Consider the following 144179-nt stretch of genomic DNA (forward strand, 5'->3'; position numbering starts at 1 on the left):
CTCCCTTGATCCTTCAAACTTGAAAGAAGTCCTCCAAAGCAATCTTAGTTATTTTCAAAAATGAAAGATGACTACAAAAGAAAAATTTACTTGAGAGAAGAATTTCTTTATGGAATAACCAACTCCCATTTTTGAAAACTTGTATATCATTTATAAGAAAAATCCCTCTATTCGACTACCTAAATTTTTAATTAAAAAAAGAGATTCTTTCCCAATTTTGGACTTCATGTAAAATTGATTAGGCTTAGTGGGAGGAGTTACATGCAAGGTGGTGGAGAATCCTCTAGAAGCTTCTTATTCTTCCTACAACATGTTCCATAATTGGGTGAGGAAAATTAAATGAATAATTAAGAAAAATGTATATTTTCCATGTGTGTGTGTGAGTTTTATTATTTTATCCTTTTATGATATTCATTCAATCATTTAAATAGTTTATCCAAAAATATAATAGAGTTTGTATTTTAAATCCAAAAGTGATAAAGGAGGGTTGTGACATCCTCCCCTCCTTAATTTGTGCATTGTCCCGATGCACTTATTAAATGCATCCAAAAGAGTCTATAGTTTATGTTTAAAACAAAAAAGGAAACAACTGTTGCATCTCCTTAGTATCTTCCCACATGGCATTCTTTTCATCATATTGGTCCCATTGCACTTTGCACTGATCAAGCTCTCTGTTGTGCAACTGGCATTGGCGCCTCTCCAAGATTCTGAATGGCTCTATCATTATTCCTCCCATTTCCTGGACTTGTAAAGCATCCCAATTCAAAATGTGTTTCTCATCAGGTACATATTTTTTAAGAAGAGATACATGGAAGACATCATGGATTCGGCTCAATTGGGGAGGTAAGGCCAACCGGTATGCAACTGGATTAATCCTTCTCATTTCAAAGGGTCCAACATAACGAGGTGCAAGCTTAGTCTTCTTCCCAAATCTTATAGAACTCTTGTGTGGCCTAACCCTTAGGAAGACTTTCTCTCCTACCTCAAACTCCCTTGGTGTCTTGTTTTTGTCTACATAACTTTTCTGCCTATCTAAGGCTTCCTTCAATCTTTGCCTAATTTCCTTAGTTTTCCTTTCCATTTCTTTCAACATATCTGGCCCAATAATCACTCTATCTTCAAGACTATCCCAACTCAAAGGTGTTCGACATGGTCTACCATACAAAGCTTCAAAAGGTGTCATTCCCAAAGATGTTTGATATGTATTATTGTAAGCAAATTCTACTAGAGGCAGGTATTCTTCCCATTTCCTCTGTTGGTCCATACAATACATGCGAAGCAGGTCTTCCCTAATCTGATGTGTCCTTTCTATCTGACAGTCTGTTTCGGGATGGTATGCGGTGCTAAAATTTAGTTGAGTTCCTAGAGCTGATTGAAGAGTGGTCCAAAACCTGGAAGTGAATCTAGCATCTCTATTTGATATGATTTTCTCTGGTATTCCATGCAACCTAAATATTTCCTTAACAAAGCGTCTAGCCAAGGTAGGTGCATCATCTGTCAGATTCCCTGGTATAAAGTGTGCCACCTTAGTGAGTTTGTCAATTACTACCATTATTGCATCATGCCTAGAAGGTGACATGGGTAACCCTTGTACAAAATCCATGCTAATAACTTGCCACTTGTGTTGAGGTACATTGTGCAATTGTAACAATCCAGTTGGATGTCTATGTTCTACCTTTACTCTTTGACACTCCAAACATTTAGCCACATACTTGACAATGTCATTCTTCATCTCTTGCCAAAAGTATAACTTCTTTAGATCTGCATAAAGTTTGCTAACTCTTGGGTGCCCTGAATAAGGAGCATTGTGAGCCTCTAACAGGACTACTTCCCTTAAGTCTCTTGAATTTGGAATATAGATTCTATTATTGTATCTGAGAAACCCTTCTTCATCTAATGTATACCCTTCAACCTTAGGATAGGTTGGGTTGTGATCTAAAGTCAATTTGACTTGCTCATACCATGGGTCGTGACCCTGCTCATCCATTACTTGCCTTTTGAAAGAAGTTTTGAATGTTGCTATAGTCATTAAGTGTCTCCTCCTACTTAAGGCATCTGCCACCCTATTTTCCTTCCCTTTAATATATTCAATTTCAAAATCGTATTCACTTAGAAACTCTAACCACCTTCTTTGTTTGGCATTTAAGTGGGGTTGGGTAAAGATGTATTTTAGTCCTTGGTTATCTAACTTTAGCTCAAAGGGCTTCCCTAGTAAGAAGTGTCTCCATTTTTGTAGGGCATGCACAATTGCTGCCAACTCTAAGTCGTGGGGTGCATAATTGACTTCATGAGTCTTTAGCTTTCCGGATTCGTAGGCTACTACCCCTTCATCTTGGACAAGTACTCCTCCTAACCCTTCAATAGAAGCATCAGTTACAACTGTGAAGTGTCTATTCGGATCTGGTACCTTTAGAATGGGTGTTGAAGTTAGTTTTCCCTTCAAGATTTGGAATGCCTTATCACTTTGCTTGGTCCACACAAACCTTTTTCCCTTCCTTTGTAATGAGGTGATGGGGTTTACTATCTTAGAGAATCCTTCCATAAACCTCTTATAGTAACCTGCTAGCCCCATAAAGCTTCTTACCTCTGAAACATTCTTAGGGATTGGTCATTCTACTATTGCCTTTATTTTATCTGGATCAACTGTTATTCCTTCCTTTGATATTATATGCCCAAGGTAGTGGATCTTTTCCTCAAAGAAGGCACATTTGGACAATTTCCCATATAGCTTATGTTCTCTCAACCTCTGCAAAACAATTTGTAGGTGCACTAAATGTTCCTCTTCATTTCTAGAGTAAATCAATATGTCATCCAGAAATACCAAAACAAATTTATCCAAGTAGTCATGGAGTACACTATTCATTAGGTTCATAAATGCAGTTGGGGTGTTGCTTACACCAAAAGGAACTACTGTGAATTCATAATGCCCATATCTAGTCTTGAAAGCTATTTTCGGAATGTCTTCCTCCTTAATTTTGAGTTGATGGTACCCTGACTGGAGGTCTATCTTTGAGAAAACTGTCGCTCCTTTCATTTGGTCAAAAAGATCCTCTATGCGAGGCAAGGGATACCTATTATTTATTGTGACCTTGTTCAACATCCTATAGTCGATGCATAGCCTTAAGGTTCCATCCTTCTTCTTAACAAATAAGACTGGCGCTCCCCATGGTGATACACTTGGCCTTATTAATCCCTTAGCTAAGAGTTCCTCTAATTGCATTTTGAGCTCTTGTAATTCAGTTGTGTTCATACGGTAAGGTGCCCGTGATACTGGTTCAGCTCCTGGTAGTACTTCGACAGAAAAGTCAAACTTCCTCTTAGGGGGTAAACCGGGTAATTCTTCTGGAAAAACATCCTTAAATTCTTTTAAGAAAGGGGCATTTTCAAAGGTTGGTGTATTTTCCTCCTTTCCTTCATCAATTTCAACCATATAGATTTGGCCTCCTCTTCTCCTTTCCTTCTTTAAGTGCATTGCTGAGATGGTTTCTATATTAATGGGTTTAAACTTTCCTTGGATTTTGACCCTTTTCCCCCCATCATCCAAACATTCAACAACTTTGTTATAGCAATCTACATTAGCTTGATGGTCTGTTAACCAACTCATTCCAATAATTATATCATATAATCCTAAGGGTGCCACATAGAGATCTACCCTTGTTTCGAACTTAGGAAATTGTACCCTTGCCCTTGGCAAACACTTAGTTACTTCCCTAGTTGCCTTATCCCCATATTGAACCATCCATGATGACTCCATTTGATTAACTTTTAATGCATATTTGTTTACTAATTCAGGTGAGATGAAACATTCAGATGATCCAGTGTCAATTTGAATTGATATTGATTGTTCAAATAGTGTACCTGTAGTTTCCATGAGAACATTCTGGTATCTTCCTCTTCAGTTCCTAACCGCTGCATGAATCCTTTATTGGGGCCCTTGTTGGGGTTGATTGTCCCTAATCTGTCCTTGCATCCTAGGGCACTCTCTAGCAAAATGGTTTCCCCCACACATGAAGCATCCACCTGGAGGACCCCTCCTACCTTGATTTCTAAGGGGATCATTCCTTGTTTCATTGACCCTAGGTGGATAAGTTACCCTGTTCTTCTGGTCATTCCTGTTATAGTTGCCTCTATTATTATTGCCCCTATTATTATTATTATTTCCATTTCTCTAATATTGATTAGGAGGTGGCCTTCTTTCAGAAGAATTATTCCTTTGACCCTTGTTGAAATTAGTGTTTCCATTGAATTCTTGCTTCCTTTTGAATGAGTGGTTCCCATTATAGTAGATGCCTTACTAGTGTTTGAATCTTCCTCTCTTGCCTTAGGGACTTTTCAAGTACTTCATTTAGTTTCTAGGTCCATGCATGTCAACCTCTGCCCCTATGTTGGTATTTAGCCCTAAAATGAACTTCCTTGCTTGACCTTCTTCATCTTTCTGGTACATAGGTACATATTTAAGCAACTTGGCAAACTTATCCCAATATTGTTGAACGGATAGGGACCCTTGACGTAGATTATGGAATTTTGTCACCTTCTCATCGAAGAACAATTGAGGGAGCCACCTATCTTGGAATTGGTGAACAAATTGATCCCATGTGACCGTATCCTTGCTATACCCATTCTGTTCCTTGGTGTTGGTCCACCAACTGGCTGCCTCCCCTGTGAGTTGATAGGAACCCCATAAGGCCTTGGTTGTTTCGCTAAAATCTTTTAGCTCAAAATATTTTTCCATTTCATTTAGCCAATTCTCAACCCCTTCACCAATCTACCTCCCATCGAACTTAGGAGGGGTGATTTTCTTTAAGTCCTTGGAGAGTTCCAATATGTTATTTTCCTTTCTATTACCCACCATATTCCCTTGATTGCTACCAAGGTTTCCATGTTTGGTACCACTTCTATTTTCAAAGTCGTTCTGCTTTTCCCTAAGGTCCTGCATTGATTGCTCCAGAAAGTTGATTTTATCTCTTTGTTCGGTTAGAAGATCGATTATAGCTTGGACCCCATCTTTGTTATTTCTTGGATTGTGTCGATCCTCTTCATGGTCTTCCTCATGGTTTTCTTCATGGTTTTCCTCATGGTTTTCCTCACGATTTTCCTCATAGTTTTCTTCTCTTTGACTCCTAGTACGTCTTCCATTACCCCTTCCTCTTCCTCTTCCTCTTCCTCTTCCTCTTCCTCTTCTAGGGTTTTACCTAAAAGTTAAATTATGTAGTTAGTTCTTGGTTTAGGATTTTAAAATTGAATTCCTATCATTGCAAAACATTCCCTTAGTTGAATAAATTGAAGTGAGCACAAGGCCTAGATTTGAACCATTGCTCTAATACCACATGTAATAACCCACCATAATTGATTCACCAACATTGAGTATTCTTTTTTTTCTGTGTGTTTAATTTAATCATTATGTTTTATTCAATTGCATACTCTGGGCATCCATCCATTAGGATTAGGCATTCATCCATCCGAGATGAGCATCTAACCATACGGGTTAGGCAATTGTCCATACGGGACATAAGATTCCATCTATCCAATATGGGATAGGCATCTACCCATACGGGGTAGGCATCTATCCAAATGGGATAGGAGATGCTCTGGCCAGAGACTTAGACTCATCGAGACCATTCAGGTCTTGAGCCACTCACTAAGTACTACACTCTTCTAACAGAAGTGCACCAAGGTCGCCGTCCTTAGGAGTAATTAAATAATACAAGCTTGAATTCCACCTCAGAATTTGGCTTAAAGCCTCGAGAAGTCAAGAGAATCCATACGGGATTCCTTCCAAGTATGCATTGAATTTCTTTTTCCAATTTAATTATCTTATCTTTCAAATAGGATTCTTACTCAACCAAGCCTAGACCCCACCCATGAATGCCTGAGTACGAGGGACAACTTTGTCCCAAGACTGCCTACATACCCGCTTCGGCACGGGATCAAGGTGTAAAGTATGTAGTTCTATTTTCTATTCTATGGTTTGATGTAAACTGATTTGTGGGTACGCAACCCTTTCTAGGGTCAATGTCCCAGATAGTTTCTCTACGGTTGCTACCCACGATGGTAGCGCTTAAGCGAAGGCTCAAGATGGCCTATTGCTTGTGGCCTAAAATAACTAGATCCCAATTCTTATCATGAGCGTCACCCTTGACCAAATTGCAAATCACCAATATCTCTTCAAGATAAAAAAAAAAAGAAATCAATTTCATGAAAGCATTTAACTTGACCATCCCTAAAAGGGGTTTACTATGGTTTATCTCAATGGATGTGAAATCATTTAAAAGTTATCTTATTAGATTATCGATCCAAGGGGGATTACCCGCCCCTTGGATTTTAACTTCCAAGTGTCCCTTATTACTCCCTGACGATTTATAGGGACGATGCCATAGACGTCGTTGATGCAGCTTTATTAGGCATTAAGTGCAGTAGTCCAACACGACGGCATTACCCGTAAGCGTGACCCAAAGGCACCGTATATACTGAACGCTGCTAGTTTTAGTTTTCCAACTTCCTTTGTTTAGTTTGTAACTTATAATAACATCATGTTGAAAAATAATTATGAATTTAGACATTGCAAAACCAAATTAATTGAAATAACTATGGAATAAAAGAACCATAACTAGAATCATTTATTTAAAAACTTGAGTATAATTTGCGTAATAATGAAAGTTAGGTAACTTGTATACCAACAATTAAATGTATAATTTGCATGAAGATGGAAACACCAATATTTGATTCAACATAAAGATATATGCATGAGCGAAGATAAGATAAGTTGTATGCGAGAATGTCGCTTATAAAATCACTAGCCCCAACATAGAATTTAGCTTATGTCATTAATTGCTAAGTGGGTCTTAAGATGACTTAATATAAATTTATTAAAACTAGTTTATAAATTTTTAAAAAAAGATTTCTCAAGTTTAAAATTTTCATTAACTAAAATTTATTTACATATTAAAAAAAGAATTTTTAATTAAACTAAAATTTTAAATATATATAAAAAGGAATTTTCAAAAAAAAGAGTAATCAATGCCATCGAACTAAGTTCGAATGGCATGCATGCGGGTTAATGGGAGTGGGACCCCACGGTCCCCTCCACTAACCTGCGGCCACTGCCGCAGCAGTGACTGCAGGCTAGTGGAGGGTACCGTAACGGTACCACTCCCCTTGCGGAGTACTATCTCCATCCTCCACCTGCGAACCGGTATGCACAGGCCCGTTCTCGTGCAATGCAACATCAATCACTTCGCATTTATTAATATCAAAATGCATTAAGATTAAAATGCTAATACTATTAATATATATATATATATATATATTATATTTTTATGTCTAAAGTTCCCAGTTTAATTTTTATTTAAAACCAAAACAGTTTAATTTTATTTAAAACCAGAATATGAGAGGTAAAGTATTAATGTGAATAATAAGAATTTACTTACAGTAGCAAATACACATAGAGTAGTAATAAACCAGAATACAAAAATGAATACAATATGGATTTGAATATTGGAGCGATCAACACAGAGAGTAGAATTTAACCAGGACGCAATAAGGATTTACATATTGGAGCGATCAACACAGAGAGTAAAACTAAACCAGAATACAAAGATGAAGCAATATGGATTTGCATATTGGGATAATTAATACAGAGATTAAAACTAAACCAGAATACAAACAAAATGAAGCAATATGGATATGCATATTGGAATATAGAGAGTATTTCAGAGAGGGACTCATTTTCAACTGTTATTTTTCCAGAGAGGAGTAGATAACCAAACTAGAACAAATGAGAATATTGCAGAAAATTATTCACAGCGAATCCTATCCTTTCTTTCAACAATTTTTCGCAGAAAATATATAACCAGATAATGGAAAATATGTATAGAATCAAATGAGAAACATAGAGAAATATCCATAGCGAGATCTATGAGATTCAGATTTTTATTCGAAAACCAGGGAGATGAATTAGAGGGAGAAATAAAAATTGATCTAATCTAGTTCTCAACAAGAATTGAAACAATTTGATTTAGTCGAAACAAATTGAACTAATCTAATTTGCAGCAAGAATAAGATGCATGATAAAGTAAAACTAAATTGAAAGAACCTGGATGCTTGAAATTGATGTAGAATCCCCTATGAATCCTTCAATTAGTCTCCCTTGATCCTTCAAACTTGAAAGAAGTCCTCCAAAGCAATCTTAGTTATTTTCAAAAATGAAATATGACTACAAAAGAAAAATTTACTTGAGAGAAGAATTTCTTTATGGAATAACCAACTCCCATTTTTGAAAACTTGTATATCATTTATAAGAAAAATCCCTCTATTCCACTACCTAAATTTTTAATTAAAAAAAGAGATTCTTTCCCAATTTTGGACTTCATGTAAAATTGATTAGGCTTAGTGGGAGGAGTTACATGCAAGGTGGTGGAGAATCCTCTAGAAGCTTCTTATTCTTCCTACAACATGTACCATAATTGGGTGAGGAAAATTAAATGAATAATTAAGAAAAATGTATATTTTCCATGTGTGTGTGAGAGTTTTATTATTTTATCCTTTTATGATATTCATTCAATCATTTAAATAGTTTATCCAAAAATATAATAGAGTTTGTATTTTAAATCCAAAAGTGATAAAGGAGGGTTGTGACAACATGTCTCGATACTCAAGTTACTTTTCAAATTGAGCCTTTTTCTTTGTAATTTGGTATTTTTATTTTTCATGACTGATAGTAAGCAAACCTTACTAGGCTAGCAGTCATGATTCTCTCTTTTCTCTTTTTGATGTCCCTTTTATCTTGACATTGAAGGAGTAAGATCTTAAAGTCCCTTGGGGCCTTAGCATGTCTTGCCTATTTGATATCTTGATGAAACCTTTTCAATGCAAACCTTTGTACTTTACTAAGAGTATGCTTAGTCTCATACTCCCGCCAAAGTGGGGGCTAAATGTAGCATCCTAAATTGTACTCCCTTACAATTTTTCCCTCACTTGGGCCCTCACCTTGGCATTCATCCCCTAAGGCCTGATTGAAGCCTTGATTCTACTCACCCTATATATTTTTACTCAAATTTTCATGTTCTACACTTCATTGCCTAATATCATGAGCCTCTAATATCCAAGACCAGGGCACCAGTGCCCTATTCCTCTTCAAAAGGGTCCATTTTAGGGCCTCCTAATAGTAACATTAAATGGGCAGGAACTTAGATCTTGTGTTGGCTCATGTCGGAAAATTAATTTATTTTTTGACTAGCATGTATAAAAGGAGGTCTACCCCTCTCATTTTGAAATTTGTTAATGGCACATTTAATCAAGCATTCATAATTCAAGTTCAAATTCAAGTGAGCAAGAAACCACTCTTCTTTCAAGCATTGGATATGATATTCATGTTCTATGTTTTATGAAGACTATCTACATGAAATCCTAACTCCTTGTGAAGACAAGTAAAACTTCATAAAGAGGTATAACATTAGTGTTTCGGATATTTTCAGCATTTCCCTCAAAAGGAAATCATTTCCATTATAGTACTTTATTTACATTTCATGGTTAATTACAAAATTAGGGTTTGACCTAAGGCAAGCCCCTATTCCCAACTATTTTCCCTTCCATATTGTGTACAAGAATAGGTACAGAGCTACAATTTTTAGGATCGGCATTATTCACAGAGACGAACAGATTCCCTTTTAAATGACAAAAAGTTCAAAGGACCAAAGCAACAAGCATTTCAATCCCGAAAAATCAGGTCGAGCTTCTAGGAACAAATTTGAACACTCACATATTGCTCACATCCAGGTTTGTGGCTCCACGTGTTGATTGTAGCTCAATGTTTATGCATAATTGCTTCAATTTACATGCATTTACCCTAATTTTAGTATTATCAATAAAATAAATTCAATTAAAGGGAAAGAAGAGGCACATCTAAAACCCTTGGAATCTGATTAGAATCTTGGTCTTTTAGGCTTAGATCTATCAAAATCCATCTTCCCTAATGTAACGGTCCCTAAGCAAAAATTAATGGTTTTACTACATTAATGGTGGAAACCCTAATTTTTCCACTATTACATTTTGGTGAACGTGACATCTTACACCTTTAGTTTTTATTATGTTTTCAAATCTGATTGTTTAAGCATTTAAGAATTCAAATTACATTTACAAGTTTATTTTTCAATTGAATTACATAAATTTAGAGGTCAATTGTCCAAGACGTCTGGATAAAAATAGTCTCAAGATGTGTGTCATGGAAGATTGCTCAACTGTCCACATGTCTGGTAAAAATATGACAAATCAACTAAAGAAAATCCAAACAATTGTGAAGATAAATTATGAACAACCTTTGAAGGCATTGAAGATGGGATTATAGGAATTCTCAATCTGTCATCAAGGAGAAATGGAATAATGGAAGGTGAAGATCGGGAATAATAGAAGGTGATGAATATTGAAATGATAGGAATTCTCAATCTGTCATCAAAGATAAATGGAATAATAGAAGGTGATGATTAGGAATAATAGAAGGTGATGAATATTGAAATGATGTTTCAATATGAGGAGTGAGAACTGAGAGACAAAGCTTTGGTCCATCAAGACATGAAATACTTGTGATAAACTCAAGCATCTCACAAGTACCATGATCATAGGGTACATAATCTGCATGTGCAAGGGGAACAAGACGATCTACTGCAAGATCCTCTAGAAATGGAGAGATATGACTATAATTTGCATGTGCAAGGAGAATGAGACAGTCTACTACAAGATCCTCTAGAAATGGAGAGATATGAGGGTCTCCATAGATCTCCAAAAATAAAGTCCAAAGTGTGTGGGGACAATCAATGCCCAATAAAGCACACACAGTGCCATCAACAACACTAGAACCAATCACTCCTACAAAAAGGTCATTCATGATCCTCCAAGCATGTGTACCCCTCTCTAAGCCTAGTTGAGGGATAAGTCCCTATAGATAAGGCAAAAAATAAAACCACTTGAGATGTGTCAAGATGCCCTTTTGCCAAGACTCATAATTGCCCTTTGTCAAGCTAATAATAGAGGGATGAACAAAAAACCCCATGATACCTCCCAAAATAAAATAATCAAACCTCAAAAACCTCAACAAATATAAAGAAGATCAAATAAATCCCTCTCCCATAAACAAATCCATTCTAGGTGCCAAAACATCCAAGCAATAGATCAAATAGTGAAATCACAAAAATCTAAATAAAATGTACTTGGGGCAGAATCTAGAAAAATAACCTAAGATCTACATAAAGGACTACACTAGATTTCCAATGATATCTAATTTTTAAATAATAAAGTCTAGATGTGCAAGATATAGTCTCAGAAGCACAAAACTAAATATCTAAAATTGCAATCCTTGTATGGAAAAATGGAGCAAAATCTAACAAAACTACTAGCACTACTGAATTGGCGCTAGAATCATCTTTCTAATGATATCTCGTTTGCATGATTTTGAGCTCATATGACCAAGTTATGATTAAAAATCCAACTGCGTGTCAATTTGGGCTTGGAGAGATTGAAAGGGATCAAAGTTGACTGTACAATGCTAGCGTTGGTGAATATACCATGAATATTCCCTTCACCTAAAAAAACATATCGTCAAAAAAAAAAATTAATGACCAAAATATTCTTCAAATTAATAGGAATATTCTTTGTAGTTAGAATCTTAGTAGAATATTTTGTTGGGTTGTGCATGTATTGATGACATTAGTGAATGAAATCACGTGGGACTAGGAGTCGTGCAAGGTTGCAAGTTGCGGGTGGGTATAATATGGGTTGTACCAAAGAGGTGAATTGCCTCCTTTTAAAAAAATTGACTTTCAAAAATTAAAAACACTTAATAAATTCCTTGCCAAAATTTTATAGTTAGTAGGAAAAAGAACTTAGTAGATCTTGCTCTAATACCATGTAGTTGATGATACAACAACAAGAGCCAAGAATCACCTACAAGCAAAACACCTGTCACAAAAAAGAGATCAAGAGAGAACTATATGCTCAACAACTTGAGAATTATATATTAATTACATACAAGAACATGTTACAATGAATGATTGAATCCTTATAAAAGGATGAATGATTGAACCCTAATGAAAGATTAAATTAACTAGTGCCAAGTGTCACAATCATAATGAATTAGACAACTTAAGCTATCGTTAGCCTAATTAAATAAAAAGAAAAAGTATCTAAGTTTATCTTAAGTGAATAAATTAATTAATAGACCTAATTAATTAATAATTATATAAAGTGTCCTTATTACTCCATTAAATGATTCATTCATTCATTGTGACATATTTTTTTGTGCAATCAATACGGAAGAAGTTGTTGAGCATATTGTTCTCTCGTGATCTCTTTTGTGTGATATGTGTTTCACTTGCAAATGATTCTTGGCTCGTGTGGTTATATCATCAACTTCTAAAGATTTCATATATGGTAAGCTCACACCAAATGCAAAATATGCCTAAACTAGACATAGATTACTTGTTATCATTGAAAGTGCAACCAAATATTCCTACATCACCTAGTTTACAAGTAGTTACAATTTTGGGGGATATGCCAAAAAGATGGCAATTTGATATCACTTTGTTGAATTAGGTAGCTCCAACTTGGATGTTGCATTGTTAATCATTTGTGAACCCTCACAAAGCCTATACGAATTGGGTTCCCACTTGGAATTTAATGTCTAGTGTTATAAGGATGACTTATGTGGCTTTTACAAGTGTTGAATATGGTCATCAACTAATCTCACCTTAGTATTTTCTCAAATGGGAGAAATTATGGATGATGGTAGGTTCTTTGGTAATTGAAGGGATTGACCACGATCACTATTGGAAGGCCATCCTTTTGGCATATCCCCCAAAATTGTAACTACTTGTAAACTAGGTGATGTAGGAATCTTTGATTGCACTTCCAATGATGATAAGTAATCTACATCTAGTTAAGTCATATTCTATATTTTGTGTGAGCTTAGAATCTATGGAATCTTTATGAACAATCCTCTTATCCCAAATTTTATACCCTTTTACTGGAAACACATGAATAGATCCTAGAAATTTATCTCTATTGTTCCTAGAATAGTGAGCCATTAGACACCCAAAATAATTTTAAATCTAGCCATGGGTATGTCAAACATAGGATACTTTATCATGTAGTTTATCATGGTGAGCTTAATAGTATGAAAAATATTTAAACGAATAACTATACCACTACTTGCAATCATGGCCTAGAGAATGATGGTGTCTAGTATATCAAATAATTTAATTATTTTGTCAATTGTTAATGAAATTATGTGTACTTCCTAATCCAATCAATCTTGTTATCTTCTATTGTTTTAGGAAACCCCTTGAGTATTTTTTGGTTTCTACTAACTAATAATGCATGACAAGAGACTTTGTTGGACATTTTCTAAGTGTTCTACCACCACTACACACTCTTTATTTATTTCTTCCTCATAGGTACCCTTTTATGTTGAATAATTTCCTCTCACAAATTTATGTCCTTTATTCTATTTTCCATCATAATTGAAAGAAATCTTCTTTTCCCTTTTCTCCTCATTTTGTTGAGGTTTCAATCTCATAGGTTGAAGAAATGATGGTGTAGGAGCCCTCCAATCTATTTTGTTAGGGGATAGCTCTCATCTATTACCCAAAACTTTTTCTTATACCTACCTTTCCATAATCATTGCTTGAGACATAAAACTTGGAAATAATATGATTACCTCATATTTGATGTGGTATTTTAAACAACCTGTTTGCTTCAATTTGGTGAGTTGGCTAAATTAGCTTTCCATAAATTGACTTTGTAGAGTGTAGCAATTTACTCTAGGAATAAAACATGAAACCAAATGAATTGGTTTGTTTCAAGTATATTGATGTCCTTGTTACCTTTTTTTGATATGGAATATGAGAAAGATCAAAGAACTCCATTTAGTTGGATCCCTACCATCAAACTTTATCATACCCCTTTTGTTGTTTTCTCTGTAATCCGTCAAGACCATTAGACTTTCTCATATCCATTTTTTCCTTTTCTCTTCAATTTGTCAAGATGTCAATCTCATTGGTTGAGGAAATGATAATGTAGGGTCCCTCAATCTCACTTTCTAGGGAATTTCTCCCATCTATTAGCCAAAAAAAATTCTTCAACTTGTCTTGCCATATTGCTTGAAATATAGAACTTGGATAGAACATGCATACCTCATATTTAATGTGGTCCTCTAAACCCCCTATTTGCTTCAATTTGGTGAGTTGTTTGAAACTTTTATCCATAACTTTGTCTCCATAAAGTGTAGCAAGTCCCTCTTGAAAAACTAACCACACAACCCTTCTTTTTCATCTTCACATAACCAATGACACTAGTGAATTGGTTTGTGTCCAAATATAAGATGCCATTACCACTTATGTTGACCTGGAACATGATGAATATCAGAGAATATCTCCATTTAGCAAAGAAAATTGGTTCTCCTCAAGCATTTGATCAAATAATAGGGCAATGTAAAGTATGAATTCATTTCAAATAGATTGGATTTTATGCACACTATCTTGTGCAATAGTTATTTAAGTCTTCTTAGATAATTCTCCCCATAAATGATATACAATGTCACTTAGTGCCTATGTTGGAAACCACACAACTTTGCCCCTACCATGCATCTAATCTTTTTTCATAATAATTTCATGCATGTCTAGTTCTCATATTTATAATAAATCCAATTGCACACCGTCATTGAAATCAAACACACTATTTGAATACCATGATAGCCAAGAAGTAACTTCATAGACCTCCAAAGGCTATAGCTTCCACTTTGGTTCTATTGTGCTCTACTATCATCTACACGTTCTCCCCAACTCTTTGATAACCTTCTTAAGGTAATGTATGTATTCTCTTTATATTTCATACACTATGCAAATAGCTTCACGAAAGTTGGTAACAACAAATAATTACTCTCTAATAGTATGTTATATTTTAATTAGTCTTAGCTTCTCCCAACTTTTGAATTATTCTAAAATATTTCACTTCTAGTTTTAAATTTCAAAGATACGGTTCACACTCAACTATCATATCGATGGAAATTTATTAAAAAGGTACTCTTTCTCCAATAAAAAATTTAAACTATCCCTAAAAAATAATAAAGAACAATACTAAAATAGTAAAAAATATACATTTTTTTTCAAAATAACTTTTTTTTTATTGAATTAAAGCATAAAAGTTTTACAATATCTTCTTTTAACCACCCAAAACTCTCTTTTTCCGACACTCACTTCCTAACAAACACAATCTCTATTCTAAAATAGATGGTCTCAATTAATTACCTGTGGCAATTATATATACCATAAACAAGAAGCACAAAAAAAAATTTATTTTTGGGTTAAGGAAGAAGTAAAAAAAACAGGTATACATCAATTTTTTTCTATGAATAGGCATTTCCATTAAAGTATATAATAAAATTACACTATTCACAAAAAAAGGGGTAGGAGGAAAAAATTCACTCCCCAAAAGTCACTCAAGCCAAACCCAGAAGTATAAAAATAACTTAACAAAACACAGGCATAGCCCGAAGAACCAGAAGCATCAGGAAAAATGCCTAAGCGGATAGAGCAGTGGCAAAAGGAGGAGGTGGATCCATGTCATCCTTCTTACCCCATACATCAATGGAGTCGTGGGGGTCTGGAAGAGACCACACATCCTCAGCAGCTTCTTCATCTTCCTTATCCTTTTTTGTAGGAGAAATCGCTAGAGAAAGCTGGGGAAGCACTTACAGGTACTAGGACCCCTGGAATCCGGCCAACCAGAACCACCAGGAGGTGAAGAAACACTACATCATGTAGGTTATCCAAAGGTAGAGCCACCTCAAGGAGGAGAGGCCAAGTGGCGACGTTGAAAACCTATCCCTTCGTCAGAGTGGCAGTGGGGAGCCTGGGAACGCAGCGTACGGAAACCGTTGACAAAAGAACTGTGGCCACACTGACGACCACAGGCCGAAGAACGATCAAAAGAGGAAAGGGATCTGACGGAATCCTAGCAACCATACAAGGGGCATTACCCCAATGATCAAGAAGCACCTGCAAGTGGGCCAACTCAAGAGCCACTTTATTTGCTTGCACTTGAATCTACAGCATCACATTATTACATATGCAAGCTTTAGCATACAGAGAAACATGTACATCAACAGAGTTGTGATAAAACAATACAACATTTCTATCTTTCCACAAACTGAAAAGGATTTCCATCCTAAAAGCATGCCATATGTGCATAAATTTGAAAGGAACCCTTGGGGAGTCTCCCAGCAAAATCATATGCCAAGAGAAGGGTTCAGGTCGAAAAGACCAGAAGAAATCAGAATCCAAACCCACAACTGTTGAGCCCTTCTACAAAACCAGAAGAGATGTATGAAGGTCTCAGGTTGTCCACAAAAAGGACAATTAGGGTCTGGCACCCCTAGATGTCAAAGACGGGAACCCAAAGGCAAGCCCTGGAAAAGAATACACTAGGCAAAATGAGCCACTTTGGGTTTGGCAATGGGAGACCTGAGAGTGATAAATTTACAACACTGTGTGCTCTAAGAAGAATGCAAGTGCCACCAAAGATTCAAAGTGGGGACCATAGGCAAGTGAGGAACTAACCAACGGTAACCCAACCCGGGTTTGTAATTACAAAAGGAGGTGTTGGGGAACCATCGCCAATATTTCCACCAGGGCCTCACCGAGTGAATGTTGAGCTTGTGAAGCATATTCAGAGGCAGAGAGGAGACAAAAAGCTCAAACGTTTGTCGATCTAGTTGAGTGAGACGGAACTAGGTCTGCAGATCTTCCCAAGTGCAAAGACTCATAGTGGCACAAGAAAAGATATCTGTGTGTTTGTGAAAACGCAGAGCGTGAACTCCAGGAGCACAGGCCAGAGAAAGCCCCTAGACCTGAATGAGGGGATACTAGCAAATATTGTGTTGGTTGAAAGAGAGATCGTCCCTGAAACCCAAGTAATCCTAGCGAAGCCATGGCTTAATAGCCTCCCAAGCCTTCCAGATGCTTTTGGCAACAAAAGTGCCCTGGATCTACACAAAATCTTTCATATCCAAAAGGTTTTGAAATTCAATCCCCTTCCAAGCCTATCTATTGACTAGGTTCCCTGAAGAAATACAATGTCGAAGTAGAATCTTCCAAGCCTTGCTGCCAAAAATGGCTATGAGGATCCATTTGGCACACAACGGGATGACTTGCTTTTGGGTAGACAAGAGGCCAATCCCTCCAGATTCGCATGGGAGGCAACAAAACTCCCAGTTGGATCTTTGAAAACCATGATGTTCAGCTCCATTGGCCCATAAAAAATCTCATAAATGTTTCTCAAGCTTGCTTTAGGAGGCCTTGGAAGGGACTCAACAAGAAGAGTAATAAAAATTTGTAGCAGCAAGAACTTTGGAGCAAATCTGGAATTTACTGGCTAAAGAGAGAAGTGTTAGATATTGTTGTTGCTAGGATGAATTGTTGTCATTGATGTCAACATATTCTTGTGTTCCGGTGTTGCAAAGAGTTGATCTGGTTAGTTTATTTGTTTGATATGCAAAATCAACTAGAGATACTTCATTCAATGTTGGTTTCATGATGATATGCAATGATTTGATCGAGTTGTGGATTCTGGTATAAGATTTGGTTTTTCATTGTTTAGTGTTGTAGTGTTCTGGTGTTTGATTCATTGTGCTCCGGAATAATTATATCTTGAGGTGCAAATTTGGGATAATGTTTGGGATGTTTGTGTGTATCTTCAATTCAGATGGTTCATGATTTGGTGCTCCCAAGTTATCTTTCTTGTCTCAGTTGCTATTGTTGGAGTGTTCTTGAGTATCAGCATAAAGATTTGATTAAATGGTGTTGGTGCAGCTATTGCGGATGATTCTAACATGCTTGTTGGTGTTTCCTAATCGTGTCTTATTTGTTTTGGTGGTCCGCATTGATCATTGTACATGTTATTGAATATCTTATTGGTTCGGTGATATTCTCTGTGTTATACGACATTTTTGGTGGTGTAGCATGTTGTGGTTAATCTTGGTGAGATTTCTTGCGGTGTTGTGCGTTCGAGGAGTTGATTTGGATCCATGTTATGTTGTCATGACACTGTATTGGTCTGGTGGTCAATTTATGTATCGTGTGATATAATTTTGTAATTAGGTGTTAAGGGTTGAGTTGACCTTGTAGTCAAGATTGATGATTTGTATAAATAGGTGTTATATTCATGTAATTGGTGTATGGGTGTTGTGTATGCATTATCAAAGAGTGGTGTATGTGCGAACAAGTGAATTTATCTTTCAGTTTGAAGTGTAGAGCAGAGTGTGTTGCAGGGCAGACAATTATGCTTAACTAGAACTGTCATCAAGCATTTGGAGATGATATTCTTTCAGTTCATCTAAACCGTATTGTAGTCTAGATATTATTGTAAGGTAGTTAATATTCCCTGAGGGTTGTAGCCTTCTGAGTCATTATATTTTGAGCAGTGAGCTCTAGGCAATGTGCCTCAATGCATGTTCATTCCCCATTTTAATATTTACACATACTACTGCAATGTATCATCTAATTGTGGGTAGGCTCCCACCGTGGTTATTCCATTAACCAGGTTTTCCATGTCAAAAATCTTGGTGTTATTTGTGTTGTTGTTATTGTTCTTATCTTTGTTCTTGTTGCAGTTAATTAAAATTGAAGTTGTGCTTAAATTGTTTAATCCGGTGAAAACTAATTCACCCCCTCACCCCTCTCCGTTTTCCTTCATTGTTGTTGCCAACAATTGGTATCAGAGCATGCAGATATGAGTTTGATGATTAGGATATCATTTCAAAGCAAGTGCAGACTAAGAACCTGAAGTAGAATGCTTCAATAGAGACAGTTAATCTAGATATTGCTACTATCGATGACGAAGTTCAAGAACCTAAGAATCCAAACAATCAGAAGACTCTGAGGTATGTGAAATTAAATCATTCATAAAATCAAATTATTGGTGATATAAATAAAGGTGTGATGACTAGGAGAAGGATTATTGTTGTAGAGATATGCCTGGTTTCCAAGATTGAACCTAAAGATGTTGTTGAAGCTTGTAAGGATGAGAATTGGATTAAAGTTATGAAAAAAGAGTTGAATCAGATTGAGAAGAATTACACATGGGAGCTTGTTTCGAGACCTAAAGACAAGAATGTGATTGGTACAAAATGGGTGTTCTGAAATAAATTGAATGAAGTCGGTGAAGTTGTTAGAAACAAAGCAAGATTAGTATGTAAAGGATGCTTGCAGATGGAAGGAATTGATTATGAGGAGACTTTTGCTTCAGTAGCTAGAATTGAAGTTGTTAGATTACTTCTTGTATATGTTGTTTATAAGAATTTCAAGGTATATCAGATGGATGTGAAGTCAACCTTTTTGAATCGTGATTTGGAAGAGGAAGTCTACATTGAGCAACCGAATGGATTTTCATTATCAGATGAAGGAGACATGGTATGCAGATTGAAGAAAGCAATGTATGGACTTAAACAAGCCCCCAGAGCCTAGTATGCTAGATTGGACAAGTATTTGATGAAGTTGGGATTTTGTAAAGGTGCTGCTAACAGTAATTTATACTTTAAGTTTTATAATGATAACATTTTGATTGTTGAAGCCTTTGTTAATGACATTATTTTTTAAGGAGATACCAATTTGAGTATGAAGTTTGTTGATGATATGCAAAAAGAGTTTGAGATGTCTATGATAGGTGAGATGAAATTCTTCTTAGTATTGCAAATTACATAGACTAATAAAGGCATTTTCATTTCTCAATCTAAGTATGTGAAGGAACTCTTGAAGAAGTTTGGGTTAGATGACTCAATTTCTGTTGGAACCCCTATGGTGACTGGGTGCAAGTTGACTAAGCAAGATGAATCTCTGAAAGTTAATAAGACCTTGTATAGATCTATGGTTGGTGGATTGTTGTACTTGACTCAAACTATACCGGATATTATGCATGTTGTTTGTCTTTGTGCAAGATTTCAAGCAGATCCTAAAGAGAGTCATGTTATTGTTGTGAAGAGGATTTTTAGATATTTGAAGGGGACTGTTGATTATGGTTTGTGGTATCCAAAGAAAGATGATTTCATGTTATGTGCTTATGTTGATGTTGATTGGGCACGTGATGTTGATGACCGGAAGAGCACTACTGGTAGAGCTTTATTTTGGGGGAAGAAGTTGGTTTCATGGGCAAGTAAGAAACAAGATGTTATATCTCTATCTACTCCTAAAGTTGAATACATTGGTGTTGCTAGCAACTATACTCAAGTAGTTTGGATGAAGCATATGTTGAAGGATATTAGAGTTGTCTATGATGAACCTACTGTTATATATTATGACAATTCAAGTGCTATTAATATTTCCGAGAATCCGGTACTGCACTCTAAAACAAAGCATATATCAATTATCATTTCTTGAGGGAGAAATTCAGTGAGGAAGAAGTCAAATTGGAATATGTATCTACAAAGGATCAGATTGCAGATAGTTTTACTAAGCCTTTACCTGCAAATACATTTGTATATCTGAGAGACAAGTTAGGGGTCTCTACCCCTCCTGATGAGAACTAGATGCATTGAGATCTGGTGGACTTCACAGTCTTATCTTCTTACCCGGATTGATGAGTTAGTGTGGTTGCTCCACTAGAGTAGTTAGTGTGTGAGTTTATCCTAAGGGGGAGTAATTGTCCTTCTTAGAGGGAGAGATTAATAATTTTTGTCTTTGGCATTGTTGTCAAAGGGGGAGAGAAGCATGTGAAAAACGGCCTTATCTTGGAAGCTTTGTGTGCATGATCTTAGGGGGAGATTGTTGGTGTTGATTTATTCTTTTGCATTGATTGTTTTTTACATTTATATGTTGCCATCAATGCCAAAGGGGAAGATTGTTGGGTATTGTTGCTGCTAGGATATGTTGTTGTCATTGATGTCAACATATTCTTGTGTTCTAGTGTTGCAGAGAGTTGTTTTGGTGTTCCGGTGATTGCAGTGAGTTCATCTAGTTGGTTTATCTGTTTGATATGTTGAATCAACTAGAAATACTTCATTCAGTGTTGGTTTCATAATGATATGTGGTGATTTGATCGAGTTGTGGATCCCAGTATAAGATTTGGTTTTTTATTATTCAGTGTTGCAGTGTTCTGGTGTTTGATAAGTTGTGCTCCAAAATGATTATATATTGAGGTGTGGATTTGGGAGAATGTTTGGGATGTTCGTGTATATCTTCAGTTCAAATGATTCATGATTTGGTGCTCCGCAAGTTTTTATTGTCCCAGTTGTTGTTATTGAAGTGTTTTTTAGTATCAACGTAAAGATTTGATTAAATGGTGTTGGTGCAGCTATTGCGGATGATTCTAATGTGCTTGTTGGTGTTTCCTAATTGTGTCCTATTTGTTTTGGTGGTCCACATTGATCATTGTGTATGTTATTGAAGATCTTATTGGTCCAGTGATATTCTTGGTGTTATGCGACATTTTCAATGGTGTAGCGTGTTGCGGCTGATCTTGGCGAGATTTCTAGCAGTGTTGCACATTCAAGGAGTTGATTTGGATCCATGCTATGTTGTCATGACACTATATTGGTTCGGTGGTTGATTTATATATATCGTGTGATTTAATTTTGTAATTAGGTGTTAAGAGTTGAGACAACCTTGTAGTCAAGGTTGATGATTTGTATAAATAGGTGTTATATTCATGTAATTGGTGTATGGGTGTTGTGTTTGCATTATCAGAGAATGGTGTATGTGTGAACAAGCGAATTTATCTTTTGGTGTGAAGCGTAGAGTAGATTGTGTTGCAAGGCAGATAATTGTGCTTAACCAGAAATGTCATCAAGCATTTGGAGATGTTATTCTTTCAGTTCATCTAAACCGGACTGTAGTCTGAATATTATTGTAAGGTAGTAAACCTTCCCTGAGGGTTGTAGCATTCCAGATCATTATATTTTGAGCAATGAGCTCTATGAAATGTGTCTGAATGCATGTGCATTCACCATTGTAATATTTACACATACTACTACAGAGTATCATCTTATAGTGGGTAGGCTCCCACCATGGTTTTTCCCTTAACTGAGTTTTCCACATCAAAAATCTTGGTGTTATGTGTGTTGTTATTGTTCTTATCTTTGTTCTTGTTGCAGTTAATTAGAATTGAAGTTGTGCTTAAATTGTTTAATCCGGCAATAACTAATTCACCCCCTATTTTCCTTCATTGTTGTTGCCAACAAGAGGTTTGGTTATCCAGAAAGCCGGCTTCTTTTCAATTCTAGCTATCATATAATTCCAGAGGGAACAACAGACCTTTGAAAAGCAAAAGGAATGCCTAGGAACCAAAAGATCTCCCCATGCTGGATCCATTTCCAACCATACTAAAGAATCCAAGGCAGGGCAAGAAGAAAGGACTACCTATAACACTCGGTTTTGTGCCATTGAGTTGTCGACCCAGATGCCAAATAGAAGGTGTCCAGACAATAGAGAGCTTCTTTAACATTGTCTTCCTCTTCAATGAGGGTAAGAAATGAATCATCAACGAAGTGGCCATTGACAAGATGAGAAGGTGACTCAGGCAAGGAGATTCCCCTGATGTGCCTAGTCAAAATGGCAACAACAAGTAAATACCCAAACCCTTCAGCAGGAAACACATACAGCAAAGGGGCTAAAGGACATTCATGACGAATAGACCTAAAAAGGCCAAAAACTGAGATTGGCGCCCATTAATAGTGATGCAAGCAGAAGCATCCCCAAAGATAATTTGCACAAACTGAATGAAACAGGGTCCAAACCCTAAAGCCTTGAGCATCGCAAGAATAAATGGTCATTCAATGCAATCATAAGCTTTGGTAAAGTTGATTTTGATAAAAATGGCCTTCTACAAAGAGCATCCAGACCACTCCATTCCTTCCCAAACTGCAATGATATTGTCCAAGATAAACTTGTATTTGACAAAACCAATCTACTCTGGATGAACAATCTGCAGAAGGAGATGTCTGATTTTAAGAGCTAAAGATTTGGCGATAATCTTGTAGGAAACATTCAGCAAGGTTATGGGTCGCTAGTCACAAATATCCTCAGGGTCACCATCTTTGGGTATGAATTTAATCTTCCCTTTGTTAATAAGTTTCCCTACAGAATAGGAGTGAAAAGCCTCCAAGTAGACCTTGTGTAGGTCAAAGCCAACACAAGGCCAGAGAGCCTTGTAAAATTCACAAAGGAAGCCATCGCAGCCAAGGGCTTTGTCATCAACCATAGAAAAAACCTCTTTTAGATCTGCAATAGTGAGAAGTTGATTGCAAAAATTCCTTTGGGCATCAGAGAGTTGAGAAGGAACAACATTAAGGCACTCCTGCAAGGCTCGTTCACACTCAAGGGAATTTTCCTGCGTCATGAACACCTTCTCATAATGTCTAACAAAGGCCTCGAGAATATCTGGCAACTCTGAGAGTACTGATTGACCATCTTTAATCCTCTTGATCCCAAGGGATGAATGACGAGCTCTAAGAGATAAAAAGAACTCTTTAGAGGCACGGTCACCCACCTTGAGCCAATGAAGCCTGGCTTTAATTCGGGAACCTTGAGCAACATGGCTATTTGCTATTTGTTTTTGATGTCGAAGTTGGGCAACCCTAACCTGCAAATTGAGGCTGAAAGGGTTGGTCACCAAAGCTTTAGTGGCAGCACACAAATATGTGGTGGTGGCCTCATAGGACCACCTACGATACAAGGCCAATTGCCTGCCATAGATGCGGAGGAATCACGTTGTACATTGGATAGCATCATTCCACCATGTAATCTAACCAGTAGGTTGAGTAGTACGACTTTCAAGATTCCAGACCCATTGGATATGGGCCAAGGCGGGTGGATGATTCAACAAGGAAGTGTTGAGAAAAAAATGCATTTTGGAAGGATGCATATGTCTTGATTTCCATTCAGTGTTGAACTTGATCGGAAAATGATCTGACAAGGTGACCTCAGCAAGGGGTAAAATCGAAAGAGCCTAATTTTCCCCAAAAGCAAAAAAAGATTGAGTCGAGATTATGGCATGTTCAAGGCGCTTAAAAATCCTATCATAGTCAACTTTGTAATTACACCAAGTGTGTTAGATGCTATGGGAATGACGATGGTTGGTGTTCGGGTCGAAAAGACCCAATTTATTACGCATGTGAAACCAAGATTCTCTTTCACTAGTTGTCCATCGAAAAGGAAATTAGAGGCCACTTCAACTATATTAAAATCACCGCACATGACCCAAGTGGCAGGTGGCAATGAATCAGTTATCCATGACCATAAAGAAGATCGTTCCACAACATCATTGGGAGCATAAACATTAATGATCCCAAAAGAATGATTGTCAACTGACATGAGGACCCACACCACCCGCTGAGTGGGATTCGACCCATGATCCACTATCAAGGAGTGTCAGCATGGCGAGAGGAGAGTGACAACACCTCCTCGGCCAGCTTCGTGTTGAGGCAAAAACCAGGTCATCTAGCCAAATCACACGACACACAACAGATAACATAAAAGTTGCAATCTTAACTTATTGAAGGAAAAAAGCATCAATACCAAGATATTTTTCTCGAGTATCCCGCACAGAATACTTCCCAGTGAGGTTAGTAAGACCTCGGACATTCTAAGATATGAAATTCATCATTCAAACTCATGCATATTATCCTCATCCTAAAGAGAGGAAAAAATACATCAAGTTTTCAAAAATCATATCAAAAATCAAATCAAATCAATTTATCAAAAGGTATATATACATATAAAACAATTTCCTTTGTGATTTAAAACTGCAGGTTTTAGTAGGACACTTGATATAGTGACTCGGTCATGTTATAAGCATCTATTAGATACTAAGTTCAAATCTCTCAAAATTAAAATAATTGAGGTTTCATATTGAAGATTACTTATTAGCTCATAGGCTTTTATTAAGGACTTGCTAGTCCACATTTTAAGGTAAACCTGTCTCATGCTTGAAACTTCTTTCCACTCCTGAAATACAATGGTGTAAAGCATCTTCCTTCCTATTGTCGAGTAAACTTATCTCATGCCTAAAACTTCTTTACACTCCTAAAAAGCCTTGTTGTAAAACATCTTCCCGCTTCCAAAAAAATCTTTTCACATTGTCATTAAACAAAATAATATTGCAAAATATGGTTCTATATATGCAAAAATAAAATCATATTTTTGTACAAACAATCATTATTGATTTTGATTTTTGTATTTTCTACACTATATTTATGTTCGAGTAAGCAGAGAGCTTTCTTATATTATGCTAGAGTCATCAGATGATAAAACATGCAAAAGCGATGGAAACTTTGCAATACACTAATAAATCTAAACTATTTTATAGGCTTGGTTTACTCAAATTTATTTTTTCATTCCAGGGTGTATTTCAATTTATTTGTGGATAATGGAGTTGTATTTTTTTCTTTAAAAAATCTATTTTAATATATTTTTGTTTTTGGAAAAGAATTGTGTTTATTTTTTGGGCATTACTACAAGTGTACATTTTTCTTTTGTTCTCCTTGAATTAATATTAGTTTTATTTAACATTGCAAAACTTACGAAGTCAAATGTAATTATAATTGTAATCTAGTTTTTGTTTTCTTTAAAGTAAGGTTTTAGACTTTAAAAACTGATTATTGATCTTCTTTAATAAATATCTAAAATGCTCATAGAATTCAATGCTTCTTTGATTATTTTAATTTTTTTTAAATATATAATTAATACTTGTTTAGGTGTATTTGATTTGCCATAACTAATATTTTATGTTTTGTTTAAGAGATGTTGTAGTCATTTTTAGCTTTTAAGTTTAACAATGATATTGTTTTTCTCTCATCTTGTTTCTTGGAATTTTATTTTTAAAATAATAACATAAAAATATTAATAAAAAAATTAACATGAAAGTATAAAAATATTAATATAATAATAAATAATATTAATTATAATATAATAAAAATATTAAATTTAATAATACTATAATATAAGATGGTATTAAAATTAAATAATAATGTAATAAAAACAATAATAATAATCATATAAGAAGATATAATGATGTAATATTAATTAAAATATAATAGTATCATTAAGGATAGTATAATAATAATTTTAAACTATATTGTATAAGTCTTAAATGTGTATTATAATATTAATAAATTATTTTACATTAATTTGTTATTGTTATTATTTTTTATTAATAATAATATAAATCCTTTAATTTTTATGCATTTTACTTGATTTGTCTACTATTTATATTAATCTCTAAAACTATTACATATGCTAGTTTTTACTCTATGATATCTACATTGTTATTTTTAATTTTTATTATATTTATTTGTTTATAAATTTGTTCACCACTAAAATTTAAATATTAAGTTTGAAATAATAATGGTCCAACAGCTATAATATATTGCTATTATACTATCTAATTATTCTAAAAGGGTGTTGCACATGAAAAATGAATCTCCAACAATATGTCAAAACATATATAGATTTTAATTATAATATAACTAATTATGCAATGTTAAAACATTCTTCAATAATATGTTAAAACATATATGAATTTAATTATAATATAACTATTATGCAATGTTAAAATATATTTAAATTTTATCTATAATATCTTATAGATTATCCCTTGAACCTCTTATAAATACAAGTCCTAGTTTATATATTATTAAGAAAATATTGAAAACAGACATAAATTTTAATTATAATATAACTAATAATGCAATATTAAAACATTCTTCAATAATATGTCACAACATATATGAATTTTAATTATAATATAACTGTTATGTCATTTTAAAATATATTTAAGTTTTATCTTTAACATCCTATAGATTATCCCTTCAACCTCCTATAAATACACATGCTGGTTTATATATTATTAAGAAAATATTTAAAAAGAGACATAAATAATATAATATAATCGATAGACAATTATACATATCAAATCAAGGCCTGCAAAGTGAGGATATAAAACAAAGATTACGTAAATATCCAAGTCAACATACATAATCTATATTGCAACTGATTGCAGATGTAGACATACAAAGTGCTTTCAAACGCAAGTAATTCAATGTCAGCTAACAATTCAGTGCTGGTTTCAATTTGTTTTTATTAGCACTTCAAAGTTATCTGGTGGTCTAGATTATGGAGTGGTTTTTCTGGGCTATAGCTGTAGTTTCAACTGGTTTAGCAATTATTCTGCTGGAAGTTGCAAAGGTAATATGGTGGAAACCGCTGCACTTCAAAAAGCTCTTTGAAGCTCAAGGAATTCAAGGCCCTTCTTACAATTTTATCTATGGGAATGCTCCTGATATTGTTAGAATGGCCAGACAGGAGAGCTCTAACACAAAATCACTGTCAGGACACAACATAGTTCCTCGGGTTCTTCCAGCTTTTCATCAATGGAGGAAAACATATGGTACATGGTCATTCTCCCCATCTAAAAACTTCTAAATAATCTGAGCTCAAAATACTTAGTTAAGCAGTCTTTCTCAATGAAGTTTATATCTATGGATTTTGTCACTCGTCAAAACTCACCATAGACGGATGAAATCCTATAACATAAATATTGCACTGTTCTGAGTAGTAGTAAGAAAAGGATGATCTATGCGACCCAATTCATGAAGTACATATATTTATGTGTGATGCAGGGCAGAAGTATATTTATTGGTTTGGGAATAAACCAAGACTTTATGTTCCTGATCCTGAGCTTGTGAGGGAGATACTATCTAACAAGTTTGGGCACTACAAAAAACTTCAAGGTAATCCTACGCCAAAGGAACATCGGGGACTTGTAACGTTAGAGGGTGAAAAATGGGCGCAACATAGGAGAGTCATTAATCCTTCTTTTCATATGGAAGTCTTGAAGGTAAAATCTTGGAACTGTACAATTCTGTGAATTTAAATAAATATTTCATCATAAAGCTTGTGCACATTAGAGTTACTCCTCGCAGGAAATTTGGTGTTTATTTTCACTTATACCCAAGAATCTATGTGATAAGGTTTTCAATTATACCCTTCAAATGTCTGAGTTTTCCGCATTTATGCTCGTTTGACTCTTATAGAGATGAGGTAGTTATTGATTTACTAATGATTTGCTTCTGCTAAGAAATCAAGCCCATAATTTTTATATCTTCAATGTCAGGGCATGATTCCTGAAATTGCAGAGTGTGGGACCAATATGATTGAAGAATGGAAGACATTGGTATCTTCAGGTGCCAATGAAATAAACGTTTTGAAAGAGTTTTCTTGTCTTACATCAGATGTTATTTCGCGCACAGCATTTGGAAGCAGTTACGCAGAGGGAAAGCACCTGTTCCATTTACTGTCCGAGCTAATCCTGCTCAGATTTGAAAAATCTCGCAGAGTTTTTATCCCGGGTTCCAGGTTACTAATTTTAGCCTTATAAGTAATTTGTTGTCAAGACTTGCCTAAAAAATGTTTTATTGGGATGCTAGAACATGTGGACATTTTCCTTTGCATTTTTCCATCATAAATAATTCCTCAAAAATGTGTTTCACATTTGCTACCTTAAAGGTATGGCTCTTATGAGTGTTACTTTGTTCATAGAAAGGATTTCAAGTAGTTTCTACTTTTTAAGAATTCACTCTAATATTGCAAAAGCAGGGAACACAAAGAATTGATAACAAATGGATAGAAGAACCACATATGAGATGAAAGATATCTGGAACAAATTAATTTCTGTTCGTACAAGGAATACAAATAATAAAGTAATTTCTGACTCCATAAACCTCATTCTCATTTTCATTCATTTCAATACTTACCAATTTATACTGTCACAAGCTATCCAGCAGCTACAACGCACTTACAAACAATTAACTTTAGCCTCTCTAGGCTAAAATTTCAACTAAAGGCTTCCACATCAGATTCAGTAGCCTGATTCTACGACAATCCCCCTTAGATAAGAGCTCCAAGTAATCAACATCCAGTAGATACATTGTGCTTGATCAATGCTAATGACTCACTAACATGAAATTTTAGAGCACAATACCATGTGATTTTGTGGCTAACTGAAGAACAACTTGTAAATGCACCTCAACTGCAATTTTCACTAGCCTATCTCTTTGGCAGCCATAGGTTACATCTGTTAGATGACTTTTGACCAGGACTTCTGTGACTGCTGCATTTAGCCAACCTACAAAGACATCAGCAAGTTCTCACCCAATGCTTAAAATTTGATTTCCTTAAGTTGGACCATTCCCTTTATACAATAATTTCTGTAATCTGTGATCCACTCGCTGACTTGATTGCTCTGAGAAGTCCAACAATACCTGTGTCATAGACCTTCCATGCAATCTCCTTTTCCTTTTAATTGAAATATAGTGTCTGAATTGTTCTGAATCAACTATTGTAGGATGAAATTGAATTTTACCTGCTACAACTGTTTTCTTATGTTGACTTAATATTAAAGTCAACATCATTGTGGATTCTTGTTCCCTACTAAGTAAATATACTCCATCCCATTGAATCATCTTTTCACAGGTGTGAAACTAAAATGAAACTTTAAATATATTATCTATTTAAACAGTGACATTTATGAGAGGATATAATGTCACATTATTGCAACATCCTCCAACATGTTTTCCCTGTTATACATTGCATCTTGTGTAAGAGTAATTATTTTTGAAGATTCATTGGGAGCTAACTTATTTCTATATAATAATTATCTATTAAGAGTAATGTGATTTGATCATCTACATATCAGAATTAACAAGGTTCAAGAAAGTCATAACTGTAACTTTAGATTTGCAATGTTGTATTTTGATCAGTCCTGCACATCAAGTAATTTCAAAATGTTCGTTACCCAGGGAATGACATGCACATAAAAGTTCTCTAGTATTGAATTGCAACTTCTAAGGTGCCTGAAATTGCAAACTCAATAGTAGAAACAGATAAGTATTTTCATCAAATTCAAATGGACTTGCTCAGCTAGCCAAAGTGAATGTTTACTTGTAGTCAGAACAATTTAGAGTTTACAGATAAGTTTATTGAGAGACACAATATTTCCGCAGTCCATATTAGTGAAATCAGGAATGCTTCTAGCTGCAACTCTGATAATTTTTTAACATCAAGAAGCATTAACTGTACGGTCCATAATCAGATAAAACAAGACTTGTTCACAAGGAACAGTTAGCAGTTGCACTTTACTGTTTATGCTGAACTTTCTATTAAAACTTTTTGTTCCTAAGTGATCTTGAATAAACACTATTTCCTTAGACCTCTGTTACTGTTTTTCATTTTCTAGACCACTGTTATCATCATTAAAACACAATATTGCCAATTCAGGTGATGAATAGCAACACCAACAATCCCAACAGAATCTGTATCTTCATAAAAGCGCATTCTGAACTACAGGTAGGATCCGATGTGTTTGGTTACAAATAGAATTAAAAATTCACAAGTGCAATGATGTGGTTGTATCTACATAAGAAACCTACAAACAACTTACACTGTCCATTGTAAGTCATGAGAGTATTCGTACAATGTGTGCATGTGGTCCTGTTTTGTCAGCTTCCATTGATAGAATCAAACTGCAAATAGAAAGCATCTTCCATAAGGGTATGTTTGATTTGTGGTGCTCTTCACAAAAGAATGCAATTAATCCAAGTGGTACAAAAAATCTTTAATGTAACTTTACAATCAGTACGGTACCATCATCTAAACAAATCTCTATCTTCAAACTCTAGTTATCTCAATTTGTCCTGTAATTTTGAAACTTTAAATTCATGATATTTATTGATCACAAAGAAACTCTAAACAAGACATTACCTTTGACTTTGCTGAACACGGTTACAACAAATGACAAGTGTTTTGCATCATTTACAACATTAACATTGATCAGTACTCCACTGAAGAGGAAAATATCCCTCAAAAAGAATGAACCTTCTCAAAACCCATTCGTTGTCAATCTTCAATCCTAAAAATCCTATAGTCAACAAAGGAAAATTGAGTTGCACCTTAACAACATCCCAATTACTTAGTTACCAAATATAAAATGTTGTGTTAGACATCTTCTAAGCTGATGAACAATGTCAACCTTTGGAAGTATGTGCCATTTCATGGAACCACTTTGGAATCATGTGGTGAGGTGTCCTGTTGGTTAGCCCATTGTTTATGGAATACCATTTAGTGATTTTGCACAAACTTGACCTATCAAAGAAAGCATATTGGTAGTGATTGAGAGGGCAAGAACTGAGCATAGTGGTTGCACATGTGGTGACGAGATCCTAGGAAATACATGGAGTGAGATGTATAGTTCATGTATACTATTAGATTGATCACATGAGGAATGCAATTGGTTTGCTTATTGTTGAAGCTTTATGTGAAATAGCTTTGAGAGTATATCATAATCTTATTGTAAGATAGTACATCGAGTTGTGTGTGCTTTGGAGGCTGAGTTTTATTCGAAAGGCTTTTTCCAAAATACATTTGGTGTAATATTGTGTGTATGCTTTGTCCTATTTTTGCATTAAAAATTCTGCATATTAATTTATTATAGCTTTTTTCATAAAAATTAATTAGTCTATAAAATATTTTTTGAATTCCTAACATTAAGTATTAGAGCTCAATCCTTTTGTTGCACGGAAGCTATGCATAGATATTCCTTTGCAATGATAAATAAAAAATAATTACACATCTTGGAGCAAAGCTACAATTAGTGTGCGACTGATTAAGATCAAGCTTTTGCTTCTTTTCTAAAACGATAGAGAACTCGAAACAAAAACAAATTGGTCTCTGGTATATTTGTTTGATATTAATTACTAAGATCTGTTAGAGTGTAGGATTTACTTAACCACACCTAGTCTTAAGTCACACTTAGTGGCTAGGTCTAACTTAACCTTAACATTAAAGGTTAAGTTCACTTTATAGGCTAGACAGTTTTTTGTTTCACCCCATGTACACTCATGAGGTTAGTTACTTAGACATCTCGCCTCATTAGAGGTTGGAGATATTCTCTCCTCACCTTATGGGAGGTTAGAGACATTTGTCCATCACCCTCCACATGTGCACACATGTCATTCACATTTGAGGGTTAGTCATAGTGGGTTTGTACCATCTCACCCTCACACCCTTGCCTATATATCCAAGGCTATTTGTACATTTTCCTGATCTCTTGAATGTCATATTTTTGTCTTTTATATGCAATAGGCTTTTGTGGAAGTTTATTTTAGTTCTCGCTTGCTGATCTTGGCTGCTCCAACAAGATCCAGTAAGCTATTTTTTTGAATGTAGATAGTTCTATCAAATGAACGAAAGACTTATTTCCATGAAGAGACAAACCAGTAAGGAGAAAAGGAATCTTTGGTAATGGAAGAAAAGAAAAAGAGGAGGAAAGAGAAAAAGAAAAAATGAAATCTCCTTCCTCATAGTATTGTATGTTTCATAAATCACAGCAAGAGTAGTGTGATAAAGCATAAGAATCATCCTAGTGTGGGGAAGTCAAAAAGAGGAATTATCCCTCCTTTCTCTCATTTAGAAACGTGCACGAGACTTTCTTCTCACATGGCTCGTAAGTGATAAAAAAGATCAGCATAATCATTTGATTCTATGTTTTTTATTACCTTCCTTGTGAATGTATAAGATTTAATCTATTCAATTGATATAAAAATTAGCTAATCCTTGACTTTAAGAGGAATCCTTACTCAATGGTTGTTATGGTAAATCATTTTTTTTTTCTTATTTTTAACATCCAATTATGAAAGAGTTCAAAAGAAAAAATAAAACCATTTGATTTAAATTGTTGTGAAGAGTCGTGAGATGCTCATCTTAGGGTAATCTTTTTGTCAATGTTGATGCCTCATTTTTACACTCGCTTTTTAAGAATAAAAACTTATTGTGTAGCATCTATGTTAAGAATAAAAATATTGTACATGTCGTTAATCTGATCCATTCTAAAAACTACCTATAATAACTAACTTGTAAAAGTTATTTGTTTATTAAATAAAACAATTTAGTTTTTCTCTTACTTTGCTTTGCCTTAATTAATTAAATAAAGTTTTTGGTAAAAGTGATGTCTTACTCCAAGTGGGAATAATAGTCTTTTTTTACACATGCCTATAGAGTTTTTATAAATAGAAACATCTCTAAAAAGGAGATTTAGAAATGTAATAATTTGTACAATAAATCACACTCCATATACATTGGGGATCCATTGATGAAAAGGAACTAGAGAAAGCTTGAATGCAATTCCTACCATTACAGATAGAAATGCAATCTAAATTCCTAGAGAGTTGTTATACATTTGTGTATTTATAAGACCACTGGATATTTATTTAAGTTCAATCTCTCCTCTAGATAGACCATATAGCCAAGAAGACCATAAACAAGAATGGAAGAACTCGTTCCACCCATAAGTAAATATTTCATAATGGCCTCACTAGATTTTACATCTCCTTTGATGTATCCAGATAATAGATAAGAACATAGACTTAAAGATTCAAAAGATATGACGATTTTGTTAAATCATTAGCACCACATAAAAACATTCCTCCCAGGGTAGTTGTTATGATGAATAACAAAAACTCTATTACAGCCATTTGTGTACATTGAATGTATTCCACGGATAGAGGAATACATAAAGTGGAACATAATAAAATTAGAAACCAAAATATTTTATCAAAATTATTGGTTTGGAAATTACCAAAAAAATGATCATAGGTTCTTCTATCCTTTGAAATAACAAAAACGATGTTCTTAGCACTAAACTTGTTAAAGAGATGAACTAGAACCAACATGTCTTTTTTAAATCAAAAATGAAATCAATCATTAGAAGAAGAAATGGGCTGAAAATTAGGATACATTCTGGAAAAATGAACTTCTCTAGAAGAGAAACAAATGAAATTCTTTCATAAAAACGATTCCAAAAGGATAATGAAGAATACATCTTAGTTCGTGTTCTAAATGTATTCATGTGGTATCATTGCTAATTTCTCGTATGTCAAATTGGTATTCTTTTTATGCATATGTGATATGTATAATTGGTGTGATGATACACAAGCAACCTTTGGTATCTTACTTTGAATGTGTTAAAGTATCTTATATCTGCGTATGTTGAGATTTGTCATTCTTCTTTATTGCCATCTCATGGCTAAGCATATTATGTTATAAAGGTATTAATTGGAAATAAATTTCTAGATCATGATTTAGTAACTTCAATTAACCTTCGAGCAACATTTTATATGAACCTGATGAATAAGATTGAATATTCATTCATAATCTCCTTATTATCATTTATCTATGATTTATTTTTCATTTTTCTTTTCCTTTCATTTCGTTCCAATAAAAATTTTATATATTTTGATAAAGTAAGTTTTCTTTTATTTGTTAGAATGGAATAGATCTATGGATCTATTTACATAGTTAGTGGGTTAATGGTAATGTGCAAAAGATTTATTGGATTCTGTCATTTTATGAATGTCTTCCTTCTTGCATATAGCATTGCCTTTCTCTTTGGCAACATTCATTATTTTGTAACTCAATTTGAAATGCATATGTCAACTAGAATGCTTTTGGTATGACTTTTTAGGATCTTCTTCCAGTATGGGGAGTGAACAACACAGAATGGCAGCCCATTTGCATATATACATCTTGCTACATCTTGGTCGGCAATGTCCCGACTCTCATTTTGAAATGAAGTTTCCAAAGCTCCCTTTCTTTTGCTTGGAATGGGTGCTTGAGTTTCAGTGTCAGGTTCAGTTGCGGTAGTTAAAAAGGGGTGGTCTTCTATCACAATATTTGAAGATGGGGGCAGCATTCCCTTTGATTTTTTTTTAGAAGGCTTGTTTTGTCTACATGCTTCTCTCTTTTGTCTCTTCATGCTCCATGATATATTTTAAAACTATCTTATTTGGTATAGGAGCATTTTCTTTTCTGGGGACTCCTCTACCAAGTATTCCACACAAATGGCCTGCCACCCTAAAATATGAACTATTCCTTTCTTTATCACAACCCCGACATTTCCAACGGAATCTCCCACCTCTTGGAAGGGGTCTTATGATATCAACATACTTCCACAAAGGAGAATCATAATTTGGTTGTTCATTATTGGCATTGCCTATGGAGGAAGAGGTAGATGCCATTGTATTCCTATGGGAAGAAATTTTATACACATTCAATATAAAAACAAGAGAATGGAAAGAAAAATAGGTAGATCTTTTAGTTTTGGACAATTATGAATCAAAGAGAAATGAAAAAAATTAAGAAATTAAACCAAAACAAAATAAAATGAAAAAACATTTACCTCTTTCACCCAATAGAAGCTTGCAAAGGAGTAGGAATGAAGCACAAACACTTGATCAAGCTTCACAATCGATCTTCCAACTCCCTCTTGCTCAACCAAACTTTTGTTCAATGACCTATTTGCTCCAGCTCAAGAAAAAACAATCTATTTGCACACCAAATGAGACATAAAACCCAACATAAGTTATTATAAAAGCACTTTTTAGGGTTTTGGATGTCAAAAGATTGTTAAAATTGCAAAAAAAAGTACTTTTTGGCGGACTTTTCCGCTTGGTTTGCCCGTGGTCCGTCGGAATTCGGCTTGGTCCGCCTGGTTTCGAACCTGGTCCGACCAGTTCAAACCAAGCCTTGTGGAAGTCAAACCAGACCAACACCAAGGGCCTAGACCAGCGAACCAAACATTCCAATGAATAGCAAGAAGAATGACATAGGAGCACATGAAAAAGTCATTTTGTTGAATGTCATAAAGAATCAATGGCCTATGGGGAATTGTCATGTTGGTGCCACTTGCTATAGACAAATTCTTCCCCCATGGTTAGTTGAAATATTTCTGTGAGATTTTGCCAAGATCAAGGGCACAATGAAAAGCACATAAAAGAGAGACAATGGTATGACAAGAACAAACTGTATTCTCATCAATATACAAATGATCAACTGGATTAACCAATACAATGAATATAGGCCTACATATATAGGCAAGGCCAAATGGATATGTGAGCACACAATCATGACATGTGGCTCAATAAGAAACAAGGGTAGGTAAGAAAAAGTAGGGGTAGGTAGGAGAAATAATATAATATTCCACAAGAGGTGGATCACCCACCGAATGTGGAATGTAACAGCAAGATAAGACCACAAAAGGTGGAATTTCTCCTACAAGCATCATCCCTATGTGCACACTTCCCTAAGTGTCTCATATCCAAACTACGATGAGATGCATTATCCTAAGTCAACTTAAGTAAAGTGTAAGATGCATTATCCTAGGTCAACTTAAGTAAAGTGTAATTATATCCTATAAGAATAAATAATTACACCAACACCCCCCCTTAAGTGCAACTTAGGGGAATGAAGACTCAAGTCAACAATGCAAGATGGGTCTTGGCTACTAGGCCATGATAGATACCCATGTACAATATGCAAATGCAAGCAAACCTATGCAATGCAATCTCTCACAAACGGAGAAAGGGAGAAAACCTAGTGGGAAAAAACTCCCCCCCAAAAGAGAGATGAATGTACAAAAGACTCAAAGAAGAAGGACAAAACCTCAAAAAGGAAAAAGTCCCCCCATAAGAGGAAGGAGAAGTCAGCTGACCCCCCACCCTAATGAAACATCTTGCACCCCTAAGAGAGCTCGCAACTGTTGGAACTTACTCTCAATGAAGGGTTTGGTGAAGATGTCTGCAACCTGCTCCGTTGTAGGACAATACTACAAATCAACGACCTGCTCCTGAATCAGCTCTCGAATGTAGTGCATATGAATCTCGATGTGTTTGGTCCGCTGATGCTGAACCGAGTTCTTCGATATTGCAATAGCACTCTAATTGTCACAATGCAGAACTGTCGATCATGGAGTGGAGAACCCAAACTCTGTGAGAATATGTTGAAGCCAAATAGTCTTAGTCACTGCGTTAACAACCCCTCAATACTCAACCTCAGTCGAAGAGAGAGCAATAGCATGTTGCTTCTTTCTCTGCCAACAAATGGGGCCCGAACCAAGGTGGAAGCTGTAACCAGAAGTAGGCTCAGCCCAATCGGAGTCTGTGTAACCAACCAAGCGAAGTCCTGTGCTTGCTGCATAGTGAATCCCATAATGATGTGTGCCCTGGATGTAGTGTAGGATGCGTTTGGCGGCTTTCCAATGAAGCTTATGTGGTTCCTGCATGAAGCGGGAAACCATGCCAACCGCAAATAAAATGTCAGTGCGTGTGTGAGTCAAGTAGATGAGACTACCCACAAGCTAATGATACAATGTGGCATCAATTGGTGGAGAAGAACACTTAGCCTCAAGCTTGACTCTGGAAAGAAAGGGAGTCGATGCAGTCTTACAATCAGCCATATGAAAGCGTACAAGTAGATCAAGAGCATACTTGGGTTGCGAAAGTGTAATCCTAGAAGATAACTATGAAATCTCTATCCCGATAAAGTAGTGCAAAAGACCCAAGTCAGTCATAGCAAATCTGTCATGCAAAGCAGATTTGACACTGCTAATGATGGATGCGGTGCTCCAAATCATCAACATAGAACACAAGTATCAAGTGTGAATCATCCTGTCGCAAAATGTAGACATTCGGATCGAAATGACACATGGTGAACCCTACTAAGAGAAGGAAGGAATCCATCTTGGCGTACCAAGCCCTAGGGGCCTGCTTAAGGCCATAGAGAGATTTCCTCAATCTGCAAACCAATGAAGAATCCTGGATGAAACCTTGTGGCTGCTCCATATATATCTCCTCATCAAGATCCCCATTAAGAAAAGCACTCTTCACATCCATCCAATGTACAACCCAACCATGAGTTGCAGCAATAGCAAGTGTCAAGCGAATGAAGTTCATCTTGGCTACGGGCGCAAAGGTCTCAGTATAGTCAACACCTAGAACTTGTGAGAAACCTTTCGCAACAAGTCAGGCCTTATACTTATCCACACTACCATCCCCTGCAAACTTGGTCCGATAGATCCACTTACATCGAACCATCTTTCTCCCCTTAGGGAGAGGGACTAACTCCCATGTGTTGTTCCTCATCAAGGAACTATACTCTTCCTCCATAGCTTGGTCCCGCTCAAGAACCCCTAATGCTTCCTAAAATGTCTGTGGATCAGAAGCAGTAGCAATGTATGCATGTGGAAGGTCCTGATGTTGTGATCAAGTCCTCCGTGTATTTGAAGGATCCCCAACAAGAGAACCCGCTGACTCAAGTGTCTGTCGAGCCCAACGAGGTCTAGGTGGAGGTGGAGAATGAGGCTCCTCAACTGCAAGTGGACCCTGCGGAGGTGTAACCTTGCGAGTCGAAGTTGAAGGAGTCTCATCATTTGAATCACTCTCATCACTATCCACAATAGAGGAAGGTAGAGGAGGAAGGGAGCCTAAGCTAGGAGAGCTTTCCTCAAAATGAACACTCCTCTCAATAAACACCTCATGTGTTTCTGGATCCATCAATCGATATGCCTTAACACCCTCGAGATATCGAACAAAAATACAAGGCCTACTCTGAGGTTCCAATGCCTTGCATTTCTGAGGAGGAATGCGAGCCCATGCTGGACACCCAAAGACTCTGAAATGTCTCACAATCGATTTCCTACCAGCCCAAGCCTCGAAAGAACTAATACCTATCAAAGCTTTGTAAGGAACCCGATTTTGGATGTGTGTGGCACAACTGATAGCCTCTGCCCAAAAGGCGGGATCAAGAGAACGTGCATGTATCATACAACTAGCCATTTCTTTGAGAGTTCTATTCTTGCGTTCTGCAACTCCATTCTATTATGGAGTGTAAGCAACTAAATGTTGAAGATCAATCCCCTCAAATGTACAAAAATCCTCAAGTCTTTTGTTCACATATTCCCTTCCATTATGTATGCGAAGAATCTTGACCACTGTCCCTGATTGCTTCTCCACATGAGCCTTGAAGTCTAGAAATTTGTCAAACACTTCACTCTTATGAATAAGAAAATAGACCCAAGTGAAGCGGGAGTAGCCATCAATGAAGGTGAGGACATAGCGGGCCCTACTAAATGAAGGTGATGGAAATGAAACTGTGACATTGTTGTTAACAAGTTGAAGAACTTCCAAAGCTCTCCAAGTTTTCCCCTTATCAAACTTCTCCTCGAGATGCTTGTCCATGGAACATCCTAAACATACACCCTCTAAAAAACTAATTCGAGGTAGACCTGTGACCATGTCTTTGGTGCTAAGCTGTTGAAGATAGTGGTAGTTAAAGGTGACCAAACTGCTCATGCCATAGCTTACTTTCTGAATTTGAATGAGTAAACAAGGCCCTATAAGAAGAACTTGGCACAAAGTGGGAGAATGAATAAAGTCTTGAGTTGTCATTGACTTGTCCCATTGCTACCAAGGCATCATTATCAAGTTCCTTTACCACAACTGAATCAGGTGTAAACTCAACCTTTTTCCCGTTCCCATAGTGAGTGATTTGGTAGATATAGAGAAGATTGGTAGACAAGTTAGGAACATAAAGAACATTCTCAAATGTTCCATCATCCATGTCAACCAAACCTTTCCCTTCAACCACAACTTGTGTATCATCACCTATGTAAATGTGAGGTACCTTTGATTCCAATGAAGAAAAGTGCTCCTTTGTAGAACCCATGTGATAAGAGGCACCCGAGTCAAGTATCTACTGCTGTGAAGAACTTGTTTTAGCCACAAATGCTTGCCCTTTTCCCTTAGACTGTGAGGAAGAGGAAGGAGATGAATCCTTCTTGTTGTAGGCGGATGGCAAATTGATGTTGTTCTTCTTAAGAAGATTTGTCAACTCGTCAACTTGCTTGGTGTGGCATCGATGCTCATCATGACCATACTTCTTGCAATAAGAACAAGTTGGTTTGTCCTTCTTCGATGGAGTCCCCTTCTTGGAAGAGGATGAAGAATTGCCTTGTGATGGAGAGGATGATTGTCCTTTTTCCTGTTGTGGCTTTGACTTAGATTGCTTCTTCTTCTTCTTGGAATCTTTGCCTCGACTCCCTTGATTAGCCACCAAAGCCTTGGACTTTGAAGACTTGAGAATCCACATGTTCAACAACTTAGATTGTTCCAACATCAACATTTTTGTGAAAGCATCAAAGCATAGTGTAGGAACTCCCCACTATCAAACGATGAGTTTGGAAGCTAGAAACAAATGTTGCATTAAAGGTGAAAGCTTGTCCAACAAGTTGAATATCAACTGAGCATCTTTTTTGTCAATTCCACAATCCTTAGGCTTTGCTCGTAGCTCATTTGCTTTGGTGACATAATCTTGGATTGTATCAAAACTCTTGGGATCCAAGTTGGTGAGCTCATTGTCAATCTTGTAGCCTCTGATTTCATCAACTTGACCATACAATTTCTGAAAGATATCCTAAGCCTCTTTGATTGTAGAACACTTCTCAATGTGAAAAATGAGGCCATCTAATACATACTTACACAAAGTTCCAAGAGCCATGCAATTTTTAGTGAGCCAATCTAATTGAGCATTAGGATCAGTCTTAGGATCTGGTGATGCTGCTATTGTTCCATCTATGTAATGCATGAGTCCTTTTTCCATTAGTTTGCTCCATGCTTTAATTTTCCAAGATGCATAGTTATGTGGAGTTAAAGGTGGAAATTTATGAGGACTCATAGCAACAAAAATGAAAGAGCACAAGGAAAGAGAGGCACAATCACACAAGACACCCCCCCAAGTTCACTCAATCAAAGAAGCCCACCCAAAATGATGATTTGACACTTTATACTTAGTGCGTGTACAATGGGCCACTTGCAAAAAATGGCAAAGTGGACTTTTGATTTCAACTTTACAACTACCTCAAAGAGGCCAAAGGAGACTCAAACTGCAAATGCAAGAGATCTAAACTAAGATCCAAGCAAATTACAAGTACCAAGTAGGCCAAAAAAGACCAATTTATGAAAGTACAATATCCACTCAAAATTTCTGCAAACTGATAACAGATTATGAAAGTAGACGAAAAAATATGCACTTTCAAAAAAAACGGCACCTGAAAAGGAGGTCGTATGAGCCCAAATGAAGCCTTTGAAGTTGCAAAATTGAGGATTGGACAGGTATAGCTGAGATAATCTGAAAATTCTGAAAAACCCATGCACCAAAATCAGAAAATAACCACACCATTGTGGAAAGCACGAAAAATTAGCCCAAATAAAAAAAAAAATTTCACCCAAAAAAGAGCAAAATTGAGCAAATTATGAGCCTCCAAAGTTGACCCAAAAAACCAAACTGCTCAACAGAGGGGTCTAAAATTTTCAAAAAAATGCTGACATCAGCAATTCGCTATGTTAAATTTGACGGTCGTATGACCGTCAAAACGGTCGTCGCACCCCCTGGTTGACCATACGGAAATGCTGACGTGGCAGATGACTGTGTTGCTGACGTGGTGGCCAACTGGGTAGGTGACGTGTCATAGTGTTTTACCCACGGGCCAGTGGCCTCCTGCCATGTGGCAAACATGGGCCCGCCGGAGGGAGGTGACGTGTCCAGTCGACAGAGCCTGCGAGCTGACAGGGCCTGACGTGGAGTGCAGGCGGTGGGAGGAGTTGTAGTCGCGAGCTACCGGTGGCAGGGGCCGGTGAGGAAGTGGGGCCGGCAGCGGTGGCCAAGACAGGAGGTCGTCGGTGGCCAGGGCCGACGAGGATGGCAGGGCCGACGCAAACGGAGGTCAGGGCCGGCGGGAGTTGCAGGGTCGGCACAAACGAAGGGCGGTGGTAGGTCGCGACAGGGGCCGACGGCAGGGACCAGTGTTCGAACGGACTGGCAGCAATTGGTGTCGGCGAGGCTGCAGCCAGAGCAAGATGGCCGGCAAGCAAAGGCGTCTGCAGGTGGTACGACTCTGCATGCTACACAGGGTACGACCCTTGCAGAAAAAACTACAAGAGGGTACAATGTGGGTCAGGGGTGGGGTTAATTAACCCCCTTGAAACCCCTATAAAAACTTTTTTTTTTTTTTTTTGAAAAAAATCTGCAAAATTATTATTATTTTTTTTTTAAAAATCAAATAAAAAAATTTCCGCAGAATAAAAAAATATTTTTCGAAAATCCATACCGTAGTTCTTGAATTGGGTAAAAAATTCCTCCAACACCCAAAATTCGACTTTCGTCAAAATAGGCCAAGTTTATATTCGATTTTTATGGAAACGACCTCCCAGACGCAATGGTGAGGTCGAAAATGCTCTAGGATGCCTCTGAAATGCGCAGTACCTCAGATCCAAAATTAGAAGCCTTCCAAGATGTCTCCCAAAACCAATCAATGAAGCCCCAATGGCTCTGATACCATGTGAGATTTTACCAAAAGCAAGGGCACAATGAAAAGCACATAAAAGAGAGACAATAGTATGACAAGAACAAATTGTATTCTCATCAATATACAAATGGTCAACTGGATTAACCAATACAATGAATATAGGCCTGCATATATAGGCAAAGCCAAATGGATATGTGAGCACACAATCATGAAATGTGGCTCAATGAGAAACAAGGGTAGGTAAGAAAAAGTAGGGGTAGGGAGGAGAAATAATATAATATTCCACAAGAGGTGGATCACCCACTGAATGTGGAATGTAACAGCAAGATAAGACCACAAAAGGTGGAATTCTCCTACAAGCATCATCCCTTTGTGCACACTTCCCTAAGTGTCTCATCCAAACTACGATGAGATGCATTATACTAAGTCAACTTAAGTAAAGTGTAATTATATCCTATAAGAATAAATAATTACACCAACAATTTCTTATACAAGATGGAGATACTTCTAGAGTACAAAGACTACACAAAGAAAAAAACCTAAAATAGCGAGTTGTCACCATGTTATGACATTTTCAACGATGAGGCACAACTGGCCAATGAATTCAACAATCAACATTGTCTTTGAATTGTAGGTGTAGATTGTACAGCTACAGCCAATAAATTCTATTAAGATAAGACTTGCAAAATAAACATCAATAAACTTGAACATTTTTTGTACAAATTTTAGGGCAAACTAAAATAATTTTTTAAAGTTTTCTTTAAGTTTTCCCAACTTTGAACTTAATAGATTAAATGTGGTGAATCCAATTGTTGGCGCCCAATTTGATTGTATCCAATTGTGCTTGAATCCTAACCTCTTTGTGCATTTGGTCTTATTTTGCTAGCAGTTATAACCATAGTTCCACTAAGGGGATGAGGAGACAAGGGGGCCAAGGGGCCAAGTTTGGGGGTGGTGGAGGGAAAGTGGCCGAGGGGCAGCACAAATACACATAGTACTTGGAAAATTAGTCATAGAAAGATGTGTATAAGAATTACGAAAAAAACTTTGGCATACTAAATAAACTACAAAATAGTAAAGTTAAACACATTGTAATGAAAGCATTGAACATTTGAACTTTTGAAGTGAATATTAATAATGAAGATGTCAAATTTAGAAGTAATATTCTATTCAAAATTTCAAAGTTATCATTAAAATGTTCAACATGACAAAATGATCTGAAGTGATGCTTTTGATCATCCTCAAACTCCTCATCAATAGAACTGCTCGACTCCACATGCTCAAGCTCCTTCAAACCAATACCTACCAGCCCTAGCTATGTAGCAATATCATCAACTTGTGTTGCTCCTTTGGTTCTACCTCCCATCAAGATGTTGGACTCTCCCTATACATGTACTGTGATCAATAACATGCAAGAAACTATGTACAGTCACAAGCTTCTGCCCTCCTTGAGGTAAGCTTGTTAATCTTAATAGAGTGGGTAGTAACCCCACACCAATTTTTTTTATGTCTCAATATAGAATATGGAAATACAAATCTGTGCACTTTCTCATCACCAAGTTCCTAGTGTGGGAAAGGTGAGAGCCGATGGCATTTGGAAAACACACACTCTATCTAGATGAATGTATTGCTAAAATGTAAAGATGACAAGACTATCAAAGCATGCAAGTGGTAGAGCTGACCCAAATCAACACTTCTTTAGTAGAGAAGCATGCGTAGAGAATTTTAGAGCCATTGGAAGATTGTAACAAAATCCGATCAAGCCAAAATGGTTGATTACATGTGGATCTGATTAATGCCAAAACGAGCTTATCAGTGATATACCATTCATTTTTGCAATATCTTGAATATGAAATGCACAAACCTTTGACGTTACTACCATCTAGAGTTCACAATAATATGAACATGGAATGCACTAAGTACAACTAAGAATGACATTGATAAGAGAAGTTGCTACACACACTAATAATATTAAAACTCAAAATAATCAACACGCTGCTGCATATACATTAGTCCATAAAATCATAGGTTGATGTTATACCATTCATGTGGACTCAATCGACCGATGTGCATTACTAAAGAAGGCTGAAGATGTAGAATGTTGATTATAGACCTCCAAACTCACTGAACATTACTTAGAATTGTCATATTAGACTAGGTCTGAAAAATGTCTTCAATCCACCATAATACCCCAAACCATCGTATAACCACCATTTAACTGTAGAATAATAACAACATTGCTTTATAGCCCAATATGCAGAGAAAAATCCCTATTAAATGACTCTAATTATTGTTGCAGCAAACAATATAATGTGAAATAAGGAAGTACAACCCTCTCAAAGCTCCAAATATCACTCCTAAATTCAAGCTAAAATTGGGATTGTAAACATTAATAAACTTGCACGCCAAAACCTCTTAAAATACATCAAAAATATCCTAACTTGCAGGGTTCGCCAGGATTGCCTGGTAATGGTGCAGTCCACTTCAGGTTCGGGTCCTGGTCCAGTTCGCCTTTGGGTCCAGCTAGGGTTCGTGCTTGGGCAAGCTGGTTCATCTGGGGCGAACCTGGATGCCTAGGTGCCCAAATTTACTAATTTTTTGCAAAATTTATAGCAATGACCTTTTCTTGTTTGTAGAGATATGTGTTTCAGACTTGCAGATTTGTGTGATTGTTTTGCAAGTTATCATGTAGGTTTAAAACTTAAAATTATTAAGAACAACAACAGACAATTGATAGATTTATTCAAATTTTGTTTGTGTCTGAAGCAAGATAAAACAGAGCAGCAAAGAATTGAGTTCTGACCTCTTACTTGTTAACCTTATACAATGTACTGGAGCAGTGCACAATCACAACAGCAGAATACCCATGCATTAGCACATTCTGATTTACAATCCTCGGCTTAAAAAAAGCAACAGAAATATTTAGTTAGGAGAGCTCACTTATGATTTACACACTTAAGCAGTTGGACTCACTGAATACAGAAATCCCTGAACTTGTATCATAGCTTGCAATCTGAGATATACACAATACTTTTAATAGAATAGCTGATCTCCACACAGATTTAGAGTCCCAATCTTCTCCTAAAATAAACATAAGCTAAATTGCAATTAGCTACTTATTCCCATGCCACTTTCATGATCATCAGTAGTCCGATATGATTTGTAAGTCATAGACAAGATCTAACGAGTTTATGGTGGTTTTGTTGTTTATATGAAGCTATGTGACATTCTAATCTTAAAATATAATTTTTACACTATTTTTGTACTAACAATCCCAAACCCCTTTTCAAATTTTTGACGAACTGGCAAACTGGGTTCTCAAACCCAAACCGGTGCCTGAACCCGAACCGGCAACTTAAAAAATATCCATTACCAACAACAAATTGAAAAATACTCAACATTTAACATATGATGATTTCTACATTAAATCACTCAACCAACTAGGAGAGTTTTTGTCCTCAAACCTGGATTCACCAAAGGGTTTTCTCCTTAGGCAAATAGGGAGAACTCGTGTCTTTTCCTTCTCTACAAAACCCAACTTCCTTTTATAACCTCTTTAGAGTTATTTTAGGAAAAAGTGTTCATTGATTTTTCAAAAAAAGTGGTTTTTTCCTACTTTTTTCATTGCTTTTTAAAAATGTTTTTTTGTTCATTTATTTTCCCAAAAACTTTTTTTGTTTTCTCATTGTTTTTTTGAAAGAGCAATTTTCCTTGATAAAATAATATGAAGTGTCCTTATGAATACTTTTCAGCACCTTGATCTTAGCAACTCTTTAGTTGCACACTTAAAACACCTTTTTGAATTAATTAAACATAAGTCATCATTTAATTTTACCTCTTCGACAACTTTAATATTTAACTACTTAATAATTTAATTATTTTTTTCACAACCACCAAAGATACAAAAAATATTTAAATAGACCAAAAAAATATGAATTTTGACCACACCATTGATACCTCAACTGCATAGGATATAAATCTATATGAAAGTTGGCACTCTCTCAAGATATCAGACTTCTCCAAGAAGTGTATAGTGCTCCAAGAATGTTGGATCTGCACACAGAAAGTACCATTCTACTCATCTTGGGCTTCAGGTACTCTTTGCCACTATCAAAATACCTTTCCAATAACGCTGATGCTTTCCAAAAAAAGTCAGAGTTTCCAAGAATATTGGAATGAATCAAAAAAGTGGACATCGCAATTCCTCTCTCCCCAAAATTGCTTTTCCTTGAGCAATGCCAACTCAACCTTCCAACTCCTTCCAAATGAACCCAAATACAAATACAAGGATCCCAAATGATTGTTTGATTAGTGAAAAACATCCCAAAGAGATCTTCCCTTGAAAGTAACTTTGAAGTATCGTTCTCTAGGATCCAAAATAACCCGAAGAGACCTACTCTTGCAAGTATATTTGAAGTACCATTCTCTAGGATCCCACATAAATTGTGAGAATTGGTGTGACCGACTGTCCAAATCTTCAAATTTTCTTGAAAATTTGCTTATCACGCCAAATAAAATCACCATCATGCTTACATTGTGCTTGTCTGTTACAAGTGGAAGTTGGAAATCTTTTGTCCGTCTTAATGATGTTAAGCAAACATCTCCTTAAAGTGATTTTAATTTCAAATAGGTTTAGCTCAATATAAATGGAAGGTATTATGGCAATGTTTGGAGAATAAACTGAATCAAAATCAATTGAAGAAAAGAAAATTGTTGGTGCCTTACCTAATAAACTGCAAATCTTGTATAGAGGACGTCCATTTGACAACTTCTCACCATTCACCAATTAATACACATTTACCAATGCAACATAGTTTGAATGATTGCACTCTTCAATATATTTTCTACTCACACAAATGATATGAATTTTCTCACTTGGATTTTGATTCAAAAGGATTTGACTTGCCTCAAAGGGAAATTGCACATCTCGTGAATTCACGACTATCAAAGATTATATATTTGACCATCAATTATCTCCATTCAAATATCTTTGTTAACATTCTTGAAAGTAAGCACATTGTTAATTCTTTGAATGAGTGTGAAGGATAAACCAACAAGATTTGTTTGGTGAAACCCCACTACTTATTCCACCTTTCTCCATGATGTCGGTGTCTCAAAAAACATCTAAATCCCATATTCTTATGTATAGGCAACCTTGAGCAAAAAGATATGTGTCCTTTGCTAAAAGTTGCAATCTCTTCCTTATCTGCAATCTCATGATGCTTTAGATGATGACAAAAGACTTGCCATGTCATCAAACCTCTCCTAGCACCAATACTACAATCATAGAGATAATCAATTTGATGTAGGAGCATCCCCGGTTCTTGGCAATCTTGCATCAACCAAAAATATTTCTTTTCAGTTTGTTTTCTATTTTGCAATTTCAGCATTTCTTTCTGCATTTTCTTGCATTTGCTCACCAGATCTTGCAGAGTTGGATTTTGCTTGTGAACATTATTATCTTCCTTATTCCAAAACCGCTGAACGATTGGATCATTTTCTGGCAAGTTATCGCTTCCAGATTCCGAGACAATTTTCTAGCTTAGAACACCGGAACCGCTTGGACCTATTTGTTGTTGGTGAATCTTGTGGATCCTTTCCGTAGCTTGCAGAGCCCCGGTTCATGATTCCAATGTTCCTTGGCGTGTGGCTGACCATCCCTCTGATCTGCACTTCATCCTTTGGATTTTCCGGAGGAATCTCTTTGGCGAAGGCCGACCTGGTGGTTTTACACATTTGATCTTGTTCTTCGGCATTTGATCCCTCTTGAGCCAACCCGGATCCCTCTAGACCATATAAATCAATGTAATTAAGCATCATAGTTCATAATAGAGAATATAGAAGATATATCTTAATATTTAGAGGTCCGGAGTTGACCAATTCTGTAATTGAGCATGTATGTAGCAGGCCAATGAGCCGAATCTTGTAGACCGGATGTTACTGGTCATTTGTAATCAGTTTTCATGATCTAATTCATTCAGTTCTGCATTGCCTCCATCATATTGTCTTGCTTTCGTTGTGTTTACTCTTGCTACACGATCCGGATAGATCTCATTGAGGTCCCTCCTAACCACAACTACACCAAGTGGTATCAGAGCGAGATTTCGTTTCGGAGATTGCGTTGTCCTGAAGATTTTGTTGTAGGGTGGCGGACTGTGGACCTGACCTGCAGCTACAGAGGACTGGAGTGAAGATGTCACGAAGAGGAAATAGGAATGGTGGAGCACGTGGGAATGCAGACCCTACGGCGATGGAAATGTTGAGAGGAATTGCAACCCGTTTGGAAGCTTTTGAAACAACCCAGAGAAGAGGTCGGCATATTGAAGATGTGAGAGAAGATGAAAAAGAGGAAGCACCGGCAAAACAAGTAGCAAACCCACCGACGATTGATCTGGATGAAAAGAGGTTCTTGAAGGTTTTGAGTAGGGCAAACACTAAACCACATTTTACCCCACCGGAGTATGATGGAAAGTTGGATTCAGATGAATTAATGGATTGGATCTTGGAGATGGAGAAGTATTTTGATTTTGAGAACACCGTGGAAGAAAGAAAGGCGAAATATGTCTATACTTGGTTGAAAGGTCATGCATCTCTTTGGTGAGAACATTTACAGGTTGATAGACAAAGAAGAGGTAAAGAGAAGATCAAATCATGGGAGCGGATGGTTGCCAAGTTGAAATCGAAGTTTATGCCAATTGATTACCAAGTAAATCTATTCTGGAAGTTACAGAACTTGAAGCAGAAAGAATCTAGTGTGAAGGAGTATACCGAAGCATTCTACAAGTTGAATATTAGATCCGGACATGTTGATGATAAGATCAAACAAGTTGCGAGATATTTGAATGGATTGGGATGTCTATACAAGATGAACTCGGTTTGATCAAGTTGTAGAGTGTTGAAGAAGCTTACCAGTATGCCTTAAAGAAGAAGAGAAGTTGAACAAAAGACATGGGCAGAGACAGAGAGGTAGAGGTGGAAGGTTTTCCGGAGGAAGATTTCAAGGAGGCAAAGGATATTTCGGAGGAAGAGGAACCTATACAGATCTAAACAAGGACAAGGAAGTAAGCAAGGAAGGTAGTTCATACTGGAAGGATGATAGAAATTTCTACCCGAGAAGAGAACCTGATCGTTACCGAAATGAAGGTTTTGGAAAAGATGATAGAAGACAAGATAAGAAAGTGTTTAGAGGAACTTGCTTAAAGTGTGGAGGAGAAGGACATCGTGCTTTCTAATGTAAGAAGACAGAGAACACTAGGAGAACAGCATTGGTAGAAGAAAGCCCCACCGGATCAGCTAACAAACCAGAGGATGGAGAATTGTTGATGATGAGGGGAGCTTTGTGTCATACCGGAGAGGATGAAGAGCCCTTGCAAAGGAGAAATTTGTTCAAGACCAGATGTAAGGTATCTGGTAAGTGTTGTAAAGTAGTTATTGATAGTGGTAGTTCGGATAATCTTGTTTCAGAAGAGATGGTGAATCAATTGAAGTTGGAAAGATTGAAACACCCTAAGCCTTATCAAATAGCATGGATTCAAGATGATCATAAGTTGTTAGTAAGTGAGCAATGCTTGGTGAAATTGAAAATTGGAAATTATCATGATGAAGTTTTGTGTGATATTATGCCTATGGATATTTGTCACCTTTTGTTGGATAGACCTTGGCAGTTTGATAGACAGGCAATACATGATGGAAGAAAGAATATATATACTATTGTAGCAAATGGGATGAAACAAACCTTGTCACCCTTTGAGGAGCACCTGAAGAGTGAAGTCTATACGAATGCTAGAATCTGTTTGGTGGATGGAAAGAAATTCCTACATAGAATGAGACATGAGAATGTGCGGTTTCCCTTAGTTCCTAAGAAGACTGGGAGCTCGGAGCATGAAGAAGAACAACCGAAGGAGATAAAGGAGTTGCTGACAGAGTATGAGGACATCATTTTAGATAATGTGCCTAAAGGGTTACCACCTGTGACGAGTATCAGTCATTGCATGGACCTGATTCTCGGAGCTAGTTTACCTAACAAAGCTGCACACCAGATGACACCAGCAAAGAATGAAGAGTTGAATAGACAAGTGCAGGAATTGTTGAAGAAATGTTTGATCAAAAAAAGTTTGAGTCCTTGTGCAGTACCAACAGTGTTAGCACCTAAGAAGAATGGAGAATGGAGGATGTGTACCGATTCCAGAGCAATAAATAAGATCACAGTGAAGTATCGGTTTACTTTGCCTAGGATGGATGACATAATGGATTGTTTAAGTGGAGCCAAATACTACACAAAGATAGACTTGAAGAGTGGATATCATCAAATCAGAATCAGAGAAGGAGATGAGTGGAAGACAGCATTCAAGACAAATGAAGGATTGTATGAATGGTTGGTGATGCCTTTTGGGTTGACTAATGCACCAAGTACTTTCATGAGGTTGATGAATGAGGTATTGAAGAAATTCTTGGGTAAGTTTGTTATTGTATATTTGGATGACATTCTAATTTTCAGTAAGACAAAAGAGGAGCATTTGTTGCATTTAAGACAAGTTTTGTAGAGACAATGAGAGGAAATAGGAAAGAATTCAAATGGACAACCAGAGAAAACAAGAGTTTTGAATTGTTGAAGCAAAAAGTGACTGAGCAGCCTATGTTAGCTTTACCAGATTTCAACAAAGTATTTCAAGTGGATTGTGATGCAAGTGGGAGCGCAATTGGAGCAGTATTGAGTCAGGAAGGGAGAGCAGTAGCTTATTTCAATGAAAAGTTGAATGATGCCAGGAGGAGATATTCGGTGTATGATCAGGAATTTTATGCCATAGTTCAAGCCTTGAAGAAGTGGAGACATTACCTGTTGCCTAAGGAATTTGTGTTGTATACATATCATCAAGCCTTGCAATATTTGAACAGTTAGATTAAGTTGAATCAGAGACATGAGATGGGTAGAGATTTTGCAGAGTTACACCTTTGTTTTGAAGCATAGGAGTGGGAAGTCAAACAAAGTTGTTGATGCATTGAGTAGAAGGAGAAATTTGCTGACAGAGATGAGAGTGACAATATTAGGCTTTGAAGAGTTAAAAACCTTGTATAATGATGACCCGGATTTTGCAGAACCTTGGAAAGCACGCAGAGCACCGGTTATGGTGGATAGAAGACAATGGTTGGATTATTTCATTCAGGTTGGGATGTTATTTAGAGGAGTTCAGTTATGTATACCTAAGAGTTCTATGAGGTTGAATCTGATAAAGGAGAAGCATAGTGGAAGATTAGTCGGACATTTTGATATTGACAAAACAGTGGCAATGGTGAGTGAACATTACTTTTGGCCTCAGATTCATAAGGATGTCAAGAAATTTGTACAGAGTTGCAAAGTTTGTCGAGTTGCAAAAGGTAGTAGTCAAAATGTGGGATTGTATAAACCTTTGACAATTCCAGAGAGACCTTGGGAGGACATAAGCATGGACTCAATACTTGGATTGCCTAAGACACAGAGAGGGAATGGTTCTATATTTGTGGTGGTGGATAGATTCTCGAAGATGGCTCATTTCATACCTTGTAAGAAAGCATCCAATGTAGTGCATGTAGCTAACTTATTTTTCAAGGAAGTAGTGATATTGCATGGATTACCTAAGAGAATAGTTTCAGATAGAGACACTAAGTTTGTTGGTTATTTTTTTAGAACACTTTGGAAGAAGATGAAGACGGATTTGGAGTTCAGTTTTACTTTTCACCCACAGACTGATGGACAGACAGAGGTAGTAAACAAGAGCTTGGGAAATTTGTTGAGATGCTTAGTTGGAGAGAAAACCGGAAGTTGGGATTTGATCCTTGCACAAGCAGAGTTTGCCTACGACAATTTAGTGAATAGGAGTACCGGAAGAAAACCTTTTGAGATTATTACCGGAGCACATCCTAGAGGTATATCAAAATTGAGGGATATCAGTAATGAAGATAAGAGGAGTGCAGAGACAGAAGAATTTGCAGATCATATGAAAGCCTTACATGTTCAGGTTAAGCAGCATTTGGAGGATATGAACAGCAAGTATAAGGAGAAATCAGGTGAGAAGAGAAGACATAAGGAATTTGAAGTTGGCAATGAAGTAATGGTGTATCTGAGAAAAGAAAGATTTCCAGTTGGAACATATAACAAGTTGCAGAGGAAGAAGTTTGGACCTTGCAAGATCTTAAGGAAATTCAGTTTCGAAAATGCATATGAAGTGGAGCTACCGGATAGTTTGAGTATTTCACCTATATTCAACATTGCAGGGCTACATTGGTATCATGAATCAGAATTCAGTGAAGACAGTATTGCAGACTTGGAGAAATAGTTGCCTCGGAAGGAACCAGATCAGATTGAAGACATTTTGGACAGTAGGATTGGGCGTAGTACCCGGAGCAGCCAGTACAAGGAGTATCTTGTGAAATGGAAGGGCAAACCAGTTGAAGATTCATCTTGGATTTCTCAGGCAGAGGTGGACCGCCTTGGTTTTCCTCTGACCCCAGGAAAGTGAGGGACTCACTTTTTCTACAACCCCAGATGTTTGATGTAGGAGCAACTCCGATTCTTGGCAATCTTGCATCAACCAAAAATATTTGTTTTTTGTTTTGCAGTTTCAGCATTTCTTTCTGCATTTTCTTGCATTTGCTCACCGGATCTTGCGGAGCTGGATTTTGCTTGTGAACGTGATTATCTTCCTTATTCCTAAACCCTGGAACATTTGGATCATTTTCCGGCAAGTTATCGTTTCCGGATTTCAAGACAGTTTTCTGGCTTAGAACACCGGAACCCCCTGGACCTATTTGTTGTTGGTGAATCTTGCGGATCCTTTTCGTAGCTTGCGGAGCCCCCCCAATTCGTTGATTCCAATGTTCCTTGGCGTGTGGCCAACCTTCCCTCTGATCCGCACTTCATCCTTGGATTTTCCAAAGGAATCTCTTTGGCGGAGGCCGACCTAGTAGTTTTACAAGTTTGATCTTGTTCTTCGGCATTTGATCTCTCTTGAGCCAACCCGGATCCCTCTAGACCATATAAATCAATGTAATTAAGCATTATAATTCATAATAGAGAATATAGAAGATATATCTTAAGATTTAGAGGTCCAGAGTTGACCGATTCTATAATTGAGCATGTATGTAGCAGGCGAGTGAGCCGAATCTTGTAGCCCGGATGTTACCGATCATTTGTAATCAGTTTTCATGATCTAATTCATTCAGTTCTGCATTGCCTCCATCATATTGTCTTGTTTTCGTTGTGTTTACTCTTGCTGCACGATCTGGATAGATCTCATTGAGGTCCCTCCTAACCGTGACTACGCCACAATTGCTTCTCATTAGTTGTTGATCTAAAAATTTCAGCACGCTCAAAATCAACTTTCTTCTCTAGAACATGCTCCTTTATAGATTCTTTTTGTAAATCAATATTATATGCTTCTTAAATTGGAGCATTCGGCTCAAATTCTGAATTTTCATCACCAAAATGAACCAAATGTTTATCATTTGTTGCTAATTTGAAAATTTCAGCAAACTTAAAATCAAAGTTAGCATCTAGTGAAACATGTTTCTCATGATTGAAAAGTTCACCCAAATCTCATATCAATATTGGGATTTTGCTGTTACCAATCTTTGATCCCTCTTGTGATGAAGGTAGTTTCTGTTGTGCCACTCTAATATTATCACTAGCTATAAAATTTGAATTTAGAGATATCTCATCATCCATCTTAAAAAGTGGGTTATCAAAAGATATATATATGCATCCATTTCAAAAAATGGTGAAATGGATTATCTGAAAAATATTGAAAACTATTCTTGTTCACCTTATTAAACCAATTTTCATATTGACACAACTCTTGACTTGCAATCTCAAGCAATTGGTCTAAATTAAATCCTTTTGAAGCCTATCAAACTCATCAACTATTTTCTTGATTTCCTTAGCCCTTTCTTCATTCTCTTTCTCCCTAAAATGTTTTGTGGTGGCAAGCTTATCGTCTACTTCCAATAGTGTCATTCAAGTACTTTCTATGAGTCCTTTGTTGATTTAAGGTGAAAGGTGATTTCATCAACCTTTACTTTCATTTCCTTAGATGATGTTAAGGCCTCATTTGCAATCTTTATGGGCACATCTCTATCTTTATTCATATGTAGATATGACGATTTCAACGTTTCCATTGCACTCTTAACTTTTCGTAAATCAACAATAGTGACAATCAGTTCAAGTTGTTCTTTCTTCAAATTTTCAATTAATTCTTCAATGAGCCTTTTTGTGCTATCCAACTTTGTTAAGACTTGCACTTCATTTTTTTATGTCACCAACTATTGTTCCTTCCAATCACCCTCATGAAATCTAGACATGCAATGATACCAAATTTATATTAGAATAAGCTTCACAAAGTTGATATAAGTATTCATTATAGCTGCTAGATGCAGCTAGACCACTTGTGAAGAAATCTAACGGGAAAAATAATTATTTGCAAATATATAATCTTGATTCTCCAGCCAAAACTTTACGTAATGAAATGACTCCCCAAAATCCCTGTATTATAATGCCTCTAGGAAGATTTCAACAAATAAAAGGAAGCCTCTAACAACAAGGGATAAAATGCTATTCAACAGTTAATGCCAATCCTGCATTTGTACCTTAATTATGAAAAAAAATTGGCAACATTCTTACATTTTTCCATCCTCAATCTGTATAAAGCAGCAATCATATTTCAACATTTACTTTGCTTCTATTTTTTCCGTGGAGTCAAACCTAGGACCTCCCATTTTCTATCATGATTGATGTAGAGAGAACTTCAAGACTCCCCTGCCCTTGGCTCTCAAACAGGCTGCAACATAACTCATAGACACAAAACCAGGGGATAAACCCTGCCTCTGAAAATGAAAACAGTATAGAATACTTTGTCCAGCATGAGACAAAAACGAGCTAAACTAAAAAACAGAAGGAAACTCAAATCTGCAGAGGAAACAAGAAATATTAGGAAAACTGAGTCATATCATACCAAACTGAATCATATCGTTCCTTCATATTTAGAAAAATAAAGATTACACAACAAACCACCAAAACAAAGATTTTTCCCATACCGAACAAAGAAACTTTTTTTATGCCAAACAAAAACCGACACCCCTCCTTAATAAGAGAGGAAAAGCCAAAAATAGCATCTATCCAAAATGGACAATTACAAACCAAAAATAGGTACGAGACAGAGGAAAGGCAACACAGATAGGTAGTGGGCCCAATTATAGATTGTGCCTTTGAAAGGTTCTGAATCTCCTAATTCAGAAGAGTCAAATCTTGCAAATTTCCAGCCACGGTGTTCCCTTACACCATATTAGATAATTTTGCAAATCATCATATTTTTTCTTCTTTCACTTCCAACGTCTTGTTTGGACAAACATCCTCTTACTCTGCTGATTTGTTCATTTTCTCTTTTTCCAGCCCCTTGAAGGCTTAGTAGACCCCCTCCACTGAAAATCATCATTTCTCTTTGCATCACTTTTACTAGTTGTTATTACACCATAATTGAACATAACTCTACTCTCTCCCTCGATCGTTCTTGTTCTCTCCTTACAGAAGTGTTGATCTTCTACTCCTTTTTCATCACTAATGGGATTCTCTAGACATTCTTCTAGTTGTTTTTGACAACTTGTGTTCTCTAAAAACGTTAAATCTTCATCACATATGGAGCTCCCAAAGACCTCCGTCTCTATTGCAGCTTCCTCTCCAACGTGGACTTCTTCCATTACTACAACATTTTGGGCCTCCTCTAGTGATAGGTTGCATTCCTTCTCATTGCAGTCTTTCAACTCTTCTCATTCTACATTGTAATCTTCAATGCCGTCCCCTTCACATATGGAGCTCCCAAAGGCCTTTGTCTCTATTGCAGCTTCCTCCCCACTATGGACTGCTACAACAATTTGGGCCTCCTCTTGTGATAGGCTGCATTTTTTCTCATTGTAGTCTTCCAACTCTTCTCTTTCTGCATCATAATTTTCAATGCCTTCCCATTCTCTAGTGTAACACAACTCAATAGCTCCATCAAACTCATCTATCTCTTCATTTGTATCCCATTCAAATATCTCTTTATCTTTGTTCCATTCATCTATTTGTGCTCTCTATACCTCTTCGAAGACCATATTTAAGGGTCTTCTATCCACTAATATTTTTGCCAACTCTTCAATAGATCTAATCTTTCCTTGTTCTAACAATTCCACCCCTTGGCTCATTAATTTTCCTTTCTGAGAATGGCTCTTTTTCACAAGGTGAATAATTTTCCTCATCATTCTTTTTTGCCTTCTCATAACTCTTTAACACTTTTGCTATAAATTTATTTTTCTTTGGCTTCTTGTTGTTGTATGCGTCGTAATCTTCCAACATGCACCATAACTCCTCCAACTCAAACTCTAAATATTGCAGCTCCTTTTGCTGGTCCTTTCTTAGCTTCTGCCTCTGCCTTTGCCTTTGCCTTGTCTTTTCCTTCACCTTGGTTATCCTCTTTCTTATATTATGATAAATCTGCATATCTATATCCATAACAAGGTGAATAATTTTCCTCATCATTCTTTTTCGCCTTCTCATAACTCTTTAACACTTTTGCTATAAATTTCTTTTTCTTTGGCTTTTTGTTGTTGTATGCGTCGTAATCTTCCAACATGCACCATAACTCCTCCAACTCAAACTCTAAATATTGCAGCTCCTTTTGCTGGTCCTTTCTTAGCTTCTGCCTCTGCCTTTGCCTTTGCCTTGTCTTTTCCTCCACCTTGGTTATCCTCTTTCTTATATTATGATAAATCTGCATATCTATATCCATAACCAGATAGCTGCAACTCCTTCCTCCTCTTACCCATCGCACCAACATACTTTTAGGCTCAAATTAGCTACAGCCATAGGAAGATTGCAAAATATTAACATAACACATTGAACCTTTGTTGTTCTGAGTCTTCTCCTAGCTAATAAAATTCCTCTCAAAAGCTTCCATCCCCAGCATCTTAAAATGCTCTGATACCAAAACTAATGCCGAGAGAACTTCAAGACTCCTCTGCCCTTTGCTCTCAAACAGGCTGCAACATAATGTTGTCCTCATTTTTGTTTCCAAAAATGAAGGACCACTACGGGGAAATTTTTATGAAAAAATAAAAATTATTACTCTATGGCATGCTTCCCGAGGCAGAATTTAGACTAATCCTTGGACTGGCTTAATCCTCAGTCCGTTCTCGAACTACGTTTCGAATTTCGTCTAATTCTGGGTTCGTTTGCTATGCCTTTCCTTCAATTTCGGGTTTTAAAACCCAGACTGCAGGTGGAGAATTTTCTTCAAACTGCAAGTTTTAATGATATTCATTGTTGTGGTCTTTGTAGGGGAATTTTTTATCACTTACATGTGCATTTTTTATTTCAAATATGTCACTTGTAATTTATTTTAAGTTTCCCATTTAATGTTTTTATCTTTTTGTTGTTTTTGGTCATTTTTAGTTAAAATAGGGGTTTTTTAGCTCAACTGCAAGTAAACTTGCAGTTTGTCCAAAAAACCCCTACTTTAATGGGTTTTCCATGTAATAGGGATTTTAAATCCCCATTACATGTGTACAAGTATTTTAAAACTTGCAGTTTGTCTTTCAAAACCTGATTTTAACATAAAGTTCATTTTTGACAATTTTAAACTTGTCATTTGTCCAAAAAAACCCGATTTTGGCTTAATGAGTGGAAAAGTGAAATTTTAAACTTGTTGTTTTATATCTAAAACCCGATTTTGAGCATGAAAAGGAAAAAGGTGCAAATCGAACTTGTCATTTTATGTCTAAAACCCGATTTGCTTCCTTTTGAAGAAATCGAACTTGTCATTCATTTTTCAAAACCCGAAATGCAAGAGGGAAGCGATTTTGGACTTTTTCAAAGCGAAATTCGTGGATGAATCGTTGGATGAAGGAGGCGTTTTGGGTTTGCATCCTATCTTCTTGCATTTTTGGACATCTATCATGCCATTTCAAAGACAAATTCGCTGGTTTTTACCCTAAAAAACAGCAACCACGTTTTTTCCTAATGTGCATCATTAATGCCACGATTTGAGGGGTTGAACCTTCAACGTTTCGCACACTCCTAGATCGTTTTGATCTTTCTTCCTAAGGCGTGGAGGGTAAGAGAGGTTTCGCACCATTTAATGGTGCATTGAATGTGTAATGTGTAATGAATACCACGTTTTTCACAAAAACGTGACTCTCTTGGCTGCGTTTTAAATCCTTTGGCATTGATATCTCTTCAAACACCTTTGGTGTTATTATTCCAGCAAATACCTTGATCGTTTTGCTTCAATAAACTTGAAATGAACACTTTCATTGGCATTTTACTCTTGCAAGTTTAAGATTGCTGCCATTTTTGGGGGCATTTTCACAAAAACGTGATAAGGGTTTAATAGTTCAGTTTTGCTTCTTCATCTCAAGAAGTATTGCATTGTTGGAGAAGCATTTTGATTTTCCAATCAAGGTATGTTCTTCCTTTCTTCTCCTCTTTTTATTATTTTCATGTTTTCTTCATTTTTCGTTTTTTGTTACATTCTTCGCATGTGTTGTTCTTCCCCTACGGTTGAGGAATTTAATCATTTTTGGTTAAATTTCCAAGCTTGAAAAATGTGAAATACCCCTCTCTTGCAAATTCGGGTTTTGAAAACCGGATTACATGTTGAAAAGATCTTCCCATTTTCATGAAAATGACTATCCTGGATATTCCCATTTCTATCTTTCCACGTTCCCCATATCCGCACTTTCCATTTCCATCATTTCCCGCAAGTCAAAACCCCATTTTTCATCCGTTTCTCCATTTTCGAATTTACAAGTATACTTGTATTCGGGTTTTAAAATCCCGATTGCATGTATGTACTTTCCAACTTGTATACTTGCGAAAATTCCCCCAAGATCCGAAATTGGTCAAAGTCAAGATTTTCCCATTTCTACATGTCTTCCCTCTTCTTCTCACAAAACCATGAAATTCAGAGATCAAAGTTTTACCCATTTGAAAAAAGAAAAAATGATATTTGCAGCTGATTATGATGTGGCCTTAACCCTTTTAAGTCTTCATCACAGCATTCCAGGTTCGCAATCAATGTCAGATTTGCCGGCATCGCCAACTCCAAAGAAAATGAAATACAAATATGACAAATACCAGAATGAGGTTGCACCTTCCCAGGTATCTTCTCCATTGGATCGTATCAGGGACACAGAAATAGGGCACGTTGATATGGCAGAATTCATTCACAGGGTAGAAGATCCACAGGATAACAACTTGCAGCGGCTGTTGGACAGCCATATCCATCATGCGTCTTCTTTTCCAGTGGCTGCCCTAGAACCTGAATTTATTCTTGCATGCGCCCATCATTTTGACAAAGAGTCAAGAGTCATAAAAAATGATGATGGTGAAGCCATAATTCGTCTTGATGCAGATACAATCGAGAAGGTCTTCAAAATACCTCCTGCACCTGTTTATATGGAAATCACCAAAGAAAGTGCAGCAGAGTATTATGTGAAAAGAGAAAAAGATTGCAAGCGCCACATCAATAGGTGGATTCATGAGCCACGTCCTTCCTTCTCAAGATGGGCAAAGTTGTACCGTTGTGATTTCAAGTGGGAGATAGGAGACACCATCACTCTTCTCAGCAAAATGTTAGGCCTTGAGCACTCTAATGTCTTTGAGCCATGGATGTATCAATTCATCATGTTCATACGGCAGTCGCATCACATTTCATGGGGTGAAATCATCAACGATGCTCTGTGCGAGCAACTTGCAGCGGTTCCTACCACTATGACCTTCTTTATGAATTCTTACTTGGTATATTTAGCAGCATCACTTAGACACTTTCCAGGCCTTTCTACCAAGGGTGATCGCTCGCTCATACCAGTTTGGGAATATTATGACCAGCTGCCCTTGAAACCTAGCAGACTACATTTCAGAAGAGTCCAAGACGCATTCTTTGGATATTTTATGTGTCAGTTTGACATGGATCTCAGAAATTAACGAGTATCAGATGAAGCATGGGTCAAGGTATCTGAGTATGGGTGCTTATTCCTGCAATTTCCCACCTTCACTTACATGAGGATTGGGTGCTATGATGGACAACCATATATGCTTCCAAGATACCCGACCGATAGGATAATTCTTATGGAGTTGGGGAGACAGATTATGGCTGTTCATACTCTTCAGTCTGCTAGACACAAGGTCGGAATGGGAATCTCCAGCACAAATCCATTGAAAATTGGTCGATACTCCCTTGTCACATCTGTGAAGGCTAAGGCCATGGAGGTTGAATTGCAAGAAATCAAGCTTAAGAGGTTCAAACCTAGAGCTGATTTTGATTATAGAGGTATGAAGGAAAAGATCAAGAAATCCTTTGTACATGTTCATCGCATTGAAGACATCTGGGCAGATCTCCGCACAGAAGCTGAAGTCCTGAAGATGGATTACTGCAGGCTCACTGTTGAGCAAATTGTTGACTTGAACTTGGCAGATATCCCACAAGGGATGATTGATGACGGGCGTATACTTGATCCTGAATACACTTCACGGAGGGTTGAGGAAGCTCCACTTCCTTTGATCCAATGGTCACATAAAGAATGCGTCTCCATTCTTGACAGATTTCAGCCTATCTTGGCCAACACTAACGCATGGTTGAAAAGCAATGCTGTTAGACTTATCAAAATCAAGGTTGGGAAGGAAGATGATTCTACAGGGCCTCTTGGACGGAAGTCTGAGATTCAGATTGATAATAAGGAGGGTGCTTCATCTTCAAGCACAAGGATCAAATTACGAGTTAGTCGTGCAGTAGTGCTTCCACTTGAAGAAACAACTACTCGTGGGAAGGAGAAATCGCGGTTCCATGTTCAGGTGGTTGATCTGGATAATCCAGAAGAGGGGCAGCAATCTGATGATGCGCCTAAGTCTCCAGTTCTAGACACGCCTCACGAGGTCATTCCTCCAATTTCCATTGAGACGCCTCTTTCTCCTCCTGATTTGCTCATTGATGAGTCTCCTCAGAATGCAGTTCCCATTTCAGCATACAAGCCTTCTCCTGATCAACAGCGAGAAAGTGTGTTGAAAGTTCCTGAAGACATTCCCATTTGTATTCAGTTATCAGAAATTGACACTTCCACTTCTGGTTTTGAAGAATTCATGAGGCAATCTTCATGTCCGTTGGTAACTGAGCAAAACATAGTCGCTATTCAAACAGATATTCCTCCCAGGGTGACCACGGTGATTCAAACAGAAACTGCTTCTCCTTTGCCTACAGCTGTTACAGGAAGTGAGTTGATGACTTTGCCTCCATGGCTTAGTTCTTTCACCCCGAAAAGAAAGAAGCAAGAGATCTCACCTGATGCCTTCGACTACCAGCAACTCAAACAGTCCAGATCCAAAGTTGCTAAGAAGGCGAAGACTATTTCCAGGGTAACTGTTGATAGCAACAAGATGAAGGTAGCTGAAATTGTGGAACCTATTGCAGATAAACCACTTGAGGAAATGTCAGCTGCTGATTATAGGGTTACAAAGGTAGAATTGGGCAAGCAAACACATGAGGTTATTAAACATGATGCTCAGTTTTCTGTTGCTTCACTAGTGCAAAGATGTGACGATCTTCTTGCTAAGAAAAACAAGCTAGAAGAAGAAAATCGACAGCTCATGGCAGCCATCCATAAAATCACAAAACCTGCTGCCGAAGGGAGTAACTCTATTGGTTCTTCTGGTTCCCAAGAATCGATTCGTGGAGTGGAAAGAGCTGCTCAGAAAGTACAAGCACTGGATTCCTGGGTTGATCAGCTTCATGATCAATGCGTGCAAGTGATAAAAGACATTTTTCAAATAATGTCTAAGCTGGAAACCATTGAGGAGAAATTGGATCAGACTTCTAACACTTTCAAAAGGAATCTGGAAAGTGTTGAGAAAAATCTGGCAATCTGGCGTACCATGCCCCAACAACAGCTCAATATCCTGCAGGATCACGCCATCATTTCTTCCAGGGTCATGTACTTGGAATTCGAGGAACTTATGGAAAATAAAACTCTTGTTCTTAAATCCCTCATCGAAGAGATCAGCGATGCAAGGAAATTCCGGGATGAAGTTTATCAAGGTATTGTCTCACATTGTGAGAGGGCCTCTTGTAACATAGTAAGTCAGGATGGAGAACTAATTCTAGAAGAAGAGGTTCTTGCAGATTTACAGATGAGGATTCACAGTGAATGGAGAAGTGAACAATTCTCAGCAGTTTCAATTCAAACATTGATGAAACACCAAGCCTTCTTGCGTGAGATTCAGTCCATCTTGGATAAAGACAATTCCGCGCTTCTCCGCTGCCACGACACTATTGTGAAGACTATGGTAGTTGCTAAGAACACTCATGAACCGAATCCCGAAGAACTACAAGCAAGCATCCAGAAGTTTCAAGGATTCATGTCTTCACAAAATTCAACTTAAGTGTTTTTCAGCACTTAGTTGAATCTTCTCTCTTTTTGTAATTTCTTAGTTGTAATTTTGTTTTAACAAGATACATGTAAAAGTAGTTTATGTAAAATGCAAGTTACACATTACTTGTACTTTTGTAATTACATGTAAGGTAACAACAAGTTGTGTCCGATTAGGACTGTAGTTAGTTAGAGTAACTCTTAGTTAGTTAATGAAGTCTCAGTTATTTATTGAATGAGTCTTGGTGGTTGAGAGAATCTCTCAAGTTAGTTAGGATCCTCCCACCTTTTTCTCAAGGCTCCTATTCTATAAATACTTGAGAGGTCCATTGTAATTTTTATCTTTTTGGAAAGCAAGCAAAAACTCTGCCAAATTTACAGCAAGAAGTCTTTGAGCTTATGTATGTGAATTGAAGGTTTTGGAAGAATAATAAAGAAGGATTACTCAAGTTTTGAGTCTTTGAGCCACATGTTTGAGTTTGAATCTTTTTATTTCTTCTATGCAAAGTGTTTCTAAAGGAGCTTAGTCCAATCTGATTTGAAGTCTTTGAGCTGCAAATAGAGAAGATTAATTAAAATAGGAAACTCTCTTGAAGGAGCAGCAAGTCTTTGAGCTTGCGTCCATTCTTGAGAAAAATTATTGTTTGATAAGAAATAGCAGCAAGTCTTTGAGCTTGCATTAGTTCTTGTCTTTGTGTTAAAAGAATAGATTATTTCAGTCTTTGAGCTGTTATCTTTTATTCATTGTAAAATTTTAGTATAGCAAAGGGTAGATAGGACTTCCAATAGTCAAGTCTTTGAGCTTGATATTGCTGTCCCGTCCCGAAGGAAGTGACGGAAGTCTTTGTGCTTTCAGGAAACTTCATTTCCTTTCTCTCATTTCACTTGAAAGTAATTACTGTTATTCATATTCAATCGCTATCCTTTTCTGTGAAGAGAAAAGAATATTGTCTTTCTTGAAAAAAGAAGAAAGATTGCTGTCCCATCCCATTTTATTTTCCAAGTTGTAGTTAGATAGGGGGAGCCTTCCCTTAATTAGGAGAGTTTTTACTCGTGTGCTGTGGTTGAAACCACAATTTTGTATATTTCCCCAAGTGTACAAAATTTTCAACCAACACATAACTCATAGACACAAAACATGGGAATAAAAATGAAAACAGTATAGAATACTTTGTCGATCATAAGACAAAAACAAGCTAAACTAGAAAACAGAAGGAAACCTAGATCTGCAGAGGAAACAAGAAATATCAGTAAAACTGAGTCATATCATTCCAAACTGAATCATGTCATTCCTTCATACTCAGCAAAATAAAGATTACACGGCAAACCACAAAAGCATAGACTTTTCCCATACCACAAAAAAAAATTCTCCCAAACAAAAACCGACTCTCTCCGTAAAAAGAGAGGAAAAGCCAAAAATAGCATCTGTCCAAAATGGACAGTTACAATCCAAGAATAGGTACGAGAGAGAGGAAAGGCAATGCAGATAGGTAGAGGGCCCAATTATAGATTGTTGGTTACATTAGAGATGCTCTACCACTGAGCTACTGGCCTCTTGGTAACCATTTTATTTTTAGCTTTGTTGAGGCTCTTTTTTCAACACCTCCCCTTGAGCGACATTGCAGGTGCTCGAGGATCCTAGCTTGGCTTGGCTTTGTTGACCTATGCTTTGATACCCTTTTGGAAATGGAAGAGCATATACATTGTTGGAACACTAAACCATAATTGCACAATAATAAACACAAATAATAATAATATTGAGTTCATACAATGGTTTTACAATTAATTATGCAAAATTTATAAAGCATTGTATTCCCATAAGTTCCCCAAGCTACCTATGGGAAACTGACTCCTAACTAAATAAATATTTTAATGCTAGGATGAGTAACTAGGTGACTTTATTACAAATGTAAACCTTATATTCCAACGCAGTGCAATTAGAATAATAGTGAAACATATCTCACATTTGGTATGCCAAGAATTGTCATCTTGTTTATGCCTACTAAATATTGAAAAAACCTTTCTAGATTTCAAAATCATCAAATGCAATGGAGAATTTGACAAAAACGTACTAGGGTCTGCTAGCTATGAAAAGAACCCTTCTAGCATTCCAGCCAACCAATGCCATGGGGAACCCGATAAAAGCATAGTAGCTGTATCAACATTTGACTGGAACCACATTCCTACGCCAATTAAAATATAGAAAACAATATTTCAACTATTGTAATGTGTTCTCAGAAACTGAAATGTTCGATAACACAACTGTAACGGATGCCTTCGTTGGTACCATTTCCTCTATAATCTAAAGTTTTATTAGGAGACAGATTAATAAACATTACGTATTATGGCAAACTACAAATTGCCTGTAGTAGTTTATTAGCAATGCTGCATACATCTAAGTGTTTAATGTGTCTCATATCTTACCCTAGCTACTCATACAAGATGCATTTTTGAGAGGACCAACCTAGGGCTTCATATTTGTATGATGATTCGTGTTAGCACAAATACTGTTTCAAAAAGAAAAGCAGTAAAAATAAGTGAAAATAAATCCATCAAGACAATCGCCATTATCTAGGATGATTCCAAATGTCATTTTTTTGACAAAGTTTACGTTTACAGCTAATAAATAATAACTATTACATGTTCATACTTATCTGCTATTTCCTTAAGTAGATTGTTCCGATTTTCTTCTCTTCATTCTTTTTTACAATTTTGCTATTAAATTTTCTTCTGAATGTTTTTCCCTTATAACACATGTTTGTTTCATCAATGACAGTGATGTCCAATGGGTTTACCCCATGCTCCAGATCAACAAGATAGAGGTCAAAACTAATCAAGGCACTCAACACCCACATGATATAAGTATGTTTGTTTCAAAGATTTCAGATGCAAAGGAATATGCTTTTACAAACAGCCAATAACTGCGTCATTTATGAGAAATCTGTCACCTTATATTTACCATGTGAAAAGAATGTGGCATGGTCTTCCTAATCCCCATATTATATCAATCACTATTGACAAAAATAAAAATAAAAAACATGTACCGAATGCTGCCAATATAAGCATTAAGAGTTGTTTGTACCTTGAATTGACCCATGCAATGCCACCTTTCTGCACCGCTTGAATAATTATATCTTGGCATAAACATGCTGATATGACCTAGTTATTTGCAACAAATTGATTCCTGCTATGGATTAACCACCTTGATGTCAAGAAATGCCATAACTTTGACTCTTCAGACGCTCATTTTTATATTATGCCTATGGTGAATAGGTGATCCATTAAAAACCGTATTTACCCCATGAGGAATAACCTGGTGAAAGATAAATGTTATTTTAATAGGAAATCACTAAAAGATTGACTCAAACTAATGCATCTAATTTCTGAAAATAATATTACAGCTAGAAATATTTACAAAGTGGAATGAGATAATTTCAACATAGAAGAGTTGACACCACAATAGCCTAGTGCCAGGACATAGAATTTTAGCATATCGGAGTTCAGTTTATCACAATAACATAATAGTCTACAAATCCTATATGAGGATCACGTTTAAATTTGAACCCAAACAAATTGAGATTTCTGGTCCTCACAATTTTGTTTATCTAAAATTCAAATTGTAATTCAAGGATGTCAGATACATAAATTATGTCCTTTATAAACAAACAGATAACTGCAAATTAGACTACTTTCGTCAATTCTCATTAATGACTCAACTCCTCTGCCTCAGCACTTTTTGATTGTTATAGCACAAATTGTCGACTTTATCCATGTTTGCTTGCTGTGAGTTCTCATGCAACTACTACTTTGAATTCTTATAGAAGTAGGGAGCACAAAAGTATATCATTTACCTAAAAGTTAAACACAAATCCCATTCTATGCAATCCATATTGGTGCATTTAATTACAAAAATAGTTAACATTGGTCCTTAATATAAAATTGTACAAAACTAGAACTAACAGGCTTCATGCAACTTATCAATTAGATTGACCTTAGGTGTTGGAAACTTGCTCTTGATATTGACCTGAGTTATCTCTGTATAGTCAATGCATAAGAAATATGATCCATCCTTCTTCCTAGATAAGTATTGAGACCATTGGTTTAGCATAAGGAATTTTTCTAGGTACACGTTTTATTCTAATTTCTAGAACCTCTTTCACAAGTCTTTTTTCCTTGTCTAATCCCCCATTTGCAATGCTCTCAAGATGTAAGCGATTCAGTGAGATTTCTAGATGAATCATAGAAAAACCTGTTCTAACTGTTGATATCTCTAACTTTTGTATTTAAATTTCCAAGGAGAATATTCATCTAATTTTAACTCTCCCAAATAAATTTGGTGAGGATTGATATATTCTGGGAATAATTTATCATGACAGGTTTCTTCCTACAAAAAAGAATATGCAAGATTGGTCATTGACAAAAAAGGTCAGAAACTGTGCAAGACAGGTGATTGAAAGCAGAGAGAGGACTGTTGGCCTTGGAAAGTCAGTGAACTATGGTACTGATTTACTTGGACAAATGATGAGTTCCAACAAGAAACAAGGAGGAAAAGTGCAGAGTAACATTCACATGACAACAGATGAAATAATTTCTGAATGCCTAACTTTCTATACAGCTGGACAGGAAACTACAACAATCCTCTTGACATGGACCATGATCTTGTTGGGAATGCATCAGGACTGGCAAGAACTTGCACGTAAGGAGGTCTTAGAAGTGTGCGGGAAAAACGATTTTCCAACTGCAGACACTGTAAATAGCCTAAAGATTGTAAGAATAAATAGCATTAACGTTACCCAGATTTCATTTGTTTCCTTGATGGTCTATAACACGTTTGGTTTCCATAAAATTCTAGCTGAACTATTTGAGCAGAGGAAGATTTGCAGTTAGTCTGTGTTTCCCATATATTTGTTCTATTCCTCAAAACTATTAAGACAGTCTCTGGAGTAGTAGATTAATACCCTTATTATTGCAGATGGGGATGATTTTCAATGAATCCATGCGGCTTTATCCACCTATAGTAACACTATTCCGACAAACGGAAAAGCCAATGAAGCTTGGCAGACTCACAATTCCTGCAGGTACGCAACTGCAGATTCCAATCCTTGCAATGCACCATGATCCATCTGTATGGGGAGACAACGTGTACGAGTTCAACCCAGAGCGGTTCAGAGAAGGAATTTCAAAAGCTGCCAAGCATCCGAATGCATTCATGCCATTTTCATTAGGCCCAAGGGTTTGCATTGGACAAAACTTTGCGATATTGGAGGCCAAAGTAGTGCTAGCCATGATTCTTCAACGGTTTTCCTTTGTGATTTCACCCAATTACATCCACGCCCCTGTACATTCGCTCTCACTTAAGCCCCAGTTTGGAGCTCAGGTAATTCTGCACATGAATTAAATTAATTAATGAAGAATTTTGAGTAAATATTCTAAATTTTTTGAAAAAACAAAATTATATTGTAAAAGATTTGAATTCAGTACCATTTTTTTTTTGACATTGTGAAATAACTGTGATTAAGATCATATGTTATGAAAAGTAAACAGACTTGTTTAATATAAAGTATCTTAAGAATTTTGATATTATTATAACGTGAAAGTTGTATCATTAGATTTCAATAAATTAATCATCAGATGTTCTTCATAAAAATCTTAATTTGAGCATTTTATATTTAAATTGAAAGAGTTGGGAATTCATGTAAAGTTGCAAGCTTTAAATTGTTTTTCATTTGAAGCAAAATAGGTTACAAAATGTTTAATTCAAATTATGGTTTAGGATGTATGGCTATCAATTCTTATTTGGTTGAAAATAAAAAAATAATGAATCTTTGAAATTCTCTCATTCAAATGAAAAAGGGGTTGTATTTTTGGTATCTTCTAATATATCAATCTTTGAAATCTAAGAAAAAAAAACAATATTCTCCCTTATGTTATTTAGATTTGAATAGTTAAAATGTTCCATGCAAATTTTTAATTTAAAAAAAAATAGAAAAATTAAATATTCATGATCACTAGCTCTACAAATAATTCCTAAATAAGTTGGTCTTCTAACTCTCAATCTCCAATACATGTTACAACTGATCATCTTTTAAGGGAAACTAGAATTCTCATTTTTATAAGACGAGTTTTTGGATTAAACTAAGATTTTTATGGGAAATATCTTACTAACCATATAGATTATTTATATTATTTATATTTAGTGAAGGGGAGGAACGTTTATATCTTGTCTATTTATTTATTTTGTTTTACTATGACTTTTGATCTATCTATAAATATAGTATTCTTATGTATTTCATCTTATTCTATATGCTTGTTGATCCTAACTTTAACTCTGATATCTTCAATCTATGACTTCATAATAGGATTGGTCCATCTTAGTATGTTTATATTACCCTACACTGGACCATAGGCACAAATCTATCCCCTTGAAAAGGCTATCCACATGACCTAATCGTCCTAATTCAAAAAATATATTTTTAATTTCCGAAGTCAAGCCTTTCAAAGGATATAATCATGTCTTGTTGGTTTGCACACTAAACACTTCAAACTAAGCAATATGGATCTTTTAATTTAAATTAGTCTTAGGTCATTAGTAATCATCAAGGCGATCAAGGAATCATAGGAAAAAGGAATTAGGATTTTGCTTGCATTGCATGAACATTTACACAAATATATTTATATAATTGACTTATCATCTAGTTATCTTGTATTTCTACATGTCATATATCCAAACTCTTTCCTCAACAACAAGGCTTAATTAGCTATCAAGGAAGTTTCACACTTTCCCTTTGTACACTAATAGTCTCCCCAAAGTGTTTTTCAACATCACCCATCTTAGATACGCAAGTATAAAAAAAGTAGGGGGCTAAAGCACATTAGGAGTATGATATTGCAAGTAAGGCTTGGTAGAATCTGCATAATAGATGAAAACCCAAAAACTAATGCAAGAATTAAATACTATAAACTTGTAAATACAAATGATCCAAGAAATCTAAATAGCTATATAGAGCTAGCCTCCAAGAGAGTAATGAAAATACTCAAGAAGAAAACTAGCATTAAGAGAATTCAAGAGAATGAAGCCATATAAATATAAAAGTGTCCAAAAATCAGCTATTGGAATAAATATAAATAGGCCAACTTAAAGGAAGGAGCTGGAAAATAAGGCCAATGGAAGTACACCACAAAAAAGTGTGAGGAGAAGGTGACATTAACCTTGCAACCTTAAGTCATTTTCATGTGTCTTTGTGGTCTTTGGAAGGTGTACATTTGGACACCTAATGAGATGTTAGAAAAAATATTTAATTAAATGTATCTATTACATGTATTGTAATTTCATTCATAAAGGATCCAATCATTGTTGGTCATTATGAAGTTTAAATGTAGATTCCTCTTCCTAGTCATCCACATTGAAGATGTAATTGCATGTTGTTGCATGTTGGTGCATGTTGAGGTGTTTGTTTGTGCATGTTAATCATCAGGTGTAACGAGGTGTAAGATATTGTGGGAGCTATTGTGTTGCTATTAGGTATGGGTGTAGGCGCCCATGTGAATATTTATTACTATTTTCTAAGTTTACATGTTCTCTTAGAGGTGGGATGTATATTTTTTATAGGTGGTTTATTCCTCTTGTTTTGAGATACCAAAGTGGTATTCTCATCCTAGCTCTTCTATAAATTAGAGACTTCTATTAGTAGAAGATAAGTCATTTTGCAGAATCTTGAAGTAATGAAGTGTTGTGAAAATTCAAAGGGAGAAGTTGTATTAATGTATCTCAATTGAAGGATTAATACAAGTGTTGAATCTTTTTAGGTGTGGATTTTTTTTTAAGAGTTTCTCCACGAAAATTTTATCAAAATTTACTAATTTTATTATATTATTGACTATTGCATTCACATAACAATCTATTTGTGTAAACTTAGATAAAGAAAATAATTTCAAATTTGCATACACTTGAAGAAGTTTTCATTACAATAGTTTCACCTTATAATACAATATTTGGTATCAAAGATAACTATTTTGTAGAGAGAGAGAGAGAGACCTTTCTTATAAGTTTTGAAGGTTTTTTTTTGTTGCAGTGGGAGCTCTTACATTGTGTGGCTTTGCATATTTGAGAAAATATTGTACATCATAGCTTCTACCTCCCCTGCAAATATTGAAAAATCAATGGTTCTACATACAAGATATGGAAGTTCAAGATGGAAGGTCTCTTCGAAGAAAGAGATCAATGAGTGCATGTTTCACAAGAAAAGAAGTGATCATGTATGTCTAATGAAAATTAGTAAAAAATTGATAAGAAGGCATGAGGAACCGTATGATTGTGTCTTGTAGATTATATCCTCTTGAATGCTTTTGTGAAGGCTACCACATACAAGTTGTGGAAGAGGATAGGTGATATTTTTCAAACTAAAAATATTACTAATAAGTTATATCTCGAAAGATGGTTGTTTAGATTGGAAATAAATTTTGGTGATTCTATTATAGATCATTTGAATGTTTTAAATTGGGTTTTTAGTAAGCCTTCTTTTGTGCATGTTAAGTTAGAAAAGGAAGATAAATGTATCTTATTATTTTGTTCTCTATTTGATACTTGGAAAAATCTAATTATTGCTATTAACGGTAATGGTGTAGCACCAAAGGTGGACAATCTTGTTTCTCTTCTTTTAGAAAATATGAGAAGAAGATCTATGAATGTTGGCTCTCAATATGCTTTGCATGTATGGGGATGGTGCAAAGAACAAGGAGGGTCTAAAGGGGTTAAGAAGAATGATAGATCTAAGTCTAAAAAATGGTTTACAACCCTAAGGAAGAGTAGAGTAAAGTTTGGAAATATGGTAAACAAAGACATGTGAAGAAGGAATGCAAGAATAAGAAAAAGAGTGCAGATTCCTCCACGAAAAATCCTATGATAATAGAGATATTGGTGTTTTATTTATTTTTGCTAACATTATAAGTATTGATGCTTGTCTTATTGACTCAATTTTCTCTTACCATATTCAACTCCTCATAAGGAGTGGGTTTTTACATATTCAACCTATAATGGAGGATAGGTTTTCCTTGGTGACAACACTACTAAGCATATAGTTCATAACAAAAAGGTAAAGTTGTGTTTTAGTGATGGAAGAGTTATAAATTTTGATGATATTTTGCATATTCCAAGACTTGTGAATCCAAGTTAAATAATTTTGGAATGGAACAGATGGATGGAGCAGTGAGAGTTTTTTCTGTGTGGACTAGGGTTATTCTAGCCTGCACTTTCTCTATTTGGTTGCTATGTTGAAGTGTGTAGGAGTTGTGTGGCGGATGGTGTGGGGTTGGTGCTTGAGGGGTGAGGGTGTAGTTTGCAGGTGCAAGGTGAGAGCGAGGGCTTAAGGTCCTTAGTGAGATGGCTATAATAGAGTTAGTGTTGTTTGGTGTGCAAGGGTTTAGTAGGGGTTTTCTCATGTTTGCAAGGCCTAGGCAAGGTGTTTGGATGTGGTAAAGATAGGGAAGCTCTTCTTTGGTGGGATTTTGGTGTGGGTTGCCTTGTGTTTGGGTTTGTTTAGAGGGTTGTTTAAATTTTCCTTCATGCTTTTTGTCTTTTATCCTTTAGGTGTAGGGTTTTTATTTGAGGCTAAAGGGTCTCAAATGACATCTTTTTGAGAAGCAGTGATAAATGAAAATCCATCTTCTTCTATGCATGCAGGTTCCTTTAACTAGGATCAAGAACTCACTTTGGGTAGGAGGGGTTCAGTTTTCAAAGGTTAATGGGTGTTTGGAATGGTCCCAAGATAGACTAATCTTACTTGTTCAACTAGATTATGTTGTTGAGGATGTGTCTTATTTGACAAATCATGCATTGATATGTAAATTCATGGGCATGTGAGCTTTGCTCCCTTTTCTTGAGTCATGGGTTCAAAAATATATGGAATCCAAAAGGCAATATTGAGGTGACACTAGCAACGAACAATTTTTTCATGGCAATCTTTTCATGAATGGCAAATCGTAACAAAGTGTTTGAAGGTGGTCCCTATTTTTACAACCAAGTGGGGTTGTGCATCAAACCTTAACATGTAGGGTTTAATCTAGAAAAGGAACTTCCTTTAAGAGTCCTTGTTTGGATCTGACTTTCTCAACTACCTTTGGAATTCTAGAGGAATACCATTGTCCATATGATTTGACTAATAATAGGTAAGTCGGTCGCCCCTTCACAACAAACAATGGACAAAAAGGTAATCGTGTACGCTCATGTTTGTGTTGAGTTAGACTTAAATAAGCCTTTGCCAAATTCTATGGAAATATAGCTTGGCTCTTCATGTTGGATACAACAACTGGATAATGAATCTTTCTTGTTTAGGTGAAAATTTTGTAATGAGTATGAATACTTGCAAAGAAAATGTCCAAAAGTTGCTTCTGCAAGGCTTGCGACAAATGTGTCTCCCTGACAACCTTTCAAGGCTGATAAAGGGAAAGGCCCTATGTCAGATAAGGAAGCAAATAAAGAAGGATTTACTCTAATAAATCCTTGCAACAAAGGTAGAGATCTTGGAGGGATAGGCAAATGGAAGAGTTTTTTAACCATTTCAAGGTGCTAGAGGACTTTGAGTTGCAAGATGGGGCTCCTCAATGCATGCAAGTGACCTTTGAAGGGGGAAATATTGAGCTCCCATTGCATGCTCCCCTTTAGATCACTGATTAGATAGACACTCAAATGACCATGAACAAGGTTTAAGATGGTCAAAGTATTGTGGAGCTAGAAAGTAAAGAGGAGATGGGAGTAGGCTTAGCCTTGGTTTCTGTAAAACAACATCTAAGTTTGGGGGAGAAGGCTTCAAAAAAAGGCAACAAAATCCACCAACCTTTGGGATCTAGCAAAAGATCCTCAAAAAGGGAGCCCCAAAGAAATCACTTAAGGTTGGGAGAAAGAAAAACCAGGAGAAATTAAAAGTCATGGGGGAGAATCTGGTGGAGTCAAGGATGGTCAAACCTATTGACTCACACTTCTCCAATATTCTAAAATGATTGTCCTTTCATGGAATGCAAGGGGGTTGAATAACATCCCTAGACAAAAAATTATTTGGGATTTGATCAAAACGTGTTCACCTAATATTGTGTTTATATAGGAGTCAAAGATGTTAATTGATGGTAGTTTCAAGATAGCTTCTAAAATGTGATAGAAGAGGTCAATGTTATTGTATTGGTGCCTAGGGAAAATTGTCTATGGCCTTATTTGTTTATGGGACCCAAACAAGATCTCTCTTATCCTGCGGCTTCTTAGAAAAAATTCAATGTAAGTAATGGTCTCTTGTCTTGATTTAGTAGAAGTGTGTCTATTCTCCAATGTGTATGCTCCAACTGGTGTTGTTGGAAAAGAGTTTTTGTGGTCTCATATTCAGTATATTCAAAATATGGCTCCCTATAATCATTGGATCCTTGCTAGAGATCTCAATGCAATTACTAGTCTAGAGGAAAAAAGAGGCAGGGTAAGTAGATTGGATCCCTCTTCATAGGAGCTATAGGATAATATCCTCCTCTTGAATTTGATTGATATAAAACCCTCAAATGGGAAGTATACCTAGAGAAACAAAAGATGCAAGAAAGATACTATCTCGGAAAGACTGGATAGATTCTCAATTTCCAACTTTTGGTTTGGAAAAATTTGGAATGGACTGGAGAGGTTCAGACCATTGGCCAATCAAGTTGACTGCTTCTATGATTGGTGCCTCTAAGTGACCTTCCTTTAAATTTCAACTTATGTGGCTAAGGGAGCCTTCGTTTCATGAGCTTATCAGTATTAGGTGGAGAGAAGGAAAACATGAGTATGGCATTGAAATTTATACTTTTGTGAAAAGATTGCAATTTGTTGCAACAAACTTCACTTTGGAAATATTTTTATGGCCAAGGCTACAACCCAAACAAAGTTGGACTCTATTACTAGGCAAAATAAATATTTTGATCCTTCAAAGGAGTCCCTTAGGGAGGAAGCTTTGGCTTTTAAAGTGCTCAATGAATGGGAATTGAGGGAACAAATTTACTAATCATAAATCTCAGGTTGATTGGCTTCAGGAGGGAGACAAGAATAAATATTTTTTCTTTAACTTGGTGAAGGCTAGAAGACATGGAAATAAGATCATGTCCCTCAAATATTCTACACGTGACCAACTTCTCTCTCTTCATGATATCTCTTTAGAAGCCATTCGATTCTATTTTAATATTTTCAAGGAATATTCTCCCTTGGCTATTGATGAAGAGAATCAAGTTTTCCAATGCATCCCATAGGTCATCCCTAATGAAATGAATGAGATGCTTATCAACCAAATATATTTAGATGAACTGGAAGGGACCATATTTCAGATGAAGAAAGGGAAAGCTTCAGGCCCGATGGCTTCCTAATTGAGTTTTTCCAAGAGTTTTGGGAGATTATAAAATTAGATTTGTGGGAGGTGGTGTAGGAGTCTCAGAATAACAAACATTTGTTAAGATCTTTGAATGCCACTTTTCTTATTCTCATTCCAAAGCATGAGAGGGTTAACTCTTTGGACTAGTTCAAGTTGACTGCTTTTGTATAATGTTGTTTACAATATTTTTTTGAAGATAATTTCATAAAGTCTTAATTTGTGCCTCGACAAGGTTATTTCTAAAGAACAAGGAGGTTTGTGGCAAGTAGAAAAATCTTGGATGGTGTTATCATAGCTTCTAAGGCCATACATTCCATGGAGACTTCTAAATAAAAAGCCATGTTCATAAATTTGGATATGGCCAAAGATGATCGTGTTAAATGGTCTTTTATTCGAAAAGTTCTCTTAGCCTTTGACTTTGGAGTAGGTCAGGTTAGATGGGTGATGAGTTGCATCATGTATGTTTACTACTTAATTTTAATTAATAGCGAGCCTTCTAATTTGTTTACTGCTTCGAGAGGCCTCGGGCAAGGAGATCCTTGAGCTCCCCTCACCTTTTCATTATCATGGTTGAAGGTCTAGGGAGGCTTCTAAAATCCCATGTGAATCAAGGGAGAATTCATGGATGGAGTTGGGATAACAACTTGCCTGGGCACTCTCACCTGCAATTCGTGGATGACACTACCTTGCTAGGAGTGACCAGAATTAAAGAAGCTTTGAGCTTTGGAAAAGCTTTATTTACTTCTTTGATACTCATCCTCTTATTCAAGCCAGTATAGCTCACATTCTTCAGTTTTGGATTAGATCTCTTCCTTGTTTGTATTTGGGCATTCCTCTCTCTATTGGGCCTTTACCTAAAGAGACTTTGCAAAAAAAAATTAGATAAGTTTCATGGAAAAGTCAATCATTGGATTTCTAAGTAGTTATCCTTTGCAAGAAAAGTGTTACTTCCGAAAGTAGTGGTTCGGGCACTTCCTATTTATAGATGTATGGTGTAAATATCTCTTCCAAGTTTCGTCAGAGACGTGGACTCCTCATCAAGGCGATTTCTATGTGCAAGTTCTTTGGAGCCATCAAACTAAAAATTCTTTGGAGCCATCAAACAAAAACAGAAAAGTAAGAAGATGCACTTGTGGAAAAACAAACAGATGGATAAGAAGAGGGTTCAAAAAAATTCGAACGATGTGCAAGATGAGATTACAAAAGGACATGTAGAGCCCATTTCTCTTACCTTGAGAAGATCCACAAAATAATGAAATTCAATTGACATGTGTAGCTTGGATTTTTGTTGTGTATTTTCTTTGTTAAGTATTGACGATGAATCTAAATCTTACAAGGAGGCTCTCTCTTTAGAGCATAGTGAGTTTTGGATTAAGTCATGTAGGAGGAGACAATGACCTTAGATAATTGTGATACTTGAGATATTGTTAGTTTTCTTATAGAAAGAAATCCCATGGGCTGAAAATGTGTCATATAAAAAGAAATTTCATGCAAAGGATTGATTAGAGTGACACAAGAACAAGTTGGTGGCCGAGGGTTGCTCTTAGAGAGATGGAGTTGATTTTGGTGAAGTTTTTTCGATCATTGCTATGTTATCTTCTATTAGATTTGTTGATTCTATTGTTGCAACTTGTAATTTTAAAATTGAACAAATGGATGTTAAAACTACTTTCTTGCATGGGGATCTTAAGGAGGAGATTTATATGAAAGAACTTGATAGTTTTGTTGTGAAAGGAAAGGAAGATTTGGCCTGTAGGTTAAAATAGTCTTTTTATGGTCTAAAAAAATCATCTAAGATGTGGTAGAATAAATTTGACGCCTTTGCATTGAAATTGATTTTTTATTTTATTGGCGAGGAAGACCATTGTATTTATATTAAAATACTTGATGATAAGATATTGATTATTGTCTTGAATATAGATGACATGTGGTTGATGGGTGACAAAAAGATGATTATGGATCTCAAGACTCATCTTTCTAGCACATTTGATATGAATGACTTTAGGGCTACTAAATATGTTCTTAGGATGGAGATCATCAATGATTGGACACATAGAAAACTTTGGTTAAGTTAGAGTAAGTATTGTTGGAGTTATTTGTTTGACCCCACAAACCCATGAATCATCTACAAGAAAAACACTTGTCACAAATGGAGATCAAGGAAGATAGATATGCTCAACAATTTGACAATTGTATTTTTATGCACAAAAGATTAATGATACATATGAATACAATGTGTCCTTATAGAAAGGATGAATGCAACCCTAGGCTAAACCCTAAAGAAATACTAAATTAGTTAACGCCAAGTGTCACAATCATAATGAATGAGATAAAATAAGCTAATATTAGCCCAATCTAATAAGAGGAACTAGCACCTAAGTTTAGCTTAAGTGAATAGTAAAAAAGGACCTAATTATATAATTAATTAGATAATATCCTAATTACTTTAACAAGTATGTGGATACTATTTTTGAAGGTTTAATATGGATGATTGTAAGCCTGTAAGTATTATATTTTTTATTGATATTAATCTTAGTTTAGGTATTTGTCCTAAATTTAATGATGATTTGAAGGAATGTCTAAGGAGCCTTATGCTATTGTTGTTGGTATTTTGATGTATACATTATTTTTCACTAGATCAAATATTGTGCAAGCAATGAGAATTTTGAGTAGATTTAGGTCTAACCTTGGTAAATAGCATTGAACTTTTGTTAAAACAATATTTAAATATTTGTGAGAAACTTCTAATTATTGCTTGTGTTATCATGAATGATGTTTTCAAGTCATTGCACATACAAGATTTTGCTGATGTATATTAGGTAGGTGACTTGGATAGCCAAAGGTCCACTAGTGGCTACTAGCTATGTTTTCTCTCTGTTTTGAGGTTTAATGGGTTGGAAGAGTAAAAGATAGCCTATGATTGATTTTTATACCACATAAACATAGTATATGGCTATTGCACATGTCTCTATGGAGGTAGTATAGTTACAAAGACTTGATTTAGGTATTGGTTTTGATTGTTAAGATTGGATATGACAATCATAGTTCTATATGTTTAGCAAAAAAATTTGTGTCATTCTCCTACTATGTATGTTGATATACAATATCACTTTGTACGAGAAATGGTCGAGAATGCTAAGATCTTGTTAAAAAAATATTTTGTCAATTATCTGATAAAGCCAATTACCATGAATAAGTTCTCTTGGTGCAAAAATGTTATGGGCTTGATCAGTGTACTTGGTTATTAGTATTTAAATTGTCTTATGAGTGTAATTGCACTATATAATGTCAAGTGGGAGACTCTTAAGAGGTGGCATTAAACTCGTAATCCTAATTCATTTTCACATGTTTCCATTATCCTTGGAAAGCATACTTGGACACCTAAGAACATGTTCTAGACAAATATATTTAATTAAATTTATCTATATAAAATATTATAATTTCATTCATAAAAGGATGCAACAATTTGTGGCAACTACAAAGTTTAGAAGAGGATTCCTCTTCCTAGTAATCCACATTGGAGATATAATTGCATGTTGTTGTATTTCATTGCATTTTAGGGCATTTGGCTATGCATATCAATTTCCAAGTGTGATGGGGTGTAAGATGTTGTGGTAGTTATTGTGTCGCTATTGGGTATGGGTGTAGGCACACTTGTGAATATTTATTATTATTTGCTAAGCTTATGAGTTCTCCTAGAGATGGGGCATATGGTTATGTAACTAACTTATTTCTCTTTTTTTGAGATACCAAGGTGGTAAATTTTCATCCTATCTCTTCTATAAATTGGAGACGTGTTAGTAGAAGATAAGTTTTTTTGCAATTTTTTGAAGTAACAAAGTGTTACCAAAATTCAAAGAGAGAAGTTGTATCAATGTAACTCAACTGAAGGATTAATAAAAGATTTGAATCTCTTTCGGTGTTGAGTTTTTTCTCAAAAGGTTTCTCCACATAAATTTTGTGTCACTTGAAGTTTGTTGATTTTATCTTGTTGCGGATTGATCCATTCACATAACAGTCTATTTAAGTAATCTTTGATAAAGAAAATAATCTCAAATTTACATACACATGAGGGAGTTTTCATTATAGTAGTTGCACCTTGTTTTAAAACAAAATCTCCAAAAATAGGTAAGTGTCATTCCCTGCAAGATGCCCAAACCTCACACTTCATTCTCTAATATTTAATTTATTAAACTAATCAATCCTAAATAAAAGTGTAGGAGAATCCTATTTTAGGAAGTAAAAACCTACTCTAACACGACCTTATTCAAGAATAGAGAAAATATATATAATATTTAGAACACTATAATTCAATTTAATAGTTTCAGTTCAATTGTCAACCACAATCTACATTAGAAAATCAATCATAGACTACCCAATAATTTATTGCATCCTAAACCTCTCTTTAGCATTTACATTTATCAATGCCAATTTAATAATTTATTTAAGGTAACACTTTTTAGCCCATAGATTATAATTATTATTTATTCTTAATTTAAGTTTGATTTTCTATTTCATTAGACTTTAAATAAATATACATGACGTACTTATTTCCTTACATATGCATATGCATATACATATGCTTTATTTGCTCTTATTATTTGTTCCTTCCTTGTTTCTAAAAGGTTAAATAAGCTTCATAACATTTAGAAGTATATCCACTTCGAAATTTGATTACAAGCAAATTTTATATTTTAATATGATTTTAGTTGATTTGTGTTAGCATTTTATGTCTTTCTATACAAATAATTAGAAATGGTCTTTTATGGTTTAAGGTAAAAAAAGTATTGCACGTATTAGTGAATTTTGGTTCATTTGACAAGATATATAATATGGATTTTTGTTTTTGTATATGTAGAATTATTTCCATTTGATCTATGATTCTTGATGTATCATAACATTTATAATGGATACACAAGATGGTGAAATTTATATGCAACTTCAATGCTATTTTAAGAGATTGACATTGTAATAAAAGAAATTGTAGAGGTATTAATTATTTAGAAAGCCATTTCACCAATATTTGAATGTCTTACAACTATCAAATTCTAATAACAAAAATAGTTTCTTAATTCAATCTTTGAATAGATTCATTAAATCAAAATAATTTTTTTATGATTAATCAATATTCATAAACATTATAAATCAAATAGTTATTAATGGCTTCATACTAATTTTCCTAGCTAACAATGAAGAAAATGATTACTCACAAAAATAAAAAACCATTCAAACTCTACAATATAAATGTAAAGTAAATGTAGAATTTATCTCTCAAATGATTTTATTTTTTAACTTGCTTGAATGAACCAAGATAAAGATGTTTGGATCCATATTCTATCTCAAAAATTTAGGCTAAGATATTAGACAATAGTTTTGAGCTCTATTAAAGAAGCATAAATTAAAGACTTGTGGGCCATTTTACATGCAAATGCAAATCCACACAAAAGTTCAATATAAAATATATCAACAATGTCATATAAGTTGACTATCAATTAAACATCGTATTGAATTTGAAAACACAACCACACTGTAAGGAATTGAGCTATTGTCAATAGGATGACTATAAATTGATGTGACATTCCTATTGGTGTTTCTTGTTTGTGAATTTTGTAATAACCCACCTTAATTAACCCAACAAAATTGACCATTCTTTTTTTTTTGTTTAATTTAATCATTGTGTTTGATTCAATTACATACTCTGGGCATCCATCCATTTGGATTAGGCATTCATCCATCCGGGATGAGCATCTAACCATATGGGTTAGGCATCGGTCCATACGGGACATAAGATTTCATATATCCAATACGAGATAGGCATCTACCCATACGGGGTAGGCATCGGTCCATATGGGACATAAGATTTCATCTATCTAATACGGGATAGGCGCCTACCCATACGAGGTAGGAATCGGTCCATACGGGACATAAGATTTCATTTATCCAATACGGGATAGGCTTCTACCCATACGGGGTAGGCATCTATCCAATCCGGATAGGAGGTGCTCTGGCCAAAGACTTAGACTCATCGGGACCATTCGAGTCCTGAGCCACTCACTAAGTACTACACTCTTCTAATAGAAGTGCACCGAGGTCACTGTCCTTAGGAGTAATTAAATAACATAATACAATCTTGAATTCCACCTCGAAATATGGCTTAAAGCCTTGGGAAGTCAACCGAATCCATACGGGATTCCCTTCGAGTATGCATTGAATTACTTTTTCCAATTTAATTATCTTATCTTTCAAAATAGGGTTCTTACTCAATCTTTCTTTTACCAAGCCTAGACCCCACCCACAAACGCTTGAGTACGAGGGACAACTCCGTCCCAAGACTGCCTACATACCCGCTTCGGCACGAGATCAAGGCGTAAAGTATGTAGTTCTATTTTCTACTCTATGGTTTGATGTAAACTGATTAGTGGGTACGCAACCCTTTCTAGGGTCAATGTCCCAAATAGTTTCTCTACGGTTGCTACCCACGGTGGTAGTGCTTAAACAAAGGCTCAAGATAGCCTATTGTTTGTGGCCTAAAGCAACTACATCTTATCACCTATCATAAGCATCACCCTTGACCAATTTGTAATTCACCAATATCTCTTCAAGATTAAATCAATTTCATAAAGCATTTTACTTAACCAACCCTAAAGGGGGGTTTACTATGGTTTATCTCAATGGATGAAAAATCATTTAAAATTATCTTATTAGATTATCGATCCAAGGGGGATTACCCACCCCTTGGATTTTAACTTCCAAGTGTCCCTTATTACTCCCTGATGATTTATAGGGATGATGCCACTGATGTCGTTGATGTAGCTTTATTAAGCGTTAAGTGCAGTAGTTCAACACAACGACATTACCCGTAAGCGTGACCTAGAGGCACTATATATACCGAACGCTACTAGGTTTTGGTTTCCATCTTCCTTTATTTAGTTTTCTAACTAAGAACTATGAAAACATCATACTTGAAAACAATTACTAATTGAACGTGTAAAATTGCAAAGCTCAATTAATTGAAATAACTACTTGATGAATTACATGGGATAAAAACCATAACTAAAATTATTTATTATTCAAAACTTGAAATATAACTTGCATAATAATGACAATTAGGAAGCTTGCATTATAATAATTAAACGTGTAACTTGCATGGAGATGGAAATGCCAATAAATGTCATCAATGTAAGTAATTTGCATGAGGCGAAGGTAGTGTAAATTACATGCAAGAATATCGCCTATAAAGTCACTAGTCAAAAATAGAATTTAGCTTCAAATCATATTGATATGAAATCAATTGCCAAAATGCTAACTAAGTGCCCCAATGGATTTTAAATGGACTGAAAAACTCAATTTAAATAATTTACAAATATAAAATTTACTTAAGATAAAATAATTATGAATTTACTACACATTAATCCCCGATATTTATAAATTTTTCCTAAGTTAAAATTTAATAACTTAAAATTTATTCTAAGAAAAGAATTTGACAATTCCTAAATTGAAATTTAAACATTTATATTTATATTTAACAAAAAACTTAAATAAAAAAATAAATATATATAAAAAGGAAAAGATAAGTGTTTTTTTGTTTAAGGGATAGTGGGGATTGGGACCCACAGGTCCCATCACCACTGCGGGTTTGCAGAAGCAGGCCCGCAATGATGAGGGGACCCCGTGGTCCCCTCCACTACCCTACGGCCACTGTCGTGACAGTGACCGCAGGGGAAGTGGAGGGTACCACTTCCTCGACGGTTACCATAATCGCCTCCCCCATGCACACCGCCCAACATTTTTTTTGCTAAAATAAAATCGCTTTACAACGTTTAATATATTTTATCATTTGAAATGAATTTACGATATATACATTCAATTATTTAACGATATATATATAAACAAAAAGAGAATTTATTTATGAAAATAAGAACATGAATAAAATAGATAATCAATCAATCATTTTAGATTGATTTTACAGTAGACAGGAGGTTAATATTTTCCACAGAGAGAGAGCTTATTCCGCAATTCGCAGGGAGGAAGTTTATTTTCAGATTCCACAAGGGAATTGTTTATTTCCAGTATTTGTTTCTAGTATTCACAGGAGGGTTTTATTCAACTAACATTCATAGAGATTCAAAATACTCACAGAGAGATTTAAAAGAATCACAGAGAGATTTAAAATAATCATAGAGAGATTTAAAATAATCACAGAGATATTTAAAAATAATCACAGAGATATTTAAAATACTCACAGAGGGATTTAAAAATTATCACAGAGAGATTTATTTAACTAAAATTCACAGAGAGATCTTATTCAACTCACAGGGAGATTTATTTAATCTAATAATCACAGAGAGATTTATTTAACTAAAATTCACAGAGAGATCTTATTCAACTCACAAGGAGATTTATTTAATCTAATAATCACAGAGGGATCTTATTGAACTAAAATTCATAGAGAGATTTTGATTCAACTATTATTCATAGAGAGATCTTACTCAACTTACAGGAAGATTAAAGAATGAGATTCAGATTTCCATTTGAAGAACTAGAGAAATGAATTAGAGGAAAAAAAATAAAAATTCAAATCACACAGGGAAGAATGTTAATCTCAGAAAGAGAGATTTTAAACAAATAAAAGAAGATGATTTTCTTTTTGCTAAAATCTCTGAAAAAAAAAAGCAAGATCATGTGCATATTTTCTTAAGGGAAATAAAATAAATAAATAACTATCTTTTACATGCACTATATGAAAGCATTATCATTATTATTTATCCCCCAATAAAAGATTTAAAATCTAATAAAAGAATTTCTTTATATATAAAAGAAGATCTATAACTATTTTTTTTGAAAATACAAATTGCTCATAAGTGAATGTGAAATAACAAGGAGAGAACCTGGTTAATGTGAAATAACAAGGAGAGAACCTGGTTTATCGAGCTTGATGTTGAATCCACTGGTTATTCTTTTGATCCTTCCTTGCAACTTGAGAGAAATCCTTCAAAACAACAACTTAAAATTCCTGCAACGAAAAATGAGACTACCAAAGAAGATCTACTTCTAAAACTTGGGAAATTTTCTTCAAAACACAATCAACCCCCTTCTTTGAAACTTGCATATAATTTTATAAGAAAAATCCCTCCATTCCACTATCTAGAAAATTTAATTAAAAAGGAGATTCTTTCCCAATTTTAAACTTCATGCAAATTGATTAAACTTAGTGGGGGAGTTACATGCAAGGTGGTGGAGAATCCTCTAGAAGCTTCTTATTCTTCCTACAACATGTGCCATAATTGGGAGTGGAAAATAAATAAATAAATAGAAATAGTTATATTTTCCAATTGTATGTGTGTGTATTCATTTTTTTTATTTTTTTATTTTTTTATAACATTCATTCAATCATTTTAAATAGCTTAACCAAAATATAATAGAATAGTACTTAAATCAAAAAGTGATAAAGGAGGGTTGTGACATCCTTCCCCCCTTAATTTGTGCATCATCCCGATGCACTTATTGAATGCATCCAAAAGAGTCTATAGTTCATGATTAAAACAAAAAAGGAAACATCTGCTGCATTTCCTTAGTATCTTCCCACGTGACATTCTTTACATCATACTGGTCCCATTGTACTTTGCACTAATCAACCTCTCTGTTGCGCAACTGGCACTGGCACCTCTCCAAGATTTTGAATGGCTCTATCATTATTCCTCCCATTTCCTGGACCTGTAAGGCATCCCAATTCAAAATGTGTTTCTCATCAGGTACATACTTTTTAAGAAGAGATACATGGAAGACATCATGGATTCGGCTCAACTAGGGAGGTAAGGCCAACCGGTATACAACTGGATTAATCCTTCCCAATATTTCAAAGGGTCTAACATAACAAGGTGCAAGCTTAGTCTTTTTCCCAAATCTTATGGAACTCTTGTGTGGCCTAACTCTTAGGAAGACTTTCTCTCCTACCTCAAACTCTCTTGGTGTCTTGTTTTTGTCCACATAACTTTTCTGCCTATCTGAGGCTTCCTTCAATCTCTATCTAATTTCCTTAGTTTTCCTTTCCATCTCTTTCAACATGTCTAGTCCAACAATTACTCTATCTTCAAGACTATCCCAACTCAAAGGTGTTCGACTTGGTCTACCATACAAAGCTTCGAAAGGTGCCATTCCCAAAGATGATTGATATGTACTATTGTAAGCAAACTCTACCAGAGGTAGGTACTCTTCCCATTTCTTTTGTTGGTCCATGCAGTACATGCGAAGTAGGTCTTCCATAATCTGATTTGTCCTTTCTATTTGACCATCAGTTTTAGGATGGTATGCAGTGCTAAAATTTAGTTGAGTTCCCATAGCTACTTGAAGAGTTGTCCAAAACTTTGAAGTGAATCTAGCATCTCTATCTAATATGATTTTCTCTGGTATTCCATGCAACCTAAATATTTCCTTAACAAAGCACCTAGCCAAGGTAGGTGTATCATCCGTTAGGTTCCCTGGTATAAAGTGTGCCACCTTAGTGAGTTTGTCAATTACCACCATTATTCTATCATGCCTAAAAGGTGACATGGGCAACCCTTACACAAAATCCATGCTAATAACTTGCCACTTGTGTTGAGGTACATCATGTAACTGTAACAATCCAGCTGGATGTCTATGTTCTGCCTTTACTCTTTGACACTCCAAACATTTAGCCACATACTTGACTATGTCATTCTTCATCCCTTGCCAAAAGTATAACTTCTTTAAATCTGCATAAAGTTTGTTAACTCCAAGGTGCCCTGAATAAGGGGCATTGTGAGCCTTCGATAAGACTACTTCCCTTAAGTCTCCTGAATTAGGAATATAGATTCTATTATTGTATATGAGCAACCCATCTTCATCTAATGTATACCCTCCAATATTAGGATCGGTTGGATCGTGTTCTAATGTCAATTTGACTTGCTCATCCATCACTTGCCTTTTGAAAGAAGTTTTGAATGTTGCTATAGTCATCAAGTGTCTCCTCCTACTCAAAGCATCTGCCACCCTATTTTCCTTCCCCTTAATATATTTAATTTCAAAATCATATTCACTTAGAAACTCTAACCACCTTCTTTGTCTGGCATTTAAGTGGGGTTGGGTAAAGATGTACTTTAGTCCTTGGTTATCTGACTTTAACTCAAAGGGCTTCCCTAGTAAGAAGTGTCTCCATTTCTATAGGGCATGCACAATCGTTGCTAACTCTAAGTCGTGGGGTGCATAATTGACTTCATGAGTCTTTAGCTTTATGGATTCGTTAGCTACTACCCCTTCATCTTGGACAAGTACTCCTCCTATACCTTCAATAGAAGCATCAGTTACGACTATGAAGTGTCCATTCGGATCTGGTACTTTTAGAATGGGTGGTGACGTTAGTTTCCCTTTCAAAATTTGGAATGCCTTATCACTTTGTTCTGACCACACAAACCTTTTACCCTTCCTTTGTAATGAGGTGACGGGGTTTCCTATCTTAAAGAATCCTTCCACAAACATCCTATAGTAACCTGCTAGCCCAATAAAGCTTCTTACCTTTGAAATGTTTTTAGGGATCGGCCATTCTACTATTGCCTTTATCTTATCTGGATCAACTGCTATTCCTTCCTTCGATATTATTTGCCCAAGGTAGTGAATCTTTTCCTCGAAGAAGGCACATTTTGACAATTTCCCATATAACTTATGTTCTCTCAACCTTTGCAAAACAATTTATAGGTGTACTAAATGTTCCTCCTCATTCCTAGAGTAAATCAATATGTCATCCAGAAATACCAAAACAAATTTATCCAAGTAGTCATGGAGTACACTACTCATTAGGTTCACAAATGCAGCTAGGGCGTTGGTTACACCAAAAGGAACTATTGTGAATTCATAATGCCCATATCTAGTCCTGAAAGCTGTTTTTCAGAATGTCTTCCTCCTTAATTCTGAGTTGATGGTACCCTGACCGAAGGTCTATCTTTGAGAAAATTGCTGCTCCTTTCATTTGGTCAAAAAGATCCTCTATGTGAGGTAAGGGATACCTGTTCTTTATTGTGACCTTGTTCAACATCCTATAGTCGATGCATAGTCTTAAGGTTCCATCCTTCTTCTTAACAAATAAGACTGGCGCTCCCCATGGTGATACACTTGGCCTTATTAATCCCTTAGCTAAGAGTTCCTCTAATTGCATTTTGAGATCTTGTAATTTAGTTGTGTTCTTTCGGTAAGGTGCCCTTGATATTGGTTCAGCTCCTGGTAGCACTTCGATAGAAAAGTCAAACTTCCTCTTAGGAGGTAAGTCGGGTAATTCTTCTGGAAATATATCCTTCAATTCTTTTAAGAAAGGGGTATTCTCAAAGGTTGGGGTGTTTTCCCCTTTTCCTTCATCAATTTCAACCATATAGATTTGGCCTCCTCTTCTTCTTTCCTTCTTTAATTACATGGCTGATATGGTTTCTATATTAATGGGTTTAAACTTTCCTTGGATTTTGACCTTCTTCCCCCCATCATCCAAACATTCAACAACTTTGTTATAGCAATCTAAATTAGCTTGATGGTCTGTTAACCAACTCATTCCAATAATTATATCATATAATCCTAGGGGTGCCACATAGAGGTCTACCCTTGTTCAAACTCAGGAAATTTGTACCCTTGCCCTCGGCAAACACTTAGTTAGTTCTTGATTTAAGATTTTTTAAATTTAATTTCTATCATTGCAAAACATTCCCTGAGTTGTATAAATTGAAGTGAGCACAAGGCCTAGATTTGAACCTTTGCTCTGATACCACATGTAATAACCCACCTTAATTAACCCAACAAAATTGACCATTCTTTTTTTTTTGTTTAATTTAATCATTGTGTTTGACTCAATTGCATACTCTGGGCATCCATCCATTTGGATTAGGCATTCATCCATCCAGGATGAGCACCTAACCATACAGGTTAGGCATCGGCCCATACGGGACATAAGATTTCATCTATCCAATACGGGATAGGAATCTACCCATACAAGGTAGGCATTGGTCCATATGGGACATAAGATTTCATCTATCCAATACGGGATAGGCATCTACCCATACAGGGTAGGCATCGGTCCATACGGGACATAAGATTTCATCTATTCAATACGGGATAGGCATCTACCCATACGGGGTAGGCATCTATCCAATCGGGATAGGAGGTGCTCTGGCCAAAGACTTAGATTCATCGGGACCATTCGGGTCCTGAGCCACTCACTAAGTACTACACTCTTCTAACAGAAGTGCACCGAGGTTGCCGTCCTTAGGAGTAATTAAATAACATAATACAAGCTTGAATTCTGCCTTGAAATTTGGCTTAAAGCCTCGGGAAGTCAATCGAATCCATACGGGATTCCCTCTGAGTATGCATTGAATTACTTTTTCCAATTTAATTATCTTATCTTTCAAAATAGGATTCTTACTCAATCTTTCTTTTACCAAGCCTAGACCCCACCCACGAACACCTGAGTACGAGGGACAACTCTGTCCCAAGACTGCCTACATACCCGCTTCGGCACGGGATCAAGGCGTAAAGTATGTAGTTCTATTTTCTACTCTATGGTTTGATGTAAAATAATTAGTGGGTATGCAACCCTTTCTAGGGTCAATGTCCTAGACAGTTTCTCTACGGTTGCTGCCCACAGTGGTAGCGCTTAAACAAAGGCTCAAGATGGCCTATTGTTTGTGGCTTAAAGCAACTACATCCTATCACCTATCATAAGTGTCAACTTTGACCAATTTGTAATTCACCAATATCTCTTCAAGATTAAATCAATTTCATAAAGCATTTTACTTAACCAACCCTAAAGGGGGTTTACTATGGTTTATCTCAACGGATGAAAAATCATTTAAAATTATCTTATTAGATTGTCGATCCAAGGGGGATTACCTGCCCCTTGGATTTTAACTTCCAAGTGTCCCTTATTAATCCCCGACGATTTATAGGGATGATGCCACAAACGTCATTGATATAGCTTTATTAGGCGTTAAGTGCAGTAGTTCAACACAACGACATTACCCGTAAGCGTGACCCAGAGGCACTGTATATACCGAACGCTACTAGGTTTTGGTTTCCATCTTCTTTTATTTAGTTTTCTAACTAAAAACTATGAAAACATCATACTTGAAAACAATTACTAATTGAACGTGTAAAATTGCAAAGCTCAATTAATTGAAATAACTACTTGATGAATTACATGGTATAAAAACCATAACTAAAATTATTTATTATTCAAAACTTGAAATATAACTTGCATAATAATGACAATTGGGAAGCTTGCATTATAATAATTAAACATGTAACTTGCATTGAGATGGAAATGCCAATAAATGTAATCAATGTAAGTAATTTGCATGAGGCGAAGGTAGTGTAAATCACATGCAAGAATATCGCCTATAAAGTCACTAGTCAAAAATAGAATTTAGCTTCAAATCATATTGATATGAAATCAATTGCCAAAATGCTAACTAAGTGCCCCAATGGATCTTAAATGGATTGAACAACTCAATTTAAATAATTTACAAATATAAAATTTACTTAAGATAAAATAATTATGAATTTACTACACATTAATCTCTGATATTTATAAATTTTTCCTAAGTTAAAATTTAATAACTTAAAATTTATTCTAAGAAAAGAATTTGACAATTCCTAAATTGAAATTTAAACATTTATATTTATATTTAACAAAAAACTTAAATAAAAAAATAAATATATATAAAAAGGAAAAGATAAGTGTTTTTTTGTTTAAGGGATAGTGGGGAGTGGGACCCACGGGTCCCATCACCACTGCGGGTCTGCGGAAGCAGGCCCGCAGTGATGAGGGGACCTCGTGGTCCTCTCCACTACCCTGCGGCCATTGCCGTGACAGTGACCGTAGGGGAAGTAGAGGGTACCACTTCCCCGACGGTTACCATAACCGCCTCCCCCATGCACGCCACCCAACATTTTTTTGAAACCATTTTTTTTGCTAAAATAAAATCGCTTTACAACGTTTAATATATTTTATTATTTGAAATGAATTTATGATATATATGTGTGTGTGTGTGTGTGTGTGTGTGTGTGTGTCTAGTTTACATTCAATTATTTAATGATATATATATAAACAAAACGAGAATTTATTTATGGAAATAAGAACATGAATAAAATAGATAATCAATCAATCGTTTTAGATTGATTTTACAGTAGACAGGAGGTTAATATTTTCCAAAGAGAGAGAGCTTATTCCACCATTCGCAGGGAGGAAGTTTATTTCCAGATTCCACAGGGGAATTGTTTATTTCCAGTATTCGTTTCTAGTATTCACAAGAGGGTTTTATTCAACTAACATTCACAAAGATTCAAAATATTCACAGAGAGATTTAAAATAATCACAAAGAGATTTAAAATAATCACAGAGATATTTAAAAATAATCACAGAGAGATTTAAAATACTCACAGAGGGATTTAAAAATAATCACAGAGAGATTTATTTAACTAAAATTCACAGAGAGATCTTATTCAACTTACAAGGAGATTTATTTAATCTAATAATCATAGAGAGATTTATTTAACTAAAATTCAGAGAGAGATCTTATTCAACTCACAGGGAGATTTATTTAATCTAATAATCACAGAGGGATCTTATTCAACTAAAATTCATAGAGAGATTTTGATTCAACTATTATTCATAGAGAGATCTTACTCAACTTACAGGAAGATTAAAGAATGAGATTCAGATTTCCATTCGAAGAACCAGAGAAATGAATTAGAGGAAAAAAAATAAAGATTCAAATCACACAGGGAAAAATTTTAATCTCAGAAAGAGAGATTTTAAACAAATAAAAGAAGATGATTTTCTTTTTGCTAAATTTTTTGAAAAAAAAACAAAAAAAAACAAGATCATGTGCATATTTTCTTAAGGGAAATAAAATAAATAAATAACTATCTTTTACATGCACTATATGAAAGCATTATCATTATTATTTATCCCCCAATAAAAGATTTAAAATCTAATAAAAGAATTTCTTTATATATAAAGGAAGATCTATAACTATTTTTTTTGAAAATACAAATTGCTCATAAGTGAATGTGAAATAACAAGGAGAGAACCTGGTTTATCGAGCTTGATGTTGAATCCACTAGTTATCCTTTTGATCCTTCCTTGCAACTTGAGAGAAATCCTTCAAAACAACAACTTAAAATTCCTGCAACGAAAAATGAGACTACCAAAGAAGATCTACTTCTAAAACTTGGGAAATTTTCTTCAAAACACAATCAACCCCCTTCTTTGAAACTTGCATATAATTTTATAAGAAAAATCCCTCCATTCCACTATCTAGAAAATTTAATTAAAAAGGAGATTCTTTCCCAATTTTAGACTTCATGCAAATTGATTAAACTTAGTGGGAGAGTTACATGCAAGGTGGTGGAGAATCCTCTAAAAGCTTCTTATTCTTCCTACAACATGTGCCATAATTGGGAGTGGAAAATAAATAAATAAATAAAAATAATAATATATTCCAAGTGTGTGTGTGTGTATTCATTTATTTATTTATTTTATTCTTTTATAACATTCATTCAATCATTTTAAATAGCTTAACCAAAATATAATAGAATTGTACTTAAATCAAAAAGTGATAAAGGAGGGTTGTGACAAATTTACACTTTCATTCTTTTATTATTAAAAAAATATGACCCCAACTTAAATGTTCTAAAGAAAAAAATATTGACTAGGCTACTAAGATAATAAATTAATGAGTAATCAATACTTGTAGAAGACAATAATTTGAGAAGGTAAAAAAGTTTGTGTACTTGTGAAAGCCTTAATACTTACACAAAGTTAGTACATATTTATCTAATTTTTCAATACTTTTATTAAGTTAATGTATGATTCCACATAATATAGGGGAAAGGATCTAGTAGTTTTGCATTCTTTATAGTGCATATATCAAAATCATATGTGATGATTTCAAACGAGACTTAAAATTTTTAGTAGCTTACTTGTAAAGTTTAATGCTTCAACCTAAGATTTTAGGTCCACAACATTGAATATGATGTTACAACGTTGGTGTTGATAAAAAAGTGTCAAAAATAAGACTTTCTAGACCCTAGAACTATAGTAAACAATTATGACACTTAGTTTTAAAATTTAGTGGGACTAATAACAATTTTTTTATAATATTATCTATACAAACATTCAAGTTACTTATTTAATTGTAGTATAAATAATTTCTAACACTTGTTGATGTAGATAATCAGTTAACAAGTTAAACAACTTAACACTAAACATGTCTAGCCTAAGAAAATTGTTTTAATAATATATTATTGTCAAAATAAAATCTTAAACCTAAGAAAAAAAATTGCACAATATCAAAATAGCACACCCTAAAATTACATTATCTTTAACTCTACAATCCAATCCCTAAGGGAAGATGATAGAGTAACAACCAATAGATTGTTTTTGAAAAAAAGGAATTTTGAGGGCAAGGTTTGGGTGGGAACCTTCTTGAAAGAATTTGCATGCATGTACTTTAGTGTTGCAATTGATAAAGAATTTGCATGCATGTACTTGGAAAAGTGATAGTTCTAAAATTTTGAAGGGTTTGGGGAAAGTAAAAGGAGACTATTTACATCATGAAATATAAAAAAGGGGCAAAATAGTGAGGGAAGAAGGATAAAGGATAATGGAAATAAGGCTTCGGCTCAAAAAAAATTCTTTAGCAATTTGGTTAGTGTGGATAGTAATGCATCGGAGGTATTGCTTGACTCAATGTTGGTAAACAATGAAGCAAAATCATATATGGTTTGAGTTGTGGTAGTTTTTATAAACAAATGGTTAATGAATCTGTGGAGATTTAGGATAGGATCATGTCAAAATGGAAGGTGGAGGTAAACATCTTCCATTTTATTCAATTGGTTTTTTATTTTATTTTTAATTTCAATCAATTGTATTTGAAACTTTAAGTACTAACAAAGTAAACATGGATGGATTATCAATTCAAGATTCAAATTTCTACATGAAAGGTTTGATTTTTCATTTTGCTTACACTTGTCTCTCCAAAATTGTTGTATAGATTCTTTTGGAATTTAGGAATGAATGATGTTTAAATTTGACACCTAAATGTTTGAGGGTTTATAAGGACTTAAAACTAATCAGTTTAGATAAATCTAAAATTATGTTTGTAAGGATAGACCAGCATGTGGATTAGTCCTTTCCTGATAATCTTTGTATAAAGGTGGGCAATTCATCCCTTCTTTTAGAAATGGTTTAGGAAGGGGTGGCACTTGATGCTTCAAATTTCATAAATTGGGTCACCTTGCTTATTTTTGTGTTGTGCAATATAAAGAAGTGTTATGAGAAAGAATAACTTTATTTAGAAAGCTCAGGAAAGAAGTTTTAAATCTACTTCAAAGTATGTTCTAGAAGAGAAATATCCCTACTTCTCAAAGGGGCCTTTCCATTGAAGTAGAAATGATTTCTGGAAGCTAAAATAGTGTGATAAATGATTTTCCTTTGGCAGAATATGCACCTTCAAGGGTCTCAGTAAATAGGTGTGTCATTTTGATTATATTTTCAAGAATGACTTTGTTTGCATTAAGAGTAGTGATAATCACACCAATAGTTGGACATATCACTACAGATTGACAATCTTTCTTTGTGTTTGAGGGGGATAGTTACCTTGTATGATAAAATTGAGGGCATTTGTGGTATTTTAACTAAAATATAGAAAATTAAAAGAGAAAAACTAGTGGGAAAATGACCCATGAAAACACTAGTTGTAGAAATATGAATACTAACTAGAATTTCGTAAACTTGTACAAATATAAAGAAGATTCATCACAAAAATAGAATACATTCCAACATTTATATGATGAAAGGAGACAATTAAAAGATTTATATAATTGATTTTTGAATAATAAATTGGGTGGCTTTTGGAGTATGGGGTTCTTCTCCCAAAAGGGTTTTCCCTACGTAAATCATTGTGTTGTGGTATGCATGCTATTTATGTTTATTTTTTGTTAATTGTTTGAAACTGTTGTAAAGATCTTAAATTTTTTGCATAATCCTCCTCTCAAGGTTAGTGTAGGAAGTTGCTCTGCTGCCTTAACTTCCTTATAGAATTATTGATTTCCATGCCATTATGCTATTGGAATTTTATTAGATCTACTAGCTACATTATCTTTCCTCTAAGGGTTAATGGACAAAAAATTAACTACATCTTTTTCTACTTTGATAGCTTAAGAGTATGTGCTTGTATCGAGATATTGAAATCTAATTAAAAGAAAAATGTAGGATACTAAAGGTGCATTTAATGGTTCTCATAGGTCTTTCTAGGTTCATCTTTTCCATTCATTTGGTATTTAAGCATAGATCCATGTTTTGCATGTACTTCCGTGTGCATATATGTGAGTTGCATGAACTTGCATGAACCTGCACATTACTTGCATATACTTGCATGTTATTGCATGTGAAGAGCCATGGTGTTTAAGGTTTTGGGTATTTCTTTTATTGTGATTTCTTAGCCTAGAAGCTAGATGGAATCCATTTGGAAGGAATCAATTGATGATTAATCCTTTTTTTAGTGGAATTTTTGTTATTGATCTTGTTTTTCGAGATACAAAATATATTTTGGAGGTTAGAGAAGATTGATTTTTATAGAATTGATCATGTGGTACATTCATTTTGATATTAATTTGGAGCTCTTGTTTGATTGTGTATAATAATCCTCATGCATGATGGTGTTCTTTCATTCTGTGGTTGCATGTAACAAAGTATTCATGTTGGGTGTCTTTTTTCGACTTCCTGGTGATATGGAGAAACTTGGGTTGTCTTGAATATGGTATTGGGTGCTTGATTTTAGTCATTGGTGTTAAAAGGCACCTTTTCACTAGTCTGAATGCATGTAGGCTATGGAGTTAATCATTAGATGATTTGAAAGCTTCTATAATATCTTGGTTCCTCTGTATGCATGTACTTGATGGCGGTTATGGAATTGGCCTACAAATGGTCCTAGAGTTCTTGGAATTCTTCTTCTTTTTGGTTGGTTGTACTTGCATGTTTCAATTTCATGTTGATTGGATTTGAGGGTTTTGTAGGTTTTTCGTTCAAGATCTATGGTTATGCTTATAAGTGTTTTTTATTAAAGAAGCAACAAACACAAGGGTGATGACCCTTACTACAATAACCCATAGGCAGTAAAGACAACATACAAGTGTACAAAACCCAGAATACAACAAGGCCAAACAAGAAAACAAGACCCTATCAAACAAGAGACAACCCAAAACCCAACTCAAGAATGGGGAGGAAACACCCAAGCCATGACCAAGAGGGTTTTGGGAGGTGGGAGAAGATTTCCCTTTTCATCTATGACAAACCACAGTCCAAGCAATGCTATCATTAGGCTCAACAAAAGGAAAGTCGGGCAGGGAGGCACCCATAGAAGGTTGATCAACAACAAAAACAAGGGATGAAACAACTGTAAGATGTTGCAAAAGAGAGGCTCTGTGAGCAGAAATAGCCGGAGGAGAACTGTAGGATGCTTATAAGTGTTATTCCATTATTCTTGTTTAACTATTTTTGTATTCTTCAAACTTTCGGGTCTTCTAGATGATAAGTGGATATGGGTTTGCATGTGTGTCACATTACATGGTGTTTTTGCAGGTTTTACACGGTTTATCAAAACATATGGTTTGGTAGATATAATTTATTTTTCAGATATTGATTCTTGGGTTATTTTTTGATGCGAGATAGTTGTAGTTTTCCATGTATGCTTTGTGCATGGTATAAGGAGGTTTGTAGCTTTCTCAAAGAGGAAATTTTGGTATATTTTTTTTTATCAATGGTTATATATGGGTTGCGAGTTAGTATATTATTATATATTTTTATACCTTTTAGACAACCTATTTTCTTTGAAGGGTTTTGCAGTTTTTTTATTTTAATAAAAGTTGTGGATTCATGTAGGTTTGGAGTATTTCCATTGGTGCATTCAAATTTTCATGCATAAATTTTTGCAGGTTTTACATGTTAACAAGAGTATGCAATTTGTAGATCTATGGGAAAGATTGTGTTCAAACTCTTAGAGCTTTCTAGATGGAGACAATTTTTAGATTTGTAGTGCTGCTAATTTAGTTCCTTGACTATGGTGCTTAGTTGTTGATTTGTTTGACAAATCGGATCTACTTAGTGATTTGGTATTTGAGTCTTGAAATCTCTATGTTATCTTCTTTGATATCTCAATTTTACATGTTACTTATGTGATGCGGAGCTTGCATGTTTTACTATTTTTATTTATGAGTTGTGTAGTTTGGCTGATTGTCTTTACCCATAGGTTGCATTGAAGACTTAAATGTGAATTGTCTATATCCATAATTTTTTTAGCATTTATGTCTATTTAGTCAATTGGCCTTGTTTATGGTCGTTTGCATATTTGTATGGTATCTTGGGTTGAAAGGATGGATTTTTTTTGAGTATCTGGATCAATTGCAAGGTCTTGTAGCATGCTGTTTATTGTCTAGTTTCGGAGATCTTGGTTCTACTTATTGTCATTGTCATTGTAGGTAAAATATTTGATTGTGTTATAGTCTTGGATAAACTTCTTTAGGAGATGCTTGTCATGATGTCATGTGTAGCTCGATATCATGGTTCAATAAGAGTTCTTGGTAGTGATGTGGATTCATCATGTGTGATGGATGATCTTCCTTAATGTTTGTGGATGTCTTGGGGGATATATTAGATCTTTTTGTTGTAGAAGAGTTATTTCACATTCACATCTCATTGTTAGGAGATGGTTATCTTCATATGGTTGAAAATATCAACATCTTGGTTAGCCATGGATAAGTCTTCAAGTCTTTGGTTGATGTGTCAATTTTTGACTTGTTGGTTTTGACAAGTGATCCTTACTTATAGGATGGTTTACTATTATGTCATGATGTACTCTTGATTATTGGTTAGAATGTTGGCATGATATGGGTGCTCTTGGGAGCAGGATATGTTCATTGAAGCATATGATCTTCTTATGTGGGGATGTGAGATCATGTTGTTATTATTATTTCTTGATTCAATGGTTAGAGATTTGACAATGATCTTGTTGGTTCTCTTGGTATTGGGTACATTGGTCATTTGCTTTGGTGCTTCGCACGAATTGATCAATTGTTGCTGCTCATGAATACTTGGAGACATAGGATGGGGCAGTCATTAAGATAGTTACTCTTTTGAGGTTTCAATAGAAAGTTTGAGGTACCTTTCACCTAGATATGGATGTGAATTCATAATGGACCTAAGAGGAGGTTGTTATTGGAGAAAGTCCTTGTGACTTGGTATTTCTAGAGGAGCAATCTATTCTCCATTCTTGGTCTACTTGACAGATAATCATCTGAAAGTTATAGCCCTTTTTAATTTCATATGCATTATGTTTTATGATTTATCATTGATAAGAATCTTGATTTACAATTTCCAATTCTGGAAGGTTCATTTGAGGCGTGTTTAGCATGGGTGTTTGTTGACTCTTGAGAAGTTTTGGAGATGTTATTGGTTCGTTTTCCTGATATGGGAAACATTATTGAGTTTGATCTTCCTTGTTTTGGAGAAGCTTTCATCTATGTTGGTGATATCTAATATATATGTTTTGTTTGATGTAATGGGGTTGAATGTTTGAGTGTTGTTGAGGATTTTCTTTGGGGTTGTTAAGGAGATCTTACTTGACATAGACTAGCACTTTTAGATGTTGTCTAAAGGGCATGATTGTGATATGATTTAGAAGTTTTCCTCTTTGATATATAGCTACTTCTTGGAGGTTCATGATCACATGCTTTAATGTGATGGACTTGACAAGGTGATATTTAATCAAAGATTATGCAATAGTTTGTGTTGCATGTTTGGATCATTGTGTTTGTTCTTTGTTACTTCATAGTTTAATTATTTGCCACATCTTTGGTATAAGTGTTGATTGGTAGACTTAGTATGCCATGATTTATTTTAAGATTTGACATTACCCATGCAATGGGAGTTCCTAGATGTGTGTGTTCTTCATAACAAATTTTATATAGGAACCCTATGATTGCAGTTTAGGGTTGAATATGTCATTGGTGTGAGTTCTACTAATGGTTTGAATACATTTGAGGTATGTATGATTGGATGCATTAATAGTTATCGTGGTTGCTTTTTCTAGTCACGTGGACTTTTTAGTTGGATGTTAACAAGAAATTGTGGTTGTTGTTCTAACTATTTTGGAAAATTCATATTCGATCTTGTTTTGAACATTAGAGTTGTGTTATGGCAATTGGTTTTCAGTTTGATATTGATGCTTCTATAAATCTCGCGAGCACAGTGGATTTGTGACAACAATTTGTAGCCTTTGTTATCACCTGGATATAATGTGTTATTTGGATTGGTGCATCTTCACCTTGCCTTGCTATTTTTCTTTCATAAGTGGTTTGTTGGAGGATGAGAGGATTTCTTGCTTGATATGGTAGCCATCTTAGATGTTATTACAGATATCTTGTTGAAGAACAAGAGCATGCTAGACATTCATATGGTTTCATGGATGACTATGATATTGCATATCTTTGTTTGGCTCTTTGCAATTAAATATTGTTCAAATTGGTAATGTTAAGGTGTTCAACAAGTGGGAGAATGTTGGGAATTAAGGTGTCTCGACCTTAGTCACTCCTAGCATTGTAGTTATTTATTTATGCCTAAATTGTAATTTCTTGCTCAACATAGTTTTTCATATAGTGTGACATGGCATAGTAAGTTGTCTTCATACTGGGAGGTGCCATGGAAGACGACAAAGATGCATTTTGTCCCTATATGGGAAAGTAGGCATCCCACTTTGGTAGAAATATTTTTGCCATGTGTCGACATATTAGAAACCTATGTAAGTCATTATTATATGATGAATTCTTATGATAGGTTATGACATATTCCTATGGTAGGTTGGACAAGTGTTTGAAGACATCTTGCATGGAGAATATGGGTACCCAAGTTGGGTTATGACAACTTCTCTTACAACTGTAAGTGTTGTCATGTACGACAAATTCTATGATACTTGTAGGGTGTGTAAGAGCATTTGCCATACCTATTATTAGCAAAAATGAAGTGCCCAAGTTCGGAGGCATGTACAAAGGGTTGGAGAATCTTGGACAAGTATCTGTTGTATGCCTAGAGGTGGTTGAAAAATGTGCCACATGGTTTGGGGTGCCCATCTCCTTTGGCTTTGTCTAGAAGCTACTCCAAACGTGTATTCTTTATATATTATATGCCTTTAATAAGGGTTTAAGAGAGGAGTGAGGAAAATATTTATTTGCAAGGTCATGTTGTCATATTTCCTTGATAAGAGCAAGATGTAGACTCCATGTAAAGGCTTAGAGTTTGCAAGTGTATTGTAATAGTTTGTTGCTTTGGAGTGTGGGGTTTTCTACCCAAAAGGGTTTTCCCCACATATATCAATGTCTCTTCTCTTTTGTCTATCTTTCTTCTATTCTTCTTCTTTAATGTTCTTAAAGTATTGATTCACATGTCATTATATTGTCAAAATTTGATTAGATCTACTATGTACATTATCTTTCCTCAAAGGATTAATGGATGACAAATTAACTATGCTTATTTCTACTTTAATGGCCCTTAATAGCATGTACTTGTATCAAGATATTGAAATTTGATTTTTTTTAAATGTATGATATTGAAGGTGCATACTAGTTCTCAGAGTTCTTTATGGGTTCATCTTTCCCTTATTGGAATAACTTTGTCTTCTTCATATACTAACACCTATCTTATGCAAATCATGATATTCATGCTCTCTTTACAACTTGGCATGCACACACGCACACAATGTAAGCCACACACACACACACACACAGAGTGTAGGACACACACACACACACACTAGTTACTAACATTTTCTTATATGTTTATAATTAATCTATTTCACTCCTTTTTTAAATACAATTACACATACATGTCATGTTTAATATTCATATATTTAATGCATACTTAAGGATGAACTTGTTTTACTATTCACAAAACAGTTGGACATCTCAATGAAAGTGTAATTATATATAGGGGATAGGGCTTGACGGTGGTGCAAGCTATGATAGTTTATTGGTGTAGCAGTCAAATAGGTAAGCTCCAAACATGCATCTATAGCCTTCTCATGCCATGAAACATATCAATGAATACTCTATATATTTATGTATATTTGTATATGTTGAATTATAAACAACATCCTAGAATTCATAATGTTATTTGCTATTCATTTTAGATATTTGAAAATATTTAGCCAACAATACTACATATATCTAATAATTTCAAATGTATTATAATTTAAGCAACACTCGCAATAGGAAAACAATAATTAAATTTGATATTAAAGTAAGATTTCAGTTGAATTCTATTATTAATTTCAATTACATTGTAATTGTAACATTCTTACATCTCTATAAGAAACTAAGAATGATAGTTGGAATGATATGTGTATGCAAATATTTCAGAAGAAAACCATGATATTTATAAATCTAAATTTTATATATGAAACAATTTATACAATTTTATTCTTAGAACAAAGTTCCAATAGGTGTGTGAAATAAGTCTCCAACATGTGTTTGAAACTGTGAAATGTGCAAGCTCAGATTGTGAAATATCAATGTAGAATATAGGTAACTTGTATAATATACATTTTAGGCTAATTTGTAGAGAAAGTGGACAAATTTGGATTCTTGGAGAGAATTTGCATAAGCATGCATGAAATTAATGGAAGAATCATTATGAATTGCAAGTAGAATGCTACATATCACTATGATCTGAGAGGTTAGAAATGGGGTTGCCAATAATAATTAATAGTTGATTTGAGAGTATTTTTTACGGTATGGTAACTGTGTTGTATTTGAAAATTTAGCACATGGATGAAATAAATGGCATGTATCATTAAGAATGTGATAGTCTTGTTTATATTGTTATTTATTGCAATCATTTTGTAAAATAATTCATAATGATGAACCTGAGTACTATTTATCAATTATTGCAAAGGAAATATGGAGAAAGAGGGATATAGATGGACATGGTGGAGTGGGAACTTGATCAACCAGGGATGAAAAGTGGAACACCTTTATTTGTGATATATTGAAATGTACCTACAAATTGGTCACATGCCATATCTATGATTGATGAAATGTAAACTAGTTCTGTATATGCCATATCGATATTTGTATAAAAGTAGTTTTATAATGGAAATATAAATACCTATTTCCATTCACCTATATTTGGGAAGTTGGAAAGTAATTACCCAATCTTTGATTGAACCTATAGTTGATTTAACATGTACTTCTGTTTCGATATTCTAAATAAAATTTGAAAAAAGGGGGGAACTTTATGTTTATAATTGAGTGTTAGATTGTCAAAAAGTATAGGCTAGGCTATCAACTCATATCCTCAAGATAAATGTTCGCTCCACCATCAGACCTTCTTCCCTAATGGTGTGGACATCCTTTCCTTTCCCTGCACCATTTCTCTTCTTTAATGTCCTCAAAGTATTTTGTTTTCAATTCCTTTCCTTTTTTTTCACACTTGACTTATCCACTAGTATGTGACACCTACAAGAATCACAATTATCATTTATCAAAAAGTAGAAATATTTTACATTAAGAATACAATTTTCTAATTTATGCAAAGTTAAATAGAATGTATTCATAAAAAAATATTCTACATTAAACTTATAAATTATATATCATTTTAATAGAAAATTTTTAATTAATATATATTCATAAAAAAAAATTATAAATTAATTTTATTAATTATATATCAATTTATGAGAAAACACATATATAGTTAGTTTCCTTTACATTTCATGTTCGAAATTATATATTTAAATATCATTAAGAAAATATTTGAATCATTATAAGAAATTATTTTTATATATATTATTATTATTATTATTTTGATAAAAGTGGATGAACCACTGAAATTATATAAAAAAGACACCATATAAATTTTAATATATATTATTATTATTTGTATATATGTTTTCTGATATATTTTATGTACGTTTGATTTTAGATTGGATATTACATACCTTAGTTTTGATATGTATGACTATTATTTATGTCTATTTTCAAATATTTTTCTTAATGATATTTAAATATATAATTTGGAACATGAAATGTAAAGGAAACTAACTATATATATGTTTTTTCATAAATTGATATATAAATATATATAAAAATAATTTCCTGTAATAATTCAAAACTGTAGGTTCCGTGTTACAGATTATATATTTAAATATTGGTAAGAAAATGTTTGAAATAGACATAAATAGCATAATATGTTCGATAGACAATTTATTCATACATATGAAATCCAAGGCCTGTAAAGTCCAGGAGGAAACCAACATGATTAAGTACATGTCCACATCTCTGATACATAAATTTTGTAAGTCAAACACAGCAATGGAAAATAAAGAATCACAATTGCTCGGAAACTGGCCTCCACATTCGTATAGTATATATCAGCTACATAATATCTAATTGTTTACATATATCTCTACATTAAGACAGGTCCCTTAAATATTAGGAATGAAGGCAGCTCATAGTGCCTTCAAACACAAGTAATTCATTGTGAGCTAACAATTCAGTGCTGGTTTAAATTTGTTTTTATTAGCACTAGAGGTTTATCTGTTGGTTTACAATATGGAATGGCTTTTCTGGGCTGTAACTGTGGCTTCAGCTGGTTTAGCAATTATTCTGCTGGAAGTTGCAAAGGTTATATGGTGGAAACCGTTGCATTTGAAAAAGCTCTTTGAAGCTCAAGGGATTCAAGGCCCTTCTTACAAGTTTATATATGGAAATGCTCCTGATATTGTTAGAATGGCCAGAGAGGAGAGCTCTGACCCAAAGTCACTGTCAGGACACAACATAGTACCTCGAGTTCTTCCGGCTCTTCATCAATGGAAGAAAACCTATGGTACATGGTTATTCTCTTCATCTGGAAACTTTTAAATAGCCTAAGCTCAAAAGAATCAGTTAAGCAGCATTTCTCAATGAAGTCTATGTCTATGGATTTTATCACTGGTCAGCAATCACCATATGCAATCCTATAACGTAGATATTGCACTATTCAGAGTATTAGTAAGAATAGGAGGATCCATGCCACCCAATTCCTGAATACATGTATTTATGTGTGATGCAGGTCCGAAGTATGTTTATTGGTTTGGGAATAAACCCAGGCTTTATGTTCCTGATCCTGAGCTTGTGAGGGAGATACTATCTAACAAGTTTGGGCACTACAAAAAGGTTCATCTCAATCCTACGCCAATGAAGCATCGGGGACTTGGAACATTAGAGGATAAAAAATGGGCACAGCATAGGAGAATCATTAATCCTTCTTTCCATATGGAAGTCTTGAAGGTAAAATCTTGGAACTCCACAATTCTGAGAATTTGAATAGATATTTCATCGTAAATCTTGTGCACATTAGAGTTACTTCTCGCAGGGAATCTAGTGTTTTTATATTTTCCTTAAGCCCAAGAATCTACGTAATAAGGTTTTCAATTATACCCCAAAATGTCTAAGTTTTCTGCAATTATTCTTGTTTGAGTCTTACATAGATGAATTAGTTTTTGATTTATTAATGGTTTGCTTCTGCTAAGAAATCAAGCCCATGATTTTTATAATTTATCTTCAATGTCAGGGCATGATTCCTGAAATTACAGAGTGTGGAACTAATATGATTGAAGATTGGAGGAAATTGGTATCTTCCGGTGCCAATGAAATAAATGTTTTCAAAGAGTTCTCTTGTTTTACATCAGATGTTATTTCACGCACAGCATTTGGAAGCAGTTATGCAGAGGGAAAGCACGTGTTCCATTTACTATCCCAGCTAGTCCTTCTCAGATTTGAAAGATCTCGCAGAGTTAATATACCGGGTTCCAGGTTACTAATTTCAGCCTTATGAGTAATTTGTTATGAGGACTTGCTTAAAAATGTTTGATTGGGATGCTGGAAAATGTGCTCATTTTCCTTTGCATTCTTCCATCATACATACTTTTTCAAAAAAATGTTTCACATTTGCTATCTTAAAGGTATGGCTCTTAGAACTGTTGCTCTGTTCATAGAAAGTGTTTCAAGTAATCTCTGGTCTTTAAGAAGTCACCCTCATATTGCAAAACCAAGGAACATAAAGAATTGATAGCAAATGGATAGAAGAACTACATATGAGATGAATTTATGAAAGTTTATCGGAATAAATTAGAGGCTTTTTATTAATGTAAAATTCCTTCTCCTACAATTAATTCAAAGAATAAAATATTTCTGTTGATGTGCTTTTTAAGCACAATCGAACACAGAATAAAATACCACAAAATATCTATCTTCTTTTGAACAAAATCTTTCCAAATGGTAAACTATGTGATCAATTGGAAGACTCCAAGGTTTCTATTGATTTGTATTGACTTGTAGATAAGCTCAATTGATCGTTCTGATTGTTATTCCAAGAGGCCCTAAAGGATAGACAAATGTCTAGACTTCAAGGAATGCTTTCGAATGATGTGCAATAAAGCTCTTCTACTTCCTAAAGTTTTAGTGAAGCCCAAATATGCCACGGGTGTAAAAAAGGAGGGGAGGATATTGTGGCAAAGAAGATGGGGGGATCTGCTAAAGACATGCCACGGAGGGGATAAGGTGGGAGGGATATGGGGTAGAGTGAGGTGGATGTTCTCTCTTTTGTTTAAAATTCCTTTAAAAAAACTTTTTCTTCTCTCCAAAGTTTTGGTGGAGCCCAAGCAATGATGTGGCAAGGCATGTGAAGACTTTTAAAATTTCCATATTTAAGGTTTGTGGGCCCAAACAATGATACGGTAGAGAGGGAGAAGAATGTGAGGTGAAGTGGGATGTGGAAGTGAAGAGTGGTAGGGATTGTGCCACGTGAGGAAGGGAAGAAGAAGATGTTGGGGGAAAGGGAGACATAAGGGTATGGATGATGAAGGTAGGAGATACGTGGGATAAGGTAGATTTAGGACGTGGGAGATATAAGGGAGTAGTGAAAGGGTAAAGGGGTGGAAATAGAAGTGGTGAGGTAGGAAGGTAGGGAAAGGATAGGCTAAGGGGAGTGGTGAGGTAGGAGGGTAGAGGATGTAGGTGAAGGTAGAGGTAGGCGTAGGGTAGTGGATGGATATGCTAGGATGGGAATAGGGTTAGGTAGGTGAAGGTAGGAAGGTAGAAGGGTAGGTCATGAAAGAAGATGGAGAGAAAAGGGATGTAGGAAGGTAGGGAGGAAGGGTAGGTCATGAAAGAAGATGGAGAGAAAAGGGATGTGGGAAGGTAGGGAGGATAGAGGAAGTGGAAGAAGATGGAAGCTAAGGGAGATGGAAGTGGTAGTGGAGGTAAGGTAAAGGTAGGACGGGGAGTGAATGAGATGGAAGGGCGAAAGGGAAGGTGAGGGTGAATGAAAATAAATGGAAGTGGAAAGTAGAGAAGAGGGAAGGGTTGTGGGATGAAGAGGAAAAGAGATGGAAAGAATGGAAGGGTGAAATGGTGATGACAATGGTAAGGAATGGAAATGGGGGTGATCGGGTTTGGGCACCCACTGGCAGTGTTGGGAGAAGTGGAAGTGATAATGCCTTGGCTGGGCAAAGGAAGTGTTGTCAATACCTCGGTTGCTGATCCAGCGATCAAATGAAATTTTCCTATCTTAGCCAAATTTAGCATTTCATCCCTAGTTCTGCAAGCAATAGATAGGTCATTCATTTCCTAAGCCTTGACAACTGACTGATTTTACTTAATCAAGAGAGAGAGAGACTTAACCTAATTTCCTCCTGGCCACTTGAAAAACTACACCTCTTCAACGCAAAGGCTAATAGCAAAAAGACTCTACCACTATCCTAGAAAGCAAAAAAAATGGGGCCCCCCATTTGCAATGGGGGGATGTGTGAAAACGTCATGACATCTAGCACCGCCTTGAATAAATGTTCCTGAACATTTCAAAGATAAATACCAAATCCATACTTAGAACCTCTAGAAAATTCAACCCTACCTATCAAGAGAATAGGATATATACTCGAAAGGAAGAAGAATCCCAAACCGGATCAAGGCACTTAATCTTTGATTACCTATGTGCGTGCAAATGTATTCATTCCGACTCACAAGAACATTGCGACTCTTAGAATCCATCGTGATTAGCTACTTGGTTTATCCTAACTTCATAAGCATCCTGGATAGAGCCTCACTGCCAATGAGCGTCTATAGCCTTGACGTGGTTATCACTGTAATCTCACAAGTATTGCTCCATTGCCGGTCGGGCATCTATAGCCCCAATGGAGTTACTTGCATATTCCCAAAGCCAATTACTTTGATATTTCATTTTCGTTCATTTTTTCCTTTTCTTGATTTTTTTTCTTTCCTTTCTCTTCTGATACTGCTGTCTTTTTCATGTATTTCCACACTTTGCAATTTGGCTCATAAGCAGTGAAGCTCACTTGGGTTTGAGAATTATAGTGGCGCTAAGTAGGAATTTAGATTTTTCACCAGCCACAACTTCACCAAAGAAACCACAATGACTTAGAGCAATTTAATTGTGTAAAATATAGTAATCGAAGGATGTCGGTATCAAGACACAATAAGTGATTCTCTTTTGATTCAAGCGCAAATCCTAACGAAATGATAAAGCTGGAGAGGAACAACCCCAGATTTAAAAGCACTTCATAATTAGATATCTAAGAAATGGACCAAACATTGCCAACGTGTGAATAAACAACACCAACGCCTTTCTCACAACTGAAGGTTCACACTTAGGACACCTGAACTAAGCAAAATGACCAAAGCAAACTAAGACTTAAAGCAAACTAAGCTAAAGAAAGCAAACCAAACTAAACTACTTGAGCCACTCAAAATCATGAGTCAAATGACTCATGGCAAACTAATTACTAGGCTCAATAAGACCTCGAACTAAAACACACGAAAGAAAAACCTATTTTAAAGCTATATACAAGAATCTTAAGACATACACGATTCAAAAGACCTAGATGTGTACAAGATCTCACATGATTTCCCAAAATGTTCAACAAAAGCATAGCAAAGGTGACAGTTCGGAGATAGGCAAACTCATCCTTATACTCTGGGAAGCAGTCCTTTACAATGCAAGCCTCATACTCAAACAACTCCTCATACAAGATTATCAATTGTGGCAATTCATTAGGTCCATGATCTATCCAAATACAAGTTTTTTTCCCAAAACCCCCATAATCAAAATCATAACAACTTTCAAAACTAGGATTAAGGAAAGAGATGACCTGGCATATTTTGGACTTCAATAGAAATTCTTGCATGCTCTCCACCTTCGCATCATAAGAAGAGAGATCATCAACCGCTTCAAGAGGTCGCCATTGGTGATGTACCATTCCACAAGCGTCTACAACATGTTGATTCCTGCTTGCAAGCTCTTGATCTATCCAAATACAAGTTTTTTTCCCAAAACCCCCATAATCAAAATCATAACAACTTTCAAAACTAGGATTAAGGAAAGAGATGACCTGGCATATTTTGGACTTCAATAGAAATTCTTGCGTGCTCTCCACCTTCGCATCATAAGAAGAGAGATCATCAATCGCTTCAAGAGGTTGCCATTGGTGATGTACCATTCCACGAGCGTCTACAACATGTTGATTCTTGCTTGCAAGCTCTTCTTTAATCCTTAGGAATGAATGTAGTGCAACCTCGAATTGCTCATCATTCTTCACGACAGACTCAATATCTTGCATGAACCATGCATCCTTGTGAAACTCCATAAGCATAACTTCGAAAATGAGAGTCTCCTTGAGTGATTGATCTTCAAAAATTTCCTCTAGTGGATCAAATACAATCTCTAGTGGCAGTTCATCCTCAAGCAATGTTTCAAGAGGCCGGAGTTGATGATGAATCATATCACTCACAATAACTTGTTTGTCTTGGAAAAAATTGACAGTGATTTCATTTGTACTTCTTCCATCAGATCTTTCAGCGCCCCTTTGAATGGCATGATGGTGATGATGTCCTTCAGTGCTTCTTCAAATTGTTCTTCATACTTGGGCTCGTCGGTGATAATTTGCAGTTCTTCATTCAACATGACAACTTGATTGTCTTCTCCTTCAAGACTACTACTTGAAACTTTTTGCAATTAATTCTCAAGGATCTCCTTTTGTAGCATGAACGGAAATTCCTCAAGGAATTCTTCTTCTTGCCATGGGTGTAAATCACTTTCTTCGTTGACTTGTATTTCAACATATTCCTCTTTTGGTGCAAGGTGTAGAGAGCTATCTACTGCAATACATTGATCATCAGGAGAACTTGTGTCATCAACTTGTAATTGGCTTCCTTTATAGTCAGATGATGTAGTAATGCCTTGTTCATATGTTCTTCTAAATTCAGATGCAAGGTGTGCACTCCAAGATCTATTCACAATACACTCCTCCTTGGATAGGGCTGGCAATCCAAACTGATATTTGACTTGGTTGATAGTTATTTCACACAATGAGCAAGTAAATTCAGAGCGGAGTGCATTATGAATCCTACACCACAATGGTAGCAATATGTTTTCTAAATGTTGTTCATCATTTAGGACAAGCTATTTTCAATCATCCCTAAGAAGCTTTAAAAAGGATCATTACTCTTTGGGACATTGAAATTGCCTTCTTTTGCTTTTGGCTTGGAAACGTCCCAAAAGAAGATTTTTCCTTGTACTGTTAATTCCATTCTTGATAGTTATGTCAAGCAATGCATTTCATCATGTTCAATAGTCTCATGGATTCTACACTTCCCTGGTGATGCAGACTCAAACAATCTCCATGGGTATAGTTGCGCATTCAATCTCCACCAAAGTTGAAGGATATCAACTTGCTGCTCATCTTGGCGATGTTGCTGCTCTTCCATTGAGAAATGCTTCTTTTTGCTTTTCAGATTCTTTGATTTTTTTGGATTTTTGGTTTTCCACTTTTTTTTTGGATTTTCAACTTTTCTACTTTTTTTGGGGATTTTTTGAAATAAAAGAGATCTTGCAAATCTCGAATTCAACTTGAAAGCTCAACTGGTTCCAGCTGCGTGAATTGCTTCCTTTCTTTCACAAGTCCAATTGATAGTCCAACTATCAGCTTCTTTCTTGTTCAAGCATATATTCACACTCAGCCCCTCCCTCTAACATTAATTCTATTGATTTGTTTTTTAGGCACAATTGAACACACAATAAAATACCCAGAAGTATCTTATCCTCTCTTGAGCAAAATCTTCCCAAATGCTAAACTATGTGATCAATTGGAAGACTCCAAGGTTCCTATTGTTGGATCACAACTTGTGGATAAGCTCAATTGGTTGTTGTGATTGTTGTCAATCCAAGAGGCCTTACATACTTCTTAATGGATAGACGAATGTCTAGACTTCAAGGAATGCTTTTGAATGATGTACAATAAAGCTCTTCTACTTCCTAAAGTTTTAATGAAGCCCAAATATGCCACGAGTGTAAAAAAGGAGGGTAAAGGTGTAATAGTAAAGAGGATATTGTGGCAAAGAAGATGGGGGATGTGGTAAAGAGATGCCACGTAGGGGATAAGGTGGAAGGGATGTGGGGTAGAGTGAGGTGGATGCTCTCCCTTTTGTTTAAAATGCCTTTAAAAAACTTTTTCTTCTCTCCAAAGTTTTGGTGGAGCCCAAGCAATGATGTGGCAAGGCATGTGAAGACTTCTAAAATTTCCATCTTTAAGTTTTGTGGGCCCAAATAATGATATGGTAGAGAGGGAGAAGAATGTGAGGCACAAAGTGGGATGTGGAAGTGAAGAGTGGTAGGTAAAGTGCCACGTGAGGAAGGGAAGAAGAAGATGTTGGGGGAAAGGGAAACATAAGGGGTATGGATGATGAAGGTAGGAGATACGTGGGATAAGGTGGATTTAGGATGTGGGAGGTATAAGGGAGTAGTGGAAGGGTAAAGGGGGTGGAAATGGAAGGAGTAAGGTAGGAAGGTAGGGAAAGGTTAGGCTAAGGGGAGTAAGGCGTAAGGGGTGTGAGATGGAGGGTAGAGGTAGGTGTAAATGTAGGTGTAGGGTAGTGGATGGGTATGTTGGATGGGAAGATGGTTAGGTAAGTGAAGGTAGGTGAAGGTAGGAGGGTAGAAGGGTAGGTCATGAAAGAAGATGGAGAGATAAGGGATGTAGGAAGGTAGGGAGGATGGAAGTGGAAGAAGATGGAAGGTAAGGCAGATGGAAGTGGTAGTGGAGGTAAAGGTAAAGGTAGGATGGGGAATAGATGGGATGTATGGGTGGAAGGGAAGGTGAGGGTGAATGGAAATAAATGGAAGTGGAAAGTAGAGAAGAGAGAAGGGCTATGGGATGGAGAAGGAAAGAGATGGAAAGAATGGAAGGGTGAAATGGTGATGGCAATGGTGAGGAATGGAAATGGGAATGATTGGGTTTGGGCACTGTTGTGACCTACTTCACACATTGCCCCATTGCAGATAGGGACCCCCTGTTTTTGCTTTTTAGGGTTTTGTCCTAGCATTGCAATTTCATAAATCCATTTTGTCTAAGAGTTTTGAGTTAGAGTTTTGAAGTCATCCCGGGCCAAATAGAGGAATCATGCTCAAAATCATGTTTGAACGATATCAAAGTGCTTAGAAGGTCTGAAGGATGAGGATAATAATTGCTTTGGGTCATTTCTGACAGCTTTCTATTTTTAGGATTTGTTTTGCTTCTTTCTAAATTGAGAAAGTTTGATTTTTGGCACTTTGGGCACAATTCGGGAAGCAACTTTTTTGGCTTGCTTTTTGCTTTTTTTTGCTTTTTTGAAAGTAGAACTTGGGTTTTGTTCCTCGGGTCATTTGGTCAATGCCCATGTCTTCAGATTCGAAAAAGTTTGCCTCTAAGTACCGTTGTAACCTTTTCACACATTGTCCCATTGCAAACAGGGACCCCCTCTTTCCTGCTTTTTGCGTTGGTTAGTTTAGGGTTTCGGCAACATAGTGGGCAAATTTGATTTCCTATGCCCGAGTCTTAGATTTTTTATCATGCCTATTTGTCGTTTAGGGTTTTGGAAGTTATAGGATCAAGCACGTAAAGTGGAGATTTTAAATGATACTAATTTTGTCGAAGTGTAGACCTTTTGAGCGTTAACATGTTTTTGATCGTCTACGTCGGCAATTTTTTAAGTGCTAAGGTGTTTTAGGGCCCTTTTGAAGTTGTTTTCTCACTCTTAGGAAGTTATTCAAGTTGATTTTGCATTTTATCCCAATAGGTTTCCCTGTTTTTCGCTCAAATTTTTGGTGTGTTTGCCTAAGTCCAAATGAATTTTATTGAGTTTTGAAGTTTCCTAGTGATTTTGAGTGGAAAAATCATCATATTCCAGATGAAAATCCATATTCTAAGGATTAAAAGGTCAAAATTCTAGACTAGAGGTGTTTTGCCCCTCATATTCCTGACTACCCATGATTTTCCCCACTCAAAATCTAGACTGGACATGGATTTCCCTTGGAATCTAGACATGCCTTATTTTTCCCCACTCAAAATCCAGACTAGCGGCGATTTTCCAACAGGATGATTAAATTTTGTCTAAGTGTTGGGAATTTTCCTGACTACCTTCGAATTTTCCCTAGGGAGTGCAGATGAGGTTGCGGATGACTTAAGTGAGGATTCCTGATGACTATCGATGTTCCACTAGAGCTTTTCATGACGACTTTTTGTGGATTTTAGTGTGGACAAGTGCAAATTGAAGATTATTTAAGTCCAGATTGCTATCCAGACTGGGGTTGATTTTCCCCCAGAGTATTTTTTTGGCCAAAGTGATGAATTTTAGTTGGGATTTTGACTCTTGACTTGGATCAATTTTCCCTTGAAGGCAATTTTGTGCAATTTATGATGAAATTTTGTCCGGATTTTTATCTAGACATGGGTCGAATTTCCCCAATGTGCATTTTTTGAAAATTTTAGTTATTTTTATTTGGATTTTTAATCCAAATAGGGATCGATTTTCCCCATGGGTCCAATTTTGATGAAATTTTAAAATCTTTTTAATAATGTGACTCAAATTTAATTGTTTTAATGATGTTAACGATTATTTAAAAAATAAAAACACTTAACAATTAATAAATGACTTGCAATTTAAAATAAAAAATTAATTATTTCCCCAAGCAAGTGGATTTTCACCACAAGTGTGTAAAAGAGCAAATGTTTTATCCCACATTGCTTGTGTGGTGAAAACTCAAGGCAAAAGCAAATTTAAAAGAGGAGGCCAATATTATAATACTATTATATTTGCCAAGTGTGTGCTTACTTTGGCGATTTTTCCTCCAGCTGATGAATTTGGTGAAGTGTCAAGTTGACAACTTGACAACATTGGAGCTTGAAGTTGATTCCTTGTTCATTTTTCTCTCCATTTCCTAGCTAGGCGATTTGTTTTGGCTGCCATCGAAGAGCATTTGACATCATTTTCAGATTTGTATGATTTTTCTAGAGGTGGCGCCATTTTTTGGAGGGGGGCAATTTTGGTTTGGAGATCATTTGCCTTCATTTTTGGGTGAATTTCTTCACCATTTGTGACACCTTGACTGTGAGATTGTTGTCAGACATTCGCAAACCTGATTTTCTCCTTCATTGCTGAGATTTCTTACCTCCATTTCTGGCTGGGCACGTCATTTTCAGACATACTTCATTGACAGCTCATTTGTGCCTAAGGTGATTTTGTCTAAGGGCTGATTGGAGGTGATCTTAATCAATTTTCAGAGCTTCTATGTGTTGTTGCAGGTCTAAGATGCCATTGTTGCAGGCTGTCCTCAAAAAAATATCATTTCCAGCCATTTGTCAACATAGGCAATTTCACTTGGGAAGCATTTTTGCTTCATTTCGGGGCCGTTTTCTGGGTTTTTCTTCATTCCTAAGGGTGCTGGTAAGTCTAGAAATTCCATTTTCAGACTTGACTTCAGACTTAATTTTGTTTCCAGCCCTACATACATACTCTGATTTAACCATGTTTGCCTTGAGAAATTGATTTCCATCGTACATTTTGCATTTTGACTGATTGCAACATGATTTTAAGGACTAATTTACATAGTTGCAGGTTGTCTTCAGACTTTTGGCAGCCATTGTATTTACATAGTTGCAGGTTGTCTTCAGACTTTTGGCAGCCATTGTTGACCTCAGAGAGGTGTCCTTAGACAACTTTTAGGTGAAAACACTACCTTTCACACCTTTCCGTAGTTATTTCTTGATCCGGTATACTCCTTTGCGCCCTATTTTTGGTAAATTTCCTAAGTGTAAGGAGGTGTCTTCAGACTTTCTTAAGTCTGAAAATGATTAATTTTATGAGCTTTCATGAGGGTCTTGTACCCTAGTTTTATGTATTTATGATCTACTTTCAGAATTCATTTAAATATGAACAAAATTCTTGATTTCTAATTCCAAATTTGCCTACATTTTAAGAAATCAAAACTTTGCTGATTCTGAAAATAGCTTATTAGGATTGATTTTCCAAAGTTCTAACTTCTACCTTCATACAAGTATGATGTCGAAGTCCGGAATCAAGGAAAGGAGAGAACAACAAAAGATAGTTGAGAGTGGATTCTATCCAGAATCCAAGATGTCATCCAGATGGAAGGAGATTACAGACATGAACATGCATTTCTTGAACATGGGCTAGATGCGATAGCGGATGTTCGGAATTGGAAGCTAGATTCCTTCCCTAGCTTATGTGAATAATATGAAGAGTGGTATTTATTAGGCCGCTGGATTCCTGCAGTCCATACAGTGTAGCGAGCTAATCCTGGAGTGTGCATGATGCTATGATCCTCGCTTCCGAATGATCAAGACTCTTAAGGGTGCCATCTTTGCCTATCGTGCTGAGTATGCGATTGCTGAGATGTTTGGAATTCCATATGGAGCAGACATGAAAGATATAACTAAGGATGAATATGAAGAAAGATATAAGAAGAAGATGGATGCGTGCAAGACCATAGTGAACAAGGAGTGGATGATTGATCCTAGGACTCATCATTCCAAGGCTCCCAAGACACTCATGTACACAGACTTCAAAGATGAATATAGTGATTTAGTATTCCTGCTTAACCGAGTGATGGGGATGCTATAGGGTGCAATATACAATAGATGGATGTTCTATTCCATCTAGGATTGTCTGAAAGGAATGTTAATTAATTGGTCTAAAATCATAAGCGACAATTTGGATTTTCAACTAAGGAATGTGGAGCGATCCAGGTCATTCGCCATGACTTCCTACTCAGTGTACCTACTTGCATGATTTGCTACCTACAAGGGATTGATATGCAAAGGTGAAGTCGAGAATGGACAAGGACAATTTAGGAGTTATGAGTGTTATCCACAATTGAACATGTATTGAATTGAAGATTATAAAAGTGAATGATGTATTCACTATGTACATAACACGAATGTTGCAAGGCGAAATCCACAAGAGGTTGTCCAAGGAGGCAACGTAGCTGATAGAGAAATATGGATCATGGTACATACAATTTCCCACTTTCACATACTTAAGGATTCACGGATTTCAATCCAAACCTTATAGGCTTCCTAGGTATCCTTCTGATAGAATGATCTTGTTTGAAGTGGTGAGACAACTTTGGAGTATGATTCTATCCAGAAAGAAAAGCACAGAATAGGCATGCCATTTCCCATTTCAGTGGGGAAGACATTGGAGGTTTGCCAATCCACCTTAGCAACTAGCACAACAGTTGAAAATCTTGTATTCTATCGATTTGCAACATATAAGAAAAGAGAAAAATTTGATCTAGATAAGAAAGTTGGAAGGATCAGGGGAGATAAGTTCATCCACAAGATAGACATAGAAGATTATTGGGCCAACCTGATGGACGAGCAAGCAGTAAAAAGGAGAATGTGGTCAAGAATGTCAGTGGATTTCATGAGGAAGTGTGGACTTTTCCTCATTCCCGACCAGGTGTTAGATGATAAGGATCATATGCATCTACAGTATGAGAATGAAATGAAGAAGGCAATTCTATTGCCTAATTTGTCAGAATCAAAAGAAATATATTTGAATGTATTGATGAGAGAGGTCTTGAATTTCTCTCGAGGATGGGTAGACCATCAGATGAACAAGTTAGTTGACATGGGTGTTACCTTCACTTAAGAAAGAATGAGACCAAAGGAATCCGCTTCCGAGGATGATCAGAGGACTATCAGTGATATCAAGATTCATGTGGATGAGGAGAGTCAAGCTTGCAAACGAAGGAAGAACACACTAGGAGAAGTCAAGGCTAGGGAAAAGAAGATTGAGGAGGTTAAGAAGAAGCAAACGACTATCATTCCTTCGCCTATCATTTCTTCACCACCCCTCAACGTCTCATCAATCAAGGAAGTTGAAGTACCAGAACAAAACAATGAGACCGAGCAATGTTCCAACATAGTGATATTACCAAAAAATATTCAAGATTTACATGCCACAACGACATCTACTCCGCCTAATGAGGATGATGATCAGTCGGGATCCCTGTTGTGACGTATTCACACATCACCCCATTGCAAATGGGGACCCCTCCTTTTTTTCGCTTTGTGGGGTTTTGCTTTCTGGGTTTTTGGTGTTTTGTCTATTAGCCTTTGCTTTTCGAGTGTCACCAGGGGGATCACCTAGATAGCAGGCTCTGCTTGAGCTAGGTCAAGTCGGTGAGTGATGAAGTCTGGAATGTCATCCTGATCTTCAAATGCCCTGAAATTTGGCTAGTCTAGAATGTCCTGATCCTGAAATTTGGCTGTCTGGAATGTCCTGATCTTGAAATTTGACTAAGTCTAGAAAACTGAAGAATCCTCCAAAAACTAGATTTTGCAATATAACTCCTGGAGGTCCAAAACCACTCTCAAACATCCTGGAAGTATATATGGAATATAACTTAAAGTATAAATGTCACTTATACTTAAATGTTATATTCCATAAAATGATCCTGACGGAGAGTCCAAAATGTCAAATTTCGCTCCTGACCCTTCTAAAGGGTCCAGAGCGAAATTCTCCATAAGACATTCTACTTTGACCAAAACCTAGAACTAATGCATTCCTAGGCTTGAATGAAGGAAAAAGCACTTGTTTGAATGAAGAGATGCGAAAACATGAAGTCAAGATCATGGCCTAAGGTGAATTTCGCTCCTGACCCTTCCAAAGGGTCCAGAGCGAAATTCATATTTCCTCTATTTTTCTCCTTAGCTTGACCAAGTTTGTAGACTTTTCAGGCATAATTGAAAAGGTTTGATGCAAATTTGCCTTGGAGAGGAGATTTTAGACCTAGGGATGATGGACTCTAGCCTGGGAGAGGAATTTCGCTCCTGACCCTTCCAAAGGGTCCAGAGCAAAAATCCTTATAACCCTCATTTTCCTTCCTTGTTTTGGATGGGCATTGGTTTATTAGGCATTGTGTGTGAGTCTTGATGTGTTCTTGCCTTGAGAAGTGTTTTGAAAAGTGAGGATCTTGTCCAAAAATAGGAATTTCGCTCCTGACACTTCCAAAGGGTCCAGAGCGAAATTCTTCATAAGCCTCATTTGCTCCTTTGTTTTGGATACCAACCTTGTTCCATGGGCGAATTTGGGAAGGAAATAACATGTCTCTGCCTTTTGAGGTGATGGAACGTAGAAATGTGAAGGATTTTGGCCAAAATTAGGAATTTCGCTCCTGACCCTCCCAAAGGGCCCAGAGCGAAAATCCTTATGCACCTCAATTTATCACTTGTCAAGACCAATTTCATAGTTCCTTAGGGATGTTTGGGGGATTTTTGACATGTTCTGACCTTAGGAGGTGAGTAAAGGTGGATGAGATGAAGATTTTAGCCAAGAATAGGAATTTCGCTCCTGACCCTTCCAAAGGGTCTAGAGCGAAATTCACTATAATCCTCATTTGCTACCTTGAATGGGCTTAAAACCTGGTTCCTCAAGTGGAAAACAATCTATATTTGCCTCCAGGATAAGATTGAAGTTTGAAAAATGAGCAATTAAAGCCTAAATCAAGATTTTCGCTCCTGACCCTTCCAAAGGGTCGAGCGAAAATCAACCTAAGACTCATTTCTTGCCTTATTTGACCAAATTTTGATTTGCAAGGCATTTTGAAGGGAAGAGTAGACATGTTTGGATGTTGGAAATGTTTGGAAGCTTTGAAAAAATGAAGGATTCTAGCCAAGAAGGTGAATTTCGCTCCTGACCCTTCCAAAGGGTCCAGAGCGAAGTTCCTTACAAGCATATATTTTTAACCTTGCCTGAGCTTAAAAATTTGTTCCTAAGGCGAAAGGAGATGAAATTTCACCTTGCAAAGAAGATTGGGATTGAAAAAATGATGATTTTGGGCTAGAAAAGGAAAATCGCTCCTGACCCTTCCAAAGGGTCCAGGGCAAAATTGTGTAAAACCTATCTTTTCCCTTAGTTTCATGCCAAATCTAGTGTGGATCATGATTAAAGAAGTCCTTAGGCATGTCCTTGAATGGTCAATAATTATCAAGTTTGAAGGAATTGAGCCAAAATGAGAATTTCGCTCCTGACCCTCCCAAAGGGTCCTGTTGACGTGTATTTTGTACACTACCTAACACAAAATAAAATACCCAAGGGTACCTTATCCTCTCTTGAATAAAGTTTCCGAATGCTGAAGATATCGCGAAAAGGATCAATCGGAGAAACTTCAAGGTTCTTGTATGTAGGATCTCTACGTGTGGATAAGCTCTCTGTGGTATGATGTGATTTGCTGGAATCACAAGGGGACTTATATTTGATGATTGAACTTCTGATCTGCTTTGCTGGAACACAGGCTCTTACTAGCTTTGACTTAAAAAAAGGAAAAAAGATGAGGGCGAGGAAAGGATCTAATCCTAATACTAAGAATGTAGGAGCAATGATTGATCTTTGATGAAATTCTAACTAGGTCTTGTTTTGACATCGCAGGACCATCTCCACAAGGCTAGTGCGATCTTCGAAGGGAAGCTTTGTGATGTTCAAATCATCACTGCAGGCATAGACACCATCAGGTTGATGCATATCAATGAAGAAGCGACAATTGAAGTTAAGCTTAAGCTGAATGATTCCAGTCGACTACGCAAGGCAAGTCTGCAATCAACAAACTGCTAGTAGTATGGATATACGAATTTCACCATCAATCAAGCACATTTCTTCCACTCATCTAATAACATGAAATCAAATACGAGAAGTATAAAGACCATGCAAATTGTCGAATCGACCCATAAATTTCACCATTTCTTCAATGAAGTTACAAGTCTTTTACAACAACATCTTGGCAACAATCTTTGCCTTCTCTCTCTACTCTACTCTAATTGCTATTCTATCAACTTCTATCTACTCTCTATCTACTAACTGCTTCCAACTATTTTCTAATTCCCTCTAACTGCCTTTACAAAATGAAATGCCAGGGCATATATAGTGCCCACAATACAATTTGATGGCTTAGATCAATTCGAGATCAATGGCCAAGATTTTACAATGAAAACCCTAATTAGGGTTTGTTACAACCATTACATAACATTTAATGCTCGACCAATGAAATAATTGTATTGCTTGGACACATGTCCTCTCTAGGAAATTCCACCAATGGATAGCTGGGGTAGGTACATCGGAGTTTGTGCCACCTTCCATGAGTTAGATACATTGAGTCTGGACGTGCTGAGGTGGACCACACTGACTGGAGAAGTGATGACTAGGATGCCACCTCGTCCAACACTTGTAACTTGGTAAATATTCAACTTGATGTTGTTGAGAAGTTAGCTTTAATTAATTCATCTGGAACTATTTGCTTCTTCAACGAACCTTTATTCTAACTCCTTGTGTCCTTGATGTGCAGGATGATTGATGTACCTCGCCTTGGAATACTGGATTGGAAGAGGTCGCCCTTATCTTGATGATGCTGGATCGAAGAAGGTCATCCTTGTTGATACTAGGCTGGAGGAGGTCGCCCTTGTCCTTGCTTGATTGTCCTTGATCTGGCTTGATTTTCCTTGATGAGAGCCTTTCGACTTGTAAATCCTTCGAGCTTGGGAGTTGCCATCTTGATACCTACACAACATTTCAAAATTAGTAACATGTTTTGCAACGTGGAAATATAGACTAGAAAGAGGATTTAAGTTTTAAATTAGGAAACCTCATGATAAATCTTTGAATTATCATTTCCTAAATTTAACTAAGCCACATGAGATTGAAAATTCAAAATTCAAAATTGAGACTAGGAGAATCTCGCCATACCTCCACTTGAGAATTAACTCTAAGAAAAGATGCAAAATTAAGCAAGTTTGCTAGGCAAAATGTGGATCGAAGTCTTCAAAATGTGCTTCTTCTATCAACTTCACCACTTCTAGCCTTCAACGTCTTGAGGAAAATTCGCTCCACCTCTAGCCTTCAACTCGCACTTGGACAAATGATTGAATGATGGATTAACATGCTCAACACACCCTTCCTATATAGGCGCTCATCTTGATAATTGCCCCTAGGCCGACTTGGAAAATAGGCCCAAAAAAACAAATAAAATTTAATAAAAGAGGGGGCCGACCTTGCAAAATAATAGCCCAAGCGCTCCCTTTTTTAAAATTTAATTTAATAATAATTAATTAAATGCCTTTGTAATTAAAAACTTCGATTTTTTAAAGGCTATAAATTAATTATTGAAAGTCCACGCGCTATTTTTTTAAATACCAATTTAATTAAATCTTTCACATTTTTATCGAATTTGGCATTTTAATGTAATTCGAAAATATTGGCGCCTAAGCATGGGAGGAAAAAGGGACACTAACCACATCGCTCTGGTCCCTAGGAGAGGGACAGGGGCGCTCCTTCATTTTGGCCTCGTTTTTCTTGTTTTTCACGTTCAGAGTCTTGTCTTAGACATCCAAAATAGCATTTTAATTGGGAATTTTGAGCTTAATTCGTCCCTTTTGTGGAAGGAGTGTGCTTTAAAGTACTTTCGCCCTGGTCCCTTGGTGAGGGACAGGAGCGAACTTGCCTTTTTCCTTGGGTCTTTGTCTCTTTAACCACCAATTTATATCGCAAGGCAAGTAACAATGTTATCCATTCATTCCATGCATACTTTACTCGTCCTTTACAACGCAAATTTGATATTTGAGTGAATATCGCCCTGGTCCCTTGGTGAGGGACAGGAGCGAACCTTTGTTCCTTGTGCTCATCCTTGTTTATATCAACTTGCAACTGTCTTCATGGTGTAAAATGATGTTCTTTACTCCCTTTTGAACACTTGAAATGTGAGTGGTAACTTAAATTTGGACACACTTGAACATTTCGCTCTGGTCCCTGGGAGAGGGACAGGAGCGAACTTGGGCATTTCCATCACCTTTGCGGTCTTTGATACTTTACTTCCTCTCCAAGGCATTCCAAACATCATTGCCCCTTTGTGTCTTAGCTTGGAGTGATTTAAGCTTGGAGGGAATATTAAATAACCTTGAGTTCGCCCTGGTCCCTGGCTGAGGGACAGGAGCGAACTTTCACTTGTAGGCTCAATCATGCTTTGCTAACTTTTAAAACCATCTTCAATGGATCCGCTATGCTCCCCTTCACTCATCCTTGACATGAAATTTGCTTCATCTTGGCGAGAGATTTGTCTAAGGAAGAAATCGCTCTGGTCCCTGGGAGAGGGACAGGAGCGCCTAGGACAATATGGGCTTCACTTGGCATTTTTACAATCTTCAAATTATCTTCAACGGACTCGTTACGCCTCCTTTGCTTGTCTCAAACTTAACACTTACTTGATCTTCGCCCAAAACCTGTCTTATAAGGAAAATCGCTCTGGTCCCTGAGAGAGGGATGGGAGCTATCACTTAAATTCGCCCTGGTCCCTGGCAGAGGGACAGGAGCGATTTTGCTTCTAGGGTCAATTTTCCTGATGATTGCGCTTTCAAGTTATATTCAATTGATAAAATGTATCTCCTTTGATCTTCTCAATTTGCGAAATCGTTCAAATCTTTCAAGGACAAGGCAATTTTGGATTTCAAGCTCCGGTCCTTCAATGAGGGACAGGAGCGATTTTTGTCCTCCAGGCCCAAATGCTTCACTTTTTACCATGAAATGTCTTTGCTAGGGAAGATATCATCCTGCTTCAGGCTATGAATAAAAGTTAATGTCCAAAAAAGGTCTAAAACTGTGCATATAAAGAAAATCGCTCTGGTCCTTCAGTGAGGGATAGGAGCGAATTTGACCTTCTAAGCAAAAACTTCATCATTTCATTGCTTTTGATCAAGTCTGGATGCTCCATCATGCTCATTTTGCCCTTCACCATGCCTTTGATGGCTCAATTCGTCCAAACAAGGTCAGGAATGGCTCAAATAAGTATTATCGCCCTGGTCCCTTGGTGAGGGACAGGAGCGCTTCGCCTTGGTCCTCCTGGGAGGGACAGGAGCGAAATTCGCTCTGGATCCTCAGTGAAGGACAGGAACGAAATTTGACTTTTCGAACTCTCTATCAGGATAACTTTTATGGAATATAACATTTAAGTATAAGTTCTTATACTTTAAGTTATATTCCATATATACTTTCAGGATGTTTGAGAGTGGTTTCAGACCTCCAGGAGTTATACTCCAAAATCTAGCTTTTTGAGGTTTTTCAGTTTCCAGACTTAGTCAAATTTTAGGATCAGGACATTCCAGACTTAGCCAAATTTCTGGATCAGGACCTCACTCAAGCCGGACTTGCTTATCCATGTGATCCCCTGGGCGACGCTCAAAATGCAAAGGCTAACTAACAAAACCCTAAAAGACCAAAAAAACAAACCCTAAAAAACAAAAAAGCAAGGGTCCCCATTTGCAATGGGGCGATGTGTGAAATGGTCACAACAGGTCCAGAGCTAAAATCTTAAAACCACCTATTTTCCTTGCAAGTCTAGTCAAACGTTAGGTTTTCATGGCTTGGATAGGTGTGAGGAGACATGTTCTTGCCCTTTTGAAGCTAGTTGGTTTTAAAAAATGATGGAAATTGGCCCAAACCAAGGATTTCGCTCCTAACCCTTTCAAAGGGTCCAGAACGAAAATCCTAGGATCACCTACTTTCTTTGCAAGACAAGTTAACATTTTGATTTTTATGGCCTAGATAGGAGTGAGGCAATGTGTCCTTAGTCTTGGAGGTGAGTTCAAGTTGAAATGATGGAGGAATGAGCCTAAAACAAGATTTTCACTCTTGACCCTTCCAAAGGGTCCAGAGCGAAAATCCTAAAACCCATCATTTTCTTCAAAATTTGTGCCAAGCCAAGCCTAGACCAAGGTAAAAGAAGCCCTTGTGATTTCCCTTGAGTTGATGGTTGTCTCCAGAAGTGATGATTTTAGGCCAGAGGAGGAAATTCGCTCCTGACCCTTCCAAAGGGTCCAAGGCGAAAATCCTTAAATCATCTATTTTGCCTTACAAAATCAAGATAAACTTGGGTTGGATGAGAGAAGAAAAGTGTTTCCTTGCCTTGTGAGGTGGATTGAAGTTGAAATGATGAAAAAATGAGCTACAAACAAGAAATTCGCTCCTGACCCTTCCAAAGGGTCTAGAGCAAAAAACCCTAAAACCATCTTATCCTCCAAATTTTGTGCTAAGTCAGGCCTAGACTAGGGTGAGAAAAGCTATTTGGAATGCCTTGGAAAGATGTTTGACCTTCAAAAGTGTGAATTTTGAGCTAAAAGGTGAATTTCGCTCCTGACCCTTCCAAAGGATCTAGAGCGAAATTCCCAAAATCACCTAGTTTGCCCATGAGGAAGGTCAAGTTGTGGATTCCTAGCCTTTGGTGAGGAGAAGGATAGCGTATGCTTGCCTTGGAAGGAATTTTGGAGTAGAGACATGATGGAATTTGTCCAAAGATGCAAAATTCACTCCTGACCCTTCCAGAGGGTCCAAAGCGAAATCCTTTGAAATTGTTATTTTTTCACCTTGTTGGGGCCAGGAGAGGAGCTAATTGTGAGGTAATGTTGAAAGGAGGTCTAAATGAGCCAGGAATGCAAAATTTGCTCCTGACCCTTCCAGAGGGTCCAGGGCGAAATTCTTATAGGGCCTGTCCCTGGAAAGAGTCTTGAACTAACTTCATTTTAATATCTTTTGTTGATGATTTAAGGTGTGAAATACTATGTTGAAATGAATTTATTATGTGTCTTTAATCATATTTTGATTTGTTTTGCAGATGAAAGAAGATCAAGCCTAGACAAGGACGACCTTCTCCAGTCCAGTATCAACAAGGACGACCTTCTCCAATCCAGCATCAACAAGGATGGCCTTCTCCGGTCCAGCATCATCAGGGATGACCTCTTCCAGTCTAGCATTCGAAGGAAAGGTACACCATCCATCCTGCACATCAGAGACAAAGGAGGTCAGAGCAAGGGTCCGTTGGAGAAGCAAACAGTTTCAGAAGAGTTAACTAAAGTTAGCTTCTCAGCATCATCAAATTGAATATCTACCAAGTTGCAAGTGTCAGACAAGGTGGCATCCCAGTCATCACTCCTCCAGTCGGATTGGTCCACCTCAGCATGTCCAGATTCAATGTACCTGACTCCTCAAAAATGGCACAAACTTCGATGTACCTACCCCGGTTATCCATTGGTCGAATATTCCAGAGAAGACATGTGTCCAAATAATGCAATTATTTCATTGGCCAGAATTGAGTTTGTATTAACAAACCCTAATTAGGGTTTCCATTGTAAAATCTTGGCCATTGATCTCAAGTTGATCTGAGCCATCGAATTGTATTAAGGGCGCTATATAAGCCCTGGCTCCTCATTTTGTAAAGGCTAATGATAGTTAGTCAGTAGTTAGAAGGTGAATAGTTAGCTAATAGTGAATAGTCAGTTGATAGAATAGCAATTAGAGTAGAATAGCAAGAGAAGGCAAAGATTGTTGCCAAGATGTTGTTGTAAAAGACTTGTAAAACTTCATTGAAGAAATGGTGAAATCTATGGGTCGATTCAACAATTTGCATGGTCTTTATACTTCTCAGATTTGATTTCATGTTATTAGATGAGTGGAAGAAATGTGTTTGATTGATGGTGAAATTTGTATATCCATACTACTAGCAGTTTGTTGATTGCAGACTTGCCTTGTGTAGTCAACTGGAATTATTCAGCTTAAGCTTAACTTCAATTGTCGCTTCTTCACTGATATGCATCAACCTGATGGTGTCTATGCTTATAGCGATGATCTGAACATCATAAAGCTTTCCTCCGAAGATGGCACTAACCTTGTGGAGATGGTCCTGGGATGTCAAAACAAGACTTAGTTAGAATTTCATCAAAGATCAATCATTTCTCCTACATTCTTAGTGTCAGAATTAGATCCTTCCCTCGCCCTCATCCTTTTTTCCTTTTTTTCAAAAAATCTAGGGTAGTGAAATCCTATGTTCCAGCAATATTCAAAACAAATCAGACGTTTAGTTATCAAGTGTAATTCCCCTTGTGATTTTAGCAAAATCACATCATACCATAAAGAGCTTATCCACGAGTAGAGAACCTACATACAAGAACCTTGGAGTTGCCTCAACTGATCCTTCGGCAAGATCTTCAGCAGTCGGGAAACTTTGCTCAAGAGAGGATAAGGTACCTTTAGGTATTTTATTCTGTGTTCGCATGTGCATGAAAACACATCAACAATCCCCTACTGTCCTTTTGGAGGTTAGTTTGGGAAATAATGTATATGATTTGACCAGGGATAATCCTGATGATGATGACGATGTTATCTCGGCTTTGAGAGAGCTTGATCGAAAGATGTGCCTTGATGATGGTATGGAGATGGCTGGTATTCTTGATTGGCTGATGAAAAGTATGGAGAAAAGTAAGAAGATGGTAGAGGCACAGCCTATTGATGACATTGATGACTACTTAGCTAGGAGCAATAAAGAGAAAGAACCTAGAAAAGATGAGATTTTGTCACACAAAGCGAGAGATGAGACAGGAATGCGGATTGCGTAGGTGGTTGTTCCTATTGGAGATGTGACGAGGGACATTGCTACTCCCATGGATTTCTAGATCACTTCAGTTGCCCTTGGCCGTACTACGAAAGAGCAGAAATTTCAGGAGGTTGGTGATACCCTCAAGGCAATTAGTGCTAGATTGGACCATGAGATAGAGAAAAGAGACAAGTATGAAGCAGAGAATATCGGACTTAGAGAGTACATTGCAGGGATAAGGCGCGAGAATCCCAACCTTATTTCCCCTATTGCAATTGATCGTGGACTACATACACATTATGAGGCAGCGAGAGATACACTCTTGGAAGTGGAGAAATGGATAGAGGATATGAAGAGACAGGCGGATGATTTCCTTACTCACCTTGTCTAGGCTTTTGACAAGACAACAAGGCTTATATTCAGGATACAGTATTTGGAGGGAGTTTGGGAAGAATTTCGACCCATTTAGGAGAAGACTATTCTACGCCTTAGAGCTTTGAAGAAGATTTCTATGTCCACATTGATCAGAGAGAATATTGTGCATAATGGAGATAGATATGATTTCCATGGCTAGTATTGTTCATTAGCCATGAAAAAATCAACTTATGAGAGCACATGAAAGAGTTGTGCAGAGATGGAAGGATTTAATCATGATATTCAGTCGAAGATCCTTGCCTCAATTGAGGAGTTATTGGGAGTTGATGTCAATGAAGCCAGTGGTTTACACTTAGCAGAATTAAGAGACAAAATGAAATTCATGTATTTCAATTAGTTGGACTTTTTGAAGAAGAGTCAAATAGATGATTTGGTCTCTTTGTTGATTCATGTTCATGATTCACAGAAGCTCATGCTAGATTGGGAGAACACTTTGGATGCTTGCTCGGATGCATTGAACATGATTGATTTACAACGGGATACCTTACCCAGCATTTCCATGGAGTTAGATTCTATATTGGCTAGATTCTTGGAGTATGCTAGGAGAGAGAGATGCAGGACGAAATATTCTAGAAGATTCCCTATTTGATTTCTAGGTATCTTTCTATTGGGCCATATGTTGGTGGCACCATTTTTTATGTAAACCCTAATCAGGGCAACTCTAGGGCTTTGTTGGCATAATCTTGGCCCTTGATTTAGTTTTAATCTTGGTCATCCATTTTGTATGAGACTCTATATATATCTCATTGCCTCTCATTTCTAAGAGAGAGATTTTGTAGAATTGTTGGTATATGTTGCAACTTTTTAAATATAAATCATTGTTCGACTTGATGGTGATTTTGTTTCTCAAGTGTTGTCTTACATTCAAGGTTCTCAATTCCTCCAAGTTAGATTAGAATTTTCTTTCAATGTTTGTTAGATTGAATGAAAGAATTGTTCAGTATATTTGTGTGGATTCTATTAATCCATACCACTAGCCTCTTGCTAATTGTTAGTGTGTCGTGTGTGGTCAACTGGAAATTTATGCAAGTTTAACTTCGATTATTATACGTCCATTGTTATGCATCAACTTGGATGGTCTCAATGTTTGATGGTAATAATTTGAAAATCTATGAAGTATACCTTAGATGATTGCACTAAGCTTGTGTCAAAATCTATTTGATTTGATGGTGAGACCTTGCCTAGTTTTATCCCACTAAATTTGTTCATCATTTCCTACATTCATAGGCTTAGAATAGATTTCCTGAAATTCCCTTTTGCCATTTTCTTCTAGAAAATCTTGTTAGAATTGAGTCAAGAACTACATTGCCAAATCCTAAGTTATCAACACACACATTCCATATTCATGATAAACAAAATTAATTCGAACAGTTGTGTAAGTCCCCAAGTGAAAACAACAATTCACATTGACCATTGAGTTACCCACTCGTCAAGACCCAACTGAAGAAACCTTGGAATCATTTTAGTTGATCTTTCCCTTAGCATCTGAGGTGATTTTGTTCAAGAGAGGGTAAAGTAATTTGGTATTTTATTCTGATGCTTGCACATGCATAAAACACACGTCAAGTACAAAAAGAAGGGTTATGTTTTTTCAGCTTTTTTTTTGAGATTAGGGTTTTGCTCCTTAGGCCATATCATTACTACTCATGTTGTCAGAATTGAAGAATTTGGTCTCTAAGTGTAAAAAGCTGAGTGGAAACCCTAATTAGGGTTTTGTTCCAGAAGAACATTCCTCAATCTATTTCATCAGTTCCCATGTCCTCGAAACTGAAAAATTAGGTCTCCAAGTGCAAAAAGCAAGTTAAAACCCTAATTAGGGTTTTGTTCCAGATAATCCAGCATTGATATGGCAGACCCAAGTTGGACATGGTAGGTTTAAACATTAACATGGAAGATCAAGGTTATTGGTATAAAGGTCAAAAATTTACACAAGGAAAGAACATGGTTGATGGTGATCAAAGTTTGTCATCTCTTGACTTCCTCCAAGTCCGCCATGCCATGGAGAGGATGGTAGCTCATTCATGAACTCCGCCTTGAACATGTCCAACATGCTGCCAAGTCCGTCTTGGCCTAAAGTCTTTTAAGTTTGCTCAAGAGAAGTTGGCAAACAATTGGCAAACTCCTACCTTCAGTTAAGAAACTCATGGTGAGAGTCAAGCAAATTCCTACATATGGTTAAGGTTAAGCCAAGCAAACATGTCCAAGACACCTTAAACCCCGCCCACTCATGGCATGACTTCATCAAATTCCGCCCTCCTAAAACATGGTTGGCATTAACCAAAGTCTGCCTAGGTTGGAGGGAGAGAAGAAAGACAAAGATTGGAAAAGAAAAACGTGGCAAGAAAGACTTCAACTCCGCCCTATCCAAGAGGCTTCCAAGTCCGCCCATGATAAATGGCAAATGAAGGTTAAAGTCCGCCATGTCTCAAGGGTGAATGGCTAATCAACATCAAAGTCTTCCTAGGAGGAGTTGAGGTTGGTAAGGTGAAAATTGCACCAAGGTAAACATGTTTTGATCAAGCCTAAAGTCCGCCCTATCTTGGCAAAGACTAAGCCAAGTCTGCCTAGAAAGACTTAAGGATGGCAAACACTTAGAAAGCATGTCCAATGAGAGCCAAAGCCCTCTCTCTAGAAGAAAGACAAAAGCAAAATAAAGAAAGATTAAAACATGTCTAATGCACTTTAAACTCCGCCCTAGCAAGCTATCTATCAAGTTCGCCATGATGAAGACAAAACAAAGTTAGCAAGGATAGAAAAACATGTCCAAGAGCACACAAAGTCTGCCTAGGGTGGACGATAAAATGCATGGAAAAGATGAAAGTATTGAAGCATGACAAAGTTGGAATAATACTCCTCAAGTTCGCCCATGTCCTAACATAATCAAAGAAGCAAGACTCCAAGGTATACTTGGAATCCACCCAAGGGGTATGGAAATATGAACATGACACGAACTCATGAAGTCCGCCTAGGCTAAGGAGAAGATAAGAAAGGTTTACCAAGACATGGCAAAGACCAAGAAGAAGATTGTCTACATTCCTTCCAAGTTTGCCATGAGGAAATGTGTCCAAGAGAGCTCATAGTCCACCCAAGTAAAGTAAGGAACGTGGCAAAGACTAAGCCAAGTCTGCCTTAGCCTATGAAGTTCAAAGTTTGCCTAAGGAAATTAAAAATGGATTGTCCAAGCACCTTGAAAGTTTGGTCAAATACAAGTTGGTAAAATAAATTACATCAAGATGGATAGACACTAACCAAGTTAGCCTAGGCATAAATGGGATATGTGAAGATGCCTAAGCTAGACATGAAAATTCGCCCAAGATTTGAAGATCAAACATGAAGATCAACTTGCCATGGTGAAAGACAAAAATTGGCTAAAAGAAAAATAATTTTGACAAAAAATTGCACAAGAAATCAAGGGTCAATCAACGAACGGGTTGGAAAATAATTTTTGACACATCAAATATTTTTAATATTTTTCAACCCAAAGGAAAATAATTTCAATACTCAGAAAGATTTTCAAAAATTCAAGAATTTTGGAATTTGGAAGAAAGTTCTTGAAGATTCCTTAGCTAAGGTTGGAATTTTGAGAGAGAAATAAAACTTTCCATTTTGGAAAGATTTAAAACTTAAAAACACAAAAATAATAAAAATTTGAAAAAAAAAAACACAATGATAAAGCTTCTAAGCTAAGTTGCCGGTACGGGTACGAGCACGGGTACGGGTACGTGGGTACGGTATGCTGGTACGACAATTTTTTTTAGGGGGGGCTGGGTACGTATGGGTACGTCCGTACAAAAAAAAGTAAAAATCATAAATATATACATATATACAGTCTAATAAGTAGAAACAAAAATTAAATTTAGAATCCCACATATCATCCTTATGCTAAACAAAACTTGGAACTATCATATATGATTCATATTGATATAACTATAACAAAATTACAAATTTACTATAAGTCTAATCTAATATGAAATATCCATTTGTCAAACTTTGAATGTTATGATAGATATCCAATTCATTGTTCATTGGTTCAACCGTTCAACAATAAAATAACACAACTAATAATCAGCAATAGCATCATATGGGTCACTAGGAAGATCAAGATCAACATCATCATTGACATCAGATGATGTAGGTAGAGTACTGGAACCACATGCAGCCTCACTGCCACTTGCACTAGCAGCAAATTGGCTATCAGACTCCCCAGAAAGTAAAGATTGTGTGGCAGCTGAAAAATCCAAATCAGTTCGCTCTGGATCTACATCCCAAAACTTTGTGCTCCCATCCTTATACTCATTTTGTTTATGAGTAAGAAGGCACAAGTTTGAATGCACATAAATGAGCTCTTCCGCCTTACTTGCTGCCAGTCGGTTGCGTTTCACTGAGTGGATAAAGGAGTATGTGCTCCAATTTTGCTCAGATGAAGAGGAACTAGCAACCTATTGAATAATTGACACAAAGTGAGAGGGTGACAATTATAAAATAGTAAAAAATCTAAATTTAGAGAGCAATAAAAATTAAGAAACTTACTTGCGATAAAACTTTGATTGCAAGAGTTTGAAGGTTTGGTGATGTATGGCCATTGAGGTACCACCAAGCATGAGAATCCTTTTTATACTTGTCACGGAGAGCGGAAACACTTTGACCATTGGAGGCTACAAAATCAGCAAACTCACTTGTCATTAAATCCTCCATTTCAGAATCGGGGAAGAGTTTAGTAAGTGCTGTCCTACACCCTTCACTGACTTCTGAATCTCTATATTGTGGTACCCTTGATGGCTTAGCAAGCATTTCATCACTATAAAATTTGGGAGTCAATGCAAATGCAAGAAGATGTAGTGGGGTGGTCATTTTGTTCCACTGCTCAACACAAATTGATTGAACCTCTTTGAAGAAAGTTTCTTCGGGATCTTGCTCTTTTGCATTGATGATGGCTTTCATTTTCTCAATTGAGTCAATGCCATCATATACCTCTCCCAAACATGGGTGATCCATGTCAGTATAATGAATCATACTCATGATGGGCTCAGTGAAACTCAAAAGATATTCCACTCGATCCCACCAAGTGTCATCTAGGATCATGTGCTTTACATTTGTTGCCCTTTTAGTATTGGATTGCCTCAATAGGGACCAACTTTGACTAATTACTGTTACCTATTTTTTGCTCCTGCCTGAAAAATAGGTTGAGAGATGCTAGCATGAACAAAAGAAAGCTAGTGTATACTCATTCTCTATTTTGTGTTTTAAAAATGATGTTTCTAAGTACTTTTATTCTGTAACAGCAAGGAAAAACATCTCATTGCAAAAGAAAAGTATTTTTTATTCATTTTCAAAATGCGTCCCACACAGGAGCCGTGGGACTAGCTACGTATATCCAATGCAGAAGAGAAATATACACATATGTATGCAAGTACAAAATAAAAATAAGGCATGTCAGAGGTGGAACCAGTCATTGCCTGAATGACTGGAACAGTTGAAAGACGCTCGTCGTAGCCTTTGTCTTGCTGCCCCCCCCAGTCCGTTGATGTTTTCCTTCTGATCTGCAAAGAAGGTTGAAACAAACAATGTGTTAGAACATTTTGTTCTAAGCAATAGCTGGCTGCATTTCTGACATATGTACTAATGCACGCATATATATATATGATTCCTACGTACATCAAATGCATATAGCTCACATCACAGAGTAATCTCCAAAAGGCAAAATCAGATCAAAGCAAGGTCACCATAAAAATGCATTTTTTGCTGACAGGTTTGTTTCATGTGTAGGAAAAGGAAAAGGAAAAGGGACAGCTTGTTGTTTATGAAATTCAATAAGATGAGTGGAGACAAATGCGGCTCCCACAAGGGTTGAGCCCAGCTCATGTGAGAAATACAAAGTTTGAATATGAAGTTTAGGCATTGAGATTATGCATGAGCCACTATACATTGGTAGACAGAGGATCTTCCAGGGCTGAATGCAAAGCTGCTTTGCAGGAAGAGTTTGGACTTTCTGTTAAACCAGATGTATCATTGATAGGCGTTCACTAATTCCTATAGAGGTTGGAGATGGATTCAGTATGGAAATGTCTAGTGAAGGTACAGAAAGTGAGTTTCCAATGGTTATTGCAGATTTCAAACAGTCAAGGATGCCAATTAGTGATGATATGATTCCAGCAAATTCATTGGAATTAGAAATTTCGGAGAGAGATAACCAAATGTATACATAATCTAGATGATGGAGGGAGTCATGAAGTAGAGCTCTCAAAGAAATCAATCCCACTTGATATGCAGAACAATGAAGCTGTTTTTCATAAATACTTGCTGAACAGAAGTGATAAATGTATGTATATGGAGGAAAAAAACAGAACAGTTTGAAATAGAGGATGCCCATGGCACTGCACCCAAACTAGAAGACTACAATCTAATACAGATAAGTGATCCTGAAAGCCCAATATTTGCAGCTACGGGAGATGACAGCAAATTTAATCAGAAATGTAACACCATCTGTATTGAAGAAGCTAGTACTGAAAATCATATGGAGAAAGTAGGTGCAATAGCGTCACATATTGATATGTCCTTAATGGTGAATAGAGATACAGCTTCATTAATTTCTGGAAATTCAGAGCGGCCAAACAAGGAGATAAATGTCGAAGGAGTCTCAGGAAAAAACCAAAAGAGCAAACAGAATGTCTGAGCATCAAAACTATTGCAAGGACAAACAGAAAAATGGCCCCTTTCCTGTTTGATGCTGTTCTGGAACCCAACAAACAAGAGAGTGAATCAGACAAGGAAAATTGGACTTCAAAAACTTTTTTATGCCAAGCATCGAAAACAACTAAAGGGAACATTTGTAGAGTAGACCAAGACACTCATCTTCTTCAAACAAATACAGGAAGGGCACCATTTCCATCTCTCTCTCAGAATTTAAGGGTGAATAACAGACCGACCAGAAGTTCTTCCTTCAAGAATACTAACAGAAGTATGGATAATCAGCAAGGCTTACACTCTGAGGTTCAAATACCTGGAATAGTTCAACTTCCAAACGTGGCAGACTCAAAGAAGAAATGGCATATGGTAGTAGATACTGGCTGCCTTATGCATGAGGAATCTAGACAGGCTTCGAAGCAACTGGAAGGCATCAAAGGGACTCATCTGATCATCCCTAGAATTGTTATACAAGAATTAGATTGTCTGAAACACCAAAATAAGTCAAAGCAAGGGATTTTCAGATGGATTGAACAGTGCATAATAAACAAGGGTTAGTGGGTTCACGTGCAAAGATCTGCAGAATCTTTTTCAGTTGGAGATGGTATGTCACCTACTGCAGAAGATCATATTCTTGAATGCGCCTTACTCTATGAAAGATTACCAAATGGTGGGCATGTTGTTCTTCTGAGTAATGATGTTGCTATCAAAATCAAAGCTATGGCTGAGGGGAAGAAATGTGAAAATGCCGAAATAGCATGTCAAAGGGAGTGCAGCAGAGGTGAAAATTACCGGTTGATTAAACTAACGATTTTTGATTATTCTAGCAAGAAGGAAATTGATGTCATGGTGGAGTGTAAGGGTCAAGATGCTGCTCGGTTCCAGAATGTAGATCACGTCCATGGATGGGAGGAATATGTTGTCTCCATGGTTGCAAAGAACAAAGAGAAGAACAATGAACTTTTCATTTCCTTTGAATGTGAGACTTTGAAAGCGGAAAAGGATGCAGAAGACCATATTGATCATTATTTGCCTCATTTGATCGGACAGGAAGCTTGAATATTGGTACCATGAAAATTCAATGACTAAACTTCAATTCAGATGATAATCAAGCAGATATGTTAGAGGACAAAGAGCTGGATACGGGGGCTTCCTGTCACAGGAAGTGTTATAACTTTCAAACTGAAAAGGGATTACAAATATGAGCAACCTGATTGTTCTGTTGGAAGCAGCATGGCAAATGACTATGATTTATCAAATCTGTTGGGAGTTTGTAAGCAAAAATCAACCAATCCAGAGGAAGATATGATTAGACAAATACTGGCAGAGGAGCTTCAGGCAGAGGGTGTTACTGGAAACATCCCAAAAAAATGGGAGTGCCAGAAAAATGGAAAAAACACAGTTTTTTCAAACTGTTTTTCTAATATTTTTGATAGAAAGGGAAAAATAATCCTGTATACCAAGGAATGAATTTTTCAGGAAATGCAACGAATTACATGAATCAATTTTTGCAAAAATACAAGCAAACGCCAAGCAGATTCGATGCCATGAAAATTTTTCAAAAAACGCAGAGAAGAAAGCCAACATATTTCATTAAAAGGTTTTTCTTTCTTTCCAGAATTACAAAAAATGGCGGACCTGTGCAGCGTAGCAGATGCAAGGTGAAGCGAGCGCCCAGCAAGCAAGGAAGCCGAACTCCGAATGCTCAGAAGGTACCCAGAAACACAAAACGTTTTCCACAGCGGCTCCAGAATGAGCCCGAAACCAGCAAATGCAAAGAAAGAGGAGCCGGCCATAGCAAAAACAGGGCCCGGCGCTCAAGGATGCGCCCAGAAATGAAGGAAGTATGATTTTTTTTCCTTTCGAACCCTAAGCGGCGCCCAGAGCAATGCAGAACCGTTTCCAGAATGATCGAAAGACAAAATGAAGACTCAAGCGAGCTTTTAGGGTTTTCTTTTCCCTTAAAAATGTCTTCATTAAAAAATTATTTCGATTCCCTTCTATGCCACGCATTACACATGAAGGCCACATGTTGAGGTTCGCATGTATTGCTAAGTGATTTTTATCACTTTAAAAAACTTTGTAAATCATTTGGCTTCCTAAGTGATTCTTATCACTTTGTCCCCCCTTGCTATTATCCTTAGCAAGTTCTTTTTGTAAGAGCTCAAAAATACGCCCTCAGCCATATAACAAATGTCTTTAATAAAGTTTTCTTTTTATTATAAAATTTTATTATTTTTTGATTAAACATTTGTTTAATATTATTCTTATTTAATATTTAAAAAATAATAAATTATAATAAATTTTTTTTTATTTATTAAAGTGTTAATAAAACACTTTTATTAAATATATTTTTTATTACACTTTATTATTATTTAATAAATAAAAATAATAAAATTGTATTATTTAAGTGATTTATTTATTTTATCGCTTTAAATAAAACAATTCTATTACTTTTATTTTATTAAAGCTTTTAAATATAAATAAAAATAAAATCAAACAAATGTCTGACCAGAGAATAATAAATCTTTTTTTTGAAAAATCACTTTATTAGATATTTTTGTTTGGGCAGAAGGAGGGATATTTTTGCATTTATGAGGGCTTGCAGGCCTGTCAGAGACATTTCAGAAGCATTTATGTTGCATTTATGAGGTTTTATGTTTGCAGAATGGATGACTTTGCCTTTTGGCTCAGGTTTATCCCTTTTGAGCTATTTTTGAGGCCCAAAAGTTAGGGTTTTTGAGTTTGCTCGACCTAAAATGAGGAGGTGGAGTCTTCTTGATATGTTTGGAAAAAGGCATATATACTGAGGGCCTTCTTTTTTGTAAGGGTTCTGATTCATTCATCTTGGAGCAGACTGTAATTTTTTGGTTCTCTCTGCAAGAATGGATGTCTTTGTAACACATTTTCAGGATTTATGAAGCTTGGTGATACCTGTTTGGCAAGGATAATAGCTTGGTTTGCTGCTCTACTTCTCATCTTTCTTTGTTACTGCATCTTCAGGGTTAGTCAGTTCTTTGGTGGTTGGCTTTTGCCCCCCTTAAAATTTACATCTCCTTTTGATGCCTTATGCAGAAATACATGTACTACTTGCAGGTCATAAGCTGTGTTTTAATGATTAATAGTCTTAGGTTGTGAAAAAAGGATTTTTTTTCCCTCTTAGGACTGTGATTATCCAGCCTGTTTATGAAGCATTGATGCAAGGGTTATGAGTTGTTGGTCAGTGTGAAAAAGGGTTCATTATCATTGCTGTACTGTGTGTCTTTTGCTTAGATAGATTCCAAAAAGAGTACCATCTGGTGCAATCACCTTAGTTTTAAGTTTTAGTTTTTTGTATTATCTCCTCCTTACTCTTTTCTTTGAAGAAATTGTTAGTTTAGGTGCAGAATCTGAAAAGAACCAGCTTACTCTGGAGGTTCACTCCATTTTTTAGGCAACCCACAGGCCTAGGAGGGTTCCCATGTGTCACAGGCCTGCTGAGTTGATAGCTTAGCAAACAGGGGTGCAGGTCCAAGTGATAACAATTACCATGCTAGTAAGTGGCTGTCGCACCTTCACAAGTCGTCTCAAGACGATTGTGTTGGATGCAAATCGAGTCTCAGCGAGTGTTGGTGTCTGTTTTATCATCTACCAAACATTAGGATAGGATACTCGAAGGTATTCTATCCTCTCTTGAAAAATCACTACTGATTCCAAGGTCTATATGTGTGAACAAGCGACTTTAGTGGAATAGCTTCTTGGGTAGTGTATGCTGAAATTTTCAAGGGGGACTTACGTTTGACAAGTATTCTTGAATTGCTGGACTTAGATGGATTTAGCAATTTTAGGCTCTTCTTTTTTTTGGGGATTTTCTGGGATTTAGACTTTCAAAAGAAAGGGAAAAAGAGATAGGGTTTGAGAAGGCTAATCTAATCCTACGAATTCTGGAGACGGTATCAACTGGGTGCCCTCGAGAAACCAAACCTTGCTTCGCCACACTAGGGACAAATACACAAGGCCGGTGCAATCTTCAATGGGTTGTGCTTATGATCGAGATGTTGGGATGCACAGGGGGTGGGCTCAGACTAACTTTGTACGGTAGAATGGAAATCATCCATTTTACCAAAAGTATGAGCGGAGATACACCATTGATTGACACTTATCAAATCCTTCATTCAAATTAACAACAATGAAAGCAAATCTAAACTAATTCTAACTAAGTGTTGAGGAAATTGAAACCATGCAAATCATTCAAATAATAGAGATTACAAAGCAGCGCACATGCAATATATTATCTGGAAATGACCTTAAGCAACAATACATCAAAAACCTCACCCTTTTCAAATGAGAGGAGGCAACCTTATACTGTTTCTCAAAAATAAATGAATGGCCGAGATCAAACAATGATCAAGGGTGAAGATTGAAAGTCCTAAACCCTAATTAGGGTTTCCCGAAATACTACTAGTTCAAGCAAATGAAAGAGTGACAAGTGGCGCAGCTGCTAATTTTACTGAGGTGAGTGGCCACTTTGGTCTTTCAGAGATTCAACGTATCTGGACACCACGAGCTTGACCTCCTCCATGGTGACACTTGGTAAACTGCCAATCTGGAAGTCGATGAGATCCACATCGTCGACGCATGTGGCAAGGATGCCTTCCCACTCCATTGCCTGGGTCAGGAAGTTGACATCGATGGAGAGGAAGTTTGCAATCTTCGAAAGATCGCCTTTGTTAATCATCCCAGAATCTCGGAAGAAGCTTGCCTGAATCTTAGTTCTTAGGTTCTCTGCTTGTAAATGCTTCTCCCTTAGGCTTTCCTTCTGCCAGATCTCTGACGCCACATGAAATACCTTGACCAGGATCTCTCTAACCCTTGCCTCTGTCTCAAAACACTTGGTCTCGGATTTCTTCAAAACCTCAATCCGAGTGACTAGAGCATAGTACCACATGCCAAAGTCGTAACTGTCTCTTGTCTGTATGATGCCTGCATCCACTAAGCTCTTCTTTGACATGCCTCGGATAACCTTCAGGTGAGGGAGTATTTCATTCTGAATTTCATCCACTTCTTCCCAATTGGATGCTAGATAATGGATACGATCAATCAACAAAGAAGTTGCCTCATGTGCTGATACTAAGTTTTCTACTAGGGTGTCAGCACGTATCACAGTGTCTGAAATCCACTCCTTTTCTTGAGTGTATGATCCCTTCATCTCATCATAGTCCTTCATTGATCCCTACTGAAGAGGCTGTGGTGGAGTAGCTGGGACTTCATGGTTGAGTGGGCTGGTAAGATGGAGAACATACTTCCTCCACTGCTCGTTCTCTTCTTCCACTTTCTTCCTCTTTTCTTTCTCATGAGCCAGCCTCGTCTTTAGAACTTTACAGGAGTCGTCAAAACATTGGATCTCCTGGTCTTGGGTAGGCTTACCCATCTCTATGGTGGTGATCTTGTAGTTGTCTGCGGTGACATTGTCCCTAGTCTTCCCTTCTTTGGGCACTACTATCTGGACTATCCAGAATCCGACACTGTCTCTTTGAATCAGGGAGAACTTCCTGGTTGGTTTGGGCAGTTTAGCTGCGGCGGGTTAATTCACCTTCTCTAGGAATGCTGCGGTAACCTCCTCGGTAGAGTGGACATCCTTGGGAACCTTGTCCTTTATCCTTGCTCTCAGCCAATCAGGAATGGTTCATTGTTCTACAGTGTTCTGATCAAACTCATTGTCTACTTCTCCTGGGTTCGCTGGTATGCCATCCAAGAAGATTGTAGGGGTTTCATCCTGCCCCCTGTCTGGAGTTCGGAAGACCTTCTCCACCACTTCCCCAATTGTCTGGGAAAGCACTCTTACTTCATCATCACTCACATAGATGTTCATCTCTTGTTCCCCAATTGTACTCTGATCAGGCGCAATGGAAGCAGCACTTAGGATGGAGTGACTTTCGCTGGATTCTCTTCTCTCAACTACAACCCTTTTCCCTATGCACTTTGTAGAGCTTCCACCCAACTCCTTTCTCTTTCGAGATCCAACACTTTCCGGATTCCGAGCATCACCGGCAGAGGTACAAGGTTGGACGGACAGAGTATCATCCACTCCCATTAATTCATAAGTTAGAACCACACCTTTGGCCTTCAACTGTTTTGTCTTTTCAGACGCCCACCACCTTGAGTACTCAACCACCGACCTCATGAGGTCTGCTAGATCTGATTTTTCTCCCTCTGTCCAATCTGTCAAGACTAAAGGTTCATTCTTCATCTTCTCAAAACCCGGCTGTTGAAGTTCTAGGCTTTCTTCCACCTGATTGGCAACTTTGAACACTTCCGTTGCTCTCACCATACTTAAAGGAATTCTTGACCAGAACCTCTTTCGGGATCTCGAAACTATCGGCTGCATTAGCCCAGTAGTCTTCCAGATCCAGTTTGTGCTCAAACGTTGTCCCTTCGATCTTTTTTATCCTATGGAATGGATTGAAATCTTTTCTTGCCTTGTATTGGTAGAAGGGATACCAGGCCAGTTCTTTCTCAGCCGTAGCTATAGCCTATGACGATGGACATGTTTCCAGCCCATTACCAATTGTAAGAGAGGATGTTCCTGCCTTCTTCTGCTTATCCCTTTGAATCATTATATACTCCTCTAATTGTCTCACAACCTCGAGCAACACCACTCGGTTGGTAGGGTAAGCTGGAAGCTTGTATGGGGGCCCAGAGAATCCCTGAATTCGGAGGTAAGTGAACTTTAGATATTGGATGTACCAACACTTGAACCCACCGATGAAGTCCATAGACTCTTGAGAGAGCCTCTGGTGCTGGCCACCTTGAAGGGTCCGGGTAATGTGCATCAGGAAGGCATCATTCACCCTTTTGAAATGGAATTTCTCCTCCATATGGAGCTGGGGATAGCAATCATATACCGGAAATTTGTTCTCCTTGTTCCCAACTTCTCCTCTACAAGTGAGACCACTGTACCTGTAGGTCTTGGCTAAAGAATAGAACAAGTAAGTACTCATGAAGAAAGTCCTATTCGCCTCCAGATTCCTTAGCTGGCTGTCTAGGTTGTCGCTGATCATACGGGCCCAATCTATCATTTTTACTCCATTAATTATTTCGTTAATGAAATAATACATCTAGGGTTCGAATGGAGCTCCCTGAGGATTTCCTATTATTCTATTGAGCAAGACAATCATGTCCCCAATGTCCTCCTTGAAGTATGCTCGCACTAGGCTCTTTCTTTGGAGTTTGGAGGCGCCCTTCCTCGGCTTGTCTAGCCAGGAATGATTAACTATGGCATCATATTCTTCTAGGTGATCGTGGTACAAACAGTCAGCTTCGTCCTTGGTCATATATACTGCGTTGTGGTACTCAGGGATCCTGAAGGCCTCTCTGATGGCCTCATCGCTGACATTCGCCAACACTCTTCCATCAGGTGCAACAATATCCTTAGTGATGGGGTTGTAGTGTTTGGCACATTCAACTACTAGTTCATTGCACTGCATGGTGGGGAGGAAGCCGACAGCGTGCACGATACCACTCTTCATCATTTTTCGCACAATGGTGGTAGGCACAAGGTTGTCCAGACCAAACATTCGCTTCTTAAACTCCCTTAGATTGATGTGTCCGAGGTTGGTGTCGCTGATGTTCTTCCACTTGGAAGTCAGCCTTTACTCTGGAGGAGCATCTTTATCTACTTGGAACTTCATGGTGCTTAAGACCTGCAGATGAATGATGAAAACTTTAAGTTAGAAAAATTCTGCAAAATTTCGAAAAAAAATAAGGGGGCCGCGAAATGGCTAAGTGTTGGAAAATTTTCCATTTTTCACTCTCATACTTAGCCACAAAAATTGAATTTTCACCTACAGACCCTCAGCCTTGAGGTCGGTTGATGTCACCATCAAGTGTTAAAATTTTCAAAAAATTTCATACTTAGCGAAAAAAATTGAATTTCCACCTCCAAACCCTCAACCTTGAGGTCGGTTGAAGTCACCATCAAGTGTTAAAATTTTCAAAAAAATTTCATACTTAGCCAAAAAAAATGATTTTCTTTCTCCAAAATTTTCGAAAAAAATCATCTATTAAATTCTGGAAAATATTCAGAAAATTCACAATCTTAATTTCACCTCTGACTTGGATAGGAATAAGGCTACACTTTTCTCCAAAATATTGAGAAAATTCAGAAAAGATGCCTTTCTCCATAAATCTGTAAGCCTTCTGCCAAAAAATATTATCCCACTTCCAACAATATCTAGAATTTCCTCCAGATGATCTTCAAACTGACATACTTTACTAAGCTCTCCTTAGTAATTTTGAACTTCTTGGTGTAATAATGAATTTGATAATGAAGTATTTGTAGACAAGGTTTAAGCAAAACCCCTAAAATCATCCAACTCATACTTCTAGTTCTAAAAAAAAACTTTCCATTTTGATTTAAGTTTGAAGATATTCATTAATCCTCCAATATTCCCTTTTAAAAAAACTTTCCATTTTGAATTAATATCTCAATAAAAAATATTCTCTCAATATTCTCAAAAAAAACTTTCCATTTTGGATTTATTTTGAGGATTTTTTTTTTTATTTAGATATTTCTTCATTTTGAATTTAATTTTGAAATCTCTATGGATCATGTTGACTTTGTTTGACCTTCCATGTGTAGGTTAATTTTTCGAATTTTATTTCCATCTTTTTCAAATTTTGGCGAACTTTGGCAACCTCTCACAGGTATGGTGGACTTTGGCTAGAACTCCTTCATGGCCTCCATTAAAGTGAAACTTTGACTAAGGCATTGGGGCGGACTTTGACTCTTGCTCCCACATGGCCTCCTTTTCCTTGGCAGACTTTGGAGGTTGCTTCCTTCATGGCCTCTCTAGGTGGGGCAGACTTTAGGCTACACTCCCACCTTGAGCGGACTTTGGAGACACCTCCTAGGGCAGACTTTAGGCATCCCTCCTCTTGGGCGGACTTCAACCTTAGCCCCTTCCTGGCTTCTCAAGCTTTGGCGGACTTTGGCTTGGCCTCTTCATGGCCCCTTCAACCCATGGTGGACTTTGACGCTTGCTCCCACATGACCTCCATCAAGGTGGGACGGACTTTAGCCTTAGCACCTTCATGGTCTCCTTAGGCTTGGGCGGACCTCAACCTTAGCCCCCACATGACCTCCATTATGGAGGGCGGACTTGGAGCTTGGCACCCTCAAGGTCTCCTCAGCCTTGGGCAGACTTCAACCCTTGCTCCTCCATGGTATCCCTAGGTGGGGCGGACTTTAGAGAGGGCACCCATGTGACCTCTAAACTCATGGCGGACTTTAGGCAAGGCACCCACATGGCCTCCCTAAGGCATGGCGGACTTTGATGAGAGCACCCACACAACCTCCTAAGGCATGGCGGACTTCATGCATGGCTCCTTCATGGCCTCTTCAACCTTCGTGATGGGGTTTGAACCTGCAGAAACACTTCAAAACCCTTGTTAGCTAGACTTAGAAGAATTTTCAAAGAAATTTCAAAATTTCACAGTTTAATCTAATTTAACCGGATTAACTTGAAATTTGAAATCCATGCTTAGGTGGATCATCTGAAGCAGCAAAAAGCCTAAAATCTAGGGATTCAGCTTTTTTAGGTCAAAACTTGGAATTTTCGAGTTCGGGTCGAGGCTGGTCAGTAGTACAAGTGTAAACCCTAGGTTTGCATCTCGGAAAAAGCAAAAAGCCTAAAATCTAGGGATTCAGCTTTTTTAGGTCAAAACTTGGAATTTTCGAGTTCCGGTCGGAGCTGGTCGATGGTGCAAGTGTGAACCCTAAGTTTGCATCCCGAAAAAAGCAAAAAAGCCTAAAATCTATGGATTCAACTTTTTTTAGGTCAAAACTTGGAATTTTCGAGTTCCAGTCGAAGCTGGTCAGTAGTACAAGTGTAAACCCTAGGTTTGCATTCTGAGAAAGCAAAAAAGTAGACATCCCTAAAAAATAGGGAAAACTTTCTAAAAATAGCCATACCGGGGATCAGGCTAAAAATGCCAAAAACGAAACTTCTTAAAAAATAGAAAAAAGCAAAAAAGAAAACTTTCTAAAAATAGAAATTTGTCCAAATTCGTCCAAATCAATTGCGATCTTCGTCCTTTGGCCTCTCTAAGCACTCTAGTGGTGTTCACACTTCGGAGTCACATAACTTGCAAAAAACTAGCTTTCAATCGTCAAGGCCTGAAAGGCTTTGAACTGGACAAGGCTTGGTGAAATTGTAGCAAAAGGTGATAGGATACTAACAAAATCCTGGAAAGTAGGAAAAGAGAGGGTCCCCATTTGCAATGGGGCGATGTGTGAAAAAGGTCACAACATCTGGCGACTCCACGAGAGGAATGTTCTGGAATATTCCTAGGATAAAACCCATTCTGATCATTTAGAATCAAAAATTAATTATAACTTACCTGTCAGCTTGGAAGGGTATTCAAAAAGGAAAGAGGAATCCCCAGTTGTATCAAGATCTTTCATCCTTTAATTATAAGTGTGTGCAAAAATGCATTAATTCCCGTCTCATAAGGCCATTATGACTCTTCGGTTCCATCATGGCAAGTCGCATAATTTTAAGTTCTTTGCCTTACTCCAAAAGCATCCTTGGATAGAGCCTCACTGCCAGCGAGTGTCCATAGCCCCGGCGAGGTTATCTCTATTATCTCATGGAGATTGCTCTACTTCCGGCGATTTATACTTTGATTTGAAGGATGCACCTATAGAGATTTCTGCACACCTCAAACGCCAAGTGTTTTGATTTTCTTTTCTTCTCTTTTATTCTTTCTTGATATTCTTTTTTTTTCTTTTCACATATTTCCACACTTTGGCGTGTAAGCAATGAAGCGTACCATGGGCTTGAGTATTATAGTGGCGCTGAAGTAAGACTTTTGATGAATTTCCTTATGTTTTCTTGCCATAACTTTACTGTGGGAGGTCAAAAATGACTTAGAGGACTCTTAAAGTGTACAAGATATAATGATTAATTGACTCAGTGTCGAGATACAACTGATGATTCCTTTTCTAGTCAAATGTTTGTCCTAGCTTCGAGATACTTTAGAGACAATTAATCTAAAATTTTAAAAGACCTTCATAAATATTCACCAAAGGAATACCCTGAACATAGCTTAGCGGGTTCAAACCAATGTGTGCATGTTTAAGCAACATCACCTTCTCACCAAAGGGAATCCTCCTTTATTACTAAACTAAAGCACGCGGAAGCAAGCGAAAGCAACTAAGCTGACAAAGCAAACTAATCTAAGGAAATAAAAACAACTAAACTAGACACACAACCAAAGCAAAACTACCCTAGCTATGCACAAACGAATTCCACCATGGAACTCAAGGCATGAAATAATGTTTTAGGAATTGCTCATTAATGGGCAAAGGAATGTCATCATCTGTCAAAGTCTTTAACCTGAAAGCGTTCTCTCCCAGTATCTTGGCAATTTGGTATGGTCCCTTCCATAAGCAATCGAACTTGTCGTGATCCCCTTTTCGTTCGTGGGGTTTATCCCAATACAGGACCAGATCCGAGATCCTGAATGCTTTCGTAGTGGCTCGTTTGTCAAACCATCTTTTGATTGTCCCTTGGTACTTGGCAAACTTCTCCAAGGCTTGATCTCTCTGTTCTTCTAGAAAAAGCAGTTGGGAGAGACGAATTTGGACTCGCTCTTCTGGATCCAAAAATTCTTGCATGAACTTTAGAGTCAGGATCCTTAGTTGAATAGGGAAAATCGGGTCCTATCCGTAGACTAGGTGGTATGGGGAAGTGCCTAGAGATTTCTTAGCTCTCGTTCTGTCTGCCCATAGAGAAAACCTTAATTGTGTATGCCAATCTCTTGGGTTCTTATCAAGCAACTTCTTGATCACATTGAGCAAATTTTTGTTGGTTGACTCTGCCAGTCCATTACCTTGGGGGTAATAATTCGATGAGAATTTCAAAGTGATGCCATAATCGAATGCCCAGTTGGAAAACTTTAGAGAAGTGAAGGTGAAGCCATTATCGCACACTAGAGCATGAGGGCATCCAAATCTGGTGATAATGTTCTCTTCAAGGAACTTGATTAATGTGTCTGTCGTACAGTTCTTCAATGCCTGAGCTTCAGACCAGCGGGTGCAGTAATCGGTTGCTGTCAGGATGTACTTGTGCTGCGCGGATGACGGTGGGTTTATTGCTCCAATAAAATCTAACCCCCACATGGCGAATGGTCTTACCTCTGTGATTGGTTGTAATGGC

General features: G+C 36.5%; 2 protein-coding genes and 1 long non-coding RNA gene across 3 annotated transcripts; 2 read left to right on the forward strand and 1 right to left on the reverse strand.

The window, feature by feature from the left end:
* Positions 1-27007: 27007 nt before the first annotated feature.
* LOC131038745 (cytochrome P450 CYP72A616) lies at positions 27008-68226 on the forward strand. Its single transcript, XM_057971281.2, has 5 exons — positions 27008-27420; positions 27653-27870; positions 28147-28388; positions 67020-67410; positions 67616-68226. Exons 1-5 carry the CDS (start codon positions 27147-27149, stop codon positions 68039-68041), a joined length of 1551 nt encoding a protein of 516 aa, XP_057827264.2. The 5' UTR covers positions 27008-27146; the 3' UTR covers positions 68042-68226.
* On the reverse strand, positions 29514-68195 carry LOC131038746 (uncharacterized). The gene is made up of 3 exons (XR_009104544.2): positions 68125-68195; positions 67602-68026; positions 29514-30553 (listed from the first exon to the last, which is right to left on the reverse strand). It is a non-coding gene; the product is annotated as an uncharacterized LOC131038746 (long non-coding RNA).
* A 34128-nt stretch (positions 68227-102354) lies between the features above and the next one.
* On the forward strand, positions 102355-131968 carry LOC131855803 (cytochrome P450 734A1-like). The gene is made up of 5 exons (XM_059217195.1): positions 102355-102945; positions 103171-103388; positions 103672-103913; positions 131297-131491; positions 131629-131968. Exons 1-5 carry the CDS (start codon positions 102672-102674, stop codon positions 131966-131968), a joined length of 1269 nt encoding a protein of 422 aa, XP_059073178.1. The 5' UTR covers positions 102355-102671.
* The last annotated feature ends 12211 nt before the right edge of the window (positions 131969-144179 follow it).

The sequence above is a fragment of the Cryptomeria japonica genome, chromosome 3 (genome assembly GCF_030272615.1).
Source record: "Cryptomeria japonica chromosome 3, Sugi_1.0, whole genome shotgun sequence".
Taxonomy (NCBI): domain Eukaryota; kingdom Viridiplantae; phylum Streptophyta; class Pinopsida; order Cupressales; family Cupressaceae; genus Cryptomeria; species Cryptomeria japonica.

Bases quoted from the DNA above. Each gene is read 5' to 3' on its own strand.
- LOC131855803 (XM_059217195.1), top strand. From the start codon at position 102,672: ATGGAATGGCTTTTCTGGGCTGTAACTGTGGCTTCAGCTGGTTTAGCA. The intron at 103,389-103,671 runs GTAAAATCTTGG...CTTCAATGTCAG, and splicing joins TCCATATGGAAGTCTTGAAG to GGCATGATTCCTGAAATTAC. The intron at 131,492-131,628 runs GTATACATAATC...ATGTATATGGAG, and splicing joins TCGGAGAGAGATAACCAAAT to GAAAAAAACAGAACAGTTTG.
- LOC131038745 (XM_057971281.2), top strand. From the start codon at position 27,147: ATGGAGTGGTTTTTCTGGGCTATAGCTGTAGTTTCAACTGGTTTAGCA. The intron at 27,421-27,652 runs GTACATGGTCAT...TGTGTGATGCAG, and splicing joins TCAATGGAGGAAAACATATG to GGCAGAAGTATATTTATTGG. The intron at 28,389-67,019 runs GTTACTAATTTT...TTATCATGACAG, and splicing joins GTTTTTATCCCGGGTTCCAG to GTTTCTTCCTACAAAAAAGA.